The sequence below is a fragment of the Manis javanica genome, chromosome 5 (genome assembly GCF_040802235.1).
Source record: "Manis javanica isolate MJ-LG chromosome 5, MJ_LKY, whole genome shotgun sequence".
Taxonomy (NCBI): Eukaryota; Metazoa; Chordata; class Mammalia; order Pholidota; family Manidae; genus Manis; species Manis javanica.
This window is the reverse complement of record NC_133160.1, coordinates 170,123,107-170,264,486: the sequence shown is the minus strand read 5'-3', so window position 1 is coordinate 170,264,486 and position 141,380 is coordinate 170,123,107. Positions and strand designations below refer to the sequence as shown.

Below are 141,380 nucleotides of genomic sequence, written 5' to 3'. Positions count from 1 at the left end.
CACAGCTTGGAGCCCCTCCCTCCCTCGTGCAGGGCCCACTCGAACCTGGTCTGGGAATGATTTTATCTTGAAGCCCAACACACAGGGGCGGGGTCTGCCCAGCCTGCTCACCACTATGTCTCCATGCTCCTCGGAAGGTTTGTTGACTGACTGACTGGTCAGTGCTCCCAGCACTGAGCCCCAGTGCTGACCTGGGAGGATGGTGGGTGAAGGCCCAGGAGCAGCAGGCCAGCCCAGGCCCTGGGGTACTGCCCACATTTCCGTTCCCAACGCAGCCACAGCCCAGGCACCCATGGGCTCCCACACAGACTCAGACGGGAACCCTCCCCTGGGCTCCCGGCGCACAGCCAAGCACAAAGCCAAACTTTCCCGCGACCAAGGGGCCCGGCCAGGCCAGACCTGGGCTTGGTGGTCCTTGCGCGGAGATGGAAGCGGAGCAGCCTTGAGCCGCATGCCTTCTGGGCCTGTCCACCAGAACTGCTGCACAGCCCCAGGCTGGAGGACAGGGACCCGGGCCAGGAGGAAGACCTTGAAGGAGGGGCAGCTGCTGTCCAGGGCCATCAGACACCCATCCCCGGCCACCTCCCCGCATGCTGTCCCTGCCCTGGGCTTCCTTCCCCTTTTAGGGACCTGCAGAGACTGCTCCCAGCTGGAGTCTGACCAGCCACAAGAGCTTGCAAGGAGTGCATGGTGGGGCACGTGTGCTGCAGGCCTCCCCCGCGAGCCCCCGCAGGGGAAGGGCCACAGACACAGCCTTGTGCAGGGCTGTAGAGAGACAGTACATCCTTGAGCCCTGCATGACCTCCAGACGCCCACTGCTTGTTTGGTCCGGTTACTGCTGTGCACCCAGGGCCAGCACTCAGAACTGTTTGTTGAGTGAGTGTGTGAATGAACTGAGAGCATTGCCCTGAAGATTCTGTGGTTCACTGCCCATCGAGGTCATTAGCCAGGAGAACTTCCCAAGAGCTGTGCTGTGAACGGCGTGGAGGGAACCAGCACTGGCTGATGCGAAGTGCCTGGCCCCGCACAGGTGTGAAGGAGGTCCAGCAAACATCAGGTGCTGTTACTATTACTGTTGTTGTTTTCTTTTGGCTCTGATCACCGACCTGAAAGGCCAATGCAGCAGCCTTAAAGTACGAGCCTCTTGCAGGAAGATGTGCCTTGGGGATCATTTAAAGGCCCAACACGGGTGCTTTCCCACTGCCTGTGCCAGAGGCTGCCCAGCTGAGCAGGCACAGCAGGCCTGGGAGGAAAGCTGCGGGGAGGAGAGGAGGCGAGGGCAAAGCTTCAGGAGATGCCGGTCACACAGAACGGGGCCGGCGGCATGGTCTCGCGCGGTGGAGGTGGTGGAGTGGACACCTAAGGTAAAACTGAACACGAGTTGCCTAGACGGATAGAGAGGAAATGAGGTGGAGATGGGAAATTGAAGGAGGCCTCTGGAGGCATGGTTTTGACATTAGAACCATGTAACAGTTTTATATAATTTAAAAAGTTCGAATAAAAAAGGGGAAAATCAAACCACAGATTTTTTTTAAAAACTGGAACAAATGAACTTAACCACACAGAAAAAACAACTACTTCTAGTGACTCTAACACACAGTATTTCTATGTGTTTGGCCAGTGAAACGCACTCTAAGGACAAACAGAAAAGCTGTGCAAAGAAATCCTAAACTGAACTTGGTACCCTGTTGTTGTTAATAGAGACATTGGCATTGTTATTTTGAAATTATTATGGGTATATTGTGGGATGAGGCATGTAAGTCATCATGTTAATGTCATTAAGAAACAAGATTTTTAGCATAAGAGAAAAGAAGATGAAGCTGTAAATCAAAGAAATGAAGTTTAAAACTATAATCTTAATAAACTATCTGAAAATGAAATTAAAAAAAACAATTCTCTTTACAATAGCTTCAAAAAGGATACAATACTTAGGAATAAATTTAACCAAGGAGGTGCAAGACTTGTACATTAAACACTAGGAAACATAACTGAAAGAAATTATAAAAAATCCAAATAAATATAAAGAGGTCCTGTGTTCATGGATCCAAAGGCTAAGCAATGCAAATGACAGTACACCCCAAACTGATTTTCAGATTCAATGCGACCCCTTTCAGAATCCCTGACTTCTTTGTACAAATAGACAGGCTGATTCTAAAATTCTTATAGAATTCTAAGAGACCCAGAATAGCCAAAACAATTCTGAAAAAGAACAAATCAAAGGACTTGCTCTCCCACATTTCAGAATTTACATCAGAGCAGTGGCAGTGAAGACAGTGTGGCACCAGCACAGGGCAGGCCTAGAGACCAACAGGCCAGAGGACAGCCCAGGACAGAACACGGTCTGCGGTCAGCTGATGTGGACAAGGGTGCCAAGACCACTGCACAGCTAAGGACAGTCTTTTGAACAAATGATGCTGGGAGAACCAGACATCTACATGCAGAAGAATGAAGCTTGACCTTTACTTCACACCACATACAAAAATTAACTCAAAATGGGTCAAAGGCCATGTAAGAACCCAAACTAGAAAACTCCTAAAAAAAAACATGGGGGTAAATCTTCATGGGCTCAGATTTGGCGATGGTTTCTTAGAATGATGCCCAAAGTACAGCAGCAGAAGAAAAAAGTAGGTAAATTGGATGTCATCAAAGTCAACATTTTTGCCTCAAAGGGCACTATTAAGGAAGTGAAAAGACAACCCAGAGAATGGGAGAAAATATTTTCAAATTATGTATCTGATAAGGACCTGTCTCTCTGTGACCCAAGGAACACACAGAGATGGCCAGTGAGCACATGCAAAGACGCTTGATGTCATCAGTCACCAAGGAAATGCAATCAGGATCAAATAAGACATCTCACACCCACCAGGATGGGCAGAATCAGAATGTCAGATAAGTGCTGACACAGATGTAGAGACATTGGAATATCCATACAGTGCCGGCAGGAATGGGAAAGGATACAGCCACTTTTATACACAGTCTGGCAGTTCCTCAAATGAGTAAACTTAAGAGTTACCACAGACCTAGCAATTCCACTTCCAGGTCTGTACCCAAGAGAATTAAAAACATCTGTCCACACAAAAACTTGTACACATATATTCATAACAGCATTATTCATAAAAGCCAAATGGTGGAAACAACCCAAATGTCCATCAATGGATGAATGCATAAACAAGATGTGGCTGATCCATACAACAGAATATTACTGGGAAATAGAAAGGAATGACATACCCAGACATGCCACAGCGTGGAGTCCCAGAAGGAGAGTGGAATGCGCAGAAAAACGTTTGAAGAAACAGAGGACCCAGACTTCCAAAATGTGCTAAATGACAGATTTACAGATTCAAGAAGCTCAATGAACTCCAAAAGAGATAAATCCAAAGAAATCCATGCACAGAAATATCATAATTAAACTATGAAAAACCAAAACCAAACAAACAAAAACACCCTTGAAAGCACCCAGTGAAAAGTGGTAATTCCACAGAGGGAAACAATCAGAAGGATTATGGACTCTCAGCACAGACCACGGGGACAAGAAGGCCAAGGAACAACATTTTTAAAGTGTTGATAGAAGAAAATGTCAACCCAGAATTCTGCATCCAGTAAAAATCCTTCAGAAATTAATGCAAAATAAAGACATTCTCTGACAAAGAAAACTAAGACAATTTGTGACCAGCAGACTTGCCTTAAAAAAAAAGCTAAGAGGGGGTCCTTCGGGCAGAATGAAAACGATACCAGAAGGAAAGTTGGAACTTTATGGATGAAGCAGTAGAAATAATAAATACCTGGGTAAAACCGTATTTTTTCTTCTTACTTCTTTAATATATATATGATGGTTGAAAGCAAATATTATATCATCTGAGGGAATTTTGAATGTAGGTAGATGTAATAATAAGACAAACCATAAAAGGGATGATCAAGGTGGCTTGAGTATGAAGTAGTCTAGATTCTACCCCAAACGGCAAAATGTTCACTCCAAGTTGTCTTTGACAAGCTCACTGTCTATATATCAACCTCCAGGGAATTGCTAACACACACACACACACACACACACACACACACACACATACAAGGAGACAGTAAAAAACCTAATAGATAAAGTGGGATATGTTTTGAAAATAGAAATAATCAGAAAGAAGGAAGGAAAGGGAAAATAGATGAACAGAAATGAGATGAATACTGATCCAAAGAGAGCTGATGTGGACAATACCAGTGGAAGGAAAATTACTAGGGATGAATAGAGACAGTTTATAATGCTACAGGGTCAATTCATTAAAAAAACATGCAAATCTAAATGTGTATTCACCTGAAAACAGACCTTCAAAATACATGAAAGAAAAACTGATGGAGTTGCAAGCTGCAGGAACAGGCCCATAGGCACAGCTGGGACTCAGCAGCCCTCCTCAGTATCAGCAGAACAAACAGCAGTGAGCCAGAAATGCACCAACTACCACCTGCTCCTAAATGACACCACGGGACACTCCACCCGACAGCTGCAGAACCCACATCCCTTTCAAGCGCACGTGAACACTCTCCAGAAAGGCCAGATCCTGGCTTATAAAACCAAAGTAACAGATTTAAAAGAATTCAATTTATGTAAAATATGTTCTTGACCACAATAGAATTAAACTAAAAATCAATAAGAAAGTCATCTTTAAAACCCTTGATGCTTAGAAGTCAGTGCACTCCTTGATTATCCATGCATCAAAGAAAAGTCTCAGGAAATTAGAAAACATTTTGAATTAAATGGACATGAAAAATTTAAATGTAAAAATTATTTGTGGAGCACAGTTAAAGCCATGCTTAGAGGGAAATTTATAGTATTAAAATGTTTATATGGGAAAATAAGAAAGATCACACCAATAATCTAAGCTTCCCCCTGAGAAAACCAAAAAAATAAGAGTGAAAGACACCCAAAGCAACTAGAAGAAAGGAAACAATAATGACGGAGCCTAAACCAATGAAATTGAAAACAACAATTTTAGATAAAATCAATGAAATCAAGAGTTGATCCTCTGGAAAAGTCAGTTAAAGTAATAAACCTTAGTCAGACTGACAAAGAAAAAAGTGGAAGAGAAGACATCAATCACCAATAACATGAGCAGCGGAGCCCATGGACAGTAAAAAGATGATTAGGGGTATTCCTCACCCATGGATCCAACAATTTTGGTGGGTGGACCAACTCTTCGGTCCACAACACTATCGAAACTTTCCCAAGAAGGACTAATAACCTCCTCTCTATCTACTAAAGCAGTTGAATTCATAGTTAGTATCCTTTCAGAAAAGATAACTCCAAACCCAGATAGTTTCATTGCAAATTCTAAAAAATATTTAAAGATAAAAATCACACCAGTTCTACATAACCTCTTCAAGGAAATAGAAGATAACACCTTCTATTTTATGATGTCAGCATTACCCAATCCCGGCAGCAAAGACAGGACAAGGTAAGGAGCTGCAGAACAATTCGCCCCCATGAACATCTATGCAAAAATCTTCAATGAACATTAGTAAGTTGAATCCAGAAACATACGGAAATAATAAAAATATCAGGATGAGGTGTGGTTTATCCCAAGAACACGAGGGCGGCTCAGCATGGCAGCACCAATGAGCATGACCCGGCGTGGTAACAGACAACGGAAGTCACGTGATAGTGTCAGTAGCCGCAGAAAAAACACGTGATAAAATGCAGTGTTTCAGAAAACCAGGAATGAGAAGGCACTTCCTGAATGTGGAGCGGAGCCATTGTGAAAAGTATTAAAGAATTTCAGTCTCCAGTTGTTGACTGCTGGTGTATAGAAACTTGACCTTGACCTTTTGTAGGCTGCGCCCTCTGACCTTCCTACCTTCCGAGTCCCGGGAGCCCTCTGTGGGTCCTGTGGGATCCGCATGCATAGTGATGTGGTCTGTACGTGGTAGGGACAGTTCTGGTCTTGCCTTTGCAACCTGCGTATCTATTGTTTCCTTTTCTTGCCTGAAATATTACAGGGGAAGCGGCTTGGTGTCTGGAGATATGTTTTAAAATATTCCAGAAGAAAAGTGTAGTTGAGAATCGATGAAGTGATATCGACAAAACGTTGATTATTGTTGAATCTGAGTGACGGGCACGAGAAGGTTGATTTTACTCTTCTCTGCGTTTTTGTGTATGTTTGAAATATTTTATAATAAAGGCTTTTCTTAATCTATTACAGCAAAACAACCCCAATAAGCTGAACAAAAGGAAAAGGTACAAAGGCAGTTCACAAAAACTGGAAGCACACCTGACCATAGGGAGAACGTTCATTCCTGCCGGTGTCCAAGGAAACGCGAGTCACAGCGAGACGGCGGGCCCGCCAGACTCGTGGGCAGGTGGCACCTTGCCCGGACGTCCACCCAGCTTCCCGCCTCCGACACAGAGGCTGGCGTCTGTTTGCTCCCAAAGAGGGGCTGAAAATCAAAGCCACAGTCCACGTGACAAGTTTAGAGTAACAACTAGTGATAGCTAAGTTACCACCTGATAACCAACCCAGGCCTCACAACGGAAAGGAAGGCACACGACCGTCACAACCATACTGACACCTGGGAAAGGCTTATGACACAATGTGGGGGGAAGCAAAGCTGTCCATGAAGCACCAATAAGGACGTTTTAAAAAGCAGACACCAAGCTAAGGGGAAAGGGGTGTGTGCTGGGCTGTCACTGTGTGGCCACATGATGGGAGACACTCTGGCTTCTTCACACATTTCTGTGATCATGTGTTTTCCTTTACCACCAGGTGCAGTTGTCTAGGAACACTGTGATGGTAGGGCTCCCGCCCGGCTCAGCCCCAGGGGTGGTGTGCCACCCAGGGCTTCTCGGCTGGCAACACCCTGAGCTGTTCCCACATCTGCGGTATCACGGGAAATGGGAGGTGACCCTGACACGTGCCTGTGCTGCTCTCAGTGTGATGACAGAGGGGTTCGGGAGAGAGGGGTGTCTGCACTGGGCCCGCAGAGCGAGCTGGCCTGCAGGACCCGCCTGATGCATCTGACACTAGGACCACTTAGACAATTATTTTCAGCAATCGTGAAATGAAACAACTAACAGACAACAAATGCCAATGGTGAAAATTTTCCTTCATGGAATTTTTATATTATCAGTAAAGAATTAGCAAAGCATTACAACACGACAAAAGGGGAAAGGGAATGGGTTGGCACTTTTACATTACATCAGTGCATTTTAGGAAACTTATTATCTGGCAGTGGTTTTAGGTCTACAGGGTAGCTGCCAAGCTGGGACGAAGGGTCCCTGCCTGGTCCTCCCCAGCCTCCTGCACGGCATCGACGCACCGCAGCACGTGGGCCAAAGCTCAGGCCAAGGGCTGGGTTTCTGTGACGCCGACTGGGGTTCACCAACTTTCTCCCACTAATGTCTTCCTCTGTTCTAGGATCCAATCTGGGCACATTGCATTTGACATTAATGGATTTGTAATGGTAAAAAGTGCAGGAAGAAACGTTCCTCGTAGAGTCAGACCTGGGCTGTGCGTGTGTGTGTGCCGAGCCCCCTACGACAGGGTTGGGTCGCCTGTTCCACATCCCCATCTCTGCCTCTGTTCATTTGGGATCTGCTATTTCTGCACAGGACCCTGTGGACGCAAGGGCAGAGGCGGGAGCTGCCCATTCCCAGGCGAGCCTCCCTGTGTCGGGCCTCCCGGGAGACCTGGCTTCAAGTCGGCTTTGGTATTGAGCACATGCTTACAATGGAGGCATTAAAATATGTGAAATTGGAAGCGTACATAGGTATCTATAAGCTCTACAGTAACCATAGCTGCTCTCTAGAACTTGGGCTGAAACAAAACATTTTTTTCTGGGTAGGAATATTTGTCACTAACATTGTTTCAAATCGCAGCACTGAGGACCGTTGGAAGCAGATTGCCAGTCAGCGGGGTTTATTAGTGTTTTTGAATTCCCCAGTGTGCAGCGGCAGCTGGGCACTGAGGTGGGACAGGAGCAAGCCCATCTCGGCAGAGCGCAGGCCTGGGCAGAGCCCAAGGGCTGAGGACAGGGTAGGGGGTCCCACTCAGGGAAGGCTGGCAGGCAGCCCCCTGCTGGTCAGGAGGTTCGCAGAGGCCCAAGGCAGCTGGCAGGAAGGCCTCAGCCAGCCGCCAGCCCCACCTCCAGGCCACGCCGAGACCCACCCTTCCCTGGCCCATCCTCTTAGGACGGGACTCCTGACAACTAGATCATTCTACGGTTTCAGCAAGGACCCCAGGGAGGGACCGGGCCCCGCTCCCTAGAGCCAGCTGCCGAGAGGCCTCCTGAAGCCGGATGGAGCAGCAGCATGGTCGCACAGCCACCGAGCCGGCACTGTGGCCATCACCCCGACGGCCCTCCCTCCAGACGGCTGTGTCCTGGTTTTACACGAGGGACAGCTGCGCTCTCAGGTCACTCCGCCAGGAGCAGCAGGACCTCCTTCTGTCACGCCCCTGTTTCACCAGCAAAAAGTAAATCAAGGCCCCCCAGAAGGGGCTGAGACTGGATGACAGTGCTGCCGGGGCAGAGCTGTGAGTCCTGGGGAAATCGGGCCACCCTCGGGAGTAGGGGCCCAGGCAGCGAAGAGGACTTGGGGGGGGCAGCCAGAAAGCCTCCCAGCGCGGGGGTGCTGGCCTGGAGGGGCCGCTCAGACCAATGCACAGGCTTGGGTTTCGTTTTCTGTGTTTTGGGGAGACAGAGGGGCGCAAGGTGAGGCCTGGGGTGTGAGCCTGCGCACTGCGAATCGGGGCCCTGTGGTCCAGGCCCTCACTGCAGAATAAGGTGGGAGAGCAGGGGTGGGGGCTGGGGGCCAGGGACCTGCCTCCCAGCAGGACCTGCAAACCCTCCCCACCCCCCAGCTGCTTAGAGCCGGCGGCAGGGGCCAGCTTCACAGCAGCCCACTGCCTGATCCCCCCAACACCGCCCTGGGCTGTGCTGGGCCAGGTCCTGGGCTCAGGCTGGCGGGGGTGAGGCCAGCAGGCAGCGGTGTCCTAGGCCCATACGCCGCCCGCACAGCACCTGTCCCCAGATTAGATTTCTCCTTTCTCATTACTGCCGTAATAGGTCCTTCAGACCTCATTCCAGCCCTAGATATTATCTGACCCGTATAATTAATTAATTATAGCCCAAATATTATAGATTATTAAAAATAGCATAACTAATAGTGTAATATCTCAAGCTGTCGACTTTAATAGTCAACATTGTCTTGGTGGCGCTTATCAGCCCGGGACACCCGGTGAGAATATTGATTCCGGGTGATTTTAGCCGTCATCTGCTGTCCTGACGGGACTGTCAGTCCTCACCCAAGCCGGGCTCATTTGAAATCGTTAAACCGCCGCGCGGCTCACGGTGGATCTTAATGTTCCCTTTTTCTCCTCTTCAATATGTTTCAGCAACAGAGAGGAAAATAAATAGAGTGGAAGGAGAGAGAGGGAGGGAAGCGGTGGGCCGCCGGCCTGGGGAGAGGGCGTGGCTGCTGATCTGTCCCTCCCCCTGGGGACGGGGTTCCCCCGGGCAGAGCAGGACAGGGGAGGGGCTGAGGGGCGGGCCCGGGGGCCAGGCTCACCCACGGAGGAGGTACGTGGGGGCGGCTGCTCCGGCAGGAGGCTCAGGGGCTGACGGGGCCCCTCAGGCTGCACCCCAAGGACCCCCGAAACCCACTCACGGGCACAGGGCGCACGGGCTACAGAGATGGAGTCAGGCCATGCGGGGAACACACCTGCCTACAGCCACACACCCAAACGCACTCACACCCGCACCAGCTGTGCGCGTCACACACGCACGGACGGACACAGGTCCCCAGCCCGTGCACCCCTCTCCTCCGGGCGCCCTCCCGGGTCTGGACACGTTCCGGGGCTGAGGATGCTGGTGAGGGGTTCACACGAATGCCTGTCCACGGGAGGGCGCCCGGAGGAGAGGGGTGCAGGGCCGTGACGTGAGCCCCCCCGCCCCCAGATGCCGCCGCGCGTGGGGACCCTCAATGCATAAAACGGCCCCGAGGGACGGGGTTTGGGGCGGGGGAGCCGGCGGGGTAGGCGGCGGGGACCGGCCGAGTCGCCTTCAATTCCCGCGCGTGGGTCCCCGGGCCGCGGGCACGCCCCTCCCACTGCCCCCGGGGGCACGCGCCCGCGCCCCACCCCACCCGCCTATCCCACCTCCACCTGCGGGCAGGCTGGCCTCCTGCCCGGCCCCGCCCCCCGCACGCCCCGCGCACCCACCTCCCTGAGGGCGGCACCGACGGCTAAGGCAGCCGCGCAGCCAGAAACGCTTCTCCGAGGCTTCCCCTGGGGCGTTACTCCACTTCTGATTATGATTCATGTCCGCGATAATAATAATTTAATAATCAGGGAACCACGCGAGAGGCATTAACCTCAATTACTCTCATTATGAAGCCTGAGCCCCCCACCACGTGCCCTCCTGACCCCGAGTGGCCGCGCAGGCTCGCCTGGGAGTGCGGCAAGAGGGAGAGGACTTGACTGGACTGATTCATTGAGCACCTGTGCGCCTGGCCTGTGCCGCCGCCTCGGATCCTCGGTGGCCCCCACTCTACCCCCTGCCCATGCCGGGGTTGACCCAGCTTCCCAGGAGCTCTCCAAAGACAGGCCATCTACACTTCTCGCCTTCCTGCATCAGCCACCTCCCACCCACCGTCAGGACAGCCCTCCCTGCTCAGGCTGACTGTATGGCTGGTGAACACCTGCTTTCCCTGGTGACTGGGTAACTGCCTGTCCTGGAGAGCAGGCTTGCCCACCTGGTTATGCCTGCCATGCCCACCATAGGACACACCTGCAGAGGTGTGCCATGGAGAGCAGCTGTGGATGGAGGAAGGAGGCTGGCTGGCTGCAGGAATGCCCAGCAAAAAGGCCTGTGGCCACAGGGCAGGTGAGTGGAGGGGAGGTCAGCCGGGAACATGTAGGGGTCTGTTAGAGGGAGAAACAGGGAGAGAGCCAGGTAAGATGGAAACTGAGCAGATGGGTGGGTGGGTGCAGACAGAGTGGCATGTCCTCTGGGGCACCTTGGACCGTGACGTGCTCCACTTGAATCAGCCAGGTATGCTGCTGTAACTCTACTGGGTAACAAACAGCCCAGCACACTTGTGGGCCCCAGCAGGGGCGTCATTTCCTGCTGGACTGTGGTCAGCTGCTGTTTGGCACCTGCCCCTGGGCTCATCAGCTCCACATCCGCATTCCCATGCCCAGCTGGGGGAACAGCAGTGCCCTGGAGAATCTGCTCGCAGAGGAGAAGGAAGCTGCATGGGCAGAAACAGGCCTCTCAAGGCTTGAGCTCAGAACTGGCTCTTGGTCACTTCTGCCCACAAGGTCGTGTGACCAGGCCCAGCTCAATGGGTGAGAAGTAGACTTTGCCCCTTGAAAAGGGGAGGATGATGGGGGGAAAGGTGTGACTAAATTATCCAATCTACACTTCTGATTTAATTAGAGCTTTTCCAGTTGGATGGGTCTGGGGGTGAGGGACAAGGAGCCTTACCATAAATGAACACAGGTACACAGGCGTGTTCCTGCTCCAGTCCAGGACCCACAGCACTACAGGGGTAATGATTTCTCCTGTGCGCAGGGACTTCCCAGGTCAGTCGCCACCCCACCTTCACTGTTGACCCTGGTGAGGCGCAAACACAGCCAGAGGCAGGGATTCAGCAGCCTGAGGTTTACTGAGGCAGGAGAAATCCAGGGGTGGGAAAGGCAGGGACAGAAGGCAGCAAAGATGCCATCTGATGAAGTCCCACCTAGGCCTGAAGTGCAGGGAGCCCAGAGTGTAAATCCTAATAGTTGCCCCACCGCAGGAAGAGGCGTGGGTGCTGCCCCAGCTGTCTGTCAGCCCAGGGCAATTCTCCTGAGTAGCCTTGGAGGTGAGCTTGAACCTCTCACTCTGAATAGCCAGGGCAGAAACCCAGGCAGGCACCTTGGTGGGTACTGCTTGCATCTGTTACACCATGGAGGAAAGTGACCATGCCAGCCCACACTGTTAGTGGAGGACAGAGCCAAGGTGACTGACTCCAGGCTAGGACCACTTCTCTGTCCACAGGGGACAGACAGACCAGGAAGTCAGACCACTATGGGGGCACAGGGGCTGGAATGCTTGCTCCACCTCTTAGCATTGTGGGTAACAATTTTCCTTGTCAGTGTGTACATGTTTTTCCGTTTTGCACCTGCCTCTACTTTGATGGGGGCCACAGAGCTAAATGAGACATGCACACAATGTCCAGAGCCCACAGTCTGCGGCCAGAGCCACAAGTGAACAGATACAGGTCCTATGATGTGTTAGGACGTGGCAGAGGGAAGCTCATGGTTTGAAGAGGCGCACCAGGATGGTGCCTGCCTCTGTGTAAGGCAGGTGACATCCTGGTGGTGCTGTCACTAAGGAAAGTGGGGCGATGCGTGTGCTTACATGGCCAGGGCACTGCTGGTGGTGGCAACCATGGTGCAGGCCTGTGGCGGCTTGAGCATCCTGCACAGCCCAGGGCTCTGTGTGCAGGGCAGCCTGTGGGATCTCGTCGGGAAGGCCTTGAGGCAGGATGCAGAGCCCAGACATCAGCCATGAACCACGCCTTAGGGAGTCTGTGTAAGAGGAGTGAGATTCAAACCTGTGCTTTGGAATGAAGGAGGACAGGCTGGAGGGGTCAGGCTGTGGCAGGGGCAGGGACAGGTGGAGGTAGCCATCACCGGGAGACTGACACCCACTGCCCAAGGCATCCCGAGGCCGACCACTTAGGCAGAGTCTTTGACCATTCACATCCAGACAGAGATCTTGGGCATTACCCTGGGTTAAAAACCCTTAGGAACCCCAGACACCTCTGCTTATGCCTGGCAGAATGCTTGAGCTTGGAGCCCCAGCTGCTGGCAGGACCCCAGGGGACAAGAAGGGGAAGAGACTGTCCTGGGCAGGGTTGAAGCTGGACACTGCTGCTCCTCTGAATTTGTCTGGAAGCAGGAAAAGAGTCTGGAGAGGGTCAGGACAGTAAGGGGCAAATGTGGAGGGACAGAGCTGGCACAGGCATGATGCCCCTGTGTACCCCCATCTGGCACCTGGTAGCCTATTATCTGTCACTTGCACATTAGAAGGGCCTAGCATTCCCATCAGACCTCCCCTCACCACGTACCAGCTGGATGACCTGGAGCACGTCACAGTCCTGTGCGCGCCACAGCCTCGCTAACCCCTCTGTGAGATGATGACCCCAACTCTGGTCAGAAAACCCTTCAGAGCCTGGGTGCCCTCTGAGGCCGAGAGAGGTTGCTGGCTGCCACCTCTGCAGCCCTCCTGGAGTGCCCCTGACCTCCACACATAGCACCCTCAGCCCCACAGCCTGAGGGCCACTCCCAGTTTTGTCAACTTTTAGTTTGGGTTTTAAGTTTAAAGGATTTAAACCCCACCTAGGCATCTGATTGACCCCTTGCCATGAGCGAGGCCCAGTGCACCATGCTTTTCATCTCCGAATTCATGCAGACCACAAGTAGAAAAACTCAAATCCAGGCAGTGAAAAACCTTGCAAAAATCATTCTGCCTTGGCCGTGAACAGGCTGGCTTCTGATTTGGGGTGTAGCATATACTGTGTCGGGGCTCCACCCCCACACGCAGCCCGCCGCACCTTTCCTCCTTGGGCGGACCATGGGTTTGAGGAAGAGTGCCAGGACGGGGCACCGACGTCGGTGACAGGGGCTGACTCCAGTGCGAGCAAGGCCCCTGGGGGTGCATGGCTGTCCGTGGTGCTGAAGGCGGGTCGAGAGTGCTGTCCGCGGTGCTGACGCTGAGCCGGGCTTTGGCGCTGTCCGTGGGTCTGAAGATGCCCCTGGCGCGGTGGCTGCGCAGGGCTTGGGAGCGATCAGCCGCCGGTATTCCCTCTTCAATGGTGTTCTGAGTGTGGGGTGCTCTTTATAGAGTAGTCATAAGACCCCCGGGGAATATAACTTAGAGAAGATGAATGAAGAAGCCAATAGGCAGAAAGTTCCCCACTCATTTTCCAAACTCTGGGTGAGCAAAGCGTTCACCATGGAGGGAAGGGATGGAGAGGTGAGAGCAGGGAGCACACGAGCCTTTGTCCCCATTCTCCGCCTCTACCTCCTGCATCATTTACACAGGTGCACAGAAACGTGGCTTGTTCAGAGACAGCACGATGTCAGTCAGGAGCACGCCTGGGCCGGACTTGGGGGTCGGGAGGTAGTGATTCCCAGATAGGATGGTAAGGCCGCCCTGCATATTTCACTGCGAGTTGGGAAGACCCTGTAAAGTCTGGGGCGGGGCGTGCTTTGCATGAAGCCGACATTATACAAAGCAGAGGTTATTCATCCGTATGTCTCTGGAGCCCCTGAACATTGCTGCCCTCCCAACCCGTCCAGTAAAGCTCTCCATGTGCAAAAGGAGAGGAGGCCCCCCCCATGTACAATGAGGGCCGTGATCTTATTGTCACTTGACCCTCAGGGGAGGGTGTGGGGACCTCAGAGGTCACATAGAATCCAACCCCCACAACTGACAGCTGAGGGGCTCACAAACACATGGTGAGCTAGTAGCAGAGGTGGCAGGATGCCCCTCCTACTCTTGCCACCCAGACTTCCAAGACCTCTGATGCTGGCGAGAGGACACAGGTCACGGATTGAAAGGGTTGGGCGCTCAGCTGTCCCGCGTCCCTCTCCTCTTCTGCACAGTCTCAATCCTCACACACTCCTTTTCCTAGGTCCACTTCTAAGACCTTTACCACCAGTCCCTCCTCAGATTTGTACACCTGTCCACATTGGTTCCTACCTTGACAGCCCTACAGCCCACCCGTGACCCCAGCTGGTCCTGACTGGTGTGCAGGGTGTGGGTACTTAGCAATGCACGGTGTTTCCTGCTCACTGGGTAGGCGGAGGCAACCCCACCTCAGGCACTGATTTCACCTGTCAGTGCCCACCTGAGGCCAACAAGTGAAGGTGGTGGCTTGGAGATAACCCGATATGGCAGATAGGCAAAGAAAGATTGCACAAATGAGGGTCTAATTGACAATCAATTGTGATTAGGAGCAAAAGGCTGTGTCTTTATAGCCCCAGACATTCTGGGTTGAAGTTGCGGGGAGGGGAGGTTGTTTATGAGTGTCAGGTAAGGAAGAAGGGCGCTATGTGTCTCTGTGACTTGAGCTGTTCCTTAGAGATGGGGGAGGGGTGGACCGGAGAGGATGTCATGATCTCCCAGAGCCTGTCGCCACACGGCACCCTCTCCCTGTGGGAAAAGGATCCAAGTTCCCTATGATGCTCACACCTCACTGTCCCACCCCTGCTCCCCTGTGCCAGACTGTGGGCTGCACAGTTCATTGCCATGCCCGCGCAGCCCCAGCTGGAATTTGGGAGGCAGGGAAGTAGGGTAGAAAAGGACCCAGGCAGAGATTTGGGGCACCTCCAAATTCCAGGCAGTCACCGTGCTCTCCTCGAGGTAGCACTCATCCCTGGACTAGCCCCCTCCTCTGCAGGGAGGGTATTCTGCAAGCCGAGTGTGTGCATGTGTTCTGGGGGAGAAAACATGAATATCATTTCATTGTGCTTATCACATGGTATTTAATACACTGCAGGCTACTGATGAGGTAGTGACTCTCACCATGCAGTATCCTACATCTACATTATATAAAACAATGTTTTACATGTGCTGGTGTTGAATGAAAGTTGTACCAATAGGACTCCCACTTCCCCTCACTTGCAGGTGTCTAGTGTGTAAAACCAGGGTAAGACCAGACCTGGCCCCTGCCCACCCAGCAGTGTGTGGGGTTTGTGACTGACTGCCGCGCTTTGCCTGGTGACCTGCAGTAGGGGCAGAAGCTTTCGGCATGGAGTGTGAATACGCGGTCGAGGGGTCGTGATGCTCTGCCTCACACTGAAACTGGACCACCCAGAGCCAGGTCAGAAGCCTGCCCGAAGGACCTGTCCCCCACCCACACCGTGGCCCAGCAGCTGTGTCTCATGGGAGAGCAGAGCATCGCGGCGCCGGAACGGGGCAGGGGCCTGTGCACTCCTCACTGGAAGAGCTAAATGGGGCAGCGAGACCAGCGCAGAGGTGGCGGGGCAGAGCGTGAAGCCGGCTGCAGGCGTGTGAGTGCATTTGTGGGTCATGCGCCTGAGATTGTGTCCCTGGATGCACGTGAATGAATTTGCGATTGTGTGTGGTATGCGCTGGTGAATTGAGTGTATGTGTATGTGTGTGAATGGGGTGTGTACATCTATATATTCAAACTTAGCTGGTGGAGGGGTAGAGAGAGCCTAAGAGTCCGGCCAGGAAGATGGGGGCGGGAAGGAGATAATTACCTCCCTGTGATGAGAGATTACCCACCCTCCTTCCCCCAGAGGTGATTTATAATTTAAAGATAAAGAATAATCAAGTCCTGGCAAGGAAGGACACAGTGTTGTGGGTCTGATTAGAATCTCTGGATGGACCAGCACGCGGGGGAGGGGACGGGCTGGGGGAGGGGAGACGATGCCTCCCCCCAGTCCCAGCCTCCCTGAGGCTCAGCATGTCCGAGCTTGGCCCAAATTACAGCCAGTCGGTCCCCCATTATTTCTCCTAACTTTTAATTTCTGCTTCCAAAGGATCATTGCCCGCGGTAATTGCAAAGGACCCGTCCTTGCGCGGAGCAGGCTCCGGGGACCGCAGTGTGAGGAGGCGCGCACAACGCTCGTGCACAAGCCCGCGCGCACACTCACGCCCGTCACAGCCGCACACTCTGAAGACACTCGCTGGCGCGCCCCCTCCGCCGGCTCCCACCTGGTTCCACCAGCCTCCGGGGGGCTCGTCGGCGCGTGCAGCGCTGGGCGGGAGCGTTGGGGGTCCCGCCCTCGGACACAGGCCGCCGGCCAGACCCTCCGAGGGCAGCGGGGCCCTGTGGTGCAAGCCGCCACTGTGGATAAACGCACAAATAAAGCCCTGGCCCGTGGGGTCTCTTCCTTCTTCCGGCGTGGGGAAAGGGGAGTTTGCGGTAATGGTACCCCTTCTTGAAGGATGTCGACTTTTATGAAGGCTATCTGTCGTTTGGACGGTTCTTCGGTCCCATTTTGGGGGCCCTCCAGCCCTCCTCGTTTTCGATTCCACTTCCAGTGAACGCCCCTGGGTCGGCCGGCTCCGCCCCCGCGGGGCACGAGGCCGGGCCCTAATTTGACGACACGAAGGGGGCGGGTGCGGGAGGGGGTGGAGGGGCAGAGATCCTGAGCGACGGCGACCCAGAGCGGAGAGAGCCTGGCGGCGCCCCCGGGAGAGGCGGGCCCGGGACCCGCGGGCCGCGTGGGAGGGGTCCGGAGACGCGGCGAGGACCCCGAGAGTCGGCGGGCCAGGACCCCACCCCAGGCCCCGCCGCCGCGGGGCGACGGAGCCTCAGGAGCCGCCCGAGCGCCAGGGCCTCGCGCGCCCGGGGGCCGGAGGAGAGGCCGGCCGGGCGCCGCGGTCTGCCCCGGGATGTCCCAGCCAGCGCTGGGCGCCCCCCGCCCGCGCGCCCCGCGGCCTCCGCAGCCCCTCCGCCGGCTGATCCTCTAATTATTTAAGAGCCGGGCTGTCTCCTCCCCTTTCGCCCGGGAGGCGGGCGCGCCGTTTCCGGGCGAGCGGAGGCGAAGCGACACGCAACTGACCGCAACAGCCGCTCCCGGCCCGCACTCCGCTCCAGACTGCGCGTCCGTCGGTCGGGCTCGGGCTCGGTCCGTGTGTCCCGCGCGGGGCCCGCCTCCTCCGCCCGGGGCCGTTCGCAGCCAATTAGGCGCGCGCGCTAACGAGGCCGGCGGAGCCCCGCGGCAGCCTGCGGGCGCACGTGTGTGCGGCGTGTGGGCGCGTGGGCGCCGCCGGCGGGGCCGCCATAAATGCGCGGGCCGGGCGCGGCGGGCGCCTGAGGCGGCGGCGGAGGCAGCGCAGGGCAGCACCGGCCCAGCGCGGGGCGCGGCGGAGACCGAGCCGAGCTGCGGCCGCCTGCGCGAGACCGTGCGGCCGCGCCCGGGCCGCCGGGGATGGGAGTCCAGTAGCCGGCGGGGCCCGAGCGGCCGGAGCGGCGGGAGGCCGGCATGAGCGCGAACGGCCCGGCGGCTCCCGGGGACGTCCCCGCGCTGCCGCCGCCGCCGCCTGGACCCGGCCCGGGGCCCGCACAGCCCGCGCCCGCCGCCGCCGCCGCCCGGGACGCCATGGACGGGCGCGCCGAGCTGCCCGCCTTTCCCCGGGCCGGAGCTCCGCCGCTCGCAGCCAGTGACACGGTGCCCGCCGCGCCCGAGGGGGCAGGGGCAGCCCGGCCCGGCCCGCCGCCGCGCCCCACCTCCTTCTCGGTGCTGGACATCCTGGACCCCAACAAGTTCAACAGCAGAAGACGCCGCTGCGTGCTGCTGGGCCCCGTGGCGCCCTCGGCGTGCGCCCCGTGCGCCCCGGCCCCCGCCGCCCCGGGACGCCCACCGCGCGCAGAGGAACTGGAGCGCCGCACCCTCGCCGCCGCCGGACCTGGAGCCGCTGCCGGAGCTGAGCCGCCGCGTGAGTAGGACGCGGCCGGGGCTGGGTGCCGGGGCAGGGGACGGGCCTGGGCTCCGCGGGCGCCTCCTGGACCCCTGGGCGAGCCCCGCTGGCCGCCCGCCGAGGCTCAGGGGAAAGTTCGCCGCGCGCGGGGCTCCGTCCGACCCGGACTCTGGGGCCCGCGCCGCCCCGCGCCTCAGGGATGGCTCCGCCGGGCTGGGCCCAGGGCTGCGGGACTCCAAGGCCGGCCTCGGAGAGCAGTTTGTGCGGGAGGAGGAGGAGGTTCCGCGGCGGCCAGCCCGGGACCTCTCATCCCCACCGCGGCCGCCTGAGGCCTCCTCCCCCTTTCCTCCTTTTTTTTTTTTTTTTTGACAAATCAGACTAATTGTGACAAAACGCTGGTTATCTCTGGAAAAACAATTAAATCCCTTCGATTACAGTTAAGGGGAAATGTGCTTAGCGGCGGAAAGCGGGCGGTAATGGGGCGGCCCGCGCCCCCGGCTTGGTCGATATCCCATTACGGCAGCATGCATATCTCTTTCAAGCACCTTGCAAACTCCCCCCGAACATCTAAATTATAGGGTCAAAATTCGGATAATTACTCGATTAAAACCTATTACACTTATTAGGGGCCGATATTGATCGAGAATTGCATTCGACCGGCTCCTGATTGCTTTTGGTGCCCCTTCCCCCGGCCCCTCTCCGGATCAGGGACGGGTGCGCATGGCAGGCAGGGCTGGGCCCGCTGTCTTGGGGCAAAAGGCGCCTCCAGGCACCTGCGTTGGCTTCTTCCGGGTGAGGCTGAGTTGAAGGAGCTGCAAACCCAGGCTGGCTGGAGGGGAACCCACCTGGCTAAAATCTCCAGGAGAGCCTCCTCTCACAGGGAGCCCATCGTAACCGGAGGGGCCGGTCTGGCTGTTTCACCACGGGAGCAGGGTCAGGCCCCGTTCCTCCTTAGCTCACCCCTGGACAGGGCAGCGTCCGGATGGCCAGGTGTTCTCAGGGTCCCTTGGGGGACAGCGCCTGCTCCTGCTAAGGGGTGTGGGGCCAGGATACCTGACTTGCCGACCTCCGGGCAACCTTCGCAGTTGCCCTGCAGGAATCTGCCTGGACCGAGTTGTTTAGTCCCGGGTTCTCAGTGCTAATTTGACCCGACGGCTGGGCCTTGGTGCCTGACTGGGTGGCAACGCGTAAGATACCCGACCTGGTTTCTCTCCGGTCGTAAGGCCACCTGTGGGGGCGGGGGCTGCAGAGACGGCCTCCAGGTCCGACCCAGGACAGAACATTTCTTCCAAATTTCTAAGAGTCAAAATGCAGCTACTGCAGGGGCCTCTGCTTGGAGGATCCCGGGCTGCTGCTCAGACTCGGCCTAGCGGGGCTTCCACCCGGCAGGTCTCAGCACTGCTCCGGACCTCAGCGCCCAGGCCAGGACCTCCTGGTCGGGATGAGCCCAGACCCACTGGGGCTCAGAGAAGGAGCAGAGGGCGGCCAAGTTCCAGGGACTGGAGGCATGAGGTAGGGATGGGGCCGGGGAGGCCGATTTTGGTCCCCAGAAGTCCCCTCCCCGCAGGCGGTCCGACCCCACCCCAGGCCTCTGGCCCCACCGCTCTTTACGCGCCCGGTAATTGGCTGGCCCGGCGCCACGCCATAATTGGCGGGTAATATACGCCGAAATAAATTAAATGGCCGTTAACTAGTTTGTACATTACACAAAATGAGTTTAATTAAGTTTGTATCTCCCCCGCGCATCGATCGCAGCCTTACTCCGCGGTAAACCCCGCGGTACCGCCCGCCCGGCTCGGGCAGAGGCGCGGCCCGGGAGACGAGCCGGAGGCGAAGCTTCGAGAAGCCAGTGAGGAAGGGAGCAGACCGGCCGCGGGCGGGCGCGGGGGTCGGGGGAGGAGAACGAGGGGGAGGGTGGGCGCGGCGCAGGAGAGGGGCTCCGCCGGGCCGGGCGTCCGCGGCCCTAACCGTCCTGTTCGCGCCCGCAGACGCCGGCGACCCCCATAAGGCGGACGAGGCCGAGGCCAACGGCTACTGCAGCGGCGGCCGCAGCCCGAGCGCGGACAGCGGGGACGAGGCGCCCGACGACGACGACGACGAGGCCCCCGAGGCGGGGACCGCGCGTGGCGCAGATGAGGCGCGGGGAGGCGGCGGCGGCCTCGGCGCCTGCGGGTCGGGCTGCTCGGCCGAGGCTGGGGCGCCCCCCGGCGCCGTCGACGAGGCCGCGGCGCCCGGTCCCCGCGGGAACTCGCCCGGAGCCCCGGGCCCTCCGGGGCCCTCGGCGGCCGCGGCGCCCGGCGGCGCGGGGACAACTCCGCAGGGCGCGGCGGCGAAGCCCAAGCGGAAGCGCACCGGCTCCGACTCCAAGTCCGGGAAGCCCCGGCGCGCGCGCACCGCCTTCACCTACGAGCAGCTCGTGGCGCTGGAGAACAAGTTTAAGGCGACGCGTTACCTGTCGGTGTGCGAGCGCCTCAACCTGGCGCTCTCGCTCAGCCTCACCGAGACGCAGGTGAAGATCTGGTTCCAGAACCGCCGCACCAAGTGGAAGAAGCAGAACCCGGGCGCCGACACGAGCGCGCCGACCGGCGGCGGCGGGGGGCCTGGGCCTGGCGCAGGGCCGGGCGCGGGGCTGCCCGGCGGCCTCAGCCCGTCGCCACCCATGGGCGCGCCGCTCGCCATGCACGGCCCGGCCGGGTACCCGGCGCACGGCCCCGGCGGCCTGGTGTGCGCCGCGCAGCTGCCCTTCCTGCCGAGCCCGGCGGTGCTGTCGCCTTTCGTGCTGGGCTCCCAGACCTACGGCGCGCCCGCCTTCTACGCGCCGCACCTCTGAGCGCGGCCGCGGGCGTTTTGTACCCTGCGTCGCGGACTCTGTACATAGCCGGTTGCTACATAAGAGTTTTAAATTTGTAAACGACTGTTCGCGTCAGGGCCATGCTCGGCCTGCTCGCAAGCACTTTGCTGAACTTTAATCAATAAAGCGCAGGAGGCGGTCGCGTTCCTCAGGCTCCCGCGCCGCCCGCGCCCTTCGGTGGGGCTTCGGCGCGACCCGGGCTCATCGAACCGGCGCTGGGCCGGGCCCCAGTTGCCCCGCCGATGGCGCCTGGGTGCGGCCCGCGCTTGGGGCTGGGCGGGCTCAGGTTCCCGTCCTGCGCCTTCCCTTCCTACCCCTGCGCCGTGGCCTCGAGGACGTCCCCTTCCCGCTCCGCGTAGCTGCAGAGGTGCCGTGGTGGGGGGGAGCCCAGCAATTCAGAGCCGGGAGAGTCGCCACTGGGGTTCGTCGGCGCGCATTGCTGCCCCTGCCGCCCACCACCCACCCTGGGCAACAGGCCGCGCAGCCACCCACAGGCCCTCCAAGGAGGGGGTTCCTGCCGTTGCCTGGAGGACAGCTGGGCCCGCAGGGCTTGAGCGACCTGCCCACGTGCACAAGCCGGACTCCACGCTCCTACCGCAGGTCCAGGGCCCCGAACCAGAGCTACTACCTCGCCTCCAGCGACCTTCATTCCACTCTGGGCGCGGTCCCTACTCCTCTCCTGGTGTCCTGGTCGCTGGGGAGGTAGGAGATGAGAGGTGGCAGTACCTGGGCTGGTGGACACCGGCACTGCGTGTGGTGATGGAGGGTCCCACAGCAGTGCCTCTGAGACTCAGGGAGGGCACCCAGCCGCCCTGTGGCTGGTCCCCTGCCCAAGCTCTGTACCCCCAGAGGAAGTGGGGCGCTGGGGCCCCATCTCCTATAGGCTAGTCCTCCATGTGTGATAGGTCAACACGGCTCTGGGGAGGGGAGGCCTCCTCCCTGCCTGTCAGCTTGTCACCAGCTACTGCTGGGGGCTGAGGCTGGGGTTGGGGAGCAGGATGACCCTGCGGGGCTGGAGGATAGCGATGGGGGCCTGTGCAAGAGTGCCCCACATTGGCATCCATCACTTTTGGGCAAAGGGTGGATGAGGGGTATCCCCCCACCCATTGGGCAGGTGGGAGGAGCAGCATCTGGGACCACCCTGCCCACCTTGTGGCCCCAACCATCTGAGAGTGTCCCCCTTGGATGCCCAGGGTTCTGCCCGAGGTGCCATTCCCTCCTCTGCTCTCCTGATCCGCACAGCACTGGTGCTGCAGGAAATTCTCTGCTACAAGACCCTCGGATGGTTGTAACCCTCCCTGGGGGCTGTCAGCCCCAAGGTCCAGACTGTCTCCTCTTCCCAGAGATCAGCTGCTCAAATTGCTGAAATTCACAGAAGAGGGTGCGGGAGGCTGGGGACAACCCAGGTCTCACCACTGATGCCTGTGCCTCTACAGTGTAGACAGCTGACAGAGGCTCCCCAGAAAGCTCCTGAAGGTTCCAGGAAACACTTGGCTTCAAATCATCAGTGTTACTATGCACTTAGCCAACCAGAGAGGCTGCTGAGCAATAATCCACAACTTGCACTTCCTGCAGCTGGGTGGACAAACCAGAAAAGAGAACACCCGTCAGGACCTCGAAGGAGCTGGGTTTGTCCCCCAAGGATCCTCTGCCTCTCCTGAGCCCACCTCATCAGGAGCCTGCAGTCCCCTGAGGCGTGCTAGCCCTCCAGCACTCCCAACCCCTTCCTGCCACACAGGAGGAGGAGAAGGAAGGGAGGTCTGACCACAGACTCTCTAGCCCTGGCCTCCCCACCCCATATCCTGCCTCACCAACCAAAGCCAGAGACCGGCTGGTCTCCCAAGGGTCCCCCACCTGCACACCCTCCGACAGCCAGGCCGTGCAGGCTCCACTGCTTCTCTGGGGTCCTCAAGCTGGCCCCACCACCCTTGCTCCCAGTGGGTGTGGTGGGTCCCTCTGCCTGGTTCTTGGCTTGGGGTTCCTATGTCCAACTCAGGATCCAGCTCCTCAGAGCCTGACCTGGAGGCAGAGGTGAGCAGTTGCCTTGCTGGCCCTGGAGCCTGTCCCCCTGTGGTTCTAATTGGTGTCAGTCCCATGAGAACTGCCTCAGGCCCAGTATCGGAATGTGCTGCGGGAGGGTCCCTTCTCCAGCCCACTGGTCCAGGCCCAGCCCCAGCCAGCACCCACCCCACAACCCAGAATTGCACCTGGGGGGGTCCACTTCGTGGCAGTAACCTCCTGTCGATAAGCAAGGCACAGCACTGCCCGTGTGAACCAGACAAGCCCAGGCACACCCGAAGGCCTCCGGTGGGGGGGCCCACTCACCACACTGCCCCCAGTCGCTGGCCCAGGGGCTGCAGAACCCAGAGGCATGGCTTCCTCTTCAAGAGGCCACTCCCCCCACCATCAGCGCTCGTTCCCTCCCTACCATGCCCAGCCCAGTACTAGGCTCTCTGTGGTGCCCTGCTGTGTTTTAGGATTGACTGGCTGCACAAAAACCTGAATGAACCCAAGTTGAAAGGATATTGCTTATTTTCTCTAGTGTGAAGGAATTCTGGCTATTGGCAGCCCCAGGCAGCGATGACCCCTTGACAGATTCCTTAAAGACTCACCTCCAATCAGCTCTTCACTGCATCATACCTGGGCTGGGCCCTTATCCTCATAGACCCAGACAGAGAGCAAAGCTCCAGTCATCACATCCCCATTCCAGGCAGCAAACAGAGAAAAAAGGGGCACACCTCCTTCCTTTCAAGAAGGTTTTGCCAGAAACCCATGTATCATACATAGTTGCTCACATCTTACTGTGCTCATACAACCACCCCAAGCCGAGAAGGGTTGGGAAATGATTTTTAGTTGGTGGCATCTTATTCCTATAAAAAGGGGAGAATGGGTGTGAGGGTTGCTAGCAGACCGGCCTCTCTTGCAAAGCCCTCTTGCAACTTCGCCCATTCCCCAGCCCCTGCCTGCCCTCCCCACATAGTTCCTGGTAGCCGGTGTGTTGGGAACTGGCCACCTTATCCAGCTGTTGGCCACTCAGGTGGGCACTCACTGGGCCAGCAGCCTGCTCCCGCATCTGTGCCCCCTTTCCCTCTCCTTGACCCTCAAACACCCCTCCCTGGCAGGTGGCTCCCCCTTCAGAGCCAGTTACCAAAAAAGCTGCCTACACTCACTGGCTACACACCTTCCCACCAGCTTCTCTCACCAGCACAGGCCCTGGCCCGCTCCCTTGCTGGTCCCTCTGCAGACACAGGACACCACTGGGTTTTCTTTAAAGCCCCAGGGACCTGCTCATGGTCCTATTGTTTCCCCTCTCCACTGCCCTCAGAGGCCAAGATAAGCCTGTGGATGCAGCACCTCCCTCCCTCCGAACATGGCCCTCAGTCCTTCTGAGCAAATCGGGAGCCCCGTGTGCCCTAGCCCTCTTGCTCCCCGCCCCAGGACCCACAGCTGCTCACCCACCTGCCAGTCCAGGCCATCGTTCCCAGTCCCCTTAGGCCACCTGGCACCCCCTACGCCCAGCAGAGCCACAGGACCACCGCTGCTTCCCTCCTTCCTTGCCAGCTTTAGTCACCTGTGACCCTGAGCCCCTTGCTCCCGGTCAGCTGGCCTGATCTGTCATGCCCCCATTCCAGGGTGGCACCCAGGGCCCAGGGAAGTCCCCAGGTCTCCATCCTGGGTCACTTGAGGGTCACATGGTAAGTGAAGTGACACTCAGCTCAGAGGGACCTGCTGGGAGCAGGTGAGCCTTCCTGGAAGGGGTAGCATTTATGTGAGGGGAAGGCTGGACATATAGCCTGGGCGCCTGGTGGCAGACAGGTCATCCTCACAGGGACTGCCCTGTGAGGGAGATACATGAAGCACACAGGTCCACAGGGGTGGTGTCCGTGCCCTGCCCCTGCAGGCAGGGGACAACCTATGCCACATCCCATCCCAGGCAGTCCTGTGTGGTGCCCCTTTAGAGTAGCTGTACTGGGAACTGACCCATTCTGTCTCTGCTGGGACAGAGGGGCTGATGTAGCTGAGTGCCTACCTCAGAATACAGGTAACATTTCCTGCCTTCTGGGCAGGTGAATGCTGTGACCAGGTCTGGCCAGGTACCATCAATGGGATGGGGGAGCGAGAGGCTCCCCACAGGAAATGGGTACCATATTCCCTCCTCCTCTCTTCTGCAGACCTGGACTTGGCTGGCACCCCAGCAGCCACTTTGGGCCAAGAGGTAGCTTTGGGGATGAAGGCCTCATGCCCCAGTGCTGTGAATAGGTGAGGCCTTGATGGCACCATATGGCCCCCTCACCAGCTTGGGGCACCCACCTGTGAAGCACATATAAACTCTTGTTTACAAACTGCTGTCCTCTGGAAACTTCTCTGCAGCTATCTCTTGACACCCTGTTTCTGTAATGCCCTGTTCACCCCAGCCATAAGGCCATGACTCTGGACACTGCTTCCCGGATCCTCCTGCCATTTCCTAGGCCAGCCCCGGCCAACCTGCCTTGGGCAAGGGCAACAGCCCTGTCCTTCCCATGCTTCCCCAGCAGGCCCTGAGCCCCCAGGTTGGGGCCTGAGCCCCTGGCCCCCTTGGGGCCCTGCCCACCAGTGCCCCCCACCTGCCCTGACAGGTGGTCCCCTTGCTGCCCCTGCCCTCTGGAAGCAAGCCCCACGGCCTGAAGTCGGCCCTGTGTTCCGTTCTGCTTCAGTGCCAGTACTGGTTAGCACACTCCTTGCCACGAAGCCCCTTGGGTCACGCTCTCTTCACTGGTGCACCCTGGCCTGTGCAGGCCGGCTCCACACCCACCTCCCTCACAGATGGTAATGGGTAAAGGGCTCTCCTCCAGCCCAACGAGCTTACCCATCCTTCGTGGCCCACCAGGTCTGCAATGGGAGGCTGCCACAGTGCCCACCAGGCCTGCTGTCTGCCCTGGGGATGGTCCATTTCCAAAGCCTGGCTTGGAGCCGGTGGTGCCAGTGGACGGGCAGGTAAGCCCGCCTCCCTGCACCGGAGCTTCTAGGCCAGGGAGGCAAGGGCAGGCTGAAGCCCAGGAGGGCAGGGGGCCAGACACCTGCTTTACCTGGCAGCTGCAAGGAGCAACGGCCCGATGGCTCCCAAACCACCTAACGGCTGTGCCATCCCAGGCCCCCCGTTCCTCCCTGACCCATGGGGACCCACACTACGCTGTGACAAGCACGTGTGGAAGAGGGGTACTGAAGGCATTGAGGAGGGCATGGCGTCCTCCCTGCACCCAGGCCTGAGGAACGTGGGGCCCACGTCCAGGGTCTCTCAGGTTCAGAGTGGTGGAACCTGCTCTGGGGTGCAGTCCGCCAGACCCCACTGGCCAGAGGGGCCAGCCCAGCTACCGCTGCTTAGCACCAGCCAGAAACGTGACCTGCACTTTGTCTTTAAATCAGCCCCCTGCAGGCACGCAGAAGAGGGTCTGAGCCAGAACAGCAGCACGCCAGCTGAGTTAGTCTTACAGAAGCACCTCCTTCTCTTCCATTTCTCCCCAAGATGAACACAGAGGGCTTGACGTGGAAACGCACCACAGTGACTGATGCCACCTGATAACACAAGCAGCAGGCTAAGGGGACAGCAGGAGCTCAGAGACGGCAGTGCTGTACCCGGGCACTTGGATGACGAGGCCGCATTTCAGACCTGCACACAAAATAGAGTCCTTTAATAAGCACTGTTGGGACAACCGGGCAGCTCTTTGAAATCAACTGGGTTTCCTGGGTCATATTTTATATCAAACAAAGGAGCAGATCAGTGATTTAAGTGTGAAAATGAAACCCATAAAGGTGCCAGGAGAAAACAAAGAATTTTCATAATCTTTGTGTGGGGGAGGAATGCAAAACTTAGGAGATATGAAAACTGGTTAAATTCAACTACATCAAAAAAATCTACCTGGCAAAAACCACAGAAGCAAAGTCAGAAGACAAACTGTAGAGGTGTTTGTAACTCATCATTTTCTTAATGAACAAACAGCTTGTACAATTTAATGAGAATAAACCAATGAGCCAACAGAGAAATGAGCAAAACACATGGACGTATGACTCACAGGAAAAGAAAGGTGACTCCGCCTTAGCATATGACAAAGTGCTCGGCATCTCACTCCTAAGAGAAACAGGATCCTCGTGCACCCTGGCAGAGACTAGATGCTCTGAAGCACACCGAGGGAGCGAGGCTCTGGCAAAGTGGGTGCTCCCACCCGCTGCTGGGGGGGCAGGCCAACGCCAGCCAGGGGCAGGTCCAAGGCACATAGCAAAACTGCTCCTGCACAGACACCCCAGCTTCCACGGGCATGCCTGTGGACATCAGGATGTGCGAGGGCACCCGCCACAGGGCTGCTGGAGGTGGTGGAACACCAGGAGAGCCTAGTACCCCACCGTGGCAGGCACGTAGCCAGAGAGGGAAGCACTTCCAGAGGCAGAGGAAGGGCCTTGGAAACTTGCTTTCCTGTAGCACACAGAACATGGGAAAAATGGACAAAATCACCTTTTCCAAAACTCTGGAAGTTACTAAAGACTTGTAACAACCCAAAGAGTGCTTGCCCAGTAATCTCAAACTTACTGGGTCAAAGCATTAAAAGAAATCTGTGTGACCATCAGCTGATCACTAAGCTAACCAAGCAGAGATTTCAGTGGCTGACCATGATAAAGAACACAGACTTACAGAATCAGTCCAGAGAAGACATTAAACAAATAGCCACAACAATAAGTTCCAGGGGTGGAGACTCTGATTTCCAGAGCCGCCATGTCGTGTTATTTAAAACATACAATTTTAAATAACAAAATTGAGACACACTGAGAAATAGGAAGTATAACCCAAATTAAGGGCAAAAGGCTGTCGATAGAAACTGTCCCTGCATAAGCCCAGATGTTGAACTTACTAGACACATAGTTTACATCAGCTGATATGTTCAAGGAACTAAAGCCATGTCTGAAGAACTGAACTATGAGAGTGACATTTCACCAAACAGAGAATATCAGTAAAAAGAAATTATAGAATAGAACCAAACAGACATACCGGACTTGAAAAGTACAGTAACTAAAATGAAAAATTCGCTAGCGCGGCTCAACGGCAGATTTCAGTTGGCAAAAAAAAAAAGGAATCTGTGACCTTGAAGATAGGTCAGCAGGCCCAGTATGAGGAACAGAGAAGAGAATAAAGAAGTGGGCAGGCCTCAGAGACCGCCACCACCAAGCCAGCACACACACACACACTGGGGTCCAAGCTGGTGGAGGGCAGGGTCCTTGAAGAAATAATGGCCAAAAACCTTCAAGGATGAGTGGATGAAGACCGACCTCTACAGCCAAGAGGCTCAACTAGCTCCCAGGACACATGGAAACAGACTGGTAACGAGATACATCACAGCAAAACTGTCAGAAACCAAAGAAAAGAGCATCTGGAAGGCACAGGAAAAACTCAGTGCCCAGTTCTGTGTAAAGGTGTCTTCCCCGGGGCCGACAGCCGCCGTCCAGAAACCACGGAGCCAGAAAGCAGTGGGGTGGCATATTCACAGTGCCGAAAGAGAAAGCCGCCAACCAAGGGCCCTGTACACAGTGAAACTATTCTTGTGAAGGAGAAATTAAGACATTCCCAGGTAAACAGAAATGGACAGAACTCACTGCTAGCACACCTGCCCTACAAGACATGCTATGTGAGTCCTTCAGACCAAAGTGAAAAACACTAGCCTCAAATCTACAAGAAGAAATATAAAGCACTGGTAAAGGCAGCTACATACCCGAATAAAAACACATTTTTGCTTTTAAACATTTTCTTATCAAATTTAAAAGATAACTGCATAAAGCAATAATTACAAAACTATGTTGATGGGCTTGCAGTGTAAACACATGTAACGTGTATGGCAAAAACAGCCCAGAGGAACTGAGAGAACAGAGCCATACTGAAACAAAGTTCTTGTATAATCCTGGAATTAAGTTGTTATCAGTCCAGACTAGATTGCTTTAAGTCGTTCACTGTGATCCTCAGAGCAACTACTGAACAATCACTCTAGGACAGGGGAAAGCATGGAAAGGCGGTGCCGCATCCATGTCACACACAAGAAAAATGTAGAGGGAGAATGAGAAGACAAGACATGTAGAAAAACAGAGAAGTGACGGGCATAAATCTTATTTTATCAGTAATTACATTAAATGTAAATGGATTAAAAATTCCACTCAAGCAGCACAGATCGCTAGAATAGATTAAAAACATGACTGACTATATGCTGTCTATAGAAACACTTTAGATTCAGAGCATAAGAGCAAAGCAATGAAGATACACCATGCCAAGAACAGCCCGAAGTTACACTGACATACAACAGAGATGTTCAGACAAAAATTGTTACTAGAGACAGAGAAGGCACATTGTAAAATAAAAGATTCGATTCATCAGGAAAAAATAACAAGTATAAACATATGCACTTAACAGAGCCCCAAAATACACAAAGCGAAAACCAACAGAAAAGAAGGAGAAATAGACAATTCAACAATAATAGTTGGAGATTTCAATATCCCACTTTCACTAATGCATAAAATGAGGCTGAAGATCAACATGGAAACAGTAGATTAAAACACTGCAGCTGGCCGGACCGACCAGACGCCTGCGGAAGAGCCAGCAGAAGACACACTGTCGAGTGGACATACAACATTCTCCAAGACAGAACGTGTGTTGGGATGTAAAATAAGTTTCAAATTGTGAAGGACTGAAATCATAAAAGGTACGTTCTTTGGCCACATGGAATGGAATTAAAAATCAAATAACAGAAGGAAATTTGGGAAATTCACAAGTATGTGGAAATTAAACAACTAATTCCTAAATAACCAATGGGTAAAAGAAGAAATCACAAGAGAAATAAGAAAGTACTTTGAGATGCAAAACTTATGGATAAAGCTAAAAATCAATGCTTAGATAAAAACATCTATCTGTAAACACCTACATTAAAAAGACAGATCTCAATAAGCTAATCTTCGATCTTACAAAATTAGAAAAAAGTAAACCCAAAGCAACACAAAGGACATAATGAAAATTAGGGTGGAAATTAATGAAATAAAGAATGAAAAATAGAGAAGATCAACGAAACCAAGAAGTTGGGCTTTGAATAGACCAATACAATTCAAGAACCTTTAGCTATATTGACCAAGAAAATAAAAAGAGAGAGAGTCAAATTTCTAAAATAAGGAGTGAAAGAAGAGACATTATCACCAACCTTACAGAAATCAAAGGGATCATAAAGGAATACACTATGAACAGCTGTATGTCAACAAATTATAACCAATAACTTAGATGAAATGGACAAATTCCCAGAAATATATAACAACTGAAACTGACTAAAAAAGAAACAAAAAAACTAAACAGATCTATAATAGGCAAAGATAATGAATTAATAAAAAACAAAAGCCCAAAAACTTCCCACAAAGAAAAACCCAGGACCAAATGGCTTCACTGGTGAATTCCACCAAATGTTTAAGGAATTAGTACCAATCCTTCATAAACTCTTCCAAAAAACAGAAGAAGTGGGAACACTTCCCAACTCAATCTATGAGGCCAGTAGTACTCTGATACCAAAGCCAGACAAAAACATCCCAAGAAAACTACAGACCAGTATCTTATGAATATAGATATAAAAATCCTCAACAAAATACTAGCAGACTAGGTCAATGGAATAGCAAAACACTAGCAACCAAGTGCAGGAACATATAAAAAGAGTTATACATCATGACCAAGTGGGATTTATCCCATGATTGCAAGGGTTGTTCAACGTATGAAAAATAATCAATGTAATATGGTACATCTATAGAAAAAAAGGACAAAAACCACACAATCACTTCAATAGATGTCATAAGGGCATCTGACAAAATTCAACATCCCTTCATAACAAAAACACTCAACAAACCAGGAGTAAGAGGGAACTTCTTCAACCTGGTGAAGGGTGCTTATGAAAAGTCCACAGCCAACATGCTCAGCGATGAAAGACTGAAAGCTTTTGCAGAGATCAGGGACACGGTGAGGATGTCTGCTCTTGTCACCGACATTCAACATTGTACCAGGGGTTCTAGCCAGTGCAATTAGGCAAGAAGAGGAAATAAAAGGCATCCAAATTAGAAGAAGAAATAAAACATTTGTTTGCAAATATGATTGTGTGTATAAAAAGTTCTAAGGGATCTTAGAATCACACACACACATACACAATTATTGGAATAAATAAGTTCAGAAAGGTTTCAGGGTACAAATCCAATCACAAAAATCAGTTGTATTTCTATAAATTAGCAGTGAACAATCCAAAAGGGAAATTCAAAGAACAATTACCATTACAATAACATCAAAAATAATAATATACTTAGGAATAACTTTAACAAAATAAGCATAAAACTTGAAACACTGAAAACTCCAAAACACTGTTAAAATAAAGAAGATCCAGATAAATAGAAAGATATTCCACATTCATGAATCAGAAAATTTAATATTAAGATATTTTCCAAAGTGATCCTCTAAAGTCAGCAATTCCTATCAAAATCTCAGCTGCCTTTTTTTGTAGAAACTGATGAGCTGATTCTAAAATTCATTTGGAAATGCAAGGGGCCCAGAAAAGCCAAAACAATCTTGAAAAAGAACAGTTGAAAGACTCATTTTCAGATTTCAATACTTGGCACAAAGGTACATAATCAAATCACTGTAGCACTGGCATAAGGATATATAGTCAATGGAACAGAACAGAGAATCCATAAATAAACTCATAAATTTATGGTCAGTTGATGATCAATGACGTTTCCAAGATAATTCAATGGGGGGAAAGAATGATCTTTTTAACAAATGGTGTTGAGACACCTGGGCAACCACACATGAAAGAATGACGTTGGATCCCTACCTCACACTATATACAAAAGTCAACTCAAAATGGATTAAAGACCTAAGTTTAAGAGCTAAAACTACTAAACTCTTAGAAGAAAACAGAGGAGTGTACATTCATGACCCTGGATTAGGCAGCGGTCACTTAGCTATGACACCAAAAGCAAGTGAGAGAATAAAAAATAGGTCTACTGGACAGCATCAAAATTAACTTGTGTGCTTCAAAGGACATTATCAAGAAAGCGAAAAGACAGAATGGGAGAAAATATTGTAATCAAGTATGGGCCCAGTACCCAGAATATATAAAGAACTTTCACAAATCAAAACAAGCAATCCAATTGGAAATGGGCAAAGGATCTGCAAAGATATTTCTCTAAGAAAATATAAACAAATTACCAATAAGTACATGAAAAGATGCTTAATATCCTTAATCATTAGAAAAATGCAAATCATACCACAATGAGGACCACTTTGCACCCATTAGAATGGCTAAAACCTAAAAAAGACAATAACAAACATTGACAAGAATGGGAAGACACTGAGCATCCTTACACTGCTGGCAGGAACATACTTAATGCCACAGAACTGTATTGCGTCAACAGGTAAACGTTATGGCATATGAGTTATAGCTCAACAAAGTTTTTTTAAAAGACAAAGTGAGGTAGTTCTCTGCATTCTGACACAGAAGCATCACCAAGACGCCCAGCGAGACGTTTGGTGGGAATACAGGTGAGACCGAGCATCAGTCAGAATGGGTCGCTTCCTGCTGTGTTTGTGTTAAAGACGGTACTTACACAAAAGTGTGGGTTTTCCTAGAGTTCCTCTGAGTGGTCTCCCCCAGTTCCCTGGGGAGAAGACAGGGAAATAGGGGTAGGAGCCCCGCAGGTTCTGAACGTTGAATTGTGTATATAGTTCACCAACTCTGAACCACACCACAAATGCATGGGCTTGCAAGATGCCCCACTGGGGACATGGCTGCCGAGTTCACTCCCACACTCTCAGGCAGGCCAGACTTGTAACCCAGAGGGCAGTGGCTCACACAGCACAGGAGAGTTCATGCCTCTGGGGACATTTTTATTAGATACACACACAACACCAGGGGACTGGTCGCCACTCCCATCCTAGCACACAGGGAGGGGCTGACACCAGGCCCGGGCTGGCCTCTACTGCAGTGCATAGTTGAACTGGTTCGCAAACTTCTCATGCTTCTTCTGGTCCATCTGCTTCATGGCTGCGGCCACCCTCCGCACGGCTGCCCTGTGGGAAAGCAAAGCAAGGTGTGACGTGGGAGCTCTGCCCGGAGATCGGCCGCCAGGCCTGACCCACGGGAAACCAACCCTCCTCTGGACGCCGATGCACACGACAGGCGGACAGTAAGAATCTGCACCCCACGGCCCACCCCCTTGGAGCTCAGCTGGCTCTCCCGTGGCACCCCAGATCCAGAGGCTTGGCAAGGGTCTCTCACTTAGCAAAGACTTTTTTCGCAATGCGGGCGCGGGCGGTGTTCGCCTGCTGCTTCAGGTCGGTGAGTCCGGGGGGCCTCCTCTTCCTGCCCTTGCTGCCCCTGTGGTGCCCGGCTGAGCCCAGATCCAGCCCTGTGGCCGCCTCCACGTCTCTCATGAACTCAGGGTCCTGCCAATCTGCAAGCAGATCCTGAGATAAAACACCTGGCACCTAGCAGAGCGCCTCTGGCCTGAGCCCTGCCCCCTCCCTGATTTGGGGGCCAGCTCAGCTCACCCACTGCCAGCTGGAGACAGGAAGCGGGGGAAGCCGCTGGCCACCCCGAGGGGCTGGGCTGAGGACAGAGCTGCTCCCCACTGCCCTGCAGCCCTCAGACCAGGGAGGAGCTGGCGCAGCATCCATCGACCCAGAGGACAGCATCCATGGACCCCTCAAAGCAGGAAGGCAGTTGAGGCTGTTGGCCAGGGACAGTGCCACCCACAGGCTGCTTCCTGCCTGGAATTCCCAAAGGCCCTCAATCATGGCCACCATAACTGTCTGTTGGCAGGTGGGCTGTGCAGCAGGGACAGCCTTAATCAAGGGGCCAGAGCAGGGTGGACCTTCCTTTTTATTGGGCCGAAGGTGACCCGGCCATAGGCCTTGGCGATTAGGGTGCCAGGCCACCTGACAACTCTGCTTTTCCTGTTGGAGGCCGGCCCTCTCGGCAGGAAGCTGTGCTCAGGGGAGATAAGCGTCGCCCAGCCCCACAGAGCCTGACCTTGCCAGCCCCAGGGCACCATGGCCAGGTCAGCTGCCCATGCACCGGGACTGACAAGCATTCACGGTCCTGGCCCAGGGGCACAGCCATTGGGGTCAGAGGCTAGGGCTTCAAGTCCGGCCCCAGCCCTGCCCTGGCAGACTCTGGCTCTGCTTCTAACTCCAGGGGCTGGTTTGCCCAGGAGGCTGTGTAGGAGCTGTAGACACCTAGTCAGTCCAGCCTGGCCCCTGCAGGAAGGCACAGCACCCCCCATGCGCCCAGACCTGCAGGCACCGATCCTCGCTTACAGGAGGCTGCCGAGCACCCCACATGCAAACAGGACTCCAGGGGCTGGGGGTCAGGGCTGGGCTGTGAGCAGGGCACGTCCAGTGAGGGGAGAGGCCGTGCGCCTCAGACAGACTGATGGTGAAGCCTCCCCAGGCTGGTTTTTGAAGTGAAGGAATACAGGGCTGCACAATTCAGAACAGGAACGATTAATCCAAGATTAAGGAAAACTGTCTAAACAGTTTATCTCCCAGTAATAAGAAGGCGTCACAGTTTAGGGACCCAGTGAATGGAGCAATTGTTTAAACACAACGGAAAAGCGCCGGCACCCGGTAGAGATGGAACGAGCATCTCGGTAAAATGAAGGGGCAATTTAAAAGCCTTTGAAGAAAATCAATAGATGCCGGGGCGCAAGGCCTTCCTGCACACTGACGGGCCCTGGAGCTCCGCACGCATTGTCACCGAGGTTAGCGCCCAGGAAAAGAAAATTGCCCGTGTGTGAGGGAGGCGGGGATCAATACGTAGTTAGTGGAGATGCCATTTCACATCTCAGTGGCCAGCGCCGGCCGGCCGCAGCCCGTACCTGTTGTTAACAAGTCACCGCGGGCTGGGGGACCAGACACTTCAGGCCTGACACAAAAAACAGGCACTTCATTTGCTCCAGAGCCTGAGCTCACAGGCAAGGCCCGGTCCCGCGGATTAGCAGGTCACGGGCTCCCTGCTGCTGGCCAGGCTCCAGGTACCGCCCTAGGGGTCAGCCTGGAATCTAATATTTGTCTCCTGTGACAAAGGTTAAAAGCCCACTAACAATGAATACAGCTGGGCTGGGGACCCTCCTGTGCACACAGAGCCGGCCCCCACCTACCGCTGGTGCAACATGGGGCCTGCAAGCACAGCTCTCTCAGCAGACAGGGAGCCTGAGGCAGCCGGCCCTCTAGACCCTGGCCCAGGTTTGACAAACCAGAGGCACTAAGATAGCTCAGGGCTGCCTTGGTGCGCCCTCACCCACATGTGCCACATGCGGCCCAGTCAGTGGTGTCCACTGGGTGTGTCATGCGGCCCTGCTGTTCAGGGCCCTCTGAGGCCCAGTGGCCATCACGTTGCATGTGACCAGAACATAGTACTGATGCTTGTACGGGATAGACAAGCTCCTCACTGTCCTGAGAAGGACCCTCATGCCATCCGCCTGAACCAGCTTGTCAGCCGGAAAACACCCCGAGGACCAGCAGGGCCTGTGGAGACCCCTTCCCGGGGGCGGGGCCCAGAGGCTCAGCAGGACCTACTTGGGATTGTGTGCCCTCTGCCTAGACGCATGTGCACAACACACATGTACCCAGGCCACATATACGCAGCACACACACAACCCATCCAACTCACACATGCAACCCCCAGACCTACCTGGGCGCACGGGCTGCCCCTGAAGCTCTTGCCTCTGCTCTGGGGCCCTGTCCTCAGGATGGAGGGGCTGCCCCGTGTCATCTCTTGGGATGATCTTCCCATGGAACGGGCACTGTGCCAAAGGACCATGCGGTTCTGAGGTCGGAGGGGCTGCCCGCACCATCCCCCCCATCGCTCTCAGGGAGGGCCAGCCCACACCGTCCCGGGTCACACACCGCACAAGAGGGACCTGTGTGCCACCCCTCCTGGGGCACAGGAGGACTCTGGGGACGCCACACCCAGAGGAGCAGGCTCAGGATGTGTGGGCTGTGGAGCATGCCCACGTGCCCTGCACACAGCAGATGCCCGGCTGGACAAGAGTCTCAGGCACAGTTCACAGCTCAGTGATTCCTGCAGCCACGTACCCTTCCAGGGAGGGTCCATGCACCACAGGCAGAGCCCAGTGCCCCCCTGCCCACCCTGCCCTAGCCCAGGTGGCCACTGCACCTTCAGCCGGTCCTGACGTGTGCAGAGTCGGCCGTCAGGCCTCGGGGCACGGCAGTGGTGTTTCACGGGCTCAAACTCCCCTGCAAAGGTGATACGGCGGCTCCGGAGCAGCTCTGAGACTTCGGCATTGTCCACTTCAGTGTCCACCTCACTGGGCTTCCAGAAGCGGTGCTCGGAGTCAGATCTGCAAAGGGAACCAGCTCAGAGCTGCTGCAGAGAGGCCACAACAGTCAGCAGTAGGTCGGCTGGGCAGCCCGAGGAGGGTGCTCCTGGCATAGGCCCCCCACCTGCTCGTTACAAGTCACCAGGCAAATGGGAGAAGCCTGCCAGAGAGGCCCCAGGCCTGGCAGGACACACAGGGCTGGCCTCCCATGGGCGAGTGGATGTACTGCATGCCTTGCATCTGCAGCTCCAGAGAAAGTGGAGGCCAATGCATTGAGGGGCAGCTCTGTATATGGCCTGCAGAGCCCCAGAGGCCACTGGTCACAGGACTGGGGTGCTCTTGAGGGTGGGGTGGAGGGACACTGAGAAAGTGTGGGGGTCGGGAGGCACTCTCAGCCTGGTGGCAGACCCCTCACGCTGTACAGTGCCAGCTGTCTGAGAGCAAGTTCTGGGATGTCACCCCAAGGCATGACAAGGGGCCAGGGAAAGTCCAGGGGCCTGCTGGGCACGGTGCCATGGCTGCTGCACACTTGCGCCTGTTGGAGCCCACATGCTGTGGTGGGCTTGACGAGTGCGTCCCTGACCGTTGGCTCCAGAGGGATGCACGACAGAGCTGGGCCAGGTGCCCAGCTATGTGTGCTCACTGGCTGGACAGGGGAGCAAGCACCCCCACTGGGCACAGGTCGGGAGCAGGGTGGGCAGCCAAGGACCCACAGACGTGCACACTCACTTGAGGATCTTCCCAGCAGCCGACTGCTCCTGGCCCCAATAGCACAGGTCCACCCCGAAGGGCACAATGGGCGCCCGGGCCCGCTCTGTGGCCAGCTTCCCGGCCTCCTCAGGTCCCAGGGCTGCGCTGGAGAGGCCACAGAAGAGAGGACACTGGCCATGCAAGTTTGGAGCCAGCCAGCCGCCTGCTGCTCCCTCTCCCCACAGACCAGGGCCCTGTGAGAAGCCCAGGCCTGGCCCTATCCCAGGAGCTGGACTTGGATCTGAGACGCTCACCCTGGGCTGGGGGTGCCCTGATGTCTGCCCCTCCAGCCCAAGCCGGGTGCCCTGATGTCTGCCCCTCCAGCCCAAGCCGTAAGCCCCTCCTCTGCCCTGGCTGTCACACTAGTGCCCTGAGGACCCCCACGGCCCAGGGCCAGGCACCCATGTTGGCAGGTGCCCACCCAACCAGGGGCACACACCCAGGGCTGCCTCCCAGGGGCCACAGTGGCTTGGGCAGTCGAGGAAACAGGCTGGTGCTCTGGGTAGAGAGGCAGGGCATCCAGAAATCACCTGGGGCTGGGGGCCAAGGGCAGGGGCAGGCGGCCTTGGAGCCGACACAGCTGAGCAGCCACAGATGTAGGGTCGCATGCCGCCTCCTCATCCTTCATCCTCTTCCTGGCCTGCGAGCTCTGGTGAGCCTGGTCCTTCTCCAGCCCTGGAACAGACATGTGTCTGCTCCTAGCCACGGCCCCCACGACCGGCGCAGACCTCTCAGGGCACTGTGCTCCCACCCCGTGGTGACCACGGCCCACGTGCATCAGCACACTGAGCCCTCTGATGGCTATGTTCCATGGAGCGCCAGCCCTGCCACCGTGCTGTCACACATGAGGCCACAATGCTGTCATCTCACCAACTTCTCAAGAGACAACTAGAGATGAGGCCACAAAGCCAGTGACCTCTGCAGGCAGCAACCATCCCTAGGTCTCCAGGGCAGGGCAAGGACAGGTTCCCCAACACTGTTGGGGCCCCTCTGACTCCTGGGGGCCCGTCAGCAGCCCAGCCCAGCTACTGTCCCAGGCCAAGTCCAGGGCGAGTGGGTAGGCTGTGGAACAGGACACCCGACACACTCCACCGAGGGCATGGTCTCCTGCGCCAGCCCTGCTGTGGGAGCCAAGGGCATGGCCCGAGTGGCTCATGCCTGAGGGGATGTGCACGGGGCACAGAGCCGGGGTCTGTGTGCCTGCTGCTGAGGAGGGAGGAAGCGAGCGGGGGGGAAGGCCTGGTGGGCACTGAACGCTCCCCAGGCACTGAGGGTGCGCACCAGAACAGGGCAGAGCACGGGGAAGGAAAAGAGCGAAGAGACCTTCTGTGGGCAGGGCTGCTGCAGGCGAGCAGCGGGTGGGGAGCTTCCACAGCTCAGCACTGGTGCCCACGGTACTAGATCCCAGGAGGGGAAAGATGATCTGAGTGGAGGATACAGCTGAAATGGCCCCGCTCTCCTGGAGTGTGAGAAAGACCACCTGGGCTTGCTGATGTTAGGAAGAACGGACATAGCAGCCATGCTTCTAGGACATTTAAGGACATTAAAACTGAAGAAAAATATATGGAAACTTGCCAAAGAGAAAAAGCTAATATCTCCAAAGACATGAGCATCCTGTCCACATCAGTGTTTTTAACAGCAACGGGAGTCTGGGGCAGGAGTGTGCGCTCCTGGCCAGGATGTGAGGGCCTGGAAGGCCGTTTTCAGACGTTCAAGGAACATGGTTCAAACTCACAATTGATTCCTAGTAAACCCATTCCAGTGTGTGGGCAAAGGGTGGCCACTGTATGCAAGACTCTTTACCATACACCCAAGGAGATCCATTTTTAAAATACTCTCAGAGCAAGTAATCAACCCATCATAAGGACTCTGAGGCCAGGAGGGCAGAGCGAGGTACCGCACAGGCCATGAGTAACCTGCTGTCACGCTGCGTGGCTCGCCCCACCCCTGCGCCGAGTGCCCACTGGAACCACAGCCTGGCTGCACCTGGATGACTCAGTGTGCTGGGAGTGGGCACAGATGGGACACCCGCCTGTCACATCATGTGGGACCCACACTCTGACGACAGGAGAACAGTGAACAGCAAGTGCCCAAGGGACTCTAAAACAGGTGTCAGAAAATAAACACCATTACTTTATTAGGCAGGTTATTTTTAAAACCAGGAGATGAAAAGCTAATCAAGCAAATAACAGGTGGTCAAAAGAAAAAAAAACACCCCAGCAATAATAGCACAACAAGGTCATAACGTAAGTGGAGGTGCAGTAGCTTCCAGACACACAGGGGGATGCATGACAGCCAAGTGCATGGGTCAGAGCCAGCTACAGACACGCAACCCCACTGTGTGTCTTCCTCTGAGCACACGCAGACCCACTGCATGTGTCATGTCACTGAGCACGCAGACCCACCCACCACAAGCAGACCCACTGCACATCATCCTCCGAGCACATGCAGACCCACTGCATGTATTGTTACTGAGCACATGCTTACCCATTGTGCGTGTCATGTCACTGAGACACAGACCCACCCACCACAAGCAGATCCACTGCACGTCATCCTCCGAGCACACACAGATCCACTGCATGTATCATGTTACTGAGCATGTAGACGCACTGTGCAGTCCTCTGAGCACATGCAGACCCACTGTGCGTGTCATCCTCTGAGCACATGCAGACCCACCAGACATAGTCCTCTGAGCACACACAGGCCCACTGTGTGTGTTATGTCACTGGGCACTTACCCTGTCCACCCATGTGCTGGCACAGACTCATGAACACGTGATTTCACGAGACCCAGAAGGGAAATGACAGCAGGCTCAGTGCACTCGCACCCAGAGCCTCCTGGTCACTTGCACGAGCCGGGTCTTCCCAGAGAAGGGGTGGCTGGGGGTGAAGGGCAGAGGATGGCTGACCCATGCCAGGCCCTGCTCACAGGGTGCTGCAGGCGCCGGGCCACTGAGGAGAGCCAGCTCCTGGGGAAGGGGTCGACTCTGACTTGGGCCCTTGGCTCTCTGCAGGGGCTCGGCCTGAGCCTCCGGTGACGGCCACGCCCATCCCACTGCTCTGTGGGCACAGCAGACTCTTGCAGCCAACTCTGGCCCTCCACCTGCTTCTCAGCTTTCCTGGCACATGGCCACACCCGGGGCCCATGTGCTATCTGTGGAGACAGTGCTACGACCAAAAATGATTTCTCTTGTCTCTTCACAGAAATCCTTGGCCCATACCTGCTTGCGATGCCCTTCTAGCCCGCATGCTGCTCCCCTGCTTCTCCAGCTAATGGTTCCTGTGTGTGGAGGACACGATGGCCCACCCTGAAGCATCACGTGCTCTGGGCCAGAGACCCTGACCTGGCTCTGTTATCAGTGCGACGTCCTGGGTCCAGCCACAGAGACTTCCAAGTGTCCCACTCGGGGTTGGCAGCGCGTCTTCACTAGCTGCCATGGCTGCCACAAACACCCAGCACAGGTGAGTCGGGACTGGCCAGTGGCGACCATTCGGGTGGATACAATCACAGCCAGAAGATCAATATGAGAATTCTAAGAGTTACAAGAATGAAATATATCTTTCATTGATTTGTTGTTTTAAACCATTAAAAAGATGGGTAAGCATGTTAAAGCAGAGTAAATACTCAGGGCACTAAAAACACCACCATTTTCACACTGTTCTAGAAAATCAATCTGCTGACATATTTTCCAAGTAAAATCCGAGAAGCTGACGGCATTCCTCAGGCCCCAGCGCGCAGGCCTTCAGAGAACAATGACGGAAAAGCTGAAAAGAGGCCACATGCCCTGGTCAAACTGCCTCGCCAGCTGCACCACCCATCGGCGGGCCACCGGCGCGATGGGACCAGACTCAAATTCACTCCCACGCATGCTTTCAGAAAGAATCACAAAGTGTCCAAATCCCCTTTTTTGTTCAAATTGACCAAGTGGCACCTATTTGCCTGAAGCACTACAGCAGCCTGGTGGGGAGGGACAGATCAATGGCAGGAAGCGGGGAGGCGCGGCTGCGGCGGAGCCACTGTGAGCCGCACATTGATTTCACCTAGTTCAGCCGGCCTTGTAATTAAAATGTAAATTTGAGAGCGAGATTGTGTCCTGACAGAAACGGCAGGACTAAGGGGAAGATAAAAGCCCCTCGGTGATCTTCAGAGGAAGGACTGAGGGGAGAGGGCTGCTCACTGCGGCCGAATCTACTGCAGACTCACGAATCTACTGCAGACTCACCGTCTCTAATTGTATAAACAAGGCCTGAATGCAAACTAGTGCCAAGGCCGGCCCACCCAGCGTGCCCCAGGCTGTGAGTGCAACCTCCTGGCAACCTCCCAGCGTGACCTGGGGTGAGGCCTGGACCCCATAATCTGGCCGTGGGGAGGCCGCTGGGGGTTCGGGTGTCTGGGGTGGGCTCCGACGCTGGAATGGGACCCCCAGCCTGGAGCCCAGTCCTGCCGTCACGCTGGCTGCTCTGGGACCCTGCGGCCCTCAGCCAGGTGGGCAGGTGGCTGAAGTAGCCCTGGGGCACCTGGTCCTTTGCTGCCCAGGGTCCCCACAGCTCACCTGTGGACTAGGGTCCATTCATACCACATGAAAACAGCACCCGGCCCAGGGCCATGTCAGCCTCTTTACCTTCTAAGTTCAACATAGAATGCCACGTGCCTTCCAGAGAGGGGTGAATCAGTGGCTGCAAAATCAACAGGGTCTCTGCCTACCTCCCTGGGCACCCTCCACGGCCAGGTGTCACTGTGGGCCCTGGGCACACAGGCCCTGCTGGCTCACAGCCTCAAAAGTGGATGGTCAGGTGCAGGCCACGGGGACCGAGGTACAGATGAGAGTCAAGGGCCACAGGAGCATGGCGGGCCATGCTGGTGCCCTGCCACTGTGGAACAGACACCCCAGCGCCCAGGGGGGTGGGGGGAAGGGGCGGCAGCTGCTTTATTGGGCTGGCAGGCTTTTCTGGATCAGGACATGCGGAGGGGTCGGAGGCAGCTTATCTTGCTCTGTCCAGCCTGGAGCCTTGGCTGGGAAGACCAATGGCCAGCTGGCAACACCTAGAGGCGTACTTGGCCACTACCAACTGGGGTGACCACCCACCTGCCCTCCCAGAGGCTGTGTCCACACCAGGGTCCCAAAAACAGCAGGGCCAAACGGCCTTTCTGCTTCAGCCCCTTTTTGGGGTGCTGCTGTGGCAGGACCAGTCGTTCAGATTTGAGGGAGGCCACAGAGCAAGCAGCTTTTCACCCTGGCTGGGGAGTGCAGAGCTCCACCATCCCTGCTGGTGTCTGGCCAACCCTTCCATGTCTGGGCCCACTTCCCAGGCAGTGAAGTGGAGGCGGTACAGATGGCACTCCACGGCCAGTGGCTGGCGTCAGTGTTATCAGCCGCTGATCACAGGCCGCAGGGAACCTCACTGCTTCTGCTGAAAGGACTCAATGCCCTCAAAGTGGATGAGCTTTTCTGAAATGCCATGAGGCAACTCATCAAGGGTGCTGGGCTTGCGGCTGCAAGCCTGGCCTCTGCTCAGCCCCCAGCCCAGAGGTGGAGGAGGAGGGGTGGCATGCAGGTCTGAGGTCTGGGCCTCTGCTGAGCAGAGGGCAGGCTCCAGAGCAGACAGGACCACACACGGAGTCCCGAGCCTGGTGTCACACTGGCACAAGCTGTCTGGTCATCTAAGCTCCTCTAACAAACTGACATTTCATCTTATGGACACCGATTCAAACGGACTCATCTGTTTTGCCACAAAGGCCTCGGGTCTTGTCTTTCTTCACTTCCTCTGCACGTGAGGAGATGCCAGGGCGTGGCTGGAGTGGGTCATGGGCAGCCCTAACTTGGGTCCTCCCACCTTCCTCTTGGAAGGCCGCAGCCCTAGGGTGCAGGTGCCGCTTTGGAAGAGGAGACAACTGCAGGCAGGAGAGCCCAGCTGCACATGGGTCAGCCCTTCCCCGGCCCTGTGCCACAGTCAACCCGAGTCCCGAGCCAGATGCTGAGTCTGTGGCTCCATGAATGGCAAGAAGGACACTGCCTTACCTGTGACACCCCTAGAGAATGGCACCTGGGGAGCGGGAAGCTGCCTACACCCACCGAAAGGCGGCAGCTTCCTAAGATGATTCACTCCCAGCAGCAGCTGCCACCGTGGGGTCCAACCGCAGGCCATCAGCCTCTCCTCTGGGAGCAGGAGCCACCCCTGCACTTGCTCCTTGCCCTGCGGGGGTCCCGAGCACCCCTGTACTCTCTCCTAAGACCACATCCCGCCATGGTGGGGCCCGGAAGCAGGGGGCAGGGAGGTAGGTGCAGGCCCATGTGTCCATCAAGGGCCCTTGTGGCCCTGATGTGGGACGGCCTGGCTGCGCCCACAGGAGCCGGTGGAGGAGCCAGCCCAGCAGGGCGACAGCAGGCACCTACCGCAGGGTAGTCTCTGGGAGGTGCCCAGGCCAGAGAGGGCCCAGAGCAATAAAGGAGAACGATGCAGTTTTCAAGGAAGCGGCTCCACAGTGTCAGCCAGCAGGGCCATAGAGAACCTCAGGACACATGGTGTGGACTGGTGGGCACCCACCATGGCCAGCTCCCTTGCTTGGTGGGCTCAGACCCCATCTGAGGTCAGCATCCTGAGAGGGCTGTCCCCACCCCAGCACCACTCACCGTATTCAGGCTGCAGGTGGTCAGGGACGCTGGCCTCGTACCCCTCCTTCTCCGGGACCTCCACAAAGTCCTCATCATCCTCATCCTCGTCCCCGTCCCCTGGGGCTGCTGCCTGTGGAAACACCCCAAGGCCACACATGGAGACAGCAGCAGGGGCCCGGGCCTCCCTGCCCTGTAGTGCCCTTTCCCCAGGCTGGGGCTGAGCATCACCTGGCTGGGCCTCACCCCACTCCTGGAATATTCTGTCCTTGGGAATGGCTTGCTGAAGGGACTTCAGGAAGTTTCCTTTGGACGCAGCCACCTTCACCGGCTCATCAGTGTGACAGGGTCACCCGTGCTGTGCCTGAGAGAGCCCAGAGCCCCAGCAAAGCTGGGGCCACACGTCCCCTTCCACCCAAGGACTTGGAGACTGGACAGGGCTCTCCTCCCTTTCCAGAAGACCCGGGTCCTCTGCCCCATCCCCTCCCTGGGCAGCATGTGGCTTGGTGGGAGCAGAAGGTGCCCCGGGCAGAGACCCATGTCAGGCCAGAGCAGGGGCGGAGGTACCCCACCGAGTGGGTGACGGCCCTGCACGCGTCCACGCACTGTGGGGACCAGGTGCCCACAGCCAGCCCTACTGCAGACACCCCCCTCCAGGGCAGGCTCAGTGCCCCTTCCCCTTCCCCTCACCCCATAGTCCCAGTGGCCCCCAGGACAGGACATGGGGGAGCAACCCCACGAGAACCTGTCCTTCCTGCGAGTCACGGCAGGAGGGCTCCTAGAGATCCCCTGCTGAGTACTCAGGGCCAGTGCACAGTTTCTGGCCTCCAGCCCTCAGGCCAGGAGCCACCCGCCCCCAGGAAGGGCTGCTGACGGGAATACCCAGAACACCCTTGTCACACGAAGCAGCCAGTGGGGCCCTTTCAAGCTCTGGGAGGCAAACAGCACACAGCCAGCTTCAAGGCAGCACCTACAAGGCGCGCAGCACACGCCTGGGCAGGTGGGAGAGAGGCGCGATCGCCACGGGACAGCCAGCTAAGGCACTGGCACCCACTGCACCCCCTCAGCTGCCTGTCCTGTGGAGCTGGGGCATCAGCACCCACACCTGGCCATACCTGCGGACCCGGGGAGCCCTCTGCGGTGCCAGCTGCCTGGAGAGGCATGGTCAGATGCAAATACACTTTGTTTAGGCACAGCCCATGGCTGTGTATCTGGGAAGCACGGGCACATTAATCACTGGAAACTGTAATTTTTGTTATCAGTCTAACACTGATCAAAAGGGAAGCCTGTCTCCACCACTGACCTGTGAAACGTCCCAATTATACTCTTTGGAAATGACAGGGGCACTTAACTCCCGAGCTGAGCAAATGACGACGATCAATCACGTTTGAATAACAATGAGCCACGGACCTGAAAATTATTTTTGTATAGAATCTACCCAGGAATTTATGAAAGGTGGAAAGCAGCCCAAGGTTTTAGGGCGTTCCAGCTCCCGGCTAGTGCCGCGTATCAAACACTAAACAGAATTTATGTGTTTTAATTTTCTAAAAGGTAGATGTGGACTGGGTGCTACAATGCATAACATATAATGCTGGATTTTAAATATGGGGTCATATTCATAAAATATTATGCTTATTGCTCATACCCTTGAATTTCACCAGACTTTTATTAAATTTTCAATTCCTAAAAAATATTTAGCTGCCCAACTATTAGGAATTATACTTTTTTCCTCCCCAAATAAAATGGCTTGTTCCGTGACTACATTCAGAGCCCCAGTCTCTCTCCTCTTTGTTCCAAATTAGCAGATAAGGCTGAGCCAGGCCACACGCACTCCAGGAGGACATGCCCTGTGTGAGCACGGGGGCCCCGTCCGGCCCGTGTGGGCCCCCTCCCTGAGCTCCCTGCGGCCAGGTCCTCGAGGCAGACCTTGTGGCAGACAGGGCCGGGCTCTCCTGCGGGAGCCGCCACAGCCATCCGCCTCCCACTGGGGTCTTAAACTCGAGGGACTGGGGTGACCCACTCAAACTATGGCAGCTGGACCCAGAGGCTTCAAACTAGTGATAAATTCCAGCTCAAAAGCTTCCATTTTCTAGTTCTAGTTCCCACGAGGTAAATGTGGTTGAGAGCCTGGAGCACAGAGCGAGCTGCGGACGTCAGACTCCAGGCAACGCGGAGAGAGCTGCCAGCACGGTGTGGCCTGCTCGGGGGTCACAGCAAGCGCTGTTCGTAGGAGGAAAGCCCTACCACCAGCCAGGCCTCTCTAAGACCTCAGGGAAGCAGTTCGGTCAGACTTGAGGCCCCAGGAGCATCTGCCTCCGCTCCAGGGGGCAGTCCTTTGGTTCTAGCTGTGGTGGTAGCCACCCCATCTCAGTCAAAGGTCACAGACTGAGTCAGAAACCAAGGTGCTGGGGCAGAGCAGTGGTGATGGACACTGCAAGGGCACGGGGAGGAGAGCAGGCTCTAAGGAGGCATCGGCTTTCAAAACGGGGTCAGACTTGTAAACTTCTCAAGAGCAGTTTGCAGGGCCAAGTTTCCCAACTCAGATGAAGCACAGAACAAAACACACTCAGCCAGACCCAGCTGCCCCTGCCTTCTGGGGTCACGCGGCCCCGCCCTGCCACCCCTCCCAGGAGAGCATTCTGGGGCCCAGGCTGCCAGGCAGTTGGCCAGGCCCAATCCGCGGCTTCTGTGCTCCAGCCAGGGGTGGGTGGACCCTCTGGCCTCGAGGCCACCTGTCCTGCCGGGAGACTCAGTGGAGGGCCTCGGGCCTTGCATTGGTTTTACACAAATTGATTCTCACCCACAGTTAAAAGGATTTAGAAAAATGAGCCTCCATGATCATAATTAAACAAGCAATAAAACGGCTGAAATATACAACGCAATCAGCTTACAGAAGTTGGGCGGTGGGGCTGCTAATTATTTGAGGAGCAGGAAGGGCACTGGCGCCAGGAGCAGGTCTGCCGGCAAGCGTGTGCCCGAGACACTGCCGGGGCCATTAAATAAATTCTGTACCATCTAATTAACTTGGTGCGCAATCTCAATTACTTTTCACCCAAGAAATCACTTTTATTCAGTTTTATGTGTGTCTGTTTCCTTTTTTTTAAAAAAAAAATGATGTAAGGCCTCGTCAGACAAGGGGACTCCAAACTGCATTTGTCTTCCAGCGGCTGATGGCTGTGCGTTTAAAACCCCATTCTATCTTATAAACTAAAAATTAAACGTGCTCAGCTGTGATGGCCAGTGTGCAGCTGCTATTTATATGCTAATGCCCTCCCTGGAAGGCCGTGCAAATTGCCCACCCAGGCCAATATCTCATGTGTCTCTCCAGCTGCTGGGACCCACCTTCAGAGGGCAGAGGAGGGCGCGGGGCTCACCCAGCAAGCACGGGCACAGGGCCCCTGGGCAACACCCCTGCTGGGAGAGCCTGCCGGGCAGGCAGCCCAGGGCATGTGTTTGCCTCTTACACGAGACTGAGAATGACCCCAATGTTCTAAAACCCTGCCTCCCACCCCTTCTCACCTGATTCTGCCTGCTGGGCATGCAGAGGGCCCAGTCAGCCAGAGGCCCATTTCCAGGCAAGGCTGGAGCCAAAAGCCCTGCTCGGTCTGGGCAGGGGACAGCCACCAGCCCCAGATGGGATGGCAGCTACAGTGACGTGGGCTGGGAAGCCGAGTCTGCATGCGGCCCAGATGGACAGCCCTCTCTTTCCCACAGGCCAAACTGGAGTTTCCACTGGGTCAGGCAAGACCTGTCTGGGTACAGGCTGCAGGGGCAGCCATGTAGGTGGGCAAGGGGGTGGTGGGCTGGCCTAGACTATCTGCCCCCAGGCCAACCTCCATCCCAGAGGGCACATACTCCTGAGGCTCAGGCCACTGGCTCCAGTTCCGTCTCTCAGGCCTCCGACCCAGAGCCTGGAGCGGGCTGGTGACTAACTCCCCCTCAGTGTGACCCCTCCTGGAGGCCACCAGTAGCCCCAGCAGGGAGCCCCAGACATCTCCTCACCTGTGAAAGGGGAAGTGACAGCTCAGCTCATAGGGAATTAAAGGGACAGTACACGGACATGTTCAGCAAAGAGCAGAGCCTCTGAGAAGGTGTGTGATGTGTGGCATGGAGACGCCGGGGTTGGGCTGGATGGCCGAGGGCGGTCCTGAGCAGCAGGACTCCCAGCACCAAGGCAGTGCTCGGCCTTCGGCGTGATGGAGTTGCATAGCAGCAAGGCCCCTATGCTGGGCTGATTTAGTTCCCAGGGCTACCTGGCACAGCCACACTTCATCCTGGTTCCCACCTGTCCTCACCTACAGGAAACCAGTAAAGGCCACAGCACACAAAAAATGTGCCCAATATGAGGCCTGTTCCCCTGCTGGGGGGGCTGCCCACATGGCCCCTAAGGTGGCAGGTGCTTTCCAGATTCCAAGACCTGTCTGGCGGGAAGGCTGAACCAGAAGGCAGCAGGCGGTCAACAGAGGAAACCTCCATCAGGCGGACTGAGACCTGCTTTCGGAACGAGTGAGGACGTGTCTGCTCTTAGGGACACGTGGCAGCAGTGGGAAGGGTGACTGGTGAGAACCAGAACATCCACGTGGGCGACTCAGCCATTTGAAAATATAACCCAGTAACTTCAAAAGCCATATCACTGATGGTTTAAGCAGATGGAGTATTGAAGCTCCTTTTTCTGACTTTCTGGTTGCTGGCAAGTTAATATCTTGTTAGTTATGCAATACAAATAATCGATGATCTTGGCTAAATAATTAAACGGCAAGCAGTTTAAAAGTTCTGAAGGATTTTTATCAGTTTAACGAATGAAGCAGCTGTGGATTACCACACCTCTTCTGTAACAGCCAGGCTGGAGACTAAGTCTACCCAGCGATACTCCATCTCCGCACCTGAGATTTATACCCAGCCTCCTTGCAAACAGCTGAGAAGGGACACCGTACAAAACAAACCCTTGAACACAAACTGGCTTAGATATTTTTTAAGACAAAACAACTACCTCCAAAGGAAAACACGTAGAAATCTAGGCAGCGCCAGGCGGGAGAGGAGCCCCAGCCCAACCTCCAGCACTCTCCCCGCAGCCCCAGGCGGCGCCCTGAGGCTTCCACCCCGTGTCCTGCTCAGCTGCCGCGCTGAGTCGGCGCCGGGCCCGCCGCCCGGAACCGCCGAGGCTAATGATTTCAACCTGTCCGTTTTGTCTGAAAATGAGCAGAGGGCAGCTCGCTGGTAATTTCCAATCACACCGCCGCAGCGCCGGCCCTGCCCGAGCGAGCAGATGAGCAGATAGGCGGCGGCTATTCTGGGAAGCGCGCGCCTGGGTGCCGCAGCGCGGCCCAATCGCTTCATCTGCAGCCGCGCCAGCGGAGCGTGTCTCCCAGGAGCGCCGCCGCCTGCTACCCCAGGCCGCGGGAGCGGCCGGGCGACTGACAGCCAGCGCAGCTCCGCAGACCGCCGCCGCCTCCTCCCCACCGTCACCCTTCTCCCCTCTGGCAGGCAGGCACTCTGCACCCACGCCCCCGGGGCCCCGGACACGTGGCCTGGGTGGGGCTCCCGCACGCTTTACATCCGGCAGGGTGGGCTGGGCTCCTCAGGCCCCGGAGCCATGAGGAGCAGTAGCGCTGGCACCCAAGGGCTGTGCAGGCTGACTGCAGGCCTGGCAGGCCAAGGCCATGCTGCCCACCGCCCGTCTCGGCCCCCCAGCTGCCCTGAGGATGCCTGCTGCATGGAAGACGCAGATCTGCCTGGGCATGTCCCCCGAGCTCCTCCAGACACACCATGGAGAGGTGGCCTTCGTGCCAAATGGGCCAGTCCTCAGGGTGCCATGACGGGGTACACAGGGACAGCACAACCCTCACCCGGTCCCTGACCCTGTCGTCAGGGCCCAGCCTTCTGTTCTGATGTCGTAACCCCAAGCGTGCTGAGGTTTAGGAATAAACTCTTAACGTGCTGGCACATGCTGACCAGAGCAATTGTCTCCCTCCCAGGACCAGAAAGGGACTATACTGGTCAAATTCACAAAACTTATTCCTTTAGTCACACACGCCAGTGAAGCAGTGTCTGGAACTGGCGAGCGCTCATCAAACACGGCTACACCAGCAGGTAGCCAGAGGCAGCCGGGCAGGCCACACGCTGTGCGCCCCGCGGGACTCACCGCTTTGCGGGAAAGGCAACACCGCCCTCTGCTGGCCCCGGGGGGCCGCGCACTGGCAAAGCCTAGAAACTCACCCAACTTCCCCCAGGCCCCTTCCACACTGCAGCAGCGGGCCTTGCAATGCGGTGGCCAGCCGCCTGTGGGGCCAAGGACACTTGGGCCAAGCCCCAGGGTCTGGGCTGCTTCCAACTTGAAATTTTCCTGGGAGGGAGACTCACTTCCCTGACCCCGAGCTTCCTCTGGAAACACGAGGATCAAATCTACCGCCTCCAGGGCCCAACCCCGCCCTCCTGTCCCTCCAGGTCAAACACACACTGAGGCTGTCAGTGGGCTCTGACGCAGCGGCCAGCGTTTGGGGTCCGGGGAGAGGTGGGTCTGGTGATGAGACAGAGGTGCTGGATGCCGGCTGCCCAGTGAACCCTTGAGGTGCTGGCTTGCTGGGTCCAGCTACGGCTGCCCCGTCCCTGCTGGTGTTTCAAGGCCACCTTCAGAGGACCCAGCTCTTGAGTCCCCTTTGGGCATTAAGTCCAGGTCCCGCTGCAGGGCTGCAGGAGGGGCCTGGATGCCTCTGTCCCTGAGGCTCCGGGTTCCTGCATGGCTGCCTGGTGTCCAGAGGTGGGCGCCTCCCTCACCTGCTCAGGTGGTAACACTCAGGGCCAGCTCCGCCCTCCTGAACCATGAGGTGCCTATAATAGGCCACATGCCCAGCAGCTGGCCCACCTTGAGAGCCCTAAGATGGTACCTGTCCCCACTTTACCCAGTTTGGCCACCTGGGGGCTCTTGGAGGGATGTGCTCAGGACAACAGGGGAGCCCCAGTCCTCGGCCAAGGCCCATCCCCCTGCAGGAATCCGCAGGGAGGGAGGTGGAGGCTCTCCGCTCCAGGGGTGCCCTGGCACCGCATGCCCTCCACTACCGGCAGGTAACCGATGCAGCCCGCAGGCCGGGAGGGTCGTCACGGGGCTCACAGGGTGCCCCTGGGGTGCCCAGGCGGAGCCAGGGAAGGCTGCTACGATGGGGTGGTGAGCGGCCCGTGGGGCCAAGGACGCTCAGTGCCAAGCCCCAGGGCCTGAGAGGCTTCCAACTTGCCACGCCCTCCCGTGGGGACCCTGTCCCAGCCCTCCATCCGTGGGGAGGCCTGGGCTGTGGCCTTTGCTCAAGGGTCCAGGGTTGCCATTTTGAGGAGTCAGTTCCCAGGGAGGAAGGAACCTGCACGTTCCTGAGCTCCAGTGGCACCTGCCTGTTCAGAGGGGAGAACCCCACCCTGCCGCTGACTGGCGCGCCCACAAGCCTGCCAGCAGTACTCACCTCCCTCCTGCACACAGCCTTGGGTTCCAGGTGAAGCAACCTGGATCGCCTCAGGGTGGCTTCCAGTTCTGACTTCAGGCGGACAGCAGCCTCTAAGTGCCCACTGTGGCTGCCTACGCGGGTGAACAGCTGCAGACAGGAGCCACGTCACTGCCTGCCCTGGCCAGGGCTGCCCTCCACTCACCCGGCTGATGCCTCACCTGGACCCAGGAGTGCACAGCCGGCAGGAACTTGTTCTGGATCAGCTTGAGCCCGTCACGCACTGAGTGGATGACCGCACGGTTGTCCTCATCCTCCTGCACCTTCAGGCCGTCTGGGGCAGAGTGCACATGTTGCCAGAGGCGCCCACAGGCCTAGGGCAGGCCACCTGGCACCACAAGTGGGATTCTGTCCCTCTCTGCCCTGGCCACACATTGCCCAGGACCCGAGGCAGGATGCCTGAGATTCACTGCTTCATGATTTGGGCGCGACCACTGGAGCCTGGCCTGACTCAGCACTCCTCCCAAGACCTCCGGGGCTGCACGGTGTCTCACCAGCAGACCACAGCCCGCCCACCACATCCCCACTGGAGGCCCCATCCATGCCCAGCCCCTGGTCCCCTCGCTGCCCGTGGCCCTGTCCCCGAGAGCAGACCAAGTCTTGGGGCTGGCAGGGGTCCATGTGCCTGGGGTGGCCAGGCCTTTCTGCAGCCACACAGCCCAGCTGCCGGCCCCCTGTGAACATACCTAAAGAGCCCCCAGGGGGAGCAGGGCACCTCGGGAAGCTGGGGAGAGGGGCCGGACAAAGTGGAGTGAAACGGTTCTGTGCTCTCTCGCCTAGCGGCGTTGCCTCCTATGTCACTACAAACACGGCAGGAAGCCACTCTCAGTTGCCTTTTCTTCCCAGGTAAAACCAGGTGGCACATGACCCCTGGCAGCCACCCACCCACTTGGCCCGTGGCCCCGGGGCTTCCCAGACACTGGGAGCTGCCCCTGCCGCCAGCCTCACAGTGAGGGCCCCAGGGCTGAGGGACCCAAGAACCTCCAGGACCTCACCCTGCGTGGTGCCTCCTGGCTCGCAGCCCCCAGGAGGCTGAGCTCTTAGAAGCATTCCTATGGCCTCTGGCTAAGGACCGGGGGCAGCCTGGGTGCTACAAATGAAGGCGAACCTGACGGCATAGGGGCGGGGGGGCACCAGGAGGCTGCTCACCTGGGGAGAGCACCACCTCCAGTGAGTACTTGTGGGAGCCCAGCCCATGGTGCTGCACAAACCCTTCCTGGTCACTGTCCCAGTCCTCGTCCTCATCCTCTGAGGGGTGCCCAGGGGCAGCTGGGGGTGGCTTCTCCCCGGCGGTGCCTAGGTGAGCACAGGCTGGCAGGGTCTTGCTGCAGCAAGGCTGTTCCTCGTCCCCGCAGCTGGGGGCACCAGCCTGGCGACAGGGGCCCTCCTCAGATGCTCCAGAGGCCTTGGTGGGCAAGGCGGCCCCCAGGCTTGGGCTGAAGTCAAAGGGCACCAGCAGCTGGAAGCAGCTGTCCACCTCCATAAGGCAGCTTCGAATGTCCTCACACATGCCTGCAAAGACCAACACACCTCCCTGGGGTCACATAAGAACGGCACCACCCATCCCACCAGCACAGGCCACAGGCAAAGGCAGGGCCACGTCCCAGCAGGTGGCCTGGGCGGTGGTGGGCCACACACCCAAGCCTGCTCCCCATTCCCTAAGAGGCAGTGCCCCTGGGGCCTCGCGGTTATGCAAGAACACTGGTCCCCAACTCATCTGCAAGGCCATCACCAGGGATATCCTGGTCCTATCTTGGTCTGCACTTGGGCTGGGACAGTTTGCAGCACAGCTGTGCATACCAGATGGGACATGCCGGAGCACAACCCCTGGAGGAGGGCAGGCATCTGAGAGCCAGCAGGACACACACCACATCCCAGTCCTGCATAGGCACACCTCCACCCTGTCGGGCTGCTGCCCACCTGGGCATGCTCGTCCTTGGCACAGTGGCTGGGTGGCCTCACTCCTGGCAGGGCTTCCCAGAGGTGCCTTCAGAGGGAACCTGCTTCCCACCTTCCTTACACCCTGGCTGCCCCTCAAGGGAGGGCCAGGAGCCCAGAAGTAAGTGGGGTGTTTGGAAGCGGGTGGCAAGAGCCAGTGGGCCGGGAGATGACCACCAGTGCCCTTCCCCACGACCAGCTTGGGCCCACAGGGTTGTCAGTCTGAGCAGGGCCACAGGGGCACGGGAGGCTGCAATCTGAGGGCAGGCCCAGCAATAGGAGGGTGTAGCCAGCAGCTCCAGCCAGGACCTCACCCTCCACCTCCCTGGTGGCCACTCCGGCCGTGCCCGGGAGGACTTACCCTCCATTTCCCTAGCGGCCTGCTCTGACCGTGCCCTGTGGACTCTGTCCCAGCGTCTGTGCCTCTCCTCTGCCTGCCTCCTTTCTGCTGGGGTCCTGGCATCTACATCCTGGAAGTCCACCTGAAACGGAGACAAAGGTGAGGCCGCAGCTGAGCTGAGGGAGTGGGGTGGGGCACTTCAGGTCATGAGTAAGCATGGGGACCAGAAAGCACAGCCACAGTACCTCCTAAAAGCAGCAGCTGCAAGGAGGGAGGGCTCTAGTCAGACCCAGGAGCCTGGGAACACCTCCTGGGTGTGCCCAAGACATCAGCAGGGCAGCGGGGGAGCACCTGCAGGCCACACAGGGACAGGCCACGAGGAGCTCAGCCGGGCAGGCCTGGGCCTGCGTGGGGCAGGCGGCAGCAGCCAGGCTGGTGGCTCCACCCACCCACACCAGCCAGAGCCTACAGCCCTCCTGCAGCTGGATGCCAGCCATCGTGGGCTCGTTTGAGCAGCTGAATCTTACTTCCCTTGTTGTCATCTTATGCTGGAAATGGGCAGGGACTCAGCTCCTTCACTGTGCGGGAAGCTGATGCTCTTCCTCCTGCCCCTGCACTGGTCACCCTCAACTCGGCCCCCACAACCCAGGCAGGCCTCCACCAAGCAGCACAGCCAGGCCACCCACCTGCTTGCTGTGTCTCAGGAAGTGGAAGCCCAAGGCAAGCTTCTTGTAGGCTGAGCCGTACTTCTCGTTCCACCCCTGGATGGCCCGGGTGGCAGCCTGTCTCAGCCTCTGGGCCACCTCCCTGGGGGGTGGCAAAGGCTGCTCGTGGTTGGTGCCCAGCGTGAGCTCCAGGAACTCCTGGAAGTCGGAAATGACCAGCATCCTAAACTGGTGAGACCTGGTGAAGAGCTCGTCCACAGCCTGGAAAGCAGAGAGGCGGATCTCGGCGTGCTCCTGGCTCAGCTGCGCCATCAGCAGGTGGTAGGTGTGACTCAGCTGCTCCTCAGAAGACCTGGGGTGCAATCCAGGCTTACCGTGTGCTCGGCGCTGAGGGACAGACTAACACTGTGTGGCAACAGCTCGCACAAGAAGCAGGGCAGCCTCTCCCAGCCCTCCCCTACTTGAAGCAGTGGAGAAGCTACTGCCAGTGGCCAAATCCAGCCCCACTTGTTTCCCTATAGCCCACAAGCCAATGGTCTTTACATTTTGAAATGCCTAAACAAGTCAAAGGGATGACACTTCACATTATGTGAACATTCTGAGACGGAGCATCAGTGCCTGTAAAGCCTGGGTGGGACCTAACCGTGGCTGCTGTCCATAGCCGAGTGGCTGCAGCAGAGACTTTACACCACCTGGCCCACCAGAGAGTCACGGAGACAGTCTGCCACCCCTGCACTCACCCAGCAGAGACCCAGCCCCACTGGAGACCACCCTTCCAGGCAGCCACGGGAAAGGTCCAGGCGCTTCCATGAGCTGCACTAGGAGGGAGCTGGCACAACTGCCTTCCTCTTGTTGCTCCTCTTCCCAGCCATCCCTTCCAGATAACAAGCCACTTTGGTTTGGCAGTTTTCTGAAGCCTGACCTGAACTGAAATTTTTTATTAAAACGTTAAGTACTTCATCACTTAGACAAGCACTTAAGTTCTGTTTTGAAAATACAGGACAAGGTCATCAGTAAACCCCAGCCTGATTCCCAGTGTCTGAGAGGCCCTTGGCAGATCCCAGCAGTGGGAAAAAGGTCGTGCCTGCCAAGGTGCGACTCAACCATTGTGACCCCTAACCTTCCTCCAGTTACATATTCCAACAGTAAAGACAAGCTAACTGTAAATCACATGCTCTCCAGGAGAGGGACACATGTAAATTACATGCTCTATTCATACACACCCACACACTGCGTGACCAGGTCCCTGGCTAATCCTAATGCGTTCTCCCCTACAAACCCCCCACCCTGGGTCCACTGCCCCAGAATACGACAAACTGCCAGAGCTGGGCCCTGCAGGGCCCCAGGAGCGTCCTGGGCATGCTCTTGGTGGTCGTTCCCAGCAGAGGGGGCCACGGGAACAAGCAGGGGCCAGCTGAGATACATGCAGGTGAGGCAAAGCCAGACCCCAGTGGAAGCCCCCCCCACCCCCCACCCCCCCGTCTCCCACAGGTCCTGGGCTTGCGGGCCAGTCACAGTGAAATGCTGAGCCCTGAGACATACTTGCATATTTTCTTCAATTCTTTCATTTTCTCAGGATTCAGCTGGGGTTCTCCCGAAGTTGTGAGTTCTTCCACCAACTCTGAGAGTTTTTTATCCATATCTAGAAATGCGTCTTGGTTTTATTGAAACTGTTTACAAGCTCTACTGTATGCTGGGCATTCAAGGGGCCTGGAGGCTGGGGTCTTCATGCCCTTGGCCACTCCATGAGATGATGACCAGACGCTGAAATTTAACGACTGGAGGTCGTATTTTGTGCAAGACCCACAAGGCCGCCCTAGTGATGAGGAATGCTCTGCTATCACAGGAGCCGGACAGCAGCACTCGGGGCATTAGGGGAAAGAAGGCTACCATCTATTACACTGAAGTCGGCTTTCCCACTTGGGACTGCGGCTTTTCCTACTGCCAGAGCTATTCGTTCTCAATCCAAAAGGCAGCCTCTAGAGACCGGAGATGTTTCGGATTTCTCTAACAAGTTATGGGGCGGACGCCCGGGGAGCCGAAGGCAGAGGCCCGCCCAGCCAAGGTACAGCAGTGCGCGGAGCAGCGCGGATGAGGGCCCGAGATCAGGGGCCGGAGCAGTTAGGCCGGGCAAGTGGGGCGCTCAGCAGGACCTGAGACGAGGCGCCTGTATTTGGTGGAGGGAGGGACCGGGCCGGGGCTCCCCAACAGTCGCATTTACGTCCTGACACAAGCTCAAGGCACACTTGTTGGCGGCCGGGCGGGAGCTGTTCTTCTGAGCATCCCCAGCACCCCGCTGCCCACGGGCTCTCCTCTAGGCGGACCTGGCCGGCATCCCTAAGCCCGGACGCCACGGCTCCGCCAGACACAGGGGTGAGCCGGGAGGGGAGACGGCGGCCTCCAAGGAAGGAAAGGACGCCCTGAGGAAAGAGGAGGGAATGGCGTCCCGGGGAAGGACCAGCGACCCGCCCCCCGATCCGGCCTCAGCCCCGAGTCTCACGGGCGGAGCTCCACGCGACCCCGGTAGCGCAGCAACCACTGAACCTACACAGCCATCAGGACGTTTGCCTCGCCTCGCCCCTTCTGGTGGAGGGCCCGCCTCTGTCACGTGCCCTAGATCTACACAGTCATTGGCTCGCTATGGTCCAGTGGGCGCTGGGACAAAGGTCAACACGACGATGGCACCTGTAGCGCCGCGCGGAGCCTCGTACCGTAGACACGCCCCTTCCGGCAGATGCCCCACCCACGTCCGGTCAAGTGTTTCGACCCCAGTAGCCAGTGGTTCTACTTGACCCTGGAGGCGTGTGCACGGGGGCGGGGCCGAGGCCTGCGCGTTGACGCAGTGGAGCGCTCCCGTCTAAAGCAGAGCGGGGCAGCGCGAAGTGCGGAAGAAAGGAGGCAGAGGGCGCGACAAGTTCTTAAAGGGCGCGCGGGGCCGGTTTGGGGCCTGCCCGAGGGCTGCGAGCTCGGTGTGCACTCTGCGGCCGCCAGGAGGCTCGCGGTGTCCGGACCCACTCCGCGACGTGCTAGCCAGACCGGGCCGGGTGGGAACGGGTCCTGGAGGCCCCTCCCCCATGCGCCGCCCCGACGGGCCAGAGGGGTTGGGGGGTCCTCGGGGCAGGGCTGGGCGTCGGGACCCTAATGGAACGTGCGGACCTGAGGCAGCGTCGGGGGTCTGACGAAGCAGAGAGGGAGGGGCCGAAGTGGCCGAAATTCCCATGCAGTGCCCACTGGCCGCGTCCTGATCTGCCCCTCAGCTTTTGTCAGCAGCTTGCCTACGAAGGCCTGCTTGACTCCAGGCGCCGGCAGGTACCCCCACCCCTTCCTGAAGGGTATGCGCCCCCGCTGCCATCTCAGGCATCGCTGACCCCCAGACTTCGGGTGGAATGCCAGCTCCGTCGCTGTGGGGTGACCTGCTCCCGGGCCTACCGGCTTGGACTCCTACCCCTCAGCTGCCCACCCTCAGTGCGCCCCACGCCCGGGAGGGTAAAGCTAAAGGGGATGGAATCACCAGTTTGTCGCTCCTGCGACCCGGGGAGCTAGATGCCCGGACGACGCCCCCAGGACTAGACCCGTGGTCCCCACCCACCCTGGACATGCGGCTCTTGATGCCCACCCACAGCCAGGCCTTGTGAAGTGCTTACCTCCCATTCCTCTGGGTGCCCCCCATCACAGCCCAGGGGCCTCTTGGTGGGCAAGCTCCACTTGGAGCCCACACCCAGCCCTCCTCCTCCCTCCCTTCCCTTGCACTGAGGTGCTGTGGCCTCCGCCTTTGCACATGCAGTGCCCACTGGCCACGTCCTGATCTGCCCCTCAGCTTTTGTCAGCAGCTTACTTAGGAAGGCCTGCTTGACTCCAGGCGTGCTGGAGGCCCCTGGGCTTTGGGCTCTCCAGTGGGTCTGCAGTGCCCAGCACTGCACCAGCACAAAACACATGCTCAGTGGGGCAGGAAGATGTTCCCCAGAACCTGGGGTGAAAGCACCAAAGATGTGGGTCCATCAGCACTGTTCTTAATGGCAAAAGGTGGAAACAAAGCTGTATAGTGGGACTCCACTTGCATGAAATGCCCAGAAAAGGCAGATCCACAGAGAGCAGATTCGCATCCACTGAGGGTGGATAGGTTGATGATAGGCACTAAAAATATGCGAGTGGTGTTTTAAAAGGGTAGAATTTGTGGTATTTGAATTGTACTTCGATAAAACAGTTACTAGAAAAAGAAAAAAGTGGCTAAGTCCTGTTGCCAGCAGCAGGGGCTGTGGTTTGCCGCAGGCAGTCACCGCTCCTACCGGGTGGTTTTGTTTTTCTCATCCTCTAGATTTTTCTCATCCACACGAAAGTGTGCTGTTTCTTCCATGCTAAGACCCTTCTCTTTATCCAACTTCTCTCCCCAGCCTGTTGCACTATTTTGAAGCAAAATCCCTAGGGACAGGTGTCCACTCATCGTGCCTCTTCCCCTGCTGTACCTGTGTCCACCCGGGTTGCCTGAGGTGCTCGTGTGACTTGATCCAGCCTCCTGTCCTGCACTTCCCAAGCAGCCTGCCCACCACCCTTGTCTCAGCTGGTCTTAAAGCAGTCTTCTCCACAAATGATGTTGGGATAATAGGGCAAACATGAGAGAATGATCCTCAACTTCCTCACACCCCATGCGGGAGTGTTGGGGGAGCGTTGTGTATTTTTCCTCGGTCCTTGTCCCCACCACGACAAAGAACTGAAGGGCAGAGACACAGTAGTGAAGCAGAGCAAAAGTTTATCTACTGTTACTTAGAGAAACAGTACAGGCCACCTCAGCAAGGAGAGGTTCCCTGAAAGGTTTGGAAAGTTTAATATTAAAAGGTTACACACTCAGAAAGTGCGGACGACCTCACAGAAGAGCACCCTGGGGGACCCCTCTTTTAAGGATTCTTTAGGAATGTGACTAAGGGCTGGGGGTGCAGATTAACTTAACACAAGGAACTTCCTGCTCTGATTTCTCCCTGGGATACCCGTGTCTTGGTCTGGGAGCAGATCAAACAGGCTGCCTGCCCAGCCCCCAAGGTGGGCTGAGTTATTGTCTGTTTGCTAAAGAGTAAGTTAAAAATGTAAGATTTTTAACTTCCTGGGTATTAAAATACAATCTTTAAAGATGGAATCCTTCCTGCCTTTTACTATGTTGTTTATGGCTGGGCGTGCATGATTAACACAATAAAGACATGGGCTCGGCTGAGGTACCCTCCTTTATCTGGGGAATATTCAAATATTCCAGGCCAAGTTGCTCCTGGCTTTTTGAGCTTTAATTGATTAATTTTGAGTCTTTTTAGTGGACTTTCTGGCCTTTTTCTCTTCCACCCTGCTCATATCTATTTTCCTGCCTAACAGAAGTAATTTGCAGTGGGCTACAGTGCACATGTAAAAGCAAAAACTACACGTACAAGGTACAAGAGAACATCACGGTGCACCTGGGGTAGGCAAGTGGTTCTTAGAAGCCTAACCATAAAAGAAAAAGTTGGTTAACTGAACTCCACCAAACGTAAAACCTCTGTTGATCAAGTGACAGTCAATAAAGTGTAAATAGGTGTAAGTCCGGGGAGAGAAAATCCCAGAGCAAAATACCCCTAAAATCCGAAATTAGTCAAAGAGAGAAATAGTTTAAAATCCATTTATTGCTTACAAAATTGCAGTACAGCCCATCTCTCTCTCAGGCTCCAGGATCAGCAAAACCGGCCCCCCTCACCTTTCAGGTACAGATAAGCCCTCCTTGCCTGGGTAATTACCCATTGATATGGAGATGAACTTCTCTCCACCCCTGAGGAGTGATGCAAATGAGTAAAGCTGTACTTCTCTCCACCTCTGAACGCCTACTGATATGCAGGTGTACCGAAGCCAGGCGAGATATTCTGGAAATATTACAATTTTACCCACAGGCAGCCCCTCCAGAAATCTTGCCTTACAATTTACTCGTTCCCCCTCTTCCGACCAATCTAGTAACATACAATAGCAACAGCAACAAAATCTTGATAATCGTCAAACCAGAGGATTCAGCCTATGCAGATTAAGTAAATGTACTTTACAGCACAATCTCTCACTAAGCACAAAATACGTTTCTACACTTGTTTACTCATTCCTAACAACCATGCTAGCTTGCTCACAAAACATTTGCCAAACATTAGACAAAGTCAAGCCTCTCTTTAAGCACTTTTTTTCTTGATAACAGCAACATAATCATAATTCTCAAGCCAGAGGATTCAGCTAGGTCCCATGCATATTAAGTCCAAAGCTCATCCCATTCCAGCCATCACGCAGCCGTTGCAGCAGGGGGCGCATCCAGGACACAAGGACTGTAGAAGCAAATAACCATGGTTGTGGGGGCTCAATTTGCTGTTATTCCAGGCATACACAGGAGGCCAGCTTCCAGGCCTTTTCCCCAAGGTGCCAGAGGAGCTAGCAGTCGCTGGTCCATGTGTTGAAATGTCCAGGGCCACATCCATTTTACTCCTAATTGCTGCACCCATCCTTGCAACGCCATGTCCAATAAAGTGGGTGCCTTGATCGCTCTCAATCACTAGCGACTGGCCATAGGCTGTAAAGAGATGCTCTAGGCCCCTCTTGGGGGTTTGCTGATCTACACAACGTGCAGGGCACTCCTTCCAGGATCGGCTGACTTCTTCAAAGGTCAATGGCAAGCCCCACCGACGGGCCCACATTATGTTTTGCCCCACATGCAACAAACACTGATGTAGCCATTCGGCCACATCAGAGGCAGGCTTTCCTTCTAGTCAGTGCACCTGGGCCAATTGTCTGCTTTACCATTCCCTGGGGATGCCAAAGGCAAATGGCCAGTCACGATAGACGGCAGGTGTCTGTGCCACACCACTCCATGGCCTTTGGGTCCAGACTCACACCCACCCTGTGATGGGAGGTGGTTATTACCTTGGTGGGAGCTGTTCCTGTGATGGGCTCCATAGCCAGCAAGGCCTGGTACACCGCAGCCAGTTGCTTCTCTGTCAAGGTGACCCGGACCTCTGCTCCTTTCCATAGTTGTGACCAGGGTCCAGTGTCGGGAGGAGCAGCAACAGTGGCAGAAGCAGTAGCCTTAGGCTCGGGCCACGGGCTGGGGTCTACATGGCCAGCAGCGGTGGTGGCGTCTCCACAACCACACGAGTATGGAGTGTAGACACATGTCCCTTGGCATGAGCGCCATTTCTCCCCATCATTTCTAAGGGTGGCCCTCCCAAAGGTTGCACCCATTATAACAGATTTTGGGTTCAGAGGAATCCTACTGGCTGCGCCAGGTGTAAATCCAGGGAGAGAATCCCGGGGCAAAATACCTCTAAAAACCAGAATCAGTCAAAGGAGAGATCCATTTATTGCGTACAAAACTGCAGTCAGGACAATCTCTCTCTCAGGCTTCAGCAGCAGCGAAACCAGCCCCTCTCACCTTTCAGGTACAGATAAGCCCTCCTTGCCTGGGTAATTACCCACTGATATGGAGATGAACTTCTCTCCACCCCCGAGGAGGAATGATGCAAATGCAGTAAACCATACCTCTCTCCACCCCTGAACGCCTGTTGATATGCAGATGTACTAAAGCCAGGCGAGATACTCTGGAAATATTACAATTTTACCCACAATAGGTAATTGACAAAGGATGTGTATCCTGGATATATAATGAATTTCTGCACATCAGGAAAAAAAGATAATCCAATAAAAAGTGGGCAGAAGATTTGAACGGACAGGTGAGCAATCAGCAGGAGCTCATACTCTTGGGCCTCAGGGAGATGCGGAGGAAACCTGCGCCCCCAGGCAGCTACCTGAAGGTCAGCAAGGCAGTGGAGCAGCCAGATCCTCGGCAGGGGTGCCCCTTTGGGAAAACCTGTTGCAGCTCCAGACAAGGCACCACCACAACCCTGCAGATGTACTGCTGGATACTAGCCCCAGAGAAAGGAAACCATGTGGCCAGTGCTGTCACAACTTTATTCTTAATAGCTTAAAATTGGCCACTGTCCATCCAGAAGAGCCCAGATAAATGAGCTGTGGTTTCGTGGGATGGATGTTCCTCAGGGACACACAGAGGCCCACAGTAGCAACGTGTGGGTGAAGGTGTTTACTGAGTGGAGCCAAGTTAGACCCGAAAGGGTATGACCCGCCCATGCCAGCTGTCCGAGCAGGGACTGCGGGTGGGGCACGCGTGACCTGGGAAACAAGGCCTGCACCCTGGGGTCAGGGCTTGCCGGGCACTTGGCCGTGGTGGTTACATGTGTGAACGTTTATCAGTATTCATCATATTGTTTACTTAAGATCTGTATGTTTCAGTGATGCAATTTTTACCTTGATTAAAAAAACTCACAGTTGGCAAACACAGCCATGTGGGTAAAATTGTAATACTCCCAGAATATCTCGCCTGGCTTTAGTGCAGCCGCATATCAACAGGAGTTCAGGGGTGGAGAAAAGTATTGCTTTAGTACATTTGCCTATCAATCGGCTTTCCTCAGGGGTGGAGAAAGTTCATTTCCATATCAATGGGTAATTACCTGGGCAATAGAGGGCTTATCTGGACCTGAGAGGTGAGGGGGGTGCTGGTTCTACTTCACAGGAGCAGGAGAGAGAAGCATCCCCAGACTGCAGTTTCTAAGCAATAAATGGGTTGTAAACTTTATTTCTCCTTTTGACTAATTTGGTTTTAGAGGTATTTTGTCCCGGGATTTCTTCTCCCTGGGCTTACAGCTATCAGTGTCTGAAAGACCCCAGGGCCCAGCACAGGTGCTAAGGGGACGGAGTGGGGGAGGCACTGAGCTGGCATGGCCATTTGTTGGTGGCGTCAGCTGCAGTTAGATGCTGTGGGTAAAACTGTAACATTTCCAGAACGTCTCGCGTGGCTTTAGTACACCTGCACATCAACAGGTGTTCAGAGGTGGAGAGAAGTATGGCTATAGTGCATTTGCATAATCCCTCAGGGGTGGAGAGTTCATCTCCATATCAATAGGTAATGACCTGGGCAAGGGAGGGCTTATCTGTACCTGAGAGGTGAGGCGGGAATCAGTTTTTGGCTTCTGCTAGATCAGGAAAGAGAGAAACGGCCCAGACTGCAGTTTGTGAGCAATAAACAGATTTTAAACTTTATTTCTCCCTTTGACTGATTTCGGTTTTTAGAAGTATTTTGCCCTGGGATTTCCTCTCCCGGACTTACAGATGAACACCCAGCAACGCCTCCCCTCGGCATCTTCCCACGTAACTGCACGAGTCCAGCAAAAATCAGCACAGGAGCGCTGGTGGCGGCGGCACCTGGAACCGCCGAATGTCTGTCTGCCTGCGCGCCGGTGGCTGCTCCCTGTGATCATCTATTCGAGGGGCGCTCGCGGCAAGGGACGGGACCAGCCAGGGCCACCCACTGGGGGCCGCCCCTTTCAGGGCCCTGGAGAGATGCCTGCGCCGCTCGGCCCACGAAGTATGCCCTGAGGCACCTGGCAGGGCGGCCGGTCGCATTGCCCGTGCGCACGCCTTGTAGTTTCACTGTCAGGGGGCAAGACAGGGAGGGGCAGGCAGAGGGTGTTCGCAGGAGCTGCTATCCCCGGGAGGCACCCCGCGCGCCTGACCCTCCCGCGCTCTGAGCCAGGATCTCCGGTGGAACCCATGTGTGTGCCGAGGCATAAACAAGCAGCACGGGGCAGGGGCAAAGATCCCTGCAGGACGGCCCATCTGACAGTGCGCCCCTTTGTTTCCCCCAAAACAGGGTGTGGCGATGACCAGAGGCTGTGGTGTCTGGGGTGTGCAAGGTGGACCCCGGGCACAATGCTGGGAGGGCCTGGCGGAGGCAGGAAGCCGCAGCAGCCAGTGACCAGGCCAGTAGGGCTGCAGAAGTGAGCCAGGCAGAGCGGGACCTGGCAGCCAGGAGGTGAGGGAAGTGGGAGGCTGGGCTTGAGGGGGTGGCCCGGAAGGCGAGCAGCCTCTGTGGCTTTGGCATGAAGCATGTTAGGGGCAGCTGAAGAGGCTGGAATAGCACCGAGTGCGGGGCAGCTCTGAGCAGCGCCCCGTGCCATCAGGGTGGGGGCTCAGTTCCGCTAGGGGTCCAGTTGACACCCCTCCTCTTGGCCTCTCTGCAGCGCCACCCTCCTGAGGCTCAGCCAGCAGATCTGAGCATCAGAAGGGCTTTGGTGGCCTGGCATGGGGACAGGAAGGTGGTGCACGGTACCTCCTCCTAGCCTGGGCACCTACTCAGCATGCCCGAGATGCCCGAGAGTCCCCAGGGGCCCCCAGTTGGCACCCGGCTCCAGGGTGGAGCCACGGAGCACAGCTGTCCCGACACCAGAGCCGAGGGGCTACATGCTGCTGACCAGGGGGCTGGGCCTGAGAGGCGTGTGGTGGCTTCCACCTCACACAGGAATAATAGAAAACCCTTTATTAGCCTGTGTTACATGTACAGTTTATTAGATGATCAACATCGACATGCAAAAATAAGCACTAAATACAAACCTCTACACACAGTCTCATATAACTACAATGGTTCGCTGACTGATGTCCCTGGGGGATCCTCAGCTGGGCTCCCCGTTTTTGTGATGAATGGTGCTTAGGCTCAAGTTACAGAGCCATCTGGCAAGGCCTCTGCAGGGACTCAGCCGGGATTCCCATGAATACATCCTCAGGCAGGGAGTAAGGCGGCACGGACGGGGCACTGAACCTAACGGCCGACGTGTGCCGTGGCAGGCAGAGCCACCCTGGAAGCAGCCCGCGGGACACGGCACCAGGCAGCAGCTCTACAAAGCATCCTGACGTCCCTCATGGCCCAGCATCATGGTTCACTGCAGTGGAACCAGCACAGCCACACCCGCTCCAGGCTCACAAGGGAGCGGCCTGCCCTCCGGAGCACTTGTGAGCGAAGGGAGAGACAGAGCAGGGGGTGACGGGTCCCTGTCCTCGGGTGCGTGCAGGACCCCCTGGCACTGAGCCACCTGCCTGAGAGGCGAGAGCAGTTTCAGAAGCATCGAGAGGTGACTCAGGCACAGAATCCTACCAAGCGCCGTCTTCGTACAAACATGTGAAGTCTTACTTCCTCTCTTCCTAAGAGTGTTTATTGGTGCTCGCTGATCTTTGGTCGCAAGGAACAGACACGCAGGCGGGCAGGCGCGGGGGCCAGGAGGGGCCTTCCGGGCGCCCTGGTGTGCAGCGACGACGCCTACATGATGTACACTTTCTCGGCTTGGGAGAAGTGGAAGACTTCTTTGGTTCTCGGGCAGACAACTTTGTCATCTTGGCGGATGGACAGCAGAGACTGGAAAACAAGGCAGATGCATTAGAGGAGCACAACGAACGTGGCTGAGACTCCTGTCCAGCCTCACGAGCCCCACCAGGAACCGCTTGCTGTGTCGAGGCGCCTTGTCAGCGAGCCTGCACCGCTCTGCTCAGGTAGCCGGCGCACCGGGCCCCACCCACCCCTGCCCAGCCCCTCACATTGTAGCCGTAGACGTAGCCGTTGGGCAGCATCATGGGTGGGTTGTTCTCGTTCATCACATCACCCGAGATTTTGCAGACCAGACGCGAGTTGGCGCAGTGGGCCATGGGCAGGGGCTGTGCCAGCTTGTTCAAGGAGCGGCTGCACACAGGGCAGTCGGGGCTCTTGGAGCTGCTGTCCTCCTTGTAGCACTGCCTGCACCTCAGGTCAAGGAAAGGCCACGGGGTCTTGGGGAGACGACCCGGCGACCCAGCAGCACAAAGCGGAGTGTGCTTTCGAGGTGGAGAGACACTGCGTTCAGCAGGAAGGCAGCCCTGCTGAGGCCTCCCCGCCGGGCGCCGTCACCCACCCGTCCCCGGGGCATCCTCAGGGACTCTGAGAAGGCTGCAAGCTGGAGAACCGGCTCTTCCTCTCAAAAGCACTCCACGCAGGCCGCCAGGGCTCTTGGCCAGCTCTGCCAGGCACCACAGGGGCCCTGGATAGTCCCCGCCCTCCTAGGCTCTGCCACATGCAGGGCCGGCCCTCTAAGCCCAGTGTTGGGTGAAAAATGGCAGGGGTCCTGATGGGGAACCAAGGGGCACCCTTCAGGGGGATGGGGCCTGCCAAACTCGACCGACGCTGGGGCCAGGAAGCCCTAGCTCTCTGTGATGGGAAGGCTGCTATCCAGCCCAAGACGTGATGGCATTCTGTGAGCTCCCTTGGGGACAGAAGCCAAGACTTGGCTGGGACAGCGAGGGCTCAGACCAGCCATAGTTCCAGAGATTCCTGGAGTCACACGGGAAAACCAGTCTGAATGGTTAAAGTTCCAGCTGGTCAAGATACCCAAAGGTCTGCTTGTGACTGACATGCAGCTCACCTGGCCACATCTGGGAATGAGGCACAGGGTGGTCTCAATGGGGTCTCCACAGACCAGTGAGGAGCCTAACCAGCGGCAGCCCGCCCGGGTCTCAGCACACAGGGACCACAGCACAGGTCTGCAGGCAGGAGGGAGGGGCGCCTGCTTCTGGGAGGGGGTGGACGCTGATAAGGAGCAGGACCACTGAACGAATGTGATGGACGGGCTGAGCGCACGGCTACTCGCCAGGGAAGGATACGGTGTCTTTATCGCCGAAAGGCCTGCCTGCAGCGTGAGGGTGAACACAGAGTTGTTCCCCAGCTGGTGCAGCCGGTAGTTGTCATATCGGAATTGCTGGATCAGCATCCGCCACCGGGCCGGGTCCAGCAGGTCCTAGAAGAGACAGGGCAGAAGGGCTCGGGGATCCTCCCAGGGGACAGCTTAGAAAAGCAGGCAGCCATCACTGACAGCAAACATGTGAACCCGATTCTGCGCAGACCAAAAGCAACAGGACAGATGGCCCCAAGCCCCACCCACCCACCAAGGCTGCACACAGGCCCCGGCTTGGACTGAGTCCCACCGGGCCTTGGGAACCCTGCCTTGCTCCCGAGCAGACAAGCACAAGAAAGGCAGCCTGGAGAACAGCTCAGCACTGAACGTGGCTGAAGTGGGAACTCTCATTCCAGAAAATGTGCTATGGTGGGAGGCATGCCTCCACCCCCACAGGAGAAAGCTCAGGGCAGAAGGCGGATGGCTCCTGTTTGCTCCTAAGTCACCCAGGCTGGGCCTCCAGGGTGGGCGGGGGCCAGACACACAGCAGGATCTTGCACACCCCTTGCGTGAGCTGCTGGGTTAGAGTTTAGGGTGTATGCCACATGCAGCCCCAATGTTAGTAAGTCCGCGGGGGGGGTTAGGCTGCCAGCCCAGAGGTTCCCATGGCTCCAGCTCTGGTCATGCCTCTGAACAAAGCTTCTGTTTCCCTCAAAACCCCCGCTACCAGGGCCAGGCTCTGCAGCCCCAATGAGGTCCCTGCTTTCATCATGCACCCCCAGTTCTCACTGCCCAGGCACACTGCCCTTCAGCTCTTCAGCCTGCTGTGCCCTCCCATTTCCTTGGAGCCCAGCTTCACTCGTGGGTCGCTTGGTCTTTCTTTCGTGTAGCTGAATTTCCCTGACTGCCATTCACAGTTAGGCAGCCAGGTGTCACGGGCAGTGCACTGTCATCCGGCCAGCCTTGGCTCCAGGCAGGTGGGCAGGCACAGCCGTCATGATGGGGAACCCCCAGAGGTAGAGAGGTGCCTGCACTGCGGCCCTGGGTTCTCTCCATGCTGGCACAGGGCCAACTCCTGGCACAGCCTCTCCTGTCCTCGGGGTGCACAACACCACAGCTGTCTGGCTCTGTGCTGCCATGCTGCAGGGCCCCCTCAGGGACACACAGGCTCCACACCCCCCTGAGCTGATGCTCACCACCAAGAGCAGGTCAGCCTTTCTCAGTGTTAACAAAGCTTCTACAGGGCAGGGAAGAGAAACAGGAAAGGCCATGAGCTAAAACCTGAGTTTGAACTCACTACCTGCAGATCTCCATGACCTGATAATTTATGGCAAACTACTTTCAAACAAAGAACTGTGAATGCAGTTGAGGTGGAGAAACTTCCAGCCACCTTCTGAGAGGCCAGCGGCCAAGTGCTCTGGGTCACAGAGCTGGGCTACCCAAGGCTGCATGCTCACAGCCCACAACACCCCTGGAGTGGGGGGCCTTGCTCCATGAGGAAGAACGGCACCCCTTCTCTGGGCACTGGGGCTGACCACAGCGGGTAAGTGCTGTCATCTGAGTGTCCACGTCCCTAGTTCACATGCCAAGATCCTCATTCCCTACACGACGGGGCTGGGAGGGGCACCCTGGGAGGAACCAGTGCCTCTGAGATGGGAGAGCTCCCTGCCCGTCCTCCACAAGAAACCAGAGACCCAAAAGAGAGCTGCTTGGACCAGGCCGCTCCCTTGCCTCGATACCCAGTCTCTGGAACTGAGAAATACATTTCTGCTGGTCATAAGGCATCCATCCCATCTGTGGGGTTTGTCCCAGCCGCTACAGCACAGGAAATCGATGCCAGCAGCAGGGCTGCGCTGTGACAACCCTCCACGTGTGGAAGCGGCTCTGGAAGGTAATGGGCCGCGAGTGCCTGGCTGGTGAGGGCCGGAGGCATGGGCCGGGAGCCTGAGTCCTCAGAGGGCAGGCGAGGGGTGGGCCCAGGTCGGAGGGCTCGGATGGGGTGAGGAACATGTCACGGGGCCCAGGAAGGCGTCCTGCTACCAGGCGGCACGAAGCTGGCAGCACCGTGCTGGTGTCCTGGGTCTCGGGGAAGCCAGAGCCCGTGGGCACAGTGGGGAAACCCGGCTGTGATGTCTCCTCCCAAGTGCCGCAGAGCAGCCGCTCCCCCTCGGTGTTTGTGGGGAAATAGGAGCAGAGGGACGACGCAAAGACGGAACATGAACAAAAGGAAGCAGAACTTGGATTTTTAAAGTTCTGTCCATGTTGCCCAGAACGTTGTTCAGGAGAGGCCCGAAGGGCTGCAGGAGACCCTGGTGGGCTGGGCTGGATCAGGTCAGCAGGACACCCGCCAGTGTGAGCTGCACGGGGAGAGGGAGGGACACAAGGTATCACAGGATGGGGCCACAGGCCATGTGGCTACACACATGAACATGTTTCAAGACCAGGGAGGAGGGACCACAAGCGAGACTGATGGGCAGGGATGCCCCAGGCTTCAAAGTGGGGGCCAAACCCCAGTCTCCTCAGGCTGGATGACCTACAAACCATGGGCTGGCCAGCCGTGCTGTGTGCCCATGCCCCTGCGCAAGCCTCACGGGGACCAGCAGGTACAGGAGCGGGGGCCCCTGAGGGCACAGGACAAGCCCAGCAGTCCTGGCGTGGGGACGGGGAGGACGATGACCAACAGCTCAGGCAAGGAACACCACTGGCATGAGCACGCAGAGCAGGGGCAAGGGAGGGAAGCAGGCAGGCCCTGGAGCTGAGGCCCTGGGCTCTCGGAACGGAAACACTTTGTGTATTTTCTGACCCAAATTTCTTACCAGCAAAACAAATTAAAATGGGAAAAGGCCTGCTTGGCGTGCTGGTCACACTGAGTGTGGAGGTGGCCACAGACAGACCCATGAGCCCTGAGGGCCCGCAGGCCCCAGTTACCTTGTAGGGGGAGATGTGAGTATCCGGTGGGAAGGCCAGCATGCCCATGACCTGGCGGACTTCATCCAGTTGGCTCCCTTCAGCCTGACTGAAGTGTTTTCTTGCATGTCTGAAAGATAACATTTTGGTTTACGTAAGTTTTGCAATTTTCATCTTTAGAATCTGAGCTCCTACACCAGGGCCTTGGAACCAAGGCTCAACACAAGTGAGCCCCCACCTGTGTGACCTGGGCCAGGGTCTGCCAGGAGATTGGTTCTCACCAGGGGCCTCACCCCGACCTCCTCAAGGGGATGGGACGGAACAGGACGCAATGCACCAGGGATAGAATCCCACTCAAAAGCACCCAGCAGTAGCGACCAGCTCTTCCAAGTAACCCTGGTCTATACCAGCGACTACCCTAGGGACACTGACCTCTAGACGCCCGGCGCCACCCACATGGCCCAGGGGAACTGAGTCGTCCAGCCCTCCCCGTTTTGCAGTGATTCCCCACCCCACCTCCGAAGCTCATCCAGGTCCACAGATGGGACCCTCAGCCCAGGCACGAGTGGAAGCTATGAGTGCTGAGCCTCCCAGCAGCCATGCCCACCAGCCACCCACAAGGGATGCAGGCTCCGCTGGACCCCTTGGTGCCACTGTGGTCAAGCACCTCCCTGCCCAGAGTGCAGAGTCTAACTGCGCAGGAGCCTCAGCGGAGCTGTGAGACCCCCACACTCAAGGGCCACCTCTGCCCATGGCTGGACAGGCATGAGACTAACACCCAGCTGCCCTAGGGGCTTCCACTCTGGGGACACTGCACTTGAGAGGGGCTGAGCTGGAGGGAGGCCAGCTCACCTGGCTGTCAGGCCCCGCCCCTTGGGGTTTTCCAGTGGTGCACCTGCCCCAGGTGTGCCAAGGAAGCCCTGCATGCCATCACTGTTTCCTCTGATGACCATGACAGAACCCCCCTCACCCCCGTGAAAATGACACTAGAGCCAGACTGCAGAGCAGCCACATCAGGGCCTCCCAGCACGCTGTGGGCCTAGGGTGTAGGCATGCTCATGGCCTTCTGGCTGCAGGTCTCACCCCACTGCCGGGAGACAGGCAGGGAGAGCGCCCAGCCAGCCAGGATGCCCCACGCTGCCCTCCCCAGAGCCCAGGTCGTGCGAGGAGCCATCCCAACTGCGTACCTCACGGCGTCTAGTCTCTTGTTCTGACGGATGAGCTCGATAAACTCCTGGATCCTTAGGCTGAACTCCAGGCAGCTCTGAGGGTGCAGAGACAGGGGTGCAAACGGCGTCACTGCAGCGCCATGCCCAGCAGCAGACCCACTGGGTGCTGCCGGCCCATTCCCGGAGCTCGAGCTGCCGGGGGGTAAGTCTGAGGCCCCACACTTTCTTGGCTCTGCCAGCCATGGGTGCGGCCCATCCCAGTGCAGCCTCTCTCAATGGTGGGGGCTCTGCAACCTCAGGGGGAGTGGGCACGACGGGCATCACCGGGGGCAAGACAGCCTGAGTCACTGCAGCCTGTGGGGCAGTCAGCAGTTTTGAGGGTGTGAGACACGACTTCTGGGCACTGCTAGCAGCCGTGTGACAAAGGGCCCTGCCAGGGTGGGGGGTGCTCTCAGGACTGTCCTCAAAGCTGTGGCTGAGCACCCACTCAGAGCTAACTTCTTTTCCCCTGTGCTGCCCTCCTCTAGCGCCAGCCCTGAAAGGGTCTCACCTCAAAGGCTCAGAATCAGTCCATGTGGCCCTGCCCACTCTGACCTGCTCAGTTTGTCCCACTGGGCCAGGGATGCTTTGGGAGAGACCATCCCCACGGTGAGTGAGCTGGAGCCGAGGCCCCGCGGTGAGCGATGGGGCGGGCAGGGGACCTGGACAAAGGCTGGTTCCTACACAGGCAGATGCCCCAGGATGTGCTGGGCATGTGAGGTGGGGTGGGCCAAGGTCCAGCTGGGTGGCGTCTGTTTAAAGGCTCCACACAAGTCTCTGAGGGGACGCTAACAGGGTGCATGGGAGCACAGACACTAACTGTGACATCTTAGCAAATCAACCCAATTTGGGCTAAAGCTCTTATGGCTGGGGTTAGGGGCAAGCAGGCAAAATGAACCTGGTAACCTAAGGTGAAAGCTGGATTATTCTACACAAGTGGTAACTTAAACTATTACTATCTTCAACAGTTTCAGACCAGAAACAGAGTATGTGGATTAGGACACAAGAGGCAGATCTCACTCATCTGTCATGTGACTTCCACAGAAACCGACCCTGATGCACATGAAGGATTTTCTACATGGCACGTCAACCCCCTACGTCTGCAACTTAAACTCAGTTTGCTAACCACATGCACATTTCCCACCCAAGCCTCCAAGCGTACACCTGGCATTCTGAGAAGTGTCTCAGCCAGGCCCCTTGGAGAATACCCTCCAAGCAGCCTCCAGCTCACTCCAAGGACAAGGGGCAGAGCACCGGCTGGGGTGACTCAGACCCCCAGGGACCTGCCAGGGCATCAGAGGCAGGATGAAGGTGCAGAGAGCCACTTACCTGGTGCCCTGTACGTCCACACCATTGTGCCAGAGCAAGGAGGCTCTCCCTGCCCTCACCCCTCCTCCCTGTCCCTCCACATGGGGACCTTTGAAGCGCCTGTTTCCAGCTCCAGGGCAGCAGTCTGTCCTGACCCCTGCCTGGCGGAGTAGGCACCATGTGCCAGGTAGCAGGTGTGACACCAGCCAATGAGGAGGAATGAGGTCCTGGCCCCACTGATGAGCCCCCTTCCAGGCCAGACTGGCAGGGGCTGAGGGGTATGCCTAAGAGAGGCCATGCCTACCTCTCCTTGGGCACCTGATCGTGGTGCTTTGGGACTCAAGGGACACCCGGGGCTCTGCCTGCAGGAGGGCGCCAGGAGGGGCATCCCAGAGAAGTAGTGTCACCGGTAAACTCAGTTACAGCTTTACACAGCGGATGTGTGAAGTGTGTCTCTCCAGTGAGGAGGGTTCTTTGTGCTACAGCTCACTTCCACACGGCCCACTGATGGGTAAAGGTGGGCGTGCTGAGACATAGGATCCACACTCACACGGGAAACTGTGATTCAGGCAGCCAATGCAGAACATGCCATGGACCATGTGGCAAGGCTTGGCTCTGCCACACTTCTAGTCCCACCCGGCCTTCCGTGGATGTGCAGTGAGCACACTGCTGCTTCAGCTGCCCCCACCTGTCTGGACCCGAGCCACGTGGCACAGCCATGTGGGTGTGTCTTCCAACTGTGTGGGATGGGGCCCCTAGCTCCCTCTGAGTCTCTTTGCTGGCCTCCTGACTGATTCACAAGCCCCTCCCTGGCCTGCGTATGCCACCCAGCGCTCACAGCCCAGGCACCTGGCTGTCAGCACTACAGCGAGCACACCATCCGCACACTGGAAGGTCCTCTTCCAGACATGTTTTTGGATGCTGTTTACGCTCCATCAAGTTCAGCGGTGATAAGACAGGCACCTGCCATGCGTGCACTTGGCCCTGCCTGCCCACCTACCTGCCTGCCCACCCACCCATGGTGGCTGCGAGGCAGTATTGCTGCTGGGGAGGCTCAGGGCTTTTGTGGAAACAACCTGTCAAGGCGGGAAGCCTATTTCCCTTCGGCCTAGTTCCCACTGGCAGGTGGCAGCGCCAGGGATGCAGCAGGAGAGCGGGCAGTGTTACATACCAACTCCGGCTTTCCTTTTACGGTTTCCATACCAAGATCCTCACTCTCTTTAGGGGAGCCACTGGCCACTCTACTTTTCCGTCCCGTCTTCCCGTCGTGTTCACTTTGCCGGCCCTGAGTGGCAGAGAGTGTCACCCTTGGCTTGTGACTATGTGCACACAGGCTCAACCGGGGACGGGTTAGAGGCGCTTGGTTTAGAAAACAAAGCACACGGATTCCTAGCAGCAGCAGGGAAGGTTAACGCAAGTGAAACCTCTCTGCAAGCCCTCTGGTGAAGCACCTTTCAGCAAGCGTGAAGTTCTGTCTGTACATTTAAACGTCTGTTTCTAAGCTGCCTGTGGCTTGCAATGTCAACTGTATTCAAGAACATCCAGCCTGGAGCACTGACCCCTGCGGTGGACAAATTTGAGGCATGGCTGCCCTGTGTTGGTGCCCCAGGTTGCGGAGCCACCAGGCCCTCCACAACCTCCGGCTCTGAACATGTCCAGACCGTAATGTGTTAGGGGTGATTTCCAGGGACTTGACCTAAACCCGACCACCACCACAACACCCCCAAGCCCACCAGTCCCACCCTCTGAATCAGAACCAAACAATTCTGAGCCACCAGGGCAGGTGCTTTGGTCCCAGGAGCGGCGCTGCCCCGCCCCAGAGCCCCGCGCAGGTGCAGTCGCACACCTTCATCTTGCGTAGCCGTGACTTGTTGTCGTGGCACCAGGCCAGGCAGGTGGCAGTCTCGCGTCTCTCCAGGGACTCCTCCACTTCCTTGGCCGTCAGGAACATCTCGATGTTCACCAAGTCCTGTGGAAGGAAGCAGTGCGCAGTCAGGGAACAGCGCGGGCGGTCCCGAGCTGCAGCACACAGGTGCCGGCAGCCTCCCCAGGGCCAGACCCACATCGAGTGCGGGCCGGGGGCAGCGCAGAGCTGTCTGCACAGCTGCTCTGCGTTTAGGCTCCATCTTGCAGGCGCAGCGAGAGCCTCCGGCCCCAACGAGAACCTTAGGGCCCCTGGAGAGCAGAGACCTGACCCCATTTCACCCCCTAGCAAGGAAGGCCTGGAAACCGGGCAACCCAAACCCTCGTTTTCCGTTTCTTTACTCTGAAGATCTGAACTTGAAAATTCCGGGAAGGGGTAGGGAAGGCATATGGGGGGCTGCACCCCTCCCATGCCTTGCCATCTGAAAAGGCCTTAGGCCCAGGGCCACGGCACTACAAGCTCAGCAGGACCAAACAGGGCCACTAGTGCATTCACACATCCGCCGGGTTACATGGCTGGTGTGGTGCCCAGGCTGGCCAGGCCCGCAGCAAGGGATGGGGCACAGCCAGCATGGAGGACCTCCTGGCCACACAGGGCAAGAGCTGGATGCTCCATCCTAGGAAAGGAGGGGAAGCCAGATAAAAGGAAACAGAGCTTCAAAGGGTCATTTCTCTCCCATCTAGAATGACTTGAGAAAAAATGCTAAGATCCATTCCTTCCTCAAAGGGTGGAACATCCAACACAGAAGATCCCTTGGGCTGTCCAGTGAACCAGACGCCCAGCGTGCCCACATCCCGTGGCCGGCAGGTGACACGCGCTTGGGTGTGTCCCTGTCCCCCATTCAGGCCTCACGCTGAACCACCCACTGCTGCAAAGAGCATGAATCGGCTTTGTTGAAATCCACCCTGTCTTGACCAAGGTCCACTCTGGCCACCAGAGGAGGAGCTCGCCATAGGACGTCTAAGCAGCCAGGGCCACAGCCAGCTCCCTGTGGAAGCTGTGGCTGGAGAAGGACAGTCTCTCTGGTGAATGCAGCATAAGACACAAAGCTTTTCAGCAGAAGCAGCCACAGTACAAGGCAGCTACCTCTTCTGTTTACACCGTAACAAACGCCTTGTGGCTAACGATGCCACAAGTAACGCCAGACACTGCAAGCTAAAAGAAAAAGCTACAATCACAGGGCTATCACGGTGGCCGAGCCCGTGGACCAGCACAGGTGCATTTCACTGTGAAACCAAGCCATTGCCCACGAGGGGCAGAAGGGCAGTCAGTCAACAGCTGCCGTCAGGTTGGCTCACTGGGTTCCTGTGGGCCTTCCGGGTTCTGTCCTGACATGGGCAGTTCAGGGTCATTCCGGGGCAGCTCTGAGCCCTCAGTAAGGATGACGGCTGCGCCTGCTGGGCGGGCTGCACCCGGCATGTCCTCAGGAGCCACTGGCCCTGAGCCCCTCAGGCCCTGACCACCAGGTTTGGGGTTGCAGGGAGGTGCAAGGAGCGGGAAACATGGCAGGGCAGCCGGGTCAGATGCAGGCAGACCTGGGCAAAGACCGCCCTGCCCTCACTCACATGGGAGCAGACGGCTGGTATGCAGCCTGGATGTGTGCCACGTTCCTGGACCCCAGGCCATGGTCCCCTGGAGTGAAACAGGGGAGTGCCCAGTGGCAGCCACAGTCGTGTGTGAGCGCTCCACAGCACTGCTGTTATGCAGGATGGCAGCTCCCTGCCTCAGCAGCTGGCCGTTTTCTCGAATCCCCTTTTGAACACTTCGCCCCCACGTTTTCCTCTTTCTGAGAGCCCTCCCCAAAGAGTGAACGCTGAGTTCCCTCCAGTCTCCATCTTTGTTTTCAAGTTTTGCTCTAAATTCTGAGAAGTGGCCTCTCCTACCCACACCCCATGGCCCAACTGTGTCCTCTGCTGCTGCAGCTCAGTGCTGGGTCTTCCTGGGCCTCTCTCCTGTGGACAGTCTGTCCTGTCCACGGGCCCTCAGTGGCAGGAGTCACTGAGCAGGCACTGGTGCACGAGCAGGAGGTGGGCCGGAATGTACCCCACAAACCCAACCTGGCCACCACCCGAGCCTGTCAGCATTCCTCATGTGGGATGCTAGAGCTTGGATTTCTGACATGGATGACACAGGTGGACAGAGATGCACAACCCCATCTGGCCTGGCCTGCTCTTCCTGGTGTCTTCTGATGAACAGTTCTTAATGGAAAGATCTCGCCCTTGGTGACAGCACCCCACACCCAGATGGGTCGCAGATCTTACCCCGCCCTGAGGGCACGATGAAAGCAACCTTGATTTCTTTGCGTGAGTGAGGCTGGGACCCCCTTTACAGTATGTCCAGGATCTGTCTGACCACTGCCATCATCCTGGACCACAGCAACTTCCCACATCCCCCAACGATCTCCTGTGTCCCCACACTCTGATCACAGAGTGACCGGGGTGGGCCTTTTTATTAAGCCATTACACCTCTCAACCCTCCCTGCCCACCTCAGTCAAGGCTATGCCAGTCTGTACATGTGCTCTCACCCCAACCCCAGCACACTGCAGCCCCTGGGCCTGTCCTGGGATCCTTTCCTCACCTCTGCAAGCCTAGCCCAGTATCTCCCCACTGAAGCCTACCCCGACCACCCTTCTGAATGTTGCCAGTCCCACCAGGCCAGCCCTCCTGTCCCTGTGTCTATGCCTCACTGTAAGCACATGGCCTTCATGCCTTCCTCCCACAGGGCACACATTCACCAGGGCTGGGACAGGGCACATCACCTTCATGTGATACTGCTGGACTTCAGCCTGTCCCCCTACAGAGCACACATTCCTTGGGGCCAGGCGGGGCCAGAAGCTCCTGCGAGCTGTGCTGGGCCCCTGCAGGTGCAGGCGGGGGGGGGGGGGCATGCAGGGGGTTTGTGAGCAGCTGAACGCCAGGCAGTCACGGGGACAGGAGAGCCTCGCTGTCCCCTGGAGCCTAGGCACCGCCCCATTCTGCTACATGACTGTGCTGGCTGGCTCCCACCACGTCCAAGGAAAGGAACAGAGCCCAAGGGGCAGATGGGGGCTGATGGGTGCTAGGCAGGGCAGGCGAGCATGTCTAAGCAGGGTGGGGCAGACACAGGAGAATGGGTGGACCAGTCCAGGTGATAAGTCTGCCTGGGCATGGGCTCCTGCTGAGGTCTGGGCTGGAACCAGGATGGTGGCAGCGAGGTGATGTGGAGTGGGGCAGCTGGGCACATTGCCAGGACCCGCGTCACCTGCACAGGGTGAGCAGTATGGACAAAGGGGACCTGAGGCCCCTTTCCAGGCCTGCAGAAGGGGCTCATGCTGGGGCTTGGAGCTGCCAGGCTGCCCTGGGACCTTGGCAAGGGCAGATGGTCCCAGAAGACCAGCAATGTTGAGACTTCCTGAGGATAGAGGATGTGAGTGCATAGTAGAGGTCATAGCTTGAAGCAGAGGAGCAGGCTGGGCAGGACCCCACCAAGGACCCGAGGACGAGGCCACGTTGATCTCTGCAGAGGCTCTGCCACCAGGTGTGTCAGACAGTTTTCTCTCAGTGCCCATGGGACATGGTCATCCCCTTAACTCTGAACGGGAACTATGTGCGGGTGAGGGGTGGGCATGTGCTGCGGTCTGGGCAGCTCTGACTGCTGTGGCCCTCCCCAAAAATTGTGGGCAGTGCCCACAGGCCAGGGTTACCACTGCCCAAAAGCGGAGGGGTAGTCCCCAGCTAAACCATCCGGAAGGCCAGAAAAAAGTGCAGATGACTCTGCAGAGACCTGGAAGGGGAGCAAGGTTGCAGAACCCCACCCAGGCCACCACACCCTTGCCATTGCCCAGCAGCCTTTGGGACAAGCTTCCAACCACCTGGCTTGAAAGCTTACTGAAGGCAGGGGCTGTGCTTCCTCCTGCACACAGATCACTGGCACCACTAACAGGCAGGTGGAAACCCACCCCATCTGTCAGGGCACGTCTCACACCAGCAAAGCCACAGGAGCTGGTGTGTGAGAATGGGGAGGTGGGTGCCTCGCCAGGACACGTTTAGACTCAGGGAGACAAATGGCAGACCCTGCAGTGCTGTCGTGTAGACGCTGGCGCATAAAGTGTGCACACAGCACACCCGGAGTGCACCGCACGCAGGGTCCCGGGCCTGTCCACGGTGAGGACCCCTGCCCCAGCACAGGCGCACCTCGATGCCGCTTTGCCGCGCCAGCCTCACAGCCGTGTTGTAGTAGCCACAGCGCAGCAGGTGCTCCACCATCATGCGGTCCATGCGCTTCCTCTTCCACATGCCGGCTGCCGCGGGCTGGTCGCTGCTGTGCTCCTTGAGGTGCTCGATCCTGCGCTTGCACAGCTTGGCACTCTCGTCCTCAGCCTGGATGGACTCCACCGCCTGGGACATGCAGCACACATGCTCAGGACGGGGCTGGGGGCAGGCTGCCCATGCCCGCAGAAAGGGGGCAGGGGAAGGGTGGGGAAGCCGGCCGTCCTGGACTGTGTGGCAGGCATGTGCCGGGGAGGCATGTCCGACCTGCCCTACTGGAGGCACCGCCACCCCCACTCCAGGGTCTATACCCGCTTCAGCAACATGCCTCTGCTCTACATATTCTGGGGCTGCCACACATGTAATTTTAAAGGTTTTACCTCCCTGGTTAACTGAACCATTTATCACTACAAAGGCATGACTCTTTTTTCCCCTTCCTTAAAGTCAACGTTGCTCACAATTAACACGTCCAGATGGCCTCCAGGTTAACCATCAGGCCCCTCTGCTGGCCCGGGTCCTAATCCACCAAGGCCTCAGAGGGGCTCACGTTGTGTGGCTAGCACCCCAGGCCTGCAGTGGTGCCCTGCCTGCTCCCTCTCCTCTCTGGCCCCGTGCCCCCCAATGCTGGGGTCACCTTTCTGTCTGAACTCTTCTGTACATAACTAAGATGTTTTAAAATGCCTATCACAATCTTGGGGTTGTTCTCAGTGGGCGTATTAGTCCAAACTATCCTACTTTTTCCAGGAATGAGAAACCCTGTGCGCTGTTTTGAGGTGAAATTCTGAAAATAATAAATCAGTCTGCTGCCTTTCTTGGCCTTCTGTCTGGGATGGACACTCCAGGCTTACAGGAACAGGAACATGGGATCATAAGCCACCTGCCAGCCCGACTGAGGCTCCACAGCTACATGGAGGGAGATGCCCTCCCAGGCTCCAAGATGCTGCAGTGACAGCCGTACCTCGCACCACCTGGCCTCTGGTGCCCACACCCAGAGGGTGGCCCTGTTCCTGAAGTATGGGTGGGCAGGGTGGGGCCTGGGGGCAGGGCAGGCAGGATGGTGGGATACAGACTGACCTTCCGCTTGAGGACACTAAGCTTTTCCACCACGCCGTCCAGAAGGCTGACCACAGAGTCCACGGCAGGGCAGCCGCTTAAGGTCTTCTCCAGCTCGGCCACCACCATGGTGACGTGGCTCGTCTCACGGTCGATGTTCTTCTGAGCAGCTCGAAAGCGCTTATTCAGTGTTTCATAGGGCACCTGGAGGAGAGAGAAAGCTGAAGGGCCACCGGCCCACCGCTGTGCGAGGCCCAGTCCTACAAGGAGCTGCACCGATGAAGGGTCAGTCGCGCTCCTGGCTGAGGAAGCGAGTGCTGAGAAACATCCTGTCTCTACATCTGCAGGTGTAGTGCAGCCTCCGTTCTTTCCACAGAACTGTTGGTCCTCCCTGAGAAAAGTCCCCAGTCACCTAGAGCGACAAACAGGTAAGGAAATGAGCAAAAGGGGAGTAGTGCCAAGGGCTTTAACCAGTCAGACAGAAAGACCCAGGACGAACCATGCTGAGACTGTGGGTGCAGCTGGGGTGGGAGGACATGCAGGCACACATGGATTAAGGTTAAATAAAGTACGGGCATTATATGCCGGGAAGTTATAATGAACACCTAACTCATCTCAATGAAAGAACGCTTTTCCCCCAACTATAAAAATAACCTTCCTACAGAATGCATGAAAAATACAGACCAAGGTTAACTAGAGGGCCCCGCTCCCGCTCTGCCTCCCAGAGAACGTGTGGCAGAGAGCAGATATGGCAGACAGCGGGCATAGCAGAGCGTGCATAGCGAAGCACACACGTGGCAGAGAGCAGACGTGGCAGAGCACAGACGCAGCAGAGCATGCGTGGCAGCATGTGTGACATTCTTCCCAGCCCTCCCTGTGCCCCCCAGTGCTTGTCACAACGTGACCAGGCTGTGGACCCAGCACTACACCCTTGGGCATGCTGGAGACACTCACTGAAGACGAGAGCTTCCCATTGCTAGATGCTCAGCAGCATGCTGTGTGGGTGGCCAGCAGGCCTGTGCAGGAGTCTGTGGCCACTATTCTACCCAGGCCCGTGTGAATACCCTGTCTGCAGCCGTGCCCAGCTGTAGGAAAGGTCCCAGGGAGCCCTGCCAGCTCCACTACCACTGTGAGGCACCAACTGTGCTCCAGGCACTGAGCCTGGCAGAGAGGTGGCCCAGGGCTGGCTTGACCCCTAGGCTTCTGGAGAGCTCGGACCCAGGGCCACAGCCAAGGGGGAACCACAACACGGTTCCTCCCCAAAGACACAGCAAGGCTAGCATGTCCTCACCCCTGGCTGCCACTCCCACTCAGTGTCCGCAGGGACATGGCAGCAGGAGTAGACGTCCCCATCCACATCTCAGGGTGGCAGGCAGAATGCCACCAGACGAACCCTGTGCGCCAGGTGCAGAGGGCGTGGCCAGTGGCTGCTGTGCCGCCCCTCGCTGATGAGCAAAGTCGCGCCCTGCATCAGGAGGGCGGGGAGCTCTCAGGTCACAACACAGTTCAGGCACTGAGCACAGCAGGCAGTGGGATAGCTGGGCCCAGGGAGTCTGTTCTGGGGTTCAGAGCCACCCGTGGACCCCAGGTGAGCACCTGCAGCACTGCATGTGCTGGGCACCCGCCACAACTCCTGGGTGACATGTGCAGGCCTGTCGCGGCCACGTCGCTACCCTCCCCAACCCCCACCTACCCTCCTCCTGAGGTCAGTGCCCCCTGTACACAGTGGGAGGGTTCTTGCTTCTTCCCACACCCACCACCAAACACACCCCACTTAGAGATGGTACCTAACAGTGCCGGGCACACAGCAGGTTCTAACAAATGTGGCCAATGACCGAAAGCAGGCAAAGTGCAGACAGGATGAAACTCCCCAAGGCAATGCTCTGGAGCACCCTCACCCCTGCCCCAGCCTGCCTCCTGCCCTGGGCTCCACCAGGGCTGCCCCGCCATGACACGGGCTTTCTGGAGGGCATCAAGTACACTCAGTCTTTGCTACAGCCATGCCATGGCCTGGTGCGACCAAGATGGGGATTCTTTGCAATGGGAGCACCAACGGGCTGCCCTCAACATGGCACGACACACACAATACCTGAGACACTGACACACCTGCAAACTGCCACAAAGGTGGTGTCAGGAGTCCTCAGCGGTATCAGCCATCCATGACCTCCCCAGGCCTGTCCCGGGCATCCATGGTGCACAGGGAATGGAGCTGCTACTAGCAGATGGCCAGCTGTGAACACGATGCCCTGGCCTCCACATCCACGGGGAGAGGCACCCCACCCAGAACCTTGGTTCCACGCAACATGCCTCAGAAGAAAACAACACAGCGCAGCACACAGGCCCACAGGGGCCCCTGCCGTGGTCCTGGCCAAGACGTGAGAAGCTCTCAGACGGGGAGCAGAAGCCAAGAGGCAGTAGGAGGCTTACCGGCAACTGTGTGCTCCTCCAGAATGTGGGGCCGCCCCTCCAACCCCAGTGCAGGCATCAGCCTACTGCTTTGAAGCACAAACTCTGGCTCCAGGCTGCCAGGAGCCCACAGACAGGAAGGTTTCCCCCACACTGCCCAGGATGGAGGACTGCAGGGAGCACACAGCCCCATCAGCTCCGATACAGGCACCTTAGGCCTTGCGGCCACCACCTAGCCCATGCGCTGTGTAGGATGGCTGAGCATCGCTGGTCTGACCTGAACTGGCATTTCCATAAGACACAGTACAGCAAGGTTACTCAGAGACGGAGCAAGGCGAATCCCACGGTGCACGGTGCACAATGAACAGCAGCTCCATGGTTTTATCAGATTCAGGTAGTAAAGCTGTACTTCAGTAAATACAATCAAACAGTCCTAACAGAAAGGAGAAAAGGTCACGGGTCTGCACATGCTGTCAGTCCAAGCAAGCTAGAGCCTTACACATGTGGGACACAGCCACGTGAGGCACAAGCCCATGCCTGTGAACTTACCAGTCTCGCTGGACTATACCAAACCCCCACATCCACCCCCCCACTTTCTGACATCAGCCCGGAGAGCTCAGCCCAGAGCTGATTCCAAAGCCAGCCAGGAAACCCCTTAACCTTACCCAGAAAGGAAGTGGGTGACCTGCAGCCTCCACCATCAGCAGGAGGTTCCAAGTGAAGCTGGGAGGCTGTAGTCAAACTCAACTCTTGCATATTTTGATGAAATCAACTGACAGTCAGGGACACTTCTGGGGTGCAGTCAACAAAACAGCCCACAGCATCTCCAAGGGCCTCTGGTGAGGGCCACTGTGCTCTTCACATGGCTCCCAGTCCACACAGCAGAGACGGCCCCCACAGCCACCTGGGGGTGTCAGACACTCTTTCGGCTCCCAGCACTCACTGTCACCTCAGTACAGGGTCTGCGCCCGGCCACGGGCTGCACAGGGCTAGGCTTCAGGACCCCACCTTCTGCTGCCTGCACCCTATCTGATCCCCGCCCCCATCTGGTTCATGCACCAAGCAACTGGTATGGGGTCCAAGGCCAGTGTGAAAGCAGCCCCTAGAACCTGGAGAAGTAGATTTGTTGTCACAAGCCCCTCAATCTGTGCTACTTTGTTACTGCGGCTGGAACAGACTAAGATGGGCCCAGAGGTGCAGTCATGCAGGGCAAGAAAGGTCTAGAGGCACACGATGTGCACACAGCTCAGACCGCTGGACACTAAAGTGATGAAGATGGTCAATTTCACATGTGGATTTCACCCAATAAAGGACCCCTAAAGGATTCTGCCAACATATGAGCAACAGTATCTGATTTCAAGCCTGACTGTAAAGCTGCAGCAATGAAGACAGCATGGCCCTGGTCTAGGAGCGCACGGGGAGGCGAGCGGGGCACAGCCAGCAGTAGGCGCAGACGCACAGTCCGTGTGCCCCACCAAGGAACCACGACGGGCAGAAGGGCCTGGCTCTGCAACAATGGTGCCAGATTGGGCACCCACTGGGGAAGGCAATGCGCCCACTTTCCTCCAAACAGATCACAGGCCTGAACGTAAGCTTGACAGGAGGCAATGTTCACAGGCCTGGGGCGGGGAAGATTTCAATGGGGCACAGAGCGCACTGACTGTATGAGAAAATGGGTAACTTAGACCTTTATCCAAATTAAAACTTCTGCTCTTTGAAAGACAGTTTAAGGCAAGCCACAGACTGAAGGAGAACATTTACGCGCAGTACACAAATCCGACAAAGGACCTGTGACCGGAACACCTTTAGACGCCTTACAACCCAAGAACAACGCAGCAGACAATCCCATTTTTAAAACACACAACAGACTTTAAAAAAAATTTGCAAAAGAAGACAAAGGGTGAATAATAAAGATGTGCAGCATCACTAGTCAGAGAAATACAAATTAGAGCTACACTGGGGTGCATGAGGCTCACTTCCTGTGTCACCAACTGGGCCACGATGTACCCAGCCACTTGGTTGAACACGATTCTGGGTGTGTCTGGAAACAGCATTTCAGCAGGTGGACTGGGCAGAGCAGACCGCTCTCTTCACCACGGCAGGCTTCACCCAGCCGGTGACAGCCTAACCGTGGCTAGGACGTCGGCTCTGCCCACTGGCTTTCGCACTGGAGCTCAGCACCAGCTCTCCTGATCTCCAGCTTGCTGACTGCAGATCTCGGGGGCTGCTCAGCTTCCACCATCACGTAAGCCAATTCTAAGTCTTGGTCTGTTTTTCCCTTATTAGTTCTGTTTCTCTGGAGAACCCAGACTAACAGAGGATGCTACCGTGTGCCAAGAACAGTTCAAATTCAACAGGCCAAACCCAGGGTCAGCCAGGTCAAGAGCTCCTGCGATGTGCCACTGGCAGTGGTGTGCACAACCTGAGGACACCTGCCAGGATAAACACACACCTGCCCCATCACTCAGCAGCGATGATCTCAAGAGGGGTGAACATGTAAGACCCACAGAAATTGGGGCACAAATGCTCACACCAGTTTTATTCATAGCAGCCCAAGATGGGAACCAACTCCAGCCTTCATCCACAGGGATGGTGAACAGACGGTGGGGCCCCCATCCAAAAGAATGTGACTCGGTAGGGCCATCAAGACCGATGGCCTACTTGACAATGGGTACAGCTCGGTGAACCCCAACACAGGCAGAGCAAGGGAAGTGAGACACGGTGCACCTGTGGGGGTCCATCCAGGGGAATTCCTGACGTTGGCAGTGCGGCTGGAGAGTGGTTCTCCCCTGGGTGACTGCTCTCTGGAGACATTTTTGATTTGTCACAACTGGGGTGTGGCTGTAAGTTTGCCAAACTACAAAAGGAAATTATGTGGAAGAACACCTTATTGATCCACCAAAAAGGAAACAGAAAAAGAAAATGTACAGGGAGCAGCAGACAAAATACGATGGTGACAGTCAGTCCACAATATCAGTAAATCACTCTAATTCTGGATAGAACACTGCAACAAGGCTTTTCCTTCTAAAACATCTCAGCAACCAAAGAAGCAGACAGACAAAAAATAGAAGGCTAAATGTATGGCCCCGGAAGATGACTGGTTAGCCAGAGACGGGTAAGATTCCTCAAGGGAGGAACAACCTAAGACAGGCACAGTCACAGGGGGGCCATCAGGAGAGAAATTGGGGACCAACAGAGGGGAGGCTTAGAACCTCACCCCCCATTTTGAGAGAAATCTTCTGCATTTGTGGATGTTTTGTTGTCCTTGTCTAGCTTGGATTAATACTTAGTCTGTAGGCACACACCTGATCATCTACATTTGGCCTCTTACAGCAGTAAATTATGTTTTCTACCTTTATCTTGCATCTACCTACCACTTGAGGATTTTATTAAAAAATAATAATAATAATAAGGGAGAAGTGTGGGATTCACATATAAATCAAGTATAAAAATCAAACGAATATTCATATTTGACCTGACTGTTTATAGTTCATGATGCGTGATCAAAACCGAAAGTTTCTGTGATGACTGCCCTTGCACTGTTCACCATGTAAGAACTTATTCACTATGTAAGAATTTGTTCACCATGTAAGAACTTGTTTGTTATGCTTCAGAAGATTGGACACTGTTGAGATATAGGCTTGGGGTTGATTAATGACTGTGCATTGAGTCCCCTATACAGAAATTTATTGTTGTTAACAACCATTTGATCAATAAATACGAGAGATGCCCTCTCAAAAAAAAAAAAAAAAAAAAAAATAGAAGGCTAAAGCCACAGTTAGTTGGACACACAATCAATACAAACTACCAGAGGTCACATTCCTTTTTCCCTCTGTACTAAGCCTTTAAAGGCCAGTCTGTTTCACACTGAGAGCATGCATCCGTTTGGACCAGCTATGCTTCAGGCACTCAGCTGCACATACGGCTGGTGGCTGCTGCCCTGCATGGGGCAGCTACAAAACACACTGAGAGGTCTGGGGAGAGCTGGACTCACATCACTGGTGGGGTTGGAGGCGGACAGAAGCACCAAAATTTGGCTTAACCTGACCAGCTCTTCTGCTCCTACGGCTCCATCCTAAAAACTAGCTGCACACGTGTGCAGCGCTGTGTCTTCACTGATGTGAAGTGGCAAGCACCGTGCCCGAGTGTCCTCCAGTGGTGTACTAAGCTGAATCACACAAAAAATGCTGCTAGGCCATTATTTTTTATTTTACCGATTTTAAATTGAGATATAATTCACCATAATCCACCTTTCTACAGTGTACAATTTAGTGGTTGCTAATAAAATCATAAGATTTCCCAACCATCGGCCTACTTTCAGAACATTTTCATTGCCCCAGAAAGCAATGAGTTGCCTACTAAAGCCCTCCCCATGTAAGGCACCCACCCCCAATCTACTCTCTGCCTGTAGGATCTGCCCACCCTGGACATGTCACGTACAGGTACACCTCAACTTATGGCTTCATTTTACTGTGCTTCACAGGTACACCTCAACTTATGGCTTCATTTTACTGTGCTTCGTGGATACCACATTTCAAACTGAAGATTGTAAGATGATTAAGCAAACGGAAGGCTTGTGTGGTAACCCTGCTCTGAGCAAGACTACTGGAGCCATTTTTCTAACAGCAGTTGCTCATTTTGCGTCTCTCTCAATGCTGTTGTCAGTCTCACAGCATTTCAAACTTCCCCATTATAACTCTATTCATTATGGAGATCTGTTATCAGTGACTACAACTTGCCGAAAGCTCAGGCAACAGTTAGTTCTTTCCTAGCAAAGTGTTTTTAATTAAGGAGTGTACACTGGCTTTTAGACACGATGCTCTTGCGCGCTAACAGACTAGCGTAGCATATGGTCTGAATGTGCGTGGGGAGGCTGAGATGTTCATGTGGCTCACTACTGCAGTCCTGGGGTGGTCTGGAGCTGAGCCTGCAGCACCTGAGGTCTCCTTTATGTGGAATGATGCATTCTGTGCCTTCTGCCTTTTTCTACTTAGCACAGTGTTTTCGGTTCACCCAGGACATTAGCAGAGCTTCATTCCTTATGGCTGAAGAGCATCCACTACACGAATGTGCCCCACTTGTTTATACATTCATAAACTGACAGATATCTTGGCTGCTTCCACTTCCTGGCTATTATGAATTCCTATAGGCTATAAAGATTCCTATACAGGCTTTTGTGTGGACATGTCTTCACTGCTTTTGCGGCTACACCTGGAAGTGGAACTGCTGGACCACATGGTAACGGTTTCACATTCTGAAGAACTGCCAGGCTGTTTCCCACAGCATTTGCACCGTTTCTCCACATCTTCATCCAACACTTGCCCCGTCCACCTTTCTCACTGTGGTCACCCTAATGGGTGCAGGCGGTTTCAGTTTGCACTGACGGCTGATGCTGAGCGGCTTCTCACATTCTGATTAGCTCTTCATGTATCTTCCCTGGAGAAGCCTGTTCAAGTTGTCTGCACGCCGCTGGCCTGTAAGAGCTCTTCATGCATTCTAAACACCAGTTCCTTACATGTCTTGTGCATACTCTCATCTGTGACTAGTCCTCAGCAGCACAGGCCTTCCACTTCAATGATGCCCAATTTACTGGTGTCCGGTCATGTGTGCTTGAGGTGTTGTACCTGAGGGCCGCTACCTGATCAGAGATGAACACCTTTGTTTTCAGCTACATCTTTTAGGGCTTTGACCCACTTTGAGTCAATTTTGTATGTGTGAGGTGGGGATGCAACTCATGCTTCTGCAGGTAGATGTCCAGTTGTCTTGGCACCATTTGTTGAAAAGAAATGTTAGCCCTACAACTTTGTTCTTTCTTAAGGCTGTTATGGACCATGTTTGGTCCCTACCTCCACCTGTCCCAAATTCATAGGTTAAAGCCCTAATCCCCAATAGATGGTATCTGGGGTTGGGGCCTTTGGGACATAATTAGTTTTGGATGAGGTAACAAGTTATGGGACCTCCACAGTGGGATTAGCATCCTTTTAAGAGGAAAAGATCAGCAACTATTTCTCACATGTAAGGATACAGCAAGGTGGCCACCTGCAAACCAGAGAAGGATCCTTACCAGGACCCTAACCTTGGACTCCCTTCCTTGAGAACTGTGGGAAATAAACACCTGTTGTGTGAGCCACTCCCTTGGTTTTCGCTATAGCAGACGGAGCTGACTCAGGTAACTGCTTTGGCGATTCTGGGTCCCTTACCTTTCCAGATGAGTTTTAGGACCAGCTTGTCAGTTTCTGCAAAAGAGCCAGCTAATGTTCTGATGTGGACTGTGCTAAATCTGTAGATCACTTTGGGGAGCACCGGTGTCTCAACGGCAGGTGCTGTTCCCAGTTTTGTATTTATGTACATTAGTATTTTGTTATATTTAGTGCTACTGTGATAGCAGTAGCTATTTCCTCATTTCCTTTCTGACAGTTCACTTCTAAGACACACATACATACAGCCCTCATATGCATGTACCCTACGTATACATAAATGCAACACATTTCTGTACACTGATCTTGTATCCTGCAACCTTGCTTAAGTAGGTTATTGGTGCTAACAGGTGTGTGTGTGTGTGCGCGCGCGTGCGTGCGTGCGTGTGTGTGTGTGTGTGTGTGACACCCAAGATCGTTACCTGCACTTTTACTTCTTCCTTCCTGACCAGAATGCCTGCTATTTCTCTCTCTTGACTAACAGCTCTGAGTAGATGCTCCAGGACAATGAACAGAAATGGAGAGAGTGGATGTCCTCACCTCATCCCTGATCTCAGGGGACAGCTTTGGGCCTTCCACCCTGAGCATGACATCCGCTGTGATTTTCTCATAGACGCCCTTTACCAGGCTGAGGAAGGCCCCTCCTATTCCTGTCAGTTGACCATTTTTATCAGGAAAGGGTGCTGGATTATGTGCTTTTCCTGTGTCTACTAGATGATCACATGGCTTTGTCTTTTCTGAAACTACTTCTGCAGGGTATCACACAGACTGTCAGGAGTTGAACTAACCTTGCACTCCTGGGGCAAGCTGCAGGATTACCTGGTGTGTAATTCCTTCCATAGTCATTAGATTTGGTTTGCCAGCATTCTAGCATTCACTCACGGGAGCCAGTCCGCAAGTTCCTTGTGATGTCTTTGGTGATGCTGGCCCCCCAGACGGAGTTGGGGAGAGTCTGTGAAGGACCAGTGTTAATTCTTCTTTAAACATGTAGCAGAATTCTCCAGTGAATCCATCTGGGCCTGGCATTTTCTGTATGGGAAGTTTTCTTGAGTCTCTTTACATGATGGCCTGTCCAGCCATCCTTTTTTAACCTACAAAATAGCAACAGTATTTGGTTCAACTCAAAATTTTCTGTTTGTGCCTCTTGTCCAACATTCTGCAGGACAAGAGGCCTTGGGTCTCTCTCATCCATCTGAATCAGCTCTTTAAGGTTCATATTTGGTGGATTTTTAAGTTTGCTATTTGCTTTTAAATTCTGATTCTATCTTACCTGGTTACACCAAAGACTTATATTTGTACTCATCCAATCTACTCAATTCTTCCTTGGTAACCTGTTGGATTACAGCTTTTAAGATTACAGGATTTCTCTAGTTAGCTGATTTTGAATTGCATTTCCCCCAGGATGTCCTTACCCTTCAGTGACTCATGAGAAGTAACTCTCCTCCTTGGCGTAACAGACACAAGCCTGCAAGCACATGAGGCTGAGGCTTGTGGGACGTGCCACACCCCTCCCTGGCTCAGCAGCCTCCCACTGGTCCAATCTCCTTCAGACCTCCGGTTCTACACTGTTGGCTGGAGCGCCTGGCAGAATGTGACACAGAAACACATTTTCTTTTGTCATCACCATGTTGGCAGCCATCTCCACCAGCACAGGAAGGAAGGGTTACCATAACACATGAAGTCTTTTATGTTTCACAATTAAGAAACCTCAGGAGGCATTTCTAAATATTTACCACAAAGCTAATCACATCCTCTGAAGCATGGGACTGAGCCACAAGCAGCAGTTTACATCCTTCTATGTCCTGGGGAGTTCTGGCTCCCATTCTGGCATGCGGCATGGGGCAGCCTTGCACATCGCAGTGGCTTCACACTATCCTGCCTGACCTGAGCTCAGCGCTCGCCCAAAGTAGGCTCACCAGGGACAGGAGTGGCTCAAATCCCCTTTTAAACAGGCTTCTTGAAAACTGACACATTTCTGGTCAACTTCTGGAGGGATGTGGCGAGACAGACTTTCTACTTCACAATGTGGCTGACAAAGCTCAAGGCGAGAGGAGCCCTGTCAGCACGCACCCTCCCCACTCCCCGGGCACCCCACAGTCTCTCTGCAGCCCACTGAGGTGCAGCCGGGCACCAACCGCTGCAGCAAGGGATAGGGAGCACCAGGCTCACCCGCCTCCACCGCCCAGAGCCCTCATCCCTGGCTGGCTCACTGACCAAACACAACACACGAACCAGTCCAGGCACCAGGGTCCATCTGCACACGTGACACTAGCGAAATATGCTTTCTCACTGTTAGGTGCAATACAGAAAGGGAAGCTGGCAGTTTTGCAACTAGACTGTAATGTCAGCAGTCTGTTTCTGGGGTCTAGCGGGGCCTGGCCCTCCTAGGTGCTTCCCTTATTGTAAATGAGAACTATCTCACAAGCACTCAGACAAGTCAGATAGTGTCTTCAGACCTGTCCTCAGGATGTTCTACTCCCTGCAGGGCCAGCCTCCCTTCAGGCTGGTACTAAGGGACCGTGTGTGTCTCTTCACAGTGGCCACCCCACCGCCTCATAAACTTTAACCCTGACATTTAGTTCTGGTTTTGCTAGGTTACCGTGAAGGCTATTTTCCCATGACACCGCCATCACTGGGTATTGCTGGTATATAGGAGTGATTGAGGTCTGCATACTTTTCACAGTCCCAGCTGACCTTTCTTACTGCCGTCATTTTCCAGCAAGTCTGGTATGTTTTCTGGGTACATCAACATAGCATGTCTCATCCACTTATTCCTGTTTCAATTCTTACTTCTCTGGACATGATGCCGAAATAGCATGTGTAGTTGGTCTGTTAACTGACTTATTTCCTTTCTGCCCCCCACAGAGTTTACAGTCCCAGTAGTAAGAGACAGAGAAGCAAAATGCAGTGCGTCAGAGGGCAGTGACCGCTAAAGAGAAAAATGGGGAGAAGTCTCCCAGTTTAAGAAAAGAAAGCTCACTGAGAGGGCACGAGCCAGATGGGCTCTGGTGGAACCACTCCAGGCAAGGCCAGCAAGTGCAGAGGCTGAGGCCCACCATGCTGGGAGCCGTGGCTGAGGGTCAGTGGGTGGCAGGGAGGCAGGGGGCAAACCACAAAGGGCCTGGGGGGCCACCCTAACCACCTCAGTCTCTACCCCTAGCAAGATGGGAAGCTACCAGGGCAGAATAATGGTGTCACGTGGCAATCCGGTGGCTATGCTGGGTGCGGGCACAGCAGGGACATGGAGAGGGAGGTACTGGGCAGGAGAGAAGGAAGAGGTGGTCAGATCCCGGAGGTACTCTGAAGCCAGGCCAACAGGATGTGTGGATGTGAGCAGTGAGAACAGAGGGGTCAGAGCTGCGTGGAGGGCTGCCCCCACCAAGACAAGAAAGATGGGGATGGACGCCTGCAAAGGACTTACATGTGCTGAGAACCGCAGATCCAGGTGAGGATGTCTGACAGGCCAACAGGGCCAGGGCTCTGAGCTGGGAAAGAGACCCCCTGGAAGTCAATGGCATGCCTAGAGGGTCCTCACAGCACATGAGACCACACACAATTGCCAAGACAGAGAAGGGTCAGCAGGCTCAGAGGAGGAGGGGCCGAGGGGAGGGTGAGGAACACGGTGTGTGGTGTCCTGGGAGTCAGAGAGGATGGTATTTTAAGGAGGGGCCCACCTGTGCATGCTGCAAGAGGGGGCAGGCAACACGCACCAAAAAACCATCAGGGTCTTGAGCTGCACCACGGGGTTCCCTGGAGACCCCGCCAGAGTGCTGTCAGGAATTGATGAGGTGAACAGGCTGAGAAGCCGCTTAAGAGGGGAGGTGGCCAGCTCACGGGGTCTCCCGCGGGGCTGTCCCTTAGTGGTCAAGTAGAAGCCAAGGGTGCATCGGCTGCAAGCACAGGAGGAACTTCCCAATCAGAGGAAGGGATACCCGTGTAACCAGCAGCTCCATACTGTGCCTCCCGTGAGCTAGGAGCTGGGAGTGCGGCAAGCGCCAGAATGCAGCCCCAGGCCTTGGAGCAAATTCTGATGGGGCGCCTGACAGAACAAGCCGCAGGCAGACTGAGATCAAAGTGAACACAGAACAGGACAGGACAGAGCACAGCAGGAGCCACGCACCCCAATTTCATTCAGGGCCAGGGAAGCAATGAGCCCTCCAACACAATGTTTTTTTCTCCAAGGTCCGTCTGAAGCTAGAAATGGCCAGCCCTAAAGCCTGGAGTCTGAGCTTGAGAATAAATGCTGAACAGTATTTCCGGGAGGCCCCACAGAGGGAGCGCCATGGCACCTTCTGCCCCTACCCAGCCCAGGGGGTGGGGCTGGAGCCCCAGCAGCCAGCGGGAATGACGAGGGGCTTGCGGGACTGGGAAACACAGGTGTCAAGAATACCACTAGGATCTGAACCAGTCTCAAACAGTGGCAGGAGGGTGCTGTCTGTCTGAGGCAGTGGGCTGGGTGCTAAGGGGCAAGTGTAGGGCCAGGAGGCCAGGCTCAGGCACCCTCTGGTTTTGCATGCGGCATCTCCCAGACCTGCAGAGACTCAACAGGTGGCCTTCTGACCAGGGGAGTTCAGGGAGAGACCTGATTGGAGGCAGGAATGTGGAGCCGTGAGCTGAGACCTCCCCAGGGCTGGCCACTGACGGAAGACTGGGAGGACCCTGGCCTGGAGGGTGCAGGGAAAACAGCCAGGGCATGCTGGGTGAGCAGTGGGGGCAGGAGGAAGGCACCCCACAGGCTAGGTGAGCAGACAGCCAGCGACGCCACTTCAGCATCACTGTCATAGTTACCTTTATAAGTTCTGGTACACTGCTGTTGGGGGCAAAAGCCCCAATGTGAGGAGACCGGGAAGAGAGACACAGGAGGAAGGGGCAGAGCAAGGAGGCAGCAGCCAGAGGACACGAGCCACGGAGGGATTTGGTTCAGGTGGGGCCACTAGTGCACGCTGATGGGATGACCCATTAAAAGGGGAAACTGAGGCAGGAGGGAGGAGACCCAAGTGCTGGAGCCACAGTCAAGAAGGGGTGGACTCCAAGCACAGCCGAATGCCATGGGGTAGATGCAGAAGAGGAGGCCTGGGGGCACTCAGAAGGTGGGCCACTGGGCAACACAGTCCATCAGGACTGCTGCTCGGCAGACGAGAAGCCTGCCTGGGTGTTCTCCGTTCTGCCACATCAGACTGAACGTTCAGTGACAACACATAGGCACTATTATGTGGTAACTATGGTAACAGCACATCCTTCTTTCAGAAACTTTTCAAAGTAACCTGATCCCCAGGCATAGACTTTCGGAGGACAGGCACCTCAAGAGGACAATAGCTCCTCTGTCCGGAGGGAAGTGCCTGGCCACATTTGGGTCAGCACCATCCCCACAGCACCTCCACCCGGAGCTGAGCAGCTCCTGCAGCCACTGACCTCCTCTCCTTGGCGCCAACGGGCTCTCCTGACCTGCGCCCCAGGCAGCCCACCACACCTGCAGTCTACAGCGCCGGCCCAGGCGCTTGGTGGTCCCGCTAACGTGGCCTCTGTGCATCTCTGGGAACCTAGGGGACTGCATGCCTACAGCGTCAGGGCCCACCAGACTTCAACCACCCACAGAGCTGCTTCCCCAGCACAAGTGTCCACCATGCCAAGGCCACCCATGCGCATCCACCCCTGGAGGCCCGGAGCCCTGCTGTCCCACTCACCTGACTGGTCATCAGGCTGTGAAAGGATCTGAGATGCAGGTGTGCACCTGGGGAACCAAGCAAGCAGCGCCAGGACAGGACCTGACTTCTCCGGGCACTGCAGCAGTGTCTGGGGCACAGGTTCCCCCAGCTGCGGCCGTGCTGTCCCACCCAGCTGCCTAGCCACCTGCTTTGTGCTGAGGATTTGAAGCAGCTGAGTGACCCCTCCAGCCTCTGGCCAGGCGACAGGTAACCTGTGTGTTGGGCGCAGGGCTCCTTGCCAGCTGGGGCTACCTCTGGCTGAGGGCTGGCAGATAGTTCCCCACAAGTCCAGCTGCCCACTAGAGGACTGGGTATTAGAAAGCCTTTTCTCTCCTGACTTGTTTCAAACAGCACTCCTTTAAACGCACAGGCAGCCTGCAGTGGGCGAGCAACCTGCCCTCACATAGACTTGTGCCACCCAGACCACCATCACGGCTGAGCCCTGCCTGGGTGGTCGAACGTCCAGCCCACAGCATGAAAAAGAGCAAGAGGCAGGGCCATGCGGAAGACAGGCACCTCCTCGTGCCCTGGCTCTGCTTGTGGAGCGAGCAGCCACGTCAGACTCTTCCAGGGAAGGGCACAGGGCTCTGAGGTTCTGGCAAGGATTGGGCCTGAAGACAGGAAGGAAATCGTGACCTGAGTACCCACAGACCACACGGAGGACCAGTGTCTGTAACCGGACACAACTGCCTTCTGAGGATGGGCCTGGCTTGCCGTGGAATTCAAAAAGTCTAAATTAAAAAGAAGTTAAGACTCAGCCTCAGGCCACCATCGAGGTCACAGTGTGACCAGGCTGTCATGCTTACCAGCACTTCTCAAACTTGAGCACACCATTCCCCTAAGTCCAGCCAAGACTGAGTCTGGAAAACTGCTCTGAATGTCGTGACTATAGCACCTAACTGGCACCGAACCTCCCACAGCAGGTACAAGCCCAGACTGTGATGCGGCAGTGGAGCACCTAGTCAGTAAGACGGCCACCAAGTTAAAAGCAGAACATTTCACTACACTGCAGCGAATTCAAAGACCCAGGAGACTACACCTATAGACACTGCCCCACGTGAGGAGGAGAGGACAACGGGGAGAGGGGAACTGGGCTGGGGACTCCCTACCAGGCCGCCTCCAGGTGAGACTCAAGGCGGGGAGTCAGGGATCAGAGCCAGGCCTCCCAGGGACCCATGCCAGGGCCTGTCCTGGGCTGTGCAGACTGCCACCTGATTTGGGAAGTGATAAGGAAGGCCTCCAAGTGTCTTTTACTGCAGCTGCCTGAAGGGAAAAAAATAGAAGGAAATGCACCAACATATTAATGGGACGATAGAGTAATTTGAAGAATAAACATAAATTACTTTTATAATCAGAAAAAAGCATTAAAAAATATAATTAGAACAGAGCTTACAGTTCAAAACGTTGGGCTACATGCCCAGGTTTCTCCCTTACCCTGCATGGAGGCCTGAGGAGCATGACCTGCAGCCTGGCCCCAAAGGGCACTCAATGGTAAAGGCTCCAGCCAGGGCTGCAACACGAGGGCGTGGCCCCACGGACCACCCATCATTATAAGAACATAAGCACAACTTTCGTAAAGCAAGATCCACTCCAGCGGTTCCCAAGGGGGTGGTTCTGCCCCCCAGGGGACACCTGGCAAAGTCTGGAGACACTCTGGGGACAGGGTCCTGGCACATGGTGGGCACAGGCCAGGGGTGCTGCTAAACATCCACAACCCATGGCTCCATGACAAACACCTGGCCCAAATGTCCACGGGGGTGCAGAGGCCTGGCTGGTGCACCCTGCCACAGGAGAGGGCTAGGGAGAACGTGCGCAGGGCAGAGCACCTCCTGGCCTCCCGTTCCAGTCTCACCTCCCCAAGAGGTAAGAGCACCAGAGCTCGCCACAGACCCAGGAGCCCACCAGCCCTGATACTGCGCAGAATCTGCCAGAGCCGCCAAGCCTCGGCACAGAGAGGAATCCCCAGCCCATCAGGGCAATAATAAGGGTCCGGTGCACGCTCGCTCCTCGGACCAGAGAAGAACACGCACGCCTCCCAGAACCCCAGCCCCTTGGCCCCCACGGTCTTCTACCCTGACATCTATGCCATGCACCACCCCCAGTCCTGCTGTACCTGGGTCAGGACCCCTGCTCAAGACTGAACAGCAGAGCAGTTAAGCTGTCAGATCTTCCCAAGTTCTGTTTAGTAACAAATGCTTCTCGGTCAAGAATCCCCGTTTCCCAGTTAAACTTCATTATCCACTAGGAATTACTCCTGAAAACTTCCAGGAAAAACCATGTTAACTCAGCAATGACACACATGTCAACACGACAGAGGGAAAATGGTGGAAATAGCTCCTTTAATTGCAAAAATTCTACCTTAAAAATTATTTTAAAAAAACAAGTGGAACGCTTGTTTAATCTGAAAGCCCACTTAAAATGACACTGTACTATCTTATCACCTGTAAGTACCTAAGTGACTATTTTAATCAAAGGCTACTTGGTAATTCTGTAACTCAGACTACATTCCTCATCATGAAACAGAGAGGAGAACCCGAAGGAGGAATCTTGTCCCACATTCACCAGCCAGCACAAAAACGACGCCCACTACAGTTCTGCTCTCTGAAACTTCTTGCTGTCAGTTCAAATAGGCCTGATGGTGACCGAGGGGGAAAAAGCGGTTCCTCCACGGATGTCTGTTTTCTGAGGTAGGCGGTAGAGACAGGACAAACATAAGCCCAGGGATGTTTAGCTGGGGGCCTTCGGCGGCATGGCGTCGCAGCCTCCCAGGCCGCAGGGTCTTCAGAGTGGAGCACAGAAACACCAACCACCTACATCTTGAAGAGGTCTGGCACACACGTCAGCAGCAAGTGGGACTGCTCTTCCCTGGCTAAGGCAGAGAGCCACAGAACTGGCTTCCGCTCTCCTGGGGAGAGGCGGTGGTGGTCTGACTTCAGTAGGGATGTCTACACTGGGTGCCTCGAGGGAGGTCCCACCCTGTCCCCCAGCCACAGGCAGACCTCTTTCACCCTGAGCGACGGTGCTGTCCTTCCCTGCGGCTGGGAGGAAACTGAAGAACGCTGAGCTCCCTTCCCCAGGTCTCCCGGAAGTGCGAGCACAGGGCAGCCCTCAAACCCCAGGGGCCTGGCTCAGCTCACCTCAGCCCCGCCACCCAGCACCACCACTACCTGTCACCGCTCAGGCAGCCGGAGATTCTGGGGTCCTCTGGGTGAAGAGGAAAAGTGCCCTGACCCCCAGGAAAAGAATTCAGGCGAGGAATGCTTGTCCACACTCTCCTCGGAAGGCTGTGACCTTGACCTTTTAAGGAACTTACTTCCAACCGAGTTAATAACTGTTAGGTCATCTACTAAGAAGCAATACCTGTCCTGTTAGGAACACCAATTTCACCCGGAATGGAATTCGATTGGCTAAACCACCGTCCAAGCTCAAGCAACTGGCAACCGAGTGGCAAGGGCTGTATTTCAGGTTTGGTGAGTCCCACAAAATGGGTCCTACATTAAGTCGTCAGATCCCTCCTTACAGGTTCTCTAATTGGTGACCGGAAGCCAGCATTCTGACATAAGCTTCTGGGAGGACAGACAGCTGGACAACAGCCTGGCGTCAGCTCGGCCATTGTGGCTGGGGGCGTGCGACCTCACACCCCCGAAACCCCCGCATCCTTCCCAACGTCTGACGTCCGGCGTCACCAGCCTGCTGACCCCCAGAGCTGTCAGTGGCGCAATTCACGCCCTTTTTTGGATGAAGGGGCCACAATCAGGCTCCGGAGGACAAAGCGGGGCGCCAGGCACACGCTCTCCGCGCCCAGCCACGAAGACCCCGCAGGCCTAGCAGGAGCTCAGAGGCCACATGCCACACCCGCCAGACGCAGGGCCCAGACGCCAGGAACCCGGCCCTACACACCTCAAGCCCCCGGGGAGCCCGGTCCCCGAGCCCCGCAGGCCCCCGGCCCTGCACACCTCCAGCCCCCGGGGAGCCCGGTCCCCGAGCCCCGCAGGCCCCATGGCCCTGCCCGGCCCCGCAAGACTCCGATACCCGGGCACCCGGCCTCGTAGGCCCCCAGCCCAGCACCCAGCCCTAAAAGTCTCGCAGACCCCCAGCCCCCGGGAGCCCGGCTCTGCAGGCCCCGCAAACCTCCGGTCCTCAGGAGCCCGACCCCCGGCCCAGAAAACTCCCCAGGTCCGCCCGGCGCCCCAGGCCGCGCCGCAGCCCCCGCCCTGCCCCACCCCTCCGCTGCCCCAGGTTCCTGCGGCCCGCAGGCCCGCCAGGAGCGGCCGGCCTGCCCCGCAGACGTACCTTGAGGGTCGGGTACTCCTGCACCTTCAGGGTCATGGACAGCTGGGCGGCCGACTCCTGCACCGCCATCTTGATTCGGCCAAAACATTAGCGGGCGGAGAGGAAGCGCCGCGCGGCACGCCGGGTAGTGACGTCACGCAGCCGTCAGGGGCGGGGCGGGCCTACGCGGCTGCACCAATCGCGTTAGCCCACCGATCAGAGGCCTTGGAAGAAGGTGCGGCCTTGGCGTGCGCATCGAGGGGCGCCCAGCCTGACCAATCACTGCCGGCCTTTCTCTTGTTCAGCCAATCAGTGGGAAGCCTGGCGGGGCGGTTTCCGCCAGGGCGGCTCCCGCCCGCCCAGTAGGCTGTGGGGAGGCCTGGCCGCCCAGGGTGCTGCGGGAGGGAGTGGGGCTCCCTGAGGGAGGGGCGTGGCTGTGCTGGAGGCCGAGTCCCTCGGGAGCATCTGGTGACAGGGACCCCTGGTGGCAGTGGCCCCACAGGTAGTGATCCGGGTGAGAGTGACCCCGGGAGGCAGCGGCCCCGCGGCAGCGTCTCCCAGAGCGCTGCGGCACAGGTGCGGGCGCCCGCTGCCTTCCTGGTGCTAGAGGAGCAGCGGCCGCGGTCTGGCGCAGGCCCTGGGCGCCCCGGGCCCCGGGGAGGGGCCGAGGCTGCTCGGCAGGAGGGGGCCCCCAGGCTGGCCGGGCCTCCAGCGTTGCTCTCGCCCCGTTTCACCCACGTTCCACTCATCCTTTCAAATAGAACTAGTCTGCTCGCTCCCTTTCAAAAATAGGAACAGAATTAGATTCATTATTAGGAGAAGACTTCCCGGTGAAAGCATGTCTTAGGTGTCACCCTGTATCCACGTTTCTCCATCAGTGTTTAAGAAATGTTAACTTCAGTGTTGAGGGAAACACCTAAGGCCACACAGGGAAGCCGCTGTCGCTGACGCAGGAGCCCCAGGACCCTCTGCCCTGCCCCCGCCCCAGGCAGCATCCTAGCAAAATCCCCGGATGACAGCCGTACAAGGGTTAGAAGCCAAGCTCCCTGCACCTGATCAGTGAGTCCAGGTTTTCAGAAGGCCAGTCAAGCCTTCTTCCCGTGGCGAGTGGACACAGCATCCTGCGCGTGTCCACACCTGTCTGAAGTGTATACAGTGAAATGCATGAGGGTGGGTTCCTGGGTGTGGCATCTGCCTCTCAGGAGACATTTGGCGTGAAACTGCCAGTGTAGGACTGGAAAAACACATCTGTTCTGGAATTTTTAAAACCCTCACCAAGAGGAAAAAATTACCTTGACTGGTCAGTTCTGCTCATCACAAATCCTCAGGACAGTAGTGTTTCCGCCTGGGAGTTCTAGGAAGTTGTGTTTGTATTTCAAGCAGAAAAGCTGAGTTCACAGTGAGCACCTGCAGCTTTGGAAAACTATCCTATCTAACCCAGGCTGTCTTGTTTTCAAATTTAGAAGTTTAAAAGTAAAATAGTTTGCATTCTAAGTTGCCAATAAAATAGGTCCTCGATTTTAGTGCTCTTTCCCCAATAGGAACGTGCAATTTCAGCATTCAGGGAGAAGTTAAGTGTCCTCTCTAGGTTCACGGAGCCCACCAACTTTTTTGAAAAAACTGAGGTATATTTGACAAACAACACCTCAAGTGAGTTTAAGGTATACAGTGTGCTGTGTCGATACATTTATACAGCAGTATGACTACCACTCTAGTATTAGCTAACACCTCTGTTGGGTCACATATTTATCATTACTTCTGGTATTGGAAACAATTAAGATCTAGTCACTCAGTAAGTTTAATGTTTATAACAGAGTTTAGAGTCCATAATCACTGTGCTATGTATTAGGTCTCAGATTTATTTATCTACTAGCTGCAAGTATGTGCCCTTAGGCAACATCTCCCTTATTCTTCCTGCTCCCCAGCCACTGGTAACCACCATTATACTCTGCTTTTATGATTTCAGCTTTTTATATTCCAAATATAAGAGATATCATAGTAGTTGTCTTTCTCTGACGGATTTATATCATTGAGCATAATGTCCTCTCAAGTTACATCCATGTTGTGGCAAAAGGCAGAACTTGTTTTTAGTCTCATGGCTGTATTCTCATGTCTGTCTGTCTATCTATCTATGCCACATCTATATCCGTTCACCCATGGACACTTAGGTTGTTTCCACATCTTGCCTCTTGTGAATAATTCTGCAGTAAACGAGGGAGTGCAGATGGTGTTGGTCCTCTGTCCTCATTTCCTTCGGATGTACACTCACAAGTGGGATTGCTGGTCGTGTGGCATTTCTATCTCCAGTGTGCCGAGGACCCTCTGTAGTGGGTGAACCCATGTGCCTTCCCACCAGCAGGGCACGAGGCTTCCCTTTCCTCCACGTCCTCCCAGCACTTGTCTCCTGTGTCCTTGTCGATAGCCATCCTGACAGGTGAGAGGTGACATCTCGTCATGCTCTTGACTTGCATCTTCCTAGTAATTAGTGATGCTGAGCTCCTTGTTGTATACCTGTTGGTCATCAGAATGCCTTCTCTGCACCAACGTCTTTTTAGGTTCTCTGCCCATTTTTAAATCAGATTGTTTGGGTTTTTTAAATTGTTGTTATTGTATGAGTTCTTTATAGATTTTGGATATTAACTCCTTGGCCAGTATATGGTTTGCAAAGTTTCTCTTCCATTCTGTAGGTTGCCATTCTGTTTGTTGATTGTTTTCTCCTGTGCAGGAGCTTTTAAGTTTGTTGTAATCCCACGAATTTTTTTCTTTTCTTGGTGTCGTATCCTGAAAAAAAACAACCACCACCACCACAAAAAACAAGCCAAGACCATTGTCAAGCAGCTTCTTCCCTGTTTTCTTCTAGGAATTTTAGGGTTGCAGATCTTAAGTCTGATACTCCCTGCATTAATTCTGAGGAGTGGTGTAAGATCAGGGTGCAATTTCATTTTTCTGCATGTGGTGATCCAGTTTTCCCGGCACCATTTTTTGAAGAGACTGTCCTTTCTCCAATGGATGTTCCTGGCTCCCTTATCAAGTATTACTCGACCCTGTATGCAGGGGTTTAATTCTGGGCTCTCTATGTGTTCCACTGGCCCACTGGTCTATTTTTGTTGCAGTATCATAGCGTTTGAATTACTATAGCAGAGTATAGCTTCAAATCATGGCCACTTTTTTAATAGGAAGATTCTTCTTAACTAGAGGACTCTCCCTAAGAGGATCTTTAAGCCTAAGTTGTCGTGCATGGCCCCCAAATGCACTGCCACAATAACTGGCAAAAAGCAGGGTGAGCGTGGGTGTGTAAGAAAACTGCACTGCTGCCCAAGAGTGAGGGAAGAGAACCCAACCAAACCCTCTCAGAGGGAAGGAAGCTCTTGTGTTGTGTGTTCTCCAGAGCATCACACACCGAAAAACACCACTGTCCCAAATTATAAATTATTTTTGGTCTAGTTTGTTAGAACACCCCAAGAAACAATAAGTGGCATCTTCTGTTCTGGACTTTTTCTGCTGAAAGAGCTCACCCGGGTGCCTGCTGGGATAAGGACACAAGGCATGGTGTCTGTCTCATTCCTGGGACAGTGGTGGGAACCGCAGAATGCTGAGACCAAGGTGTTGGCATCCAGCTGCACTTCCTCTGCAGCTGCCCTAAAGTGACAGGTGAGCCACGTTTTATGCTGTGTGGCTAAAATATGTTCTTCAAGTTCTCATATTTGTAAGAACATGTCAAGAATCACTTTTAGATTAAACCACCTTCAAAATTCCCCACTCTAAGAGTATGTCAATTGTGCAGGAAGCCTAGCAAAAGGAGATAAAGGCTCTTTACAGGTATTAATGTCAAGTGAAACATCTTCCAAGTGCACCTAGGACAGACGGTGGACTCTCTCTGCCGCCTGATGGGTTTGCTATTTGGTATTGTCACAGGAGTGTCACAGGAAGGTCACAGTGAGCCCAATTAGTATTGTGTGCATAGAAGTCCTGATTTACCCCTGCATATTTACATGTGTGTGGGATACCTATGAGTTAGTGGAGGTTATTTACCCTAATGGAAGGCAAAAGAGCCACGTTACGGCACACGGTCTCTTGATCCCATCACCTACTCCTCCTGCTGCCAACATCTGTCCACATATGTATATTTTTACAGTATGCAAGTTTGTAATCAGCCTGTCTTATTGAGACTGTGTACATCATTATCATTATATCTGGCATTCTTGTTACAACTGTGTGATCAGTAAGTTCCTATAAGAAGCTCTGCTTTAAAAAAACAAAAACACCACACTTGATGTGGTTAAATACGCCGCATTTTAGTGGGTGGTCACTTTATTTACAGGGTCATTAAATAAGATCCTCTTTTTTAGAGGGGATTCTAGGAAGGTGGCTGGATAGGAAGCACCTGCAAGGTGAGGTCCTGTTTCCCTGGACAGCAGGTGTGTGGCAGATCTGTTTAATGGAACCACATTGGACTTTGGAGTCTGGAAGGCTTGCAGCTTCCAGGGGGAAGCCCTGGGCTGAAAATTGTGGGCAATTTCTGTTAATTTCAGCTCCTAGCACAGTAGCAGCCACCCAGCCCAGCCATGTGGCAAGCGTGTGTTTCTGGAGCAGCTTGCACACAGCCTGCAGGAGTCAAGGTGGGCACAAAAGACCTCATCCTCCAAATATCAGGGATCTGCGCTCAGATCGCCGATTGCTGCTCCTGATCAGAGAGGTGTGGATACAGAGGTGGCGACCATTGTTGCCCCCCAGTGTTGCAAGGCACCCCTTACAGCTAAAGTAACTTCCAGACCTAGTGCCCTTTCCTCCCTTTTATTTTTGTCTTTTTCCCATTTTGGGAGCCAGACCTTACAGACTAGGACATTAAGGAGAAATTCAGAATGATCAGACATGCCCAGGGAGATGCTCCAGCTCAGAAAAGACCTGAAAAGACCTTACATTCCACCCCAGGCTGATCCTCGGCACAGAGACAGCCTCTGACATGTACAGGAAACAAAACCAGTAACATAGAAGAGTAGCAAAGCCTGGGAAGAGGGAGCACCTGATGTCTAGAGTTCCCACATGGTCAGATCCAAATGTCCAGGTTTTGACAAAAAGTCACAAAACAAACAAGACCCAGGAAAACAGGACCCATTCCAAGGGAAAAAGTAACTAAACAGAAAATGTCCCTGAAAAGACCTGATGGCAAATCTTCTAGACAAAGACTTTAAAATAGTGGTCTTAAAGATATTTAAAGAACTTAAAGAAGATGTAGAAAAAGTCAATAAAATGATGTGTGAACAAAATGGAGATGTGAACAAATAGATAGAAAACCTAAAAAGAAACTGAAAGAAATCCTGGAGCTGAAAAATGCAGTAACTGAAATAAGAATTCACTAAAGGGATTCCTAGGCAGGTTTGAACAGGAAGATGGAGGAATCTGCAAACTTGAAGAGAGGACAAAAGAAGTTGCCGAGGCCGAGGAACAGAAAGAAAAAAGATTGAAGAAAAGCTAACAGAGCCTAAGGGACCTGTGGGACCTCACTGAATGGACCAACATGCACACTCTAGGAGTCCCGGAAGAAGAAGAGAAAATAATTTAAACGTCTGCTACAAAGAATCAAGTAAACACAAAATAAAACAGGAATGCAGAAGGGACAAGAAAGGTATAAGGCACATAGAAAAGAAATAGCACAATAACAGAAGCAAGTCAATTCTTATGAGTAATTACTTAAATGTGAATGGACTAAACTCTCCAATGCAAAGAGATTGGCAGAATGGATAAAAACACATGATCCAACTATAGGTTGTCCATAAGAGACTTGCTTTAGATCCAAAGACACAAATAGATGGAAAGAGAAAGGATGGAAAAACATGTGCCATGTGCCATGCAAATGACCAAAAGGGAGCAGGGGTGGCTATGCTGATACCAGAAAAAAAGACTCTAAATAAAACATGAACATTATATATTAAAGATTCAACACAAAGATTTAGGGGGTGAAAGCATATGTGTTTATACATGTTATATGTAAACATTTACACACCTAATGATGGACCATCAAACTATGTGAGCCAAAAACTGAAGAATTGAAGGGAGAAACTGACAGCTCTACAGTAAGTTGGAGACCTCAGTAAGGGGCAGAACAGTCAGAGAGAAGAGAAGGAAGGAAACAGAGTAGTACTCAGACGACACAACGAGCCAACCAGAAGAACAGCCGTGTGCAGAACACTCCACCCGACTGCAGCATACACATTCTCCAGTGCATGGGGGACATTTTCTGGGATAGACAGTATGTCAGGTCATGAATTGAGTCCAAAAGATTTTAAAGGGTAGATGTTAAACAAAATATCTTCCCTGATGACAATGGGGTAGAGATAAAATCAATAACAGAAGGAAAACTATAAAATTTACAAAACTTTGGAAATTAAGCAACACACTTAAAAAAAATCAATGGATCAAAGAATAATCACAAGGGCAATTAGAAAATAATTACAGATGAATGAAAAAGAAAACACAACTTATGAAAACTAATAGACGTATTGATAGCAGTATTCAGGAGGAAGTTTACAGCTGTAAACAAGGTTCAAAAATAAGAGCGATCCCAAATCAGCAATCTAACTTTACAATTTAGGGAACTAAAGAAGGAAGAACAAATCACACCCAAAGCTGGCAGAAGGAAGGGAATGATAAGGATTACAGCAGAGATAAGCTAACCAGACAACAGAAAAGCAACAGAGAAAATTAATGAAACCAAGAGTTGGTTCTTTGGAAAGATCAACACAATTGACTGACCTTTAGTTAGATGGATTAAGAAAAAATGAGAAGACTCAAATTACTAATTTGAGTAATTAGTATGAAATGAATATGGAAACATTAAAACAAATTCTACAGGTATAAATAAAATTTACAGAAAGTACTATGCACAATTGTGTGCCAAAAAATTGGATAATTTAGATGATATGGACAGATTCTTAGAAACACAAAACCTACCATGACTAAATCATGAAGAAATAGAAAATATGAATAGACTTATAACTACTTAGTAGGCTGAATGAATAACAAAAAATATCCTGACAAAGAGAAGTCCTGGAACTGATGGTGTCACTGGTGAATTCTACCAAGCATTTAAAGAACTAGTACCAATCATTCTCAAATTTTTCAAAAAACTGAAAAGGAGAGAATACTTCCTAACGGACTTTATGAGGCCAGCATTACCCTAAACCAAAGCCAGACAAAGACACTACAAGAAAAGAAAACTAAGAAACCTTAGGATGACAAGGATGACAAGAACATTCAATGAGGAAAGGACAATTTTTTCAACAAATGGTGCTGGGAAAATTGGATGTCTACATGGAAAAGAATAAAGTTGTACACTTACCTACACCATCTGCAAAAATTAACCAAAAATGGATCAAAGAATCTAAATGTAAGACCTGAAACTATAAAACTCTTAGAAGAAAACACATGATGAAAGCTTCACCACACTGGACTTGGCGGGGTTTTCCTGGGAAGGGCACTGATACACAGGCAACAAGAGATAAAATAGGCAAATTGAACTTCATGAAAATTGTTAAATGTCAGCATGAAAATGCACTATCCACAGAGCAAAAAGGCAGCCCTCAGAATGAGAGAAAATATTTGCGAATCATACATCTGATGAGGGACTAATATGTAGAATATACAGAGAACTCCTAAAACTCAAGAACAAAAACAACCAAATTAAAAAATGGGCAGAACTCTTGAATAGACATTCCTCCAAAGAAAACACACGACTGGCCATGAAAAGATGTTCAACTCACCCTCAGGATAATGCAGATCAAAACCCCACCCAGACCCCACCAAACCCCCAGGAGGATGCTCCACAGTGTGGGCAAGGGTGCAGAGAAGCTGGGACTCCGCATGGCCAGTGGAAACATAAAATGGTGCAGCCATATGGACAGTGTGGAGGTTCCTCAGAAAACTAAACAATTGCCACTTGATCCAGCAACCCCACATCTGGGTACAAACCCCAGGGAGCTGACAGCAGGGCCAGGAAGCGTTGTCTGAACCTGCGCCCACGGCAGCACTATTCCTGACAGCAGAGACGTGGGAGCAGCCGGTGTCCACAGCGGGATGGGTGGCTGAGCACAAGGCCGTCCACCCAGGCAGGGGATGTTCCTTGGCCCTGACGGGGAGGCAGTTGTGGCCCGTGTCCCACACGGTGAACCTGAGGACGTGGTGCGACGGGGTAAGAGGCTGGGGGAGGCGGGGAGTGAGTGTTTAGTGGGGACAGGGTTTCAGTTTGGGAGGATGGAAAGTTCTGGGAAGGGGTGGTGGGGACAGCTGCACATTGTGAATGTGTTTAATATCATTTGAAAATGGTTACTATGGTACATTTTATGTTACCTGTGATTTACCACAATAAAAACCTACATTTTTAGCAACTTCATTTTAAGGTGAATAAAGACACATTTAAACAATGTGTCCAAAAACAATCCAAACAGCACCCCTCAGGCGTGAGAAGGGCTGTGTACCTTTGGAGAACGCTCAGTGGCGTTGTGCAGCAGGAATGTCAGCTGCGCCTGGGATGCAGACGATGCCTTCATTAGACGGCGTTTCTGTTTATCAAAGCTGCTGGGGCCCTTTCAGGGGCTTGGAGGTTGTATCTTACGGTAAAGTGCACAAATCCGTGTGTGTGGTTTGTGTCTTGAGCTCTAGGATGCTGCCTGGGCCTGATGGCTCCCCTGGGCTTCCAGTCTAAGCCCCTAAGGGTCGCCCTCCTTCTGACCTTCTGCCTCCTAAGTCAGGTCCTCACAGTCCCTGTGATGAGGCAGGTGAGCGGGGCTTTGTGGTCCGGGCACCTGGCCCACCTTCGCCACTGTGTGTTGGGGCCTTGCTCACTGTCCCAGAGACGCACAGTGATTCTACAGACTGACGCATGAGCCCTCTCCTGCTCCTTATGAGGGCGCTGTTCCTGTCATGGGGCCCCGCCTCTAAGCACATCCAAATACAGGAGTCGGGGTTCAAGGGGACACTGCACACTGTGTGGGGGTTTGTGCGTCATAGGAGTTAAGTGTCTCCATGTTCTGTGTGATTATCCATTCCAAGCATCTTGTGTTTGGAGATGAAGTTGTGTTTGAATTACTTGGTCCTTTCTGAATAATCCTTATTTGTCTCCAACAGTAACTTGTGTCCCTAACTCCAAAGATGAGTCGTGCCCACCCAGCTTCCAGAGCGCACACTGGGCACTGCAGGGATGGGGATGGTGGCCTGGGCTTTGGGACTTTGAACCCGGTGCAGGGATGGTCACCCCTCCAACTCCAGGGGCTCCGTGGCTACATGCCTCTGAGGGAGCTGGGTGGGAACCTCTCCCAGATGCTGTTTGGTTACTGCCTGCTCTGGGAGCCCCAGATGGGAACAGAGTCCCTCCCCTCACCCAGCAGATGCCCATGTGCCCTGGGAGGGGATGGGGGGATGCCGAGGGGAGTGTAAGGCTTCCAACCTCAGACCCAGGGCACCCCTGGCTCTCCCCCTGTAAGCAGGCTTTGGGGTGCTGTTCTTGGACACAGCTTCTCCTGGAAGCCACTTCCCTCTGGGACACTGGCCACCCACAGGGGGCCTGGCACCCGCAACCCAGCTCCCTGGCAGAAGAGGTGGCACCATAGCCTTCTGCCCAAGATGTTTGGGAAGTCAGTTCTGGAATGTTTAGCTTCAAAAAAAATATTGGCAAGCATGAGAGGATCATGTGCTAGGAAGGTGGGCGTGAGTGATGACTGGGCGGCCCTCAAGCTGTGAAGGAAGCTCGTTTGGCTGTAGATGGCCCTCTGTGAGCACCCGGCCTGCCCTGCATTGTCTCATCTGGGGTCTGAGTGGGGAGTCAAGTTGTAAGGTATGAGAACCAGGAGGAACGCCAGCCCAAACACCCTGACAGAGAACGAGAGCTGCCACACACAGGCTCGGTGCCCCGGGGACAGCTGAGAGACAGACGGTCACTTCCTGCAGCACTTTACATGTACACCGATGGGCCCGTGTGCCCCTCCACCTCCCGCCAGACCTCACGTGGGCCTGGGGCTGCCTGCAGGGTCGAGGAGGGTGGTCCAGGGCCGTGACATCCATCTTGTCTTCTGTAATTGAGGTGGGAGAGCTATCCCCAGGTGGGGGTCTCAGAAAGGCCTTGTTTGTATGTGAGACGCTCTCAGCATTAGTGAGTGTTGGAACAGAGGCCATTAGGAGCCCAGGAGCTCAGGTTGTTGAGAAGTTTCTCAGTAAGATTCAAGTCATTTCACACACATCTTTTATACTGTATATATTTTAATCACTAAAATTCATTATGTTTCATTATTAAAATTTATTCTAAAATATATGTAATAATGTTTTATTTTTCAACATCAGAAGAGTGTAAGCATGTTCAGCAACTCCCAATGGCTTTCTCCGGGGCTACCCAGCTAACTCAGTGTGTCACTGTCTCTGGAAGCCTGGAGGGACATTTCCCAGGAGGTGTGTCAGCAGAGGCCAGTTGGTTGGACACATCTCTGCATCCTGGATATTCCTTGGGGCCACACCAGGTCCCCACGCCTGTGGGGACTGAGCCTTTCTACCCAACTCTCTGTAGCGACCTGCCCAGGACAGGACACAGGGCGGGAGCTCCAGAGGGCAGCTGGCAGGATGTCCCCCAGTCCAGACACACTCAGAGCTCCCAGTGGACAAGGTGAAGTTTCCCTGGATGTGAGGAATGGGGACTAATTCAAGTCACTGGGACAGTGCCAGAGTAACAGGGAGAGACAGAGAGAGACATGGGGGAGAGACGGGGAGAGACGGCAGACAGCCAGAGAGACAGGGTTAGCCAGAAAGACAGAGGTATGGGGATGGGGGGACATCACTTGGCAGAGACTGGGTACTTGTGGAACCCCAGGACCCTGGAGGCAAGGGTCGAGGCCCTCCATTGAGGACCCCACAGTTAAGATGCTCTGAACGATTGTCCGACACTAGCGGTGTCCTACAATTCATCTCTGACCCACAGGTTCAGGGCTCAGCCCCACAGGGCTGCCCTACTTTATTCCCCAGCTGCGCGTGGGATCTCCAGGCCACCCATGCATCCTCTGGCCAACTACAAATTCAGGGTTACTCAGGAGTTTTTGCAGCACAGCTCCAGCCTCTGCCTGTCCTCAGAGGTCCGGGATGGGGGGCTGAGTGTCTCCCCTGTGGCCACCTGGTCTGTGTGTTGAAACTGTCCAGGGCCCCAGTTGAGTCATCTCATTGTTATAAACTCAGGACTCCTGTGAACAACAGAAGATGCTCCTGACACTCAAGAAAGCCCGGGGCTTGCAGGAGCTCTGTGCTGGGAACTAGGAGCAAAGGCCACTGTGATGTGTCACACCCACATCATGAGACCTTCATGAGACATTCAGACTTACAGGCTCCTAGGATCCAGCGTCCGGTTGGCCAGCCCCGGTCAGCTGTCTGTCTGTACCAGTGGGCTGGGCCAGGGCACTGGTTGTGGGGCCCACATAGTTTCCAGAATCCCCATCTGCAGCTGGCAAGAGGGTCCAGAGGAGGTGGCCCACGTCCCCTAGGCAGTCACTGGGGGCTCTGACCTGGCTGGAATCTGAGGGCGAGGGTGGGGCAGCCACAGGGCACAGGCACCTGCCAGGGGGACCCATCTAGGCCCTGAGGGCCCCCTCCTCTATCTCAACTGCCCAAGGAACAATGGGTGCTTAAAATAACTCACTGGACTCAGGCATGCCTGCCCAGAGGGGCTGAGCGGACCACCCCACTTCCCTGCCCACATCGGTGCTCCCAGCTGGAGCCGTCCTGCGGCCTTCAGATCCACACACCTCAAGGGGCCAGGTGCAGGGTGCTGACACCTGCCAGCTCTGTGTTAAAAAATTGATTGTTGAATAAAACATACCCCATACTGGTTGATAAGACTTTAAACATAGTTGACTGGCTTATTGGTAAGAAAATAACATTGTTTGATTTTCCCCTGAAATTACTCAGCAATACAACCTATAATTAGTTTCTATGATTAGCTGTAGAGATGGAATCCACCCAAACCACATAATTGTTATTTTCACAACATCTGCCTATAAACTCTCCAAGGAAACAGGTCCCTGCTGCTGGGGGGCTGGGGGCGGAGAGCACTGCTGGGGCCAGTGGCGTCGGGGCCTTGCTGCCCCCCTTGGGGCCCAGACCCGGCCTGGGTGTTGGAGAGCGCTCCGTCAGAGCCCGAGGTCGAGGAGCTCCCTCTGGAACATGCTATGAGACCCAAGGGGGCTGTGGCCGGGACAAGGTGAAGACAGAACTCCCAGTGTGGCCAGGTGGCTGGCAGAGGCGCAGCTGCAGGGACTCAGGAGCCAGGGACAGCCGAGGAGATGTGCCAGCCCCGTCCTGGCCCAGTGTTCCTGTAACCCTGGTGAGACAAGCCAGGTCCTCGAGTGCACGTGTGCATGTGTGTAAGGGTGCCTTTTCCCTCATTTGAAGCCTAACAGAAAGGATGTGATTGGTGTCATAGATGAGATCTGTGTGGAGGGAGCCCACCCAGTGGGACTTAATTTTGGTAATGGGTGTCGGGAAGGAGCAAAGTGACCTGCGGAGGATGAATTGTCCGGCCGTGAGGCGCTGAACCCTCAGGAGAAGGTTTCTTTGCGTCTGGGGTCACTCTGGAGGAACCCATCTGCTCTTTCCCTAACTCTCAACTAAGCCCAGCACATAATTAGAGGGTGCTTGCAGGAGAGTCACTCAGTCCACGCACGCATCAGGTCACAACAGAGATGTCAGCATATTGCAAAGAGCAAACACAGCACCGATGACATTCCCGGTTACCCCGCACCCAGACCAGAGAAAGCGAGGGGCCTCCACCCAGAAATGGAAAAGCCTACCTCGAGAGCCGAGGAGGGGCAGCCATGGAGATCGTAGAATCTCTGGAAAACAGTGATAACAAAACAATATGCATAAAAGAACTAACGTGGTACCACCTACAGCCGTGCTCACAGGAAAATTCATAGCTTTAAAGAGCTGCATTATTACAAAAGCAAGAAAGAAGTGACAATTTATGTGTCCTATTTTGAAAAGTACAGAGAGTAAAAAACAATAAAAGGAAGCTAAAATAAGAGATAATAGAGATAAAATCAGAGATGAAAAGGTCAGAAAATTTTACAGTGGTAGAAACATTATATAGCAGAATATGGTTGTTCAAAACTTAGATAATCCCACTAGCTGATGTAATTTTTGTAAAAAGCAGGATGTCATAAATACAGGAAATAAGAAATAACGAAGGGAAACCGCCAAGAAATAAGAAGAATTACAGGAATCACAAGAAATCAGAAGCTTCTAGAAACAAGCAAAGCCCTGTCTTGGCCCGCCCCTGCCCTTCAAGGCTGTTTGTGGCTCTGCCAGGTTTCTGAACGGTTGACTGAATAGTGAGGCCACTTCCCGCAATCTGTAGCTGACCAGAGGGAATGCAGCAATCTAACCTATTTATTCAAGGTCATTGCTCATAACACTTTAAATTAAGTGTTTTGTTTTTAAATGGGAATATTATTTACATGTAGCAAGATCCTCTGAGCTTACATGTGCTGAGTGGTGAGTTGTGACACACACACACCACGTATCAACATCACCACGGACGACAGGCTGAACCCTCTCCTTCCAGCCTTGTACCTTTGCGGTCAGGCACCGGCACCCGAGACAGCGCTGCTCCGCTTCATCTCTGCAGGTCAGTTCTGTGGTCCTGCAGCGTCCTGAACGGAGTCACTGAAGTGCAGATGTCCCCGTGGTGCCCCAGACCCTCGTTTGTTTTCCCATCCACTCCGGTGCTTCTGGCATCTGGGCTGCTACGAGCAGGGCAGCTGGCACACTGTGCCCCGGGAACACACGTGGCGTGCTCCGCCTTCCGGAGATCCCAGGCTGTTTCCCACGGTGCCCGCCAGCCGCTCCACATCTGTCTTTTCCCTTGGAGTCTGCGGTGTGTGTGGTCTCACTCTACAGCTGTTCACAGCCGATTGGTGGTACCTCTGTGGGTTGCCTGTCCAGTGATTTGCTTATGTTCAAACAGCATTGTCTTTTTATTATTCAATTGTAAAAAGGGTTCTTTTTATTACTTTATATATTCTAGATAGAAGTCGTTGTTTTGTGATATTTTCCTCCCAGTCTGTGGCTTGCCTTTGTATTTACTAAATTTGCCTTTTGATGAGCATATGTTGATTTTAATGAAGTCTAAACTATTATTTTTTTTCTTTTATGGCTCAAGCTTTTTGTTTCTCCTCTAGGAAATCTTTGACCCACCCATTATGACAGAAAGCTCTCCCTCTGGAAGTAACTTCAGCTTTTACTTTGAAGTTTGTCATCCACCTTGAATTAATTTTGCAAATTGTCTAACATAGCAGTCAAGAGGGCTCGTTTTCCTATGCAAATATCCTGTCACCCCAGCACAGCGTTTGAAACGTTTTCCCCCCCTTGCACTGCATGGCAGCCTCACTGAGAGCTGGCTGACTTGCGCTGTCCCTGGTGGGCTCCTGTGCTGTTCCTCTTCGACCTGCACCAAAGCACACGGCTCTGACCGCGCAGCTCATGATAAATAAGCCCTGAGATCATGGTGCAAAAGACCCGACTTTCTCTTTATTTATTTATTTTTTAATTTTCATTTATTTATTTATTTTTGGTATCATTAATCTACAATTACATGAAGAACAGTATGTTTACTAGGCTCCCCCCTTCACCAAGTCCCCCCCCACATACCCCTTCACAGTCACTGTCCATCAGCGTAGTAAGATGCTGTAAAATCACTACTTGTCTTCTCTGTGTTGTAGAGCCCGCCCTGTAGCCGACTTTCTCTTTTTTAAAGACTGTCTTGACTATTCTAAATCCTCTTCATTTCCATCTAGATTTTAGGATCATTTTTTCAATTCAAAGAATGTAGTCCCCTTGGGATTTTGATCCAGGTTGCACTGAATTTATAGATCTGTCTGGGGGAGAATCTTCTAAGCCACAAGCATGGGATAGTTTTCCTAGTGTTTAGCATTCTTCAACATCTGCCAGTTTGATGGATGGTATCGACTGCATGTGTGCCCCCCAAATTCACATGTTGACCCCCCCAGTGTGGTGGTGTTTGGAAGCAATGAGGTCACGAGGCTAAGGCCCTCGTGATGGGACTAGTGTCTTATAAAAGGCCCCAGAGGGCTGCCTAGCCCCTTCCACCGTGTGAGGACATAGGGAGAAGATGCCGCCTGTGAGCCAGGAGGGAGCCCTCACCAGACACCAGATCTGCCCATCCGTCTCTCCTGGACCGCCAGCCCGCAGAGCTGGGGAGTACAGGCCTGTGGTGTGTGGGCTCCCCTGGCCAATGGGGTTCTGTTACCGTAGCCTGAGCAGATTAAGACAGTGGGTTTGGTATAGAGGTTTTGTACATCCTTTAAAAAAAAGTATTGCTAGTTTTTCTGGATTTTATCAACTGGTATTCCCATCATTGACCATGGTTTTCTCTGATATAAATGTAATGAGGTATTTTCCACAGACAGTGGGAAAGGGCGAGCCTGCTGGCTTCCTTTTTCCCTGTTTAGCGCCTCAGTGTTGTTAAGCAAAGTGTCTTGAACTGCGTGTATTAGTTATCTCTTGCTGTGTAGCAAATTGCCCCAAAAACGCGGTGGCTTTAAACAATAAACATTCCTTATCTCATAGTTTCTGTGAGTCGTGAATCGGGGAGTGGCTCAGGAGGGCGGTTCTGGCTCAGGTTCCCGCGAGAGGCTGCAGCTGACAGTGGCAGGGCCGCCTCGCTGGCAGGTGGCCCGGGGAGGGAGATGGGGGAAGGGGCAGCCCAGCCCCCAGCTGACATTTGGCATTGGTGTCTGGAAAGCTGTGCAGGGCCCTGGACCCAATTCTCAGATTCCCGGCAGCAGAGGGCCCCTGGGGGTGGGCAGTAGCCCAGGGAAGATCCAATTGGTGAGGCTGCCCTAAGCTCTCTGGAAGGTGGGGAGGCCGCAGCAGGAGGTGGGGACAGTGTCCAGGAAGAGGGCCGCTGTGGCCTGGGGCCAGACGGGCTTGCCTCGACTGTGGCAGCAGCTGCTTCCAGGTGGCTGCCCGGGGCTGGGACTGGAGGGGTGTGGGGGCAGCTACAGAAAGTGTTCTCTCCCTGGCTGTGACCTCCCAGCATCCGATTTGTCTAACGACTCAGCTGTAGGATACATCAAATATTACAGAGTTGAGTTTCTGAAGATATGTTTTCTCCAGGAAAAATCCTTTTTAAAATGGTGGGAGAATAAAAGGGTAAACTTGCCCTTCCAGTGGGAATAGGTAACAAGGCTGCTTCACCTCACAGATTGAACAGCGAGGGAACTGCCCTTAGAGTCCGAGACGCATGTGCCCTGGACATGCCCTTCAGTGTGCTGCCCGGCTGGCCACCAGGTCAGGGCGGGCACCACTCGCTGTCCTGCCGTCTGCCAGGGCCTGGCCTGCCCAGTGCCATCATTTGAGCAGCATTGGCCTCTGCTGCAGATGGCGCAGCTTTGCTCCTGAGCTGTGGAACGTCCTGATTTTCCGTGGGGCTGGCACACATTTGGTGCGGGGTCATTTTTCTGCCCTCAGGCTCTCTGGCGGGCACCCTAGCATGATGGGTAGGCAGGGCCTAGCCTAATTGCACGCCCCCTCCCACACACTGGTGGCTCAGGGGTCCGTGGGGGGACAGGATGGAAGGGCATCTGTGGCCAGGGATGGTATCGAGGGCACCAGGCGTTGTGCCTCCTTGCGTGGGAGCCACCCGTACAGCCCTGTCCTCAGCTCTGATGGGGCTGCACTGCCTTCTTGGCCTGTCTTGTGCAGTGAGTGGTCATGTCCTCCCCAAACTCGTACGTTGGGCTCCTTACACCAAGCACCTCAGAATGTGGACTTACTTGGTGATAGGGTCTTTGCACATGGTCTGGTCAGTAAGTCACTAGGGTGGACCCTGATCCAACCCAGCTGTGGCCTTATGAGAAGAGGACCTTTGGGCTCATGTACACACACAGGGTGGGCACCTGGTGGTGGCGGGGGCAGAGATGGCTCCTGTGGTGACAAGCCCAGGAGCCTAAAGATGCCGGCAATGCCCTGGAGCTGGGCGAGAGGTTGGAGAGGCTCTTGCAGAGCTGACCCTGGGCTTCTGGCCAGGCAGTTGTTCGAGCTGCCAGCCTGTGTGCTTTTTTATGGTGGCCCATTGTCCATGGCAGGCCATTCTAATATCCTGATGTCTTAACAGAGAGGACACGTCCCAGGACCCTGGCTGCATGCCAGTGGTGTCAGATGACCACGCCTGTCCAATCTGCTGCCGCTCCGGGGGCCTGTGGGACATTTATGACCATCCACAGGCCCCAGCGGCGCTGTCGGTGGGACCAGGAGCCCTAGGCGGTAGAAGGCGGCCTTGCCCAGCGGCGGCCCAGGCTTCTGCCCCCTGGCCTGGGAGTGCCACGTCGTGTCTTAATGTGCCATCTTGCCAGAGGCATGAGTTTCTGTGTGTTCCACTTAGCCTCTTGCCCCAGAGGCCATGGAGCCCAGGTGGGGGCTTCCCACCGCCACTCAGTGGGTTCCCTGTGAGTTACACTGGACCAGGCCCCCCTTGTCACCTCGCTTCAGAGGCCCTCAGTCCCACGGCACCCGGGAGCCCATGCAGACACTGGGGGCTCCCGACACTGTGTCCCCCGTCCCCAGTCGATGCTGGAAGCCCCTTTGGGCATGCTCAGGAAGCCATCGCCCCATGCCCTGATGCCCTGCTATGACCCCCCAGGGCCCTTCCTCGTGGGCCCCTGGTCTGACCAGGCTCCATCCCAGGTGCTGCCCTGGCCCCTGATGGCCCCCTGTGGTGTCCGTCAGGCGTCCCTTTGTCTGTGGCCCACACCTCTGGGCAGATGGAGCTCATTCATCCCTCACTAGGCACGAGCTCACACACCTGGGCATGACCTCAGAGGCAGGGGTAAGGGGTCAAGGCCACTTCTCAGAGGGAAGGCTGGTTCTCAGACTGGGGAGGGGGCTGCTTCCACAGCAAGGGGGCCCCAGGGGCTTGGGGGCGTGTTGTCAGCTTTCCCTGTCTGCCCAGATGTTCCCCAGCCTCAGGCTCCCTCCTCCCTCCCCAGTGTCCCACCCCAACCCTGGGACCCTGCAGCCCCCACCCCCAGCTGGCACTGACTCTGAGGGACCCTTAAAGGCTGAGCTGGGCGCTGGGGCCTCTGGTCATGAAGCAGCTCATCTCTCCAGGGCAGCCCCCAGGGTGGTTGGAAGCACCAGCCCACCCAGACGCCTTACTCACTGGGTTGGCAGGTGATCAGCCTCCAGAGGACTCCAGCTGGGCCTCTGTGGGGTGCTTCGGGTTAGTGTGACACCAGGGCATGTCACAGAGGCCAGGGCAGATGGTGGCTGCGCACAGTTCTGTTCCCATGTCAGGTTTGGCCCCATCCCTGGAGGATGAGTCCCCCGCAGGACAGCCTGATGAAGAGGCTGTTACGCAGGCGTGGACCCATGAGGAGAGCCCAAGTCCCCGCCCAGGCGGGTAGGGGCTGTGCTGCCAGCCCACTGCCCCCGCCCTGCCATCTGCTCATGACTCCGGGCGTGCAGGCAGGACTCGTTTCTCTCAGAATGCCTGGAGGTACAGCGCCTTTTGATACAACAGTGGCTAGGAAATTAGTAAATGTGGTGTGTTTGGTGCTCAAATATCTATATTCTACACCTACAATATCTCCAGTCCTATAGATACTACAGGTAATGGCAGACCCACAATAATGTATCTTCAGGAAGTCCAAATGAAGATTTACCTTGCTGTAATGATTCCCCACGGTAGGAATAATAACAAACCCAATGAGGCTTCAGTGTGAGCAGCAGAGATGGTAGCGAGTGTTTCCTGCACACTGGGATGCCCTGTACAGGGCGTGAGCATGGGGGGCGGGGCGGCCGCATCCTGTCTGCACGGCCTCTTTGCTGGCTTGGCTGCTGCTTCCTAAAGGCTGCGGACGCACAGTCAGCACTGTCCTTCCCAATTGCCATAGAAAGCCTGATTTTGCAGTTTACCACAAAAAGCCAGATTTGCTCAGCATGTAATTTAATCTTATGCTTGGAGACATCCTATCACTTGGTTATCACAAAATGATTCTTTAGTAAAAATGTATGCTGCGTGGTCTCTGTTTTATTTACCTGGTGCATCATGTCCCCTGCTGCCGCAGATGCCAGGAACGCCATCAGGCTCACTTACCAGGCAAATGTGGGCACCTGCTCACCCTGTGGCAGGGTTCTCAGCTCGTGGGGGTCGTAGAAGTGTTTGCCTTGGTCTGCAGAGGAAACTATCTGGAGTGCCAGTCGTTAACTACAGGGTAATCGCTGTTCTTTCAGCATATAAATAACAGTAAGGAAGTATCTTTGCGAAAGGGTGCCCTCCAGCAGGGGCTGAGCAGGAGCCCCTTTGCAATGGCAAGTTCCCAGGGGGTTGCCTGACTCCCGGCAGAGTTGGCAGGGGCTCCTACAGCAGGGAGCCCCATGGGAGAGCAAGTGCCCCACCAGGAGGATGCAGCGCAGGCGTGCCCAGGTCTGTCCGAGTGGGCTTGGTTTCCGCAGTTAGGCCACTGGGGCCTGAGCGCATCATTTCCAGGGCAGATTGGACTCAGGAGCAGCCCAGCTGTATGGCTCTGCAAGCGAGCTTTCTGCACACTCTCTTGGCTTAAAATAGACAAGGGATTTGCTAGTGAAATTCTTCTGTTTAAATTCCTCACCTCCCTTTATGCATAAATGAAAGGTGCTTCACCCACAGCTCCTTGTCATCTGCTTGTAAGGACAGCAGCGCTGGAGCGCTCAGAACGGTTGCCCAGAGCAGGCTTTCCTCGTCCTCATGCTCAGGCTGCTTCTCCCGACCTGCATTCCAACCCCTTTACCACCATCCTGGGAGGTTTCTGTGATGGGTGTGCCCAGCTGGGGCAGCCTGAGAGGGGCAGAGCTTGGGTCCTGGGAGTAGCAGTGGTCACAGTGGGGTCACAGCAGGCTCCACTCCACCCAGTGGGCGAGAGGTGGGGCTGGGAGAGTGGCTCTGGAGTGGCAGTGGCACCAACTGGCCACCACCCTCACCCTCATGCCTGGGCTTCTTCTCTGGCTTCTCTGCACCTGCCCACATGGACATGGGGGCTCTGGGTCCGGCAGGACACCTGAGGGTGATGAGGAGGGGCCCAGCTCCATGCCCATCATACCGGAGAATGGGCTTTGCTGTGTGTGCATGGGCACCTGTGCTCGGGCTCTGACATGGACAGTGGCCTTGGGCCTGACCTGACATCTGTCCTGCAGGGCATCAGAAGCTGATGACAGACCCTCTTGACCAAGGACTGTGTTTGGGGGCCTTTTGTTGTGCAGCAAGAGATATGACAGGACCTTAAAATCCAGTATATTTATTATACATGTACAAAAACTTAAGAATGCCATTCACTATAGACATGAGACTTCATTGCTGAGAGCTACAAAATGTTCATGACAGAAATTAAATAAGACCTAAGGAGGTGGAGAAATATGCCTGAATTGGGTGGCTTTGGCATTGGTTTTCAGTATTCCATTATATCTCTTTATGTCTTTTTAGCTCCAACCCTTTGTGCTGGCTTTTTAGGGGTTCTTTAGAGGTTACATCCTTATTCAAGTCAAAGGTCTGTTTCAACAGAAAAGAAGAATTTAGCACAGGGCCTTTAAGCTCATTCAATTAATTCTACATTTCTACTATCATATTTTTTAGAATTTCTATTCGGCTCTTTTTTTATAGTTCTCACCTATTTGCTAAAATACCATACCTGCTTGTGCATATTGTATACCTTTTCTATTATATCTTCTGTAATATTTATTTTGTGGCTTCTTGGCTAGGACACCAAAGGCACAGACAACAAGATAAACACCAGATAAAATGGGCATCATGAAAATTTTAAAATGTGTGCATCAGACACAATCCACAGGGTGAAAAGATTGCACACAGGACACTAAAGTTGAAGAGCAGATTAAGATGGCAGCATGAGAGGACAGACAGAGGCTTCCTCCTAAAACTGGATACAATTAGAAAATACAGTTGGCGCAACTAATCCTGAGAGAGCAACAGGAAAGAGGACAGCGTCAGACTGAACATACTTGGAGAAAAGAGCAGACCTCACCGATTGGGGTAATGTACCAGAGCTGTGGCTCTGTGGGACCCGAGCCCTTTGCCCACCCCAGCTCACTGGCGGGAGGAAGAGAAACGTACAGGGTGGGAGTGGAAGTCTTGGGACTGCTGAATACCTAGCTCCAGAGATCTGCTCTGGGAGAACAAACCTACATTTCATGGTGCTTTCATGAGACTCGCATGGCTACCAGGTTGGAAAGTTAATACAGGCAGAGTTCCTGGGGAGACTGGGATTCCAGCCACTTGTGGAAAGCAGGAATCCATATCCAGCTGCTCTGGGACAAAACTTATACCTGTGTGACCGGCCCACTGGCTCAGGCAGTGGAGACAGGCACAGCATCCCAGAGGCGGGGAAGAGCTCTTTCCTCCCCCCAGGCACCAGTACCGCTCCCATGTGACCCCCAACATTGCTTCAGGGGCTCAGCATCTCCAGAATAGAGCTTCTGGACACTAGAGGGCGCCATATACAAACATGAAACGCCAAAGGAACCTTGTCCATAGTAAAATTATTAATACAACTCCCGAGAAAGATTTAAATGATATGGACCTCATGACTCTTCCTGAAAGGGAGTTCAAAATAAAAACCATCAACATTCTAATGGAAGTACAGAAAGACATCCAAGAACTCAGGAATGAATTCAGGTTGGAGATCTAATCGCTGAAGAGCACGATGGAGGGTATTAAAAGCAGGTTGGATACAGTGGAGGAGACAATAAATGAAATAGAAACTAGAGAAGAGGAATACAAAGAAGCTGAGAAACAGAGAGAAAAAAGGATCTCTAAGAATGAAAGAATATTGAGAGAACTGTGTGACCAATCCAAGCAGAACAATATTCACATTATAGGGATACCAGAAGAAGAAGAGAGAGAAAGGGATAGAAAGTGTCTTTGAGGAGGTAACTGCTGAAAGCTTCCCCAGTCTGAGGAAGGAGATAGTCTCTCAGGCCATGGAGATCCACAGATCTCCCAACACAAGGGACCCAAGGAAGACAACAGCAAGACACATAGTAATTAAAATGGGAAAGATCAAGGATAAGGACAGACTGTTAAAAGCAGTCAGAGACAGAAATAAGATCACATACAAAGGAAAGCCCATCAGGCCAACATCAGACTTCTCAGCAGAAACCTTACAGGCCAGAAGAGAGTGGCATGATGTATTTAATGCCATGAAGCAGAAGGGCCTGGAACCAAGATTACTTTATCCAGCAAGATTATCATTTAAATTTGAAGGAGGGATTGAACAATTTCCAGATAAGCAAAAGCTGAGAGAATTTACCTCCCACAAACCATCTCTACAGTCTATTTAGGAGGGACTGCTATAGATGGAAGTGTTCCGAGGGTTGGATGGCTGTCACCAGAGGTAATAAAACCACAGTAAAGAAAGGAGAACAACTAATTATGAAGCAAATGCAAAATTAAATTAACTATCCCCAAAGTGAATCAAGGGATAGACAAAAAGTACAGAATTTGATATCTAACATATAAAGAATGAAGGAGGAAGAAAAAGGAGGAGAAATAGATAAGAACCTTTAGATTGTGTTTGTAACAGCATACTAAGCGAGTTACGTTAGACTCTTAGATAGTAAGGAAAGTAACCTGGAACCTTTGGTAACCATGAATTTAAAGCCTGAAATGGCAATAAGTACATACCTATTGATAATCATCCTAAATGTAAATGGACTGAATACACCAGTCAAAAGACATAGAGTCACTGAATGGATTAAAAAAAAGACCCATCTATATGCTGCTTACAAGAGATTCACCTCAAACCCAAAGACATGCACAGACTAAAAGTCAAGGGATGGAAAAAGATATTTCATGTAAACAACAGGGAGAAAAAAGCAGGTGTTGTAGTACTAGTATCAGACAAAATAGACTTCAAAACAAAGAAAGTAACAAGAGATAAAGAAGGACATTACATAATGATAAAGGGCTCAGTCCTACAAGAGGATATAACCATTATAAACACATATGCACCCAACACAGGAGCACCAGCATATGTGTAACAAATACTAACAGAACTAAAGGAGGAAATAGAATGCAATGCATTCATTTTAGGAGATTTCACCACACCACTCACTCCAAACGACAGATCCACCAGACAGAAAATGAGTAAGGACACAGAGGCACTGAACAACACACTAGAACAGATGGACCTAATAGACATCTATAGAACTCTACACCCCAAAGCAACAGGATACACATGCTTCTCAAGTGCACATGGAACATTCTCCAGAATAGACCACATACTAGGCCACAAAAAGAGCCTCAGTAAATTAAAAAAGATTGAAATTCTACCAACCAACTTTTCAGACCACAAAGGTATAAAACTAGAAATAAATTGTACAAAAAAAGCAAAAAGGCTCACAAACACATGGAGGCTTAACCTACAACATGCTCCTAAATAGTCAATGGATCAACGACCAAATTGAAATGGAGATCCAGCAATATATGGAAATAAATGACAACAACAACACAAAGCCCCAACCTCTGTGGTACACAACAAAAGCAGTCTTAAGAGGAATGTACATAGCAATTCAGGCATACTTAAAGAAGGAAGAACAAACGCAAATGAGTAGTCTAACATCACAATTATCAAAATTGGAAAAGGAAGAACAAATGAGGCCTAAAGTCAGCAGAAGGAGGGACATAATAAAGATCAGAGAAGAAATAAACAAAATTGAGAAGAATAAAACAATAGAAAAAAATCAATGAAACCAAGAGCTGGTTCTTTGAGAAAATAAACAAAGTAGATAAGCCTCTAGCCAGACTTATTAAGAGAAAAAGAGAATCAACACACATCAACAGAATCAGAAATGAGAAAGGAAACATCATGATGGACCCAACAGAAATACAAAGAATTATTAGAGACTACTATGAAAATCTATATGCTAAGAAGCTGGAAAACTAGAAGAAATGGACAACTTCCTAGAAAAATACAACCTTCCAAGACTGACCAAGGAAGAAACACAAAATCTAAACAAACCAATTACCAGCAAAGAAATTGAAGTGGTAATAAAAAACTACCCAAGAACAAAACCCCTGGGCCAGATGGATTTACCTCAGAATTTTATCAGACATACAGAGAAGATATAATACCTATTCTCCTTAAAGTTTTCCAAAAAATAGAAGAGGAGGGAATACTCCCAAACTCATTCTATGAAGCCAACATCACCCTAATACCAAAACCAGGCAAAGACCCCACCAAAAAAGAAAATTACAGACCAATATCCCTAATGGACACAGATGCAAAAATACTCGACAAAATATTAGCAAACCGAATTCAAAACTACATCAAAAGGATCATACACCATGACCACGTGGGATTCATCCCAGGGATGCAAGGATGGTATCCGAAAATCCATCAACATGATCCACCACATAAACAAAAAGGACACAAACCACATGATCATTTCCATAGATGCTGAAAAAGCATTTGACCAAATTCAACATCCATTCATGATAAAAACTCTCAACAAAATGGGAATAGAGGGCACGTACCTCAACATAATAAAGGCCATATATTATAAACCCACAGCCAACATCATACTGAACAGTGAAAAGCTGAAAGCTTTTCCTCTGAGATCGGGAACTAGACAGGGATGCCCACTCTCCCCACTGTTATTCAACATAGTACTGGAGGTCCTGGCCACAGCAATTAGACAAAACAAAGAAATACAAGGAATTCAAATTGGTAAAGAAGAAGTTAAACTGTCACTATTTGCTGATGACATGATATTGTATATAAAAAATCTTAACGATTCCACTCCAAAACTACTAGAACTGATATCGGAATACAGCAAAGTTGCAGGACACAAAATTAACACACAGAAATCTGTGGCTTTCCTATACACAAACAATGAACCAATAGAAAGAGAAATCAGGAAAACAATTCCATTCACAAATGCATCAAAAAGAATAAAATACTTAGGAATAAACCTAACCAAGGAAGTGATAGACCTATACCCTGAAAACTATAAGACACTCTTAAGAGAAATTAAAGAGGACACTAACAAATGGAAACTCACCCCATGCTCTTGGCTAGGAAGAATTAATATCGTCAAAATGGCCATCTGCCCAAAGCAATATACAGATTTGATGCAATCCCTATCAAATTACCAAAAACATTCTTCAACAAACAAGAACAAATAGTTTAAAAATTCATATGGAAACACCAAAGACCCTGAATAGCCAAAGCAACCCTGAGAAGGAAAAATAAAGTTGTGGGGGGATCTCACTCCTCAACTTCAAGCTCTACTACAAAGCCACAGTAATCAAGACAGTTTTGGTACTGGCACAAGAACAGAGCCACAGACCAGTGGAACAGAATAGAGACCCCAGATATTAACCCAAACATATATGGTCAATTGATATATGATAAAGGAGCCATAGACATACAATGGGGAAATGACAGCCTCTTCAACAGATGGTGCTGTCAAAACTGGACAGCTACATGTAGGAGAATGAAACTGGATCACTGTCTAACCCCATACACAAAAGTAAATTTGAAATGGATCAAAGACCTGAATTTAAGTCATGAAACCATAAAACTCTTAGAAAAGCACATAGGCAAAAATCTCTTGGACATAAACATGAGTGACTTTTCATGAACATATCTCCCCAGGCAAGGGAAACAAAAGCAAATATGAACAAGTGGGACTATATCAAGCTGAAAAGCTTCTGTACAGCAAAGGACACCATCAATAAAACAAAAAGGTACCTTACAGTATGGGAGAATATATTCATAAATGACAGATCCGATAAAGGGTTGACATCCAAAATATATAAAGAGCTCACACACCTCAACAAACAAAAAACAAATAATCCAATTAAAAAATGGGCAGAGGAGCTGAACAGACAGTTCTCCAAAGAAGAAATTCAGATGGCCCACAGACACATGTAAGGATGCTCCACATCACTTGTCATCAGAGAAATGCAAATTAAAACCACAGTGAGATATCACCTCATACCAGTTAGAATGGCCACCATTCAAAAGACAAACAACAACAAATGTTGGCGAGGTTGTGGAGAAAGGGGAACCCTCCTACACTGCTGGTGGGAATGCAAATTAGTTCAACCATTGTGGAAAGCAGTATGGAGGTTCTTCAAAAAGCTCAAAATAGAAATACCATTTGACCCAGGAATTCCACTTCTAGGAATTTACCCTAAGAATGCAGTAGCCCAGTTTGAAAAAGACAAATGCACCCCAATGTTTATCACAGCATTATTTGCAATAGCCAAGAAATGGAAGCCACCTAAGTGTCCATCAATAGATGAATGGATAAAGAAGAGGTGGTACATATACACAATGGAATATCATTCAGCCATAAGAAGAAAACAAATTCTACCATTTGCAACAACATGGATGGAGCTAGAGGGTATTATGCTCAGTGAAGTAAGCCAGATGGAGAAAGACAAGTACCAAATGATTTCATTCATATGTGGAGTATAAGAACAAAGAAAAACTGAAGGAACAAAACAACAGCAGATTCACAGAACCCAAGAATGCCCTAACGGGTACCAAAGGGAAAGGGACTGGGCAGGAGGGGAGGGAAGGGAGGGATATGGGTGGGGAAAAAGAAAGGGGGCCTTACTATTAGCATGTATAATGTGGGGGGGGGGCACCGGGAGGGCTGTGCAACACAGAGAAGACAAGTAGTGAGTCTACAGCATCTCACTACGCTGATGGACAGTGACTGTAATGGGGTTTGTCGGGGGGACTTGGTGAAGGGGGGAGTCTAGTAACCATAACGTTCTTCATGTAATTGTAGATTAATGATAATAAAAAGGATAAAAAAAAGATTGCACACAGTGGGAGAAAACACTTGCATATCGTGTATCTGATAAGGGATTGGTATCCAGAATCTGTAGGGAATATATAGAGAACTCCTAAACTCAACAACAGTAAGACCAACAACACAATGAAAAAATGAGAGGGCTTGAACAGGCATTTCTCCAAAGAAGATGTACAGCATCTGCTCATACATACATCACCAATCATTACAGAGACGCAAATCAAAGTAGATCCCACCTCACAGCCAGGAGGATGGCTACTATCCAAAAAACAGAAAATGATGATTATTGACAGGGATGTGGGGAAGTGAGGGCCCTGCATGGCTGGTGGGAATGTAAAATGGTACAGCTGCTGAGGAGACAGCATGGAGGTTCCTGAGAAAATGAAACAGAATTGCCGTGCAATCCAGAAACCCCACGTCTGGGTACAAACCCTAAGGAGCTGAGAGCAGGACCTGGAAAACTTGTCTGCACCCACACCCACAGTGGCACTATTCGTGGTAGTGGAGACATGGAGCAGCTCAGTGTCCACGGAGGGACGGGTGGCTGAGCACAACAAGACCATCCACCCAGGCAGGGGGATGTCACTCATCCTTGAAGAGGAAGGAGTTGTGGCCCGTGGCCCACATGGTGGACCTGGAGGACATGATGCTCAGCAGACGAGCCTGTCACAGAGGCACCAGTCCATTGTAACCCACTGCTGGGAGGTCCCTAGGGGAGTCACATCACCCCCTAGGGGGTGAAAGCAGGCAGTGGGGGCAGGGGCTGGGGGAGGGGAGGAGTGAGTGTCTAATGGGGAGAGAGCTTCAGTTTTATGAGAAGAGTCCCAGGGATCGGTGCTGGGGATGGCTGCACAATGTGAGTGTGCTCAATTCCACCGACCTGGATGCTTAAAAATGGTGGAAATGACCAATTTCATGTTGTGTGTGTTACGGAAAGTACTGGAAAACCTGGACTGGATCACTAATGGAAGAACCAAGCGGCACTCGGAGGTCTAGGAGTGTTGAAGTTTATTTCACACCGGCGGGCTCAGAGGGGAGTCATCTCCCAAGGGCTGAGCCCTGGGCACAAGCAAGGGGAGCAATTTATATCATTTTGAAATGTGGCATTTCGGCAGGTGCAGGGCAGAAGAGGAGCCTGGAGGAGGGGAGGCGGGAACCAGGAAGGCGTGGCCAACCGGAGGAAAAGAGCAGTTTGCTGACCTTGACGGCTGTGTATTTTCCTTATCACTCCCCCTCCAATGCCCCCTTAAACACTTTGTTTTAGGGACATCATCTTTTTGGTTTATGATAGCGCTATAATGGCTTGTCCTTGAGCTAGGATTTTTCCTCATGACTTTTTCATTAAAGTCCTGAATACTTTGTGAAGAACACAAATGACTATGTTTTTATGCATTATAGGTTGAAATGAGTCCGTCAGACTGTTGATAAGCCTGTGCTTAACAAAAAATATTCAATTTTTTTCACTCTTGATTTATTTTTACGAGCTGAGCATTACACTCAGGCTGGCTTATTTGAGTGTGAGGACAGGTGCTAAGGGTGGAGGGCCAGTGAGGGCAGCTCCCTCGGGTGATGACCATGCACTTTATATTTTTTGTACAGTTAAACATTCTAGAGAGGTTCTTTGGAACGCAGGCTGAGACTTGAGTTCAGCGGGGAGAGACAGGTAAGCACAGCAAAACAACTTAACGATTACCCAGAAGACAATAGAAAGGGCAACTTTTTGAGGAACAGTTTAGTCAGAGGGCGCAGCAGCAGAGAGTTTAATGCCCAGGATGAGAGATTCCACTCCCGCCAGGGCCAGGATCCGCGGCGCGCAGGTGTCCGTTAGTCAGAGGGCAATCGTCGGATGCGGAGGCGGAGAGCATCTGGAGGTCTGGCTGGGCCTTCCGCTGATGTACTTCTTTGTCCGGATTATGGGCCCTTCTCACTCTGGAATGACGGACCCACGGAGTGATGCCTGTAACTTTGAGGGCAGTAGGAGTGCTTTGAGCAACAATGTGGGGCCCAGTCCACTGAGGTTTGAGGGGCTACCTTTTTCAATTTCTGACCCAAACTGAGTCCCCAGCCTGGAAGGAATGTACTGGGGTCCCTAAGGAGATCAGGGCTCTTTCTAGGGTGTATTGCTGCAGATTATTTAGGGTGGCTCCCAAGGCTTGGAGCTGTTCTCCTGCTCCCTTATCTCCTATCTGATGTAGGTTCCCTGGAGGCTTCCTAGACACGGGGAGGGCGTCCATGCACTAATTCAAAAGGGGAAAAGCCTTGAGTCCCGGGTGTGCAGCGAGCACGCAGGAGAGCCGGGGGCAGTAGGTCCGGCCACAGGAGGCCAGTTTCTTGGCAAAATTTAGCTAGGGTTCCTTTGAGGGTGCGGTTCATTTGCTCCACTTTCCCTGAACTTTGTGGCCTGCATGCAGTGTGCAGTTTCCAGGTAATGTTGAGAGATTTAGTTAAAATCTGTATTGTATCTGCTACAAAGGCAGGTTAGTATTGCCTTATTTTTTTATTTTGGTATCATTAATCTACAATTACAGAAAGAACATTGTGTTTACTAGGTTCCCCCCTTCACCAAGTCCCCCCAACATACCCATTCACAGTCACTGTCCATCTGTGTAGTAAGATGCTGTAAAATCACTACTCGTCTTCTCGGTGTTGCACAGCCCTCCCCGTGTCCCCCACCCCCACTATACATGCTAATCCTAATACCCCCTTTCTTTTTCCCGCCCTTATCCCTCCCTTCCCACCCATCATCCCCAGTCCCTTTCCCTTTGGTAACTATTAGTCCATTCTTAGGTTCTGTGATTCTGCTGCTGTTTTGTTCCTTCAGTTTTCCTTTGTTCTTATACTCCACATATGAGTGAAATCATTTGGTACTTGTCCTTTTCTGCTTGGCTTATTTCACTGAGCATAAAACCCTCGAGCTCCATCCATGTTGTCGCAAGTGGTAGGATCTGTTTTTTTCTTATTTCTTATGGATGCATAATATTCCATTGTGTATATGTACCACATCTTCTTTATCCATTCATAGTATTGCTTTTTGAGGAGGGTTCTAGTGCAGTTTTTCTTAGGTGGGTGAGCTGATGGTATTTGCTGATTAGATGCCTTCTGGTTGCAGTTGGGACAAAGATGTGTCTGTCAAGCAGCAACTATCATTCATTTTTTTTCCAGTTAGGCTGGCTCCCTCAGCCATCGCCCAATCCTTGGGTGGAGGGGCCTCCACTGGAGGCATTAGGGCCATAGTGAGGGAAGGAGCTTTATCTGTTTTTATTGGCCACTGTTTTAGCTGCCTTATCTGTCTGCTGGTTCCCCTGTGTTATAGGGTTGTTTTCTTTTTGGTATTCTTTGCAATGCAAAATTGCTACTTTTTCTGGGAGCTGGACAGCCTTGAGGAGTTTTAGTATGTGCCAGCTGAGAGTTGGAGAGGAATTGACGTCCCTGTGTGTTTAAGAGGGACACAATGGTATGGGGAACCTTGATATTTAATTTTTGTCCCAGGGTAAGTTTATCTGCTTTTTTAATGAATAGAACTGTGGCTGCCAGTGTCCTGAGGCAGGGTGGCGAGCCTGCCTCAATTGGGTTTAGGTTTTTTTTCTGACAGGTATACCACTGGCTGCTGCCAGGGCCTAACAGTTAATGTGAGAACTTCGAGGGCTACTTTTTTCATGTATGAAGAGACTGAATGGTTTATTTGTAACTGGCAGGCCTAGGGCTGGTGCCTGTTCTAAAGCAGCCTTTATTTCCAGGAAGGTGGCTCTGGTCTCTTCTGTCTAGACAGGGGTTCTTGGTATGGCCCCCCCAGGAGGCTGTAGAGGGTTTTTGCCATTGCTGAGAATCAGGGAATCCAGATTTTGCAGAACCTGGCAGCCCCCAGGAACTTCTGTATGCCTTTTTCATCTGGAGCTGGGCTAAGGAGATAATGACCTTTTTTCCCCTCGGCCCTCATGCCCTTTCTCCCTGGGTGAGGAGGAAGCCCATGTACTGGACTTACTGCTGGCAGATTTGTGCCCTTTTTTATCCTGAGTCTGCTAAGAGTTGCAGGAGGGCTTTTGTGCCTCTTGCACAATTTTCCTGGCTGTCGCTGGGAAGAAGGTCATCTACATACTGCAGGAGGGCGCAGTGTGTGGCTACCCTTGGAAAGCTGGTAAGGTCTGCAGCCTATGCCTTTCCAAACAGAGTCAGTGAGTTCTTAAATCCTTCTGGAAGTCATGTCCATGTTAACTGCACCTGCTGCCCTGTATCCGGTACAATCCATTCGAAGGCAAACAAGAGCTGGCTTAGGAGGGGGCCAGCCACAGGCAGAAAAAGGCATCTTTTAAGTTGAGACAAATGAACCATTTGGCAGACCCCAGGATCTGGCTGAGGAGGGTGTACAGATTTGGGACCACCGGGTGTAAAGAAACAGTCACTTCATTGATGGCTGGCAGGTCTTGAACAGGCCGGTGCCCTCCTCCTGGCCTCCTGACTGGTGGAAGCGGGGTGTTCCAGGGCGACTGACACTCGGTTACAATGCCTGCCTCTCTGAGTCTGGTCAGGTGTTCCTGGATGCCTCCCTCGCCTCTTGTGAGAGGGGCACTGCCGCTGTCTCTGTGGCTGGGCCCCAGGGTCAATTCTACAATGACAGGGGCTCAGTTATGGGCCAGTCCAGGTGGGTTGTCTTCATCCCACACTGAGGGGAAGCAACTCTGAATTCAGGTGGGCTACATGAGGGGCCTGGGCACAGAACAGCCTCTGCTCCTCTTCCCTGGGTGTGGTTATTGCCAGTATGAGGGATCCTGGCTCTTCTTGGCATGGGTTTAGTTTGAGGTTGGTGCGTCCATTTGGTTCAAAAGTCATTTGGTCTCTGAGCTTTGAGAGTATGTCTTGGCTGAGGAGGGGAACGGGGCACTTGGGCAGGTAGAGACACTTATGTCGGGCCCTGTGGCCTCCAAGCTCACACTGGCAAGCTTGGCAAAAGTGCTGTCATACTGCCTGTGTCCCAGTGGCTCCAAGGACAGTTGCAGGGAGTTTTTTTTTACTGAAGGGAGTTACAGGGAGGGTGACCACAGAGTGTTCTGCTCCTGCGTGTCCCCCCCACTTTCATTCTGACTGTGGGCTCCCGGGGGCCGAGTGTGAGAGAGCCCTGTCCCTGTCACTCTGGGTCTGTCCCTGCCAGGCCGGTGAGCCCTTCCCCGCGGGGCTCCTTCCAGCAGCGACCGGGCTTCGGGGCTTTGCCTCCGTTGGGGCATCTGTTCTTCTGATGCCCCTTCTCCTCACAGTGAGCACCCTGGTCCCTGGCTGGAAGCATCCTAGGCTTCCCCCTCTTGGCGGCAGCTTTTCTCTGCCTTTGGTCATCTCTCTTCCTTTCAGGGCAGCTGCCAGGAAGCTGGCCTTTCTCTTCATTTTTCTTTCAGCCTCTCTGTCGGCCTGAACTTCTCTGTTGAAATATACTTTGTTGGCAATTTTAATCAGTTGAGTGATATTTATCCCAGCAAAGCCTTCAAGCTTTTGGAGTTTTCTTCTGATGTCTGGGGCAACTTGAGCTACAAATGAGGTGCTGACCATTTGTGGGCTCCCTGGGGACTCAGGATTGAGGGGGTGTAGATGTGATAAGCTTCTCACAGTCTCTCATAATAGTCCCCGGGAGACTCTCCTAGTTGTTGAGTGACTGAAAATACTTTGGTCATGTTCATAAGCTTTTGGACCCAGCTTTGATCCCCTGGAGGAGGGCATCCTGATACCGGCAGATCTGGTGCTGTCCCTCAGGGGTGGTGAAGTCCCACCCGGGCACTCCTGGGGGACAGTGAGTTCAGCCCATGCACCCCAGTCAAGGACCCTGGCTGCCTCCTCTTTTCCATTGTGAACAGGGTGTGGAGAAGCTGTTGGCAGTCTTTTTAGGTCGGCCGATGGGTTTGGAAGAGGGATTTCATGAGATCAACCAGGGCTTCTGGCCTTTCCTACGGCATGTTGTGCTTTTAATTGAGGAGGGTAGTCATGGAGAAGGGCTGATAGTAAAACATGGACCAGCCGGGCTGTATGGTCCCGTCTTTATTACACCTTTCAGGCTCCTGCATCTCTTGCACTGGCATCTGAAGGGTGCCTGCTCCCGTCAGAGGGTGCAGTCTGGCTGCTGGTCTCAGGGAGAGTGGGTCCACTGGTTCTGGAGTTGGCGGGGAGGCTGACGGTGGCAGGGTGTCTGGGACCGGGTGCTGGGTGCTGCTAATCTTGGGGGCACATAAGGTGGGGACAATATTGGCTCTTCCTCTGGGTCACCAGCAAGAATTTGTGGAGGCTCAGGCTTCTGTTGGTTCTTTGTAGGCTGCTTTGTTGAGGTGACTAAGACCCTACCCTGTCCCTGCCTGTTGCAAGCGAATCGCACCCAAGGGGGAAGGGTCTGGGCAGCTCCTGACCGGGAGTTAATGTACGGGAACTGGTCAGGGTGAGCTGGATCTCTAGGAATGACCTGCCAGACCTGGCAGCCTGTTGGGACATCTAGGGCTCCTCCTGGAGGCCACCCTGCACTAAAGGTGGGCAATACAGATTCACACGGGGTTTTCAACCTGCCAGGAGTTAATTTTACTCTGTTGTTTTCTGAAAATCCCTTCCTGAAATTCTTGATCATAGTGTCAAGGACTATGGGTTTGCTGTGTCCTGACCCCATGACGTGTCTGTGGATGGTGCCATGACAACAGACAAGGTAGGGGTGCCTCCTCTGGAGAGGAGACCAGTCAGATGCCTGTCCATTCATGCTCCTTGTGGAGACTTTGGTCAGCCTTGACTAAGGTTCACCTGTACGAGTCCTGGGCCAGGTGAGCTGAAACTGAGTCACCGTTATGTCATGGTGGCCTACCGCAAATGTGGATGAGGGCCCACGCAGATTCTGTGGCACAGGCTGTGGAATCACAGATTCAGTGCAGACTGAATGGCTTCAGCCACCCTGCACACACACACACACACACACACACACACACACACACACACACGGAGATCAGAGTTTAAACATTCCCCCTGATGGAATGTCTGCCTGTGAGGCTTCTAAGAAGTCTCCAGGAGGTAATCAGGCTCCCCTTCCACCCCAACGGGTGGGACTGGTTGGGTCGGGGACTTTGACACCTTACCGGATATAATGTTGGAACCAGGTTCTCACCTGCCAAGCCTCCTTGGGTCCAGCGGCAGCAGCAGAGTGGGGTGGTCCCAGAGTGACCGGGCGGGAGACTGCCGAAAGGTCAGGCGGGGCGCGCCTTCTCCGTTCCGATCTCCTGTTCCATCACCACCCTGCTGTTGCCCCAAACAGGTGGTAAGAAAGGGCCAGCGTGGTTGGGTTTCCCAGTCTGGAAACCAAATGTTATGGAAAATACTGGAAAACCTGGGCTGAGTGATCACTGATGGAAGAACCAAGCGGCACTCAGAGGTTTTTGAGTTTTGAGGTTTACTTCACACTGGCGGGCCCAGAGGGGAGTCATCTCCCAAGACCTGAGCCCTGAGCACAACGAAGGGGAGCAATTTATATTATTTTGAAATGTGGCATTTTGGCATGTGCAGGGCAGAAGAGGAGCCGGGAGGAGGGGAGGAGGGAGCCGGGAGGAAGGGAGGAGGGGGCCGGGAGGAGGGGAGGAGGGGGCCGGGAGGGCTTTGTCAACTGGAGGAAAAAAGCGGTTTGCTGACCTTGATGGCAGTGCATTTTCCTTGTCACGTGTATTATACCACAGTAAAAGTACTGCGGGGTGGGGAGCCAGGCCCCTTCTTTGATCAGGCTGCTTGCATGGAGGAGTGCACACGCTAATGGTCTGAGTCCTTTTGCCACTTTAATCAGGTTCAAGCCACTAGTAGCCTCCAATAATTTGGAAGTGAGAAGGGCATTTTTCCTGCCAGCAGGACCTGGGAGCTGAGCTGCACTGAGACTTTGCTGGTCTCTGGGCTTGGCAGCGTGGCCCTGTCCCCTGCCACTGGCCTGTGGGTCTCTCCCTGCCTTAGGGCCCAGCCCAACCTTGGGCAGCAGTCCAGGGCCACAACCCCTGGCTTCCTGTGCAGGAGGCCCCTTGTAGCCCCCTGTCCTGGCCCCAACCTCAGAAGTGGCCTGAGTCTGGGGGGGCTTCCTTCAGGCTCCTCTCTGCCCAGCCCTCCCAGCAAACCATGAGTCAAGGAGCAGGAAGGGGTGTGGTCCCTGGCTCCCCAAATGCCCCAGGAATGCCAGGCCACATGCAGCCAGGAAGTGCCCACAGGAAGTTCCACCAGCATCTTCTCTCCCCAGCCACCGCTACTCCTCCGCCTGCCACTCTCAGGAGCAGCCATGGCCTGGGTTCACTTCTCTCCCAGGAAAGGCATGTGACTTCTTGGCATCTACTTTAGCCTTACTTCCTTAGCTCTTTGCGGAGGTTTCAAAAACACAAACAAATAAGTGCGATGTGCTGATGAATCCAGTGAGCTCAGGCTGGAGTTGAACTGATCACCCACACCCCATGCGGGGGCAGAGCAGCCCAGAAGGCCAGTGTCCTGGTGCGAGGGGAGACAGGACAGGGACTCAGGCCAGGACTTCCTCTGCTGGGAGCTGTGATGTCACAGCTGGTGCCAGAACACGTTTGGTAAGAATACTGCTCTGCTTGATTCTTTCACGTTATTTTGTTTTAATGATTTATCAGTACAATAAAATAAATTTATCTGCAGTTGAGAGTCCCTTTTTCTTTCTAAGGATAATCATTCATTCTAAATTTTCCACATTTCACATTGTCTCACCTTGAATTCCAATATTTTCATGCTAAATCTCTGATACACCTGGACAGGTTTCTTTGTTTATTTTATTCACGTAAGCTCAGAAGCAGAATTTTAATTAACAAATCCATGTAGAGCACTAGTAGCAACCTTGAATTCCTTTATAGGAACATAATGAAACAAAGATGGGAAGAGCTGAGTGGGTAGCTGCCCCAGGTTCCCCTCTCCTGGGGGGTCTAACCACTCACATGCTCATGGTAACACTGGAATGCACGACACCCTTTTCCTCACAGAAGAATGAAAGTTGTGTGGCACTGCTTCTGGGTGTGGTCATACTCGTCTGTGAGGTGGTGATGTATCAGAGGCAGTCCATCTTGGGCGGTGCCCATCCCTACTGGACAAAGGGGCCTGCAGGGCCACAGGCCATGCCCTTCCACATACTCTCCCCTTCTAGACCCTGTTCCAGATGCCCAAAGCCATTAACCAGCCAGAGTCTATTACTGGAGGCAATGGTGGCTGACCCCCCCCATCCAGCACTGAGGCTGGATGGCACAGTGGCTGGGCACATTCACACGAGCAGGATGTGCCTGGGGGTCAGGCATTGGAGAAGCGTAGGGGTGGCCATGCTGAACAGAACCATGAGAGGAAGCATGCAGATGGGGCACGGCTCCTGGATGTCAGTGTGGATGCCACCTCACAGGCCAAGCGCATGGGGACTAAGGGTATGGCATCTGACCAGTGGGAGGTGAGAACACAGAGGAGGGCAAGGCCCTGCTCAAGAAACCCAGGCCTCAATTTGGTAATGGACTCTTTGTGGACACTCAGACCTCCCCACTTCTTTGGGTCTTCATTTCCCTAAGAGGACTCCCATGTACATATGAAATTTTCTTAAATAAAAGTTGTGGAGAGAGGCTTAAAGATGGCAGCATGAGAAGTGAGACAGAAACCTCCTCCCAAAACCACATATAATACAAAAATACAGAAAATACAACAAAGCCTAAAAAAGCAACTGGAAAGAAGACTGCAACATACTGCCTATATCTGGGGAAAAGAGAAGACCTCACAGAAAAGGGTAAAGCAGTAAAGCCACGATCTGGCGTGTTCTAGAGGAAGAGAGTGGAGAGGGGGTGGAGGCCTAGGACAGATGAACACCCAGCCCTGGAGATCTGCTCAGGGAGCATAAATCCACATAACATGGTGCTCTGGAGATTAGTGGGGTTGGAAAGCTAAGACAGGCGGAATACTCAGACAGACTGATATTTCAGCTGCTTGTGGAGAGTGGGTACCCACAACCAGCCACTCTGGGACAAAAGACAGGTGGTCATTTTGAAAGACTTCCCAACATTGAGAGGGCTGCTAAAGGGGCAAGGATTTCACAGAGCTTGCTGCTCAGGAGAAAGGGCATGTGGACAAAATTGTCCTGGCACACTCAGCCCAGCAGGGTTGGGAACTCTTAGGAACATCAGGTGAACTCTTAGGAGCATCAGGTGCTCCATCCCCCTGGCTGGCAACACAGCTCTGAGGCCCCACACTGTGATATGCAGCCTGCCACTCCTTCCTTCTGGCCAACACCGGTCCATGCACCTGCTGCCCCTGCCATCGTGACAGGCCAGCCAAAGGGCAGCCCTGCTAATGGCAGCTACAGGGGCATAACACAAAGGGGCCTCCCTGCACTCTTGGCCCACTGGCCCTGGCAGTGGAGGCAGGCACTGCAGGGAAGCAGGAGAGAGCTCTTTCCTCCCCACAGGCACTGGCACCACTCACCTGCAACCCCCACAATCACTCCAGGTGCTGGAAAGCTGCAGAGAGTAGAGCTTCTGGGCTCCAGAGGGTGTTGTCTACACAAAGTTATTATTCCAGAGTAACCAATACAAATAGGAAAAGGCAAAATAACCTTGTACAAACCAAAATCCCACAAACACCAGAAAGAGGGCTAAGTAAGACTGAAATCATCAATCTTTCTGAAAAAGATTTCAAAATAAAAATAATAAACATGTTCACGGACCTACAGGAAAATATTCAAGACCTCAGGGACGACTTCAAGAAAGTGATAGAAACTTTGAAAAATACATTATCTGAGATGAAATGTACCATGGAGAGATTCAAAAGCAATTAGATAAGGTAGAGGAGACAGTAAGTGAAATAGAAATTAGAGAACAGGAATTCAAAGAAGTTGAGGCACAGAGAGAAAAAAAGATCTCTAGGAGTGAAAGAATATTAAGACAACTATGCGACCATTCCAAATGGAATAATACTCACATTACAGGGGTACCAGAAGAAGAAGAAGAGAGAAAGAAAGGGATAGAAAGTCTCTTTGAGGAGGTAATTGCTGAAAACTCCCCCAGCCTGGGGAGATAAATAGTCTCTCAGGCCATGGAGGTGTACAGATCTCCCAACATAGGGGACCCAAGGAAACAACACCAAGACATACAATAATTAAAATGGCAAAGATCAAGGACATGAACAGAGTATTACAAGCAGCCAGAGAGAGAAAAAAGGTCACATACAAAGGAAAATCCATCAGGCTATCATCAAACATCTCAGCAGAAATGTTACAGGCCAGAAGGGAGTGGCATGATAGATTCAACTCAATGAAACAGAAGAGCCTCAAACCAAAAATACTCTACCCAGCAAGATTATCATTTAAATTTGAAGGAGGGATTAAACAATTTCCAGATAAGCAAAAGTTGAGGGAATTTACCTCCCACAAACCATCAGTACAGTGTTTGGAGGGACTGCTATAGATGGAAGGGATCCTAGGGCTAAATAGCTGTCACCAGAGAAAATAAAACCACAGTAAAGGAAGAAGACCAATTAATTACCAACCAAATGCAAAATTAAATCAACTATGCCCAAAGTCAGTCAAGGGATCCAGAAAGATCACAGAATATGACACCTATTATATAAAGAAGAGGAAGAGGAAGAAAAAGAGGGGAGAAAAAAAACACCTTTAGATTGTGTTTGAAATAGTGTAATAAGTGAGTTAGGTTAGACTGTTAGATAGTAAAGAAGCTGCCCTTAAACCTTTGGTGACCACAAATCCAAAGCCTGCAATGGCAATAAGTACATAACTATCAATAATCACCCTAAATGTAAATGGACTGAATGCACCAATCAAAAGACACAGAGTTACAGATAAAAAAGACCCATCTATATGCTACCTGCAAGAGACTCACTTCAAACCCAAAGACATACACCAACTAAAAGTGAAGGGATGGAAAAAGATGTTTCATGCAAATAAAGAGAGAAAAAATAGGATTTGTAGTACTTGTACCAGACAAAATAGACTTCAAAACAAAGAAAGTAACACGACACAAATAAAGACATTACCTAATGATAAAGGGGTCAGTCCAACAAGAGGATATAACTATTATAAATTACACAAAGAAAATGAAAAAGCCCACAACATATGGAGGCTTAATAACATGCTCCTAAATAATCAATGGATCAATGTCCAAATAAAAACAGAGATCTAGCAATATATGGAGACATATGAAAACAATAACTCAACACCACAAAAAATCTGTGGGATGTAGTGAAGGCAGTTCTAAGAGGAAAGTATATTGCAATAGAGGCCTACCTCAGGAAAGAAGAACAATCCCGAATGAACAGTCTAAACTCACAATTAATGAAACTAGAAAAAGAAGAACAAATGAGGCCCAAAGTTAGTAGGAGGGAAATAATAATGATTAGAGCTGAAATAAATAAAATCAAGAAGAATAAAATAATAGAAAGAATCAATGAAACCAGGAGCTGGTTCCTCAAGAAAATAAACACAATAGATAAACCCCCAGGCAGACTTACCAAGAAAAAAAGAGTCTACACACATCAACAGAATCAGAAATGAGAAAGGAAAAATCACTATGGCCATCACAGAAACACAAAGAATTATTAGAGAATACTATGAAAAATTATATGGCAACAACCTGGATAACCTAAAAGAAATGGACAACTTTCTTGAAAAATACAACCTTCCAAGACTTATCAGGGAGAAACAGAAAATCTAAACAATTACCAGCAACAAAATTGAACTGGAATTCAAAAAACTACCTAAGAACAAAACTCCTGCACCAGATGGCTTCACCACTGAATTTTACCAAACATTTAGTGAAGACCTAATGCCCATCCTCCTTAAAGTTTTCCAAAGAGTAGAAGAAGAGGGAATACTCCCAAACTCATTCTATGAGGCCAGTATCACTCTAATGCCAAAAACAGGCAAAGACACCACAAAAAAAACTACAGACCAATATCCCAGATGAACATAAATGAAAAAATACTCAACAAAATATTAGCAAACCAAATTCAAAAATACAACAAAAAGATTATCCATCATAATCAAGTAATATTTATTCCAGGGATGCAAGGATGGCACAATATTTAAAAGTCCATTAACATCATACACAATAACAACAAAAAGGACAGAAATCACATGATCATTTCCATAGATGCTGAAAAAGCATTTGACAAAATTCAACATCCATTCATGATAAACACTCTCAACAAAATAGGTATAGAGGGCAAGAACCTCAACATAATAAAGGCCATATACGATAAACCCACAGCCAACATCATACTTAACAGTGAAAAGCCGAAAGCTTTTCCTCTAAGATTTGGAACAAGACAGGGATGCCCACTCTCCCCACTTTTATTCAACATAATACTAGAAGTCCTAGGCACAAGAACAGACCCACAGATCAATGGAATAGAATAGAGAGCCCAGATATAAACTCAAGCATATATGGTCACTTAATATACAATAAAGGAGCCATGGATATGCAATAGGGAAATAGCCTCTTCAACAACTGATGTTGGCAAAACTGGACACATGTAAGAGAATGAAAGTGGGTTATTGTCTAACTCCATACACAAAAGTAAACTCAAAATGGATCAAATACTTGAATGTAAGTCATGAAACCATAAAACTCTTAGAAGAAAACATAAGCAAAAATCTCTTGAATATAAACATGAGCAATGTTTTCCTGAATGGGCAAGGGAAACAAAATAAAAAATGAACAAATGGGACTACACCAAGCTAAAAAGCTTCTGTACAGCAAAGGACACCATCAGCAGAACAAAAAGGCATCCTACAGTATGGGAGAATATATTTGTAAATGACATATCTGACAAGGGGTGACCACCCAAAATATATAAAGAACTCACACACCTCAACACCCAAAAAGCAAATAACCCAATTAAATAATGGGTGGAGGATCTGAACAGACAGTTCTCCAAAGAAGAAATTCAGATGGCTAACAGGCACATGAGAAGATGCTCCACATCACTAATTATCAGGGAAATGCAAATTAAAACCACAATGAGATATCACCTCACACCAGTTAGGATGGCCAACACAGAAAACACAAGGAACAACAAATGCTGGAGAGGATGCAGAGATAGGGGAACCCTCCTACACTACTGGTGGGAATGTAAATTAGTTCAACCATTGTGGAAAACAGTATGGAGGTTCCTCAAAAAATTTAAAATAGAAATAAAATAAAATAGGAATTCCACTCCTAGGAATTTATCCAAAGAAAACAAGATCCCAGATTTAAAAAGACATAGGTGCCCCTATGTTTATCACAGCACTATTTACAATAGCCAAGATACAGACACAATCTAAGTGTCCATCAGTAGATGAATGGATAAAGAAGATGTGGTACATATACGCAATGGAATACTATTCAGCCATAAGAAAGAAACAAATCCTACCATTTGCAACAACATGGATGGAGCTGGAGGGTATTATGCTCAGTGAAATAAGCCAGGCAGAGAGAGACAAGTACCAAATGATTTCACTCATTTGTGGAGTATAAAAAGGAAGCAAAACTGAAGGAACAAAATGGCAGCAGACTCACAGAACCCAAGAGGGACTAGCGGGTACCAAAGGGGAGGGGTGGGGGAAGGTGGGTGGGGAGGGAGGGAGAAGGGGATTAAGGGGCATTATGATTGGCACACATGGTATGGGGGAGATCAGGGGAGATAGTGGAGCACAGAGAAGGCAAATAGTGACTCTGGCATCTTACTGTGCTGTTGGACGGTGACTGCAGTGGGGTGCGGGGACTTGATCATATGGGTGAATGTAGTGACCACAGTGTTGCTCATGTGAAACCTTCATAAGAGTGTATTTCAATGATACCTTAATTTAAAAAAAAGATTAAAAAATCAATGGTGATTAGGCCAGGAAAAAAAAAATTTTCATGTACTTCTCATGCCAATCTGTTGGGGTGGAAGGGGAGCCTGATCACCTCCCGGAGACTTTTTAGAGGTAGACATTCCCACGGGGGGAATATTTAAACTCTGGTCTGTGTGTGTGTGTGTGTGTGTGTGTGTGTGTGGTGTGTCCAGGGCGGCTGAAGCCATTCAGTCCACACTGAATCCATGATTCCACAGCCTGTGCACCTTAGTCAAGGCTGGCCAAAGTCTCAATGAGGAGTGTGAGTGGACAGGCATCTGAATGGTCTCCTCTCTAGAGGAGGCACCCCTCCCTTGTCTGTTGTCGTGGCGCCATCCACAGACACGTCATGGGGTCAGGACACAGCAAACCCACAGTCCTTGACACTATGATCAAGAATTTCAGGAAGGGATTTTCAGAAAACAACAGAGTAAAATTAACTCCTGGCAGGTTGAAAACCCCGTGTGAATCTGTATTGCCCACCTTTAGTGCAGGGTGGCCTTCAGGAGGAGCCCTAGATGTCCCAACAGGCTGCCAGGTCTGGCAGGTCATTCCTAGAGATCCAGCTCACCCTGACCAGTTCCCGTACATTAACTCCCGGTCAGGAGCTGCCCAGACCCTTCCCCCTTGGGTGCGATTTGCTTGCAACAGGCAGGGACAGGGTAGGGTCTTAGTCACCTCAACAAAGCAGCCTACAAAGAACCAACAGAAGCCTGAGCCTCCACAAATTCTTGCTGGTGACCCAGAGGAAGAGCCAATGTGCCCCCAAGATCAGCAGCACCCAGCACCTGGTTCCAGACACCCTGCCACCATCAGCCTCCCCGCCAACTCCAGAACCAGTGGACCCACTCTCCCCGAGACCAGCAGCCAGACTGCACCCTCTGACGGGAGCAGGCACCCTTCAGATGCCAGTGCAAGAGACACAGGAGCCTGAAAGGTGTAATAAAGACGGGACCATACAGCCCGGCTGGTCCATGTTTTACTATCAGTCCTTCTCCATGACTACCCTCCTCAATTAAAAGCACAACATGCCGTAGGAAAGGCCAGAAGCCCTGGTTGATCTCATGAAATCCCTCTTCCAAACCCATCGGCCGACCTAAAAAGACTACCAACAGCTTCTCCACACCCTGTTCACAATGGAAAAGAGGAGGTAGCCAGGGTCCTTGATTGGGGTGCATGGGCTGAACTCACTGTCCCCCAGGAGTGTCTGGGTGGGACTTCACCACCCCTGAGGGACAGCACCAGATCTGCTGATAACAGGATGCCCTCCTCCAGGGGATCAAAGCTGGGTCCAAAAGCCTATGAACATGACCAAAGTATTTTCAGTCACTCAACAACTAGGAGAGTCTCCCGGGGACTATTATGAGAGACTGTGAGAAGCTTATCACATCTACACCCCCTCAATCCTGAGTCCCCAGGGAGCCCACAAATGGTCAGCACCTCATTTGTTGCTCAAGTTGCCCCAGA

General features: G+C 53.6%; 3 protein-coding genes and 1 long non-coding RNA gene across 11 annotated transcripts; 1 reads left to right on the top strand and 3 right to left on the bottom strand.

The window, feature by feature from the left end:
- Window positions 1–17,843: 17,843 nt before the first annotated feature.
- On the top strand, window positions 17,844–21,384 carry NKX1-1 (NK1 homeobox 1). The gene is made up of 2 exons (XM_037027183.2): window positions 17,844–18,447; window positions 20,418–21,384. The coding sequence occupies exons 1-2, from the start codon at window positions 17,994–17,996 to the stop codon at window positions 21,257–21,259; spliced, it is 1,296 nt and encodes a 431-aa protein (XP_036883078.2). The 5' UTR covers window positions 17,844–17,993; the 3' UTR covers window positions 21,260–21,384.
- Window positions 21,385–33,171: 11,787 nt separating this feature from the next.
- UVSSA (UV stimulated scaffold protein A) lies at window positions 33,172–57,133 on the bottom strand. 4 transcript variants are annotated; one of them, XM_017644441.3, is made up of 14 exons: window positions 56,991–57,133; window positions 55,985–56,862; window positions 54,464–54,794; window positions 53,799–53,919; window positions 52,649–53,011; window positions 51,661–51,773; window positions 51,461–51,589; window positions 44,034–44,145; window positions 37,933–38,077; window positions 37,382–37,507; window positions 36,490–36,673; window positions 36,004–36,115; window positions 33,589–33,763; window positions 33,172–33,380 (listed from the first exon to the last, which is right to left on the bottom strand). In XM_017644441.3, the coding sequence occupies exons 2-14, from the start codon at window positions 56,080–56,082 to the stop codon at window positions 33,287–33,289; spliced, it is 2,103 nt and encodes a 700-aa protein (XP_017499930.3). In that variant the 5' UTR covers window positions 56,083–56,862; window positions 56,991–57,133; the 3' UTR covers window positions 33,172–33,286. The 4 variants fall into 4 exon arrangements, 3 of the variants coding, with proteins under 3 accessions (XP_017499930.3, XP_073094030.1, XP_036847643.2); XM_073237929.1 differs by having other exon boundaries at window positions 55,985–56,206; window positions 56,991–57,110; XM_036991748.2 differs by having other exon boundaries at window positions 56,943–57,051.
- Window positions 57,134–64,799: 7,666 nt separating this feature from the next.
- On the bottom strand, window positions 64,800–98,369 carry MAEA (macrophage erythroblast attacher, E3 ubiquitin ligase). Of its 3 annotated transcripts, none has more exons than XM_073237926.1 (10): window positions 98,219–98,369; window positions 79,639–79,821; window positions 78,490–78,693; window positions 74,239–74,361; window positions 73,564–73,677; window positions 71,064–71,140; window positions 69,898–70,006; window positions 66,959–67,092; window positions 65,864–66,059; window positions 64,800–65,684 (listed from the first exon to the last, which is right to left on the bottom strand). In XM_073237926.1, the coding sequence occupies exons 1-10, from the start codon at window positions 98,285–98,287 to the stop codon at window positions 65,589–65,591; spliced, it is 1,305 nt and encodes a 434-aa protein (XP_073094027.1). In that variant the 5' UTR covers window positions 98,288–98,369; the 3' UTR covers window positions 64,800–65,588. The 3 variants fall into 3 exon arrangements, with proteins under 3 accessions (XP_073094027.1, XP_073094029.1, XP_073094028.1); XM_073237928.1 differs by lacking the exon at window positions 98,219–98,369 and adding an exon at window positions 95,035–95,054; XM_073237927.1 differs by lacking the exon at window positions 73,564–73,677.
- Window positions 98,370–108,539: 10,170 nt separating this feature from the next.
- LOC118967130 (uncharacterized) lies at window positions 108,540–116,569 on the bottom strand. 3 transcript variants are annotated; one of them, XR_005053999.2, is made up of 3 exons: window positions 116,406–116,569; window positions 111,016–111,057; window positions 108,540–110,546 (listed from the first exon to the last, which is right to left on the bottom strand). It is a non-coding gene; the product is annotated as an uncharacterized lncRNA (long non-coding RNA). The 3 variants fall into 3 exon arrangements; XR_005053996.2 differs by lacking the exon at window positions 116,406–116,569 and adding an exon at window positions 111,797–114,060; XR_005053997.2 differs by lacking the exon at window positions 116,406–116,569 and adding an exon at window positions 111,797–114,060 and having other exon boundaries at window positions 108,540–110,010.
- Window positions 116,570–141,380: the final 24,811 nt, after the last annotated feature.

Bases quoted from the DNA above. Each gene is read 5' to 3' on its own strand.
- NKX1-1 (XM_037027183.2), top strand. From the start codon at position 17,994: ATGAGCGCGAACGGCCCGGCGGCTCCCGGGGACGTCCCCGCGCTGCCG. The intron at 18,448-20,417 runs GTGAGTAGGACG...TCGCGCCCGCAG, and splicing joins TGCCGGAGCTGAGCCGCCGC to ACGCCGGCGACCCCCATAAG.
- UVSSA (XM_017644441.3), bottom strand. From the start codon at position 56,082: ATGGATAAAAAACTCTCAGAGTTGGTGGAAGAACTCACAACTTCGGGA. The intron at 53,920-54,463 runs GTGGGTGGCCTG...TCTCCGTTTCAG, and splicing joins TCCTGAGACACAGCAAGCAG to GTGGACTTCCAGGATGTAGA. The intron at 38,078-44,033 runs GTGAGTGGTGCT...TGTCTGTTCCAG, and splicing joins CCACCTGCAGCCTGAATACG to GGCTGGAGAAGGACCAGGCT.
- MAEA (XM_073237926.1), bottom strand. From the start codon at position 98,287: ATGGCGGTGCAGGAGTCGGCCGCCCAGCTGTCCATGACCCTGAAGGTG. The intron at 71,141-73,563 runs GTATGTAACACT...CTGCACCCTCAG, and splicing joins TAAAAGGAAAGCCGGAGTTG to AGCTGCCTGGAGTTCAGCCT. The intron at 70,007-71,063 runs GTACGCAGTTGG...GTTATCTTTCAG, and splicing joins AAGAGACTAGACGCCGTGAG to ACATGCAAGAAAACACTTCA.